This window comes from Melanostigma gelatinosum, assembly GCF_949748355.1.
Source record: "Melanostigma gelatinosum genome assembly, chromosome: 10".
NCBI lineage: Eukaryota > Metazoa > Chordata > Actinopteri > Perciformes > Zoarcidae > Melanostigma > Melanostigma gelatinosum.
The window spans coordinates 4,538,935-4,680,959 of NC_136643.1; the positions used below are offsets into that span (position 1 = coordinate 4,538,935).

Consider the following 142,025-nt stretch of genomic DNA (forward strand, 5'->3'; position numbering starts at 1 on the left):
GCTCTAGTTTTAGCCTTTCCTTCTTGAAAAATGTAAAAATGTTTAATTAGTAAATACTCCGAAATCTGATTATACTGAATACAAATCACTACATTTGGGAAAGAGTTAAATGGTCAAGTCATACCTATGATACTGTGACAAAGCAGTACCACTTGTGTATTGACTCTGATTCTATATTTGTTCCTGTTTACAAAAGTCTCTCACTTGAATCTCCTACAATGCATCAGAAAAGCAGCTTGGCTCTATCAGCCGGCAAGGAAACCAGAGACCTGTCTCCTTCTAAAGCCCGACTGAAGTCCTCACTAATGCACCGTTGTGTTTTACCAGCAGCCAAAGATGTAGTCACAACTTAAATCTCTGCTAAGATGCTTATTATCCGGTGAAGTGGGAGCAGGTAATCTTCTTTGAGACCGCTGCAAAGAATAAACACCTCTGTGGAGACGGCAGTAGGTTTAGAGGGCAGCGTGTGATGTGGCAGCATCTCCTTCTTCATTTCTACTGGATCAAATTCAAGTGGTGGATTAGATGAGATGGTGGGATGTGAAACATTTAAGAGCACTGGAAGTATATTTGGATTTCACTCTTTCTTTGTGGGGCTGCTGTGCGGCGAGCCGTGCAAAATTCTGTTATTTATTAATGTGCTTGTTGACTCTTCTTTGGTACATATTTTTTTCGCTCAGTGCACGAATCATCTTGAGTCCAGCTTTAATGGCATGAGCATTAGATGACCCGTGGAGACGTTGCCTAGCTGTTAATAAGTGTCTCTCACAGATCACACTGTGGCTGATGACGACAGTGCGACAGGTGGTCTGAAGAGTCGCACGCAGTGCATTCCTGTTTTACTGCGAAGCACAGATCACACTGAGACAGGTGACATTTAAACGGACACTGCAGTTGTTCAGGGACATTCTTCAGGAAAGGTAAAGGTCACGCGATGCCAGGGTGGCAGATTATACCAATATGCAGCTGCGTGTTTATTCGGGGGGATGGATAGTGATAACCTGACCTGGTGTTTTTATTTTTTTATTTTTTAGGTTGATTTTGAGTTTAAGTTACTGTAGTTTCACTGTGAAACTGCCTGCTAATCAAACTGTACTGTATTTCAATCAGGAGAGACAAGTCAGACAAAGAAAAGATAATGGTTTATTAATAACAGATGATATGCAATGATAAAGTCTTGACAGAGTCTTTAGTGCTTGGACTACAGGGAGATTTGTGATGGAGGGGCGTCTGCCTGCCCTGAGCAGCAGCAAGATAAATCCCCTGGTGGAGTCCAGACACTGGTGGTGGTGGCTGATGAGGCTGATAGAATGAGAGTTGATGAAGCTGATGAAGCTGATGGATCTGATGGATCTGATGAAACCTGGGCGGAGATGGGGAGGTGGAGGGGTGCGTAACAGCAGCATGAACTGAAGGTAGCGACACAGTCATATCTAAACAGCTGATGTCATGATTGACAGCCCAAAACAATAACAGGAAGGAAATAATGAGTGAGCATGCCTGAGGAGTGAATGGCAGATGTATGAAAAATAAACTACGGGCTTAGCATGCAAGAGTGTCGTCTGCCTCACTGAACTTACGCTCGAGCTTCATATGTCTCGACCGGTGATTGGAACAGACAGGAAGAAAGAAAAGGTGGATAGGTCCAACAACCAGAAGGCCGGTGTTCGACACCTTGTTGTACTTTTATTGTCGTGGTTTTGTTGCCTAAACCAAACTGTTCATGACAGTTTTCCTAAACCTAATTATGTGGTGTTGTTTCCTAAACCAGCTATTTGTGTTTTTGTTGCCTAATGTATGTATTTTAAACCCAACCAGGATTTTGCTTGTCTTACAGTAAGTGGTTTTGTTGCCTTAACCAACCTTTGTTTACGTAATGTTGTCCCAGGAAAAAAAAGTTCTTCCGATCAACCCGCAAAAAAAGGACAATTCATGTCCCTGTACAAGAAAGCAATAGATTGCACTGCCCTGAGGCTGTGTTGCTGAGTCAGCTAGTGTTAGCGTTAGCCTGTTATTTATGTTATTCACTGATTGGAGGTAAATGTAAAAGCGTAAAGCCTTATGAATGAATGCATTTTATTTTTCACAGACAATAGTATCACAAAGTGCTTAACAGAGCAGACATTTAAAAGCATAAAAACACAATGTGACCCTAGGGTCAATAAATTATCGACACAGAGAAAAGTAATATAAAAAAATAAAATAAAATAAAAAATAATAAAAAATAAAATAAAAAAGTAAAACATATTTTAAGAGCAGGTCTAGGACATGGGTTTACTTTTACACAAACGCCAGCCTAAACAGGTGGGTTTTGAGCTGGTTTTTAAAAGTATTCACAGTATCTGCGAGGCGCAGAGTTGCAGGCAGAGTTATGTTTCCTTTTACTCTCCAATTTAATTATTTGACCAGTTGTGACTCATCTGACAACATTCTCTTGCCTTCTGTGAGTTTTGGGCCCTGTGATATGCAACCTGTGAAAGAGGCCTTAGGTAGACATGGAAAAGATTGGGCTCTACTGTCCTAGACCAGCTATGCTCTCCGTGCTGCCTCTTGAACCCCTACTGGGTATCGATTGTGTCTGTCAGCTGCCGCTGTATTCAGGTCCAACTTTGTATATTTCTACCTCGGTCCAAGTCTGTGGTCCTCCCCAAAGACAAAGCTTGTGGCGCCACCATATTCTTTTCTTCATTATCCTACTTATCTGGCCTTGACTCCTGCCTTTGATGTTCTGCTTTCACCCAAGCGGAGCCTTAAAGGGTATGATTTCACCGTCCACTCTGATCAAAAGCAACAATCAGAAAGGTCCACCTTACTGCTGCTCACAGAGAAAAGCATCACCTGGTCCATTCAATCACACATACATTTTATTCTTCATGATAGACAGAAAACGGTGAGGTTAGGGGAGTGTGGGGTGAAGGAGAAAGGTGTATGCCACAGGAACAGCAGGAACAGGGGGTTACCTATGACCAGCTGATCAGCACTCAGCAGCAGCAGCATGGAGGCAATTAGCGCCCGATTTCCACAATTTGCATTAAAATCGTATTCATTACTCAGTCAAATACGAACACACAGACATAGTTTCAGGGTGACTTACACTCTCCAGTGGTGTAATTATCTTATACCCCGTTGTACATAAATGTTCATGCATCCATAAATAAATCATCGACAAAAAAGAAACTTGTAAATCCATAAGTGCCCGAGAATCACCATGTTCTTAAGTTAAGTTTTCATCCGTACTGAAGTGATACTGTAATGGCAGTCTGCGCATCCATAGATACACTGCAAACAGGAAATGTGCATCGCTAATTTGGCATCTTTTTAATGGTGCCAATTTACCAAATGTAACAAATGCTGGCCTCAAGTTAGCATGGCAACATCCTACAGGGCTTTCTGGCGGAATCCGGCATTGCTTTTGAAATATTACCTTGATATTACATTTTTCTAATGTTATTACTAGTAGTATTTTTTCAAAAATTGGGAAAAGGAAATAAAACAGAATCTTTCAAGCCCAAAGCTGATGAAAAACATTTGCCAACTGAGGTTATAAGTGCTAATGCTAAATACAAAAGATTAGAAACCTTTAATGTTAAAATAATGGAAGTGACCTGCTAAATTGATGTGACTTCAGGTTATTCGGTAGCCTGTCCCTTTTTAAAGATTTAAGAAGAAATTGCCCACCAGACCCTCTAAAGATCACCAATTACCTTGTTTAATCTTGTTTTTTTTAATGCACAAAAACCACAGTGTAAAAATGACAGCTATAGTTTCCCCCTGCTTCCAGTGTTTATGCTAAGCTAAGCTAACCGTCTCCTGGCTGTGGCACCACAGTTACTGCGAATGTTAACAGAGCGCCATCAGGTGGCTCACACCAAACTCCAAGAAATCAGATAAGTGTTTTTCACAAAATATAATAACAATAATATCAGAAAGATGTCAGATTTATTTTTCAGCGAAAAGTGAAATTAATGTTTTCATGTGTGACCCTCTACATGTACCCGGTTAGTATTTATCTTGTGATGTGACTTTCAGTAACATGTATTGTTTTACATTTTTTATTTTGGCGCGCGTGTGTGTGTGTGTGTGTGTATATCCAGGAATGGTGTGTGCCAGCCCAATCGGCTTTGATGCTGAGCACTCTCTGGTCAGCGCTCTGTGTCATTGTGTGTCTGCCTGGCACTGGAATGTGTATGCGGCTCCTGGAGGATGATGTTCTGTCTGCGGCCTGTTTAAATGCTGACAGCAGCATAACCAGAGGAGCCAGTCGCTCTTTCAACTTAATTAATATCTACTTCTAACGGACTGACCCATGTTCAAACCTCACTGTACAAATAATTCTTGTCTATAATTGGTAAGGAAGTCAATTGAATTTACGGGGACCTAATTACCGGTCTCTGTTTCCGAGTGTTGCAGGCAATCATGTTTCATTTCCTCTTTTTTTTCCAAATTGGTATATTCAGGTCATATTTCTGCCCTAAAATATTACTGTTACTAGCCATGTTTTGTGAGTATTGTTGCTATAATTCAAAGTTAGTTTAGCAGTCCTGCGCATTCCTTTTTTCTGTAACTCATCTTATAAAACTCAGCAAGTTTCTGATGCAAGAACTCTTGTATTATGGAAGGGAAATCACTTTTCTTCTATTTCAACGCGTCTCAAAGGATATCCTTTGGTCTGTTGCAGGAAATCTTTCAACCGGAAAAGTCTTGATCCTTCAAACATTCAGCCATGAAACATTGATTACAAACGGCAGTGACAAGTCACAGATATGACTTTGAAATGCAGAGGTGCGTCATCGTCCCGCTGCAGCGTCATGATTATCAGCAATGTGCCATGGTGCCATGTGCTCTGCAGTGGAACCTTCTCATTGGATCATGACGGGACATTCACGCAGATTTAAATCACATAAGAGCCGACTGGTACTTGGCAGCTCTGCTCCCTCTCCTGCGATGCTATTAGAGTACAAGAACAATTATATAATAAAGAAATTATGTAATTTTGTAATGTGCCATGCAAAAGCAATTGACATGCTCACAAGAGCTTTAAGTATAGTTCGATTGATTTACATATCCTGTTTTAAACATGATCGATCAAGATATTATTGGACTTCATTAGAAGGAAAAACCCTTTTTTGAAGAAGAAAACATTATGCTGTTGCAGCTGAATGACAGAAATCCCACTCGTGGGTAGAAGAGGATCTATTCAGTCTGCCATTTCATTCTCTCTTTCCCACTCTTACCAGAAAGCAGATGTGTGTGTACACTCAAACCCCAGCTCCAATCTGATCTCCACGGGTAGAAGAAGAGCAGGGCAGCAGGTTTTCCCTAACACCAGCTCCTCACAGGACGGAGGTAAGCAACCAAATTCACCCAGGGATGATCTTCTGCCTCATCCTGCTCACTTAGCTGGCTAATCTCCACCTACCTGGGCAGCCATTGACCCAATGCAAGACATTCTGTGGGCAGGATGAGGCCAGCTGTGGAAGCATATAAGTGCTATTGATTAACTATTGGATTGAAGAGGGTTTGTTGGGAAGACAGCGGGTGGTGTTTCGGAGGAAATGCAGCCTACAGCAGCAGCTTTGGCATGGCCTACTGTTGAAAACATAAAAAAACAAATTAATCTAAATTTGCCGCCATAGTAAAGGTCAACAGCTGCCACTCCTCAGTCAGGAAATCAGGCTGGCTGGGAGAGATTACCAAAGGGCACGTGGATATAGAAGAAAAACGTTCCTATTTCTAAAACAAAACAGCATTCTGAGTGAAAGGCCCTTAAAAGCAGTAGCTTTACAGGGTGATAATGTTCTGGAAGTATTCGTCAGGCCAGGAGCCACCAGACAACCACCGATGAATTCAGGAAGTTACTGTACACAGTCAAGAAATTGTCAGCGAGCCAAAGCCCTCGGAAATGGGTTTAGAGAAACTCAGAGATCCTCAGTCTAACTTCCTCAAGTGGCTTGCATTACAATGAGACGCGGTGTTTATCAAAAAAACTGCCGGCTTAGTGGCGTTGTTAATGGAAAGAAAATGGATTATTCTCCAAAAGAATTTAAAGGGGGGGGGGGGGGGGGGGGGGCTCTGTTAGTATCTTACAGAAGATGGATCATCAAAGAGGCTTCTGAGACTGGAACATTGCATCCGTGGCAACAATTTGGTGGAAATTAGTTTTGTTGCCCCATAGATACGTGTCATGAAAAGCAGAACCTTTATGTCACCAAATCACATTTTCATAACTAGAGACAGGATATGATCACAGCAGCTGCGATCCCAAATCGTGCCAGGGGTGTAAAGTGTACTTACCAGCTACTGGGCACCCTTGCTCGAACCACACCCATCTTCAAACTCTGCCTTCATTTGGATCTCAACTACACACCTGAAAACGTTTGTGACTACATGCTGCACAACTGTGACGCGATTGCGTGGACAAAATCCATCCAGAAAAAATAAATATAATAAAGACTAAAATAAGTATTCAAAACCTCTTCTGTGGCACTTCCTGCTACAGTAGGTGTCTCCAGATCCACATTTAGCCACGATGACTCACACAGACTCACAAGGTGGAAACGATGCCGGTGCTGCTGTCGTGGATAATGAAGAATGTGTCACCTGTGAGGCAAATGTGTAAAGTGTAACCTAATGTGGTTACAATCACCCAGGTGAAGATGGGAATGCAATACATGCATCAATCATCATATGTAAAATATTTGCCATTTGTTTCAAAATGAAAGCAAGTAGAGTCACACGAATGTGTAGTAATTACTCAGTCTGAGCCTTTATGGAGAGATCAGCTCATCAAATCAACAAATAATGGCATGAAACGAGAGCTCACTCAATACAAAATAAACATCAAAGATATAAAATGTCACTGAAACTAGTTTGTATCGATCTCCACTTAAATTCCCATTTGTATAAGTGGGCAAGAGATAGTTCGTACAGCGCGGGATGTGCACAACTCTGCCATCTTTTCTAAATATCGTCTGCTGCCTCACTGCATTCAGTTCAAACTGTTACCGACACACGTGGAAGGAGTGACATCTGTACCACAGCAGCAGAGCTCTCAAGGCTCTATCTTAAAACCCTGACATCTCCATCGGTCTAGATCTATCTTCCTGAAATAGTTTTTTCCTACGCAGACACAGCATACAGGCACATGTGCGTGACACATGATGATCCGCTCTGCTCAAACCGCTTCGCATCTTCTCCTCCTAAGGACATAAAATATCAGCTCAGGAGAGCATGAAATTGAGTTTAAAGACGAATGGGCGGAAGTGATGTTTTCCATGATAACCTAGAGCAAACACCCAGCCCATTAGCAAGTTAACAAGCCAAACACTCTAATAAGCTCAGTTTGCTGTCTTTGCCTTGTGTAGGGCTCCGGAGCTCTCACAGGGTTTAATGATGAACTGAGGTAATGGCTGGATCGCAAACAGACAAGGATACAGCCGGGGGGGGGGGGGGGGGGGGGGTTACTGGTGGTCTGAGTATATCACTCTGTCTCCCAACAGTGGAATTTGTGGTGGAGCCGATCAACAGGGAAGCATACGGAGGGAACCTGGTAGAGAGGTTTCTACATTAATCAATGTCTGCAGCAGTGTTTAATCCAGACCACATAAGCTAAGGGACACACTTTTATCAGAGTGTACTTTGAATATGCAGTGCACGGAAAAAAAATACTTTTGGCAAAAAAAAGAAAGATGGAAGGTCTTTTATTTAGCTTTGTGGTCAGTTTAAAAACAAAATATATTTTAAATTAACAAGAATATCAGAGGAAATTTGAATTTTCATTTCCCAGAGAGATTCCACAACTTGAATATATATGAATGATGAGCATTCATCCAAAACCAACCAAGTTGTTTAACGGTGATTTAGGAGCGAGGGCTCTGGATGGAAACCCTGAGGGCCGCCCCCCCAGCCCCCCCCCCCCCCTCCTGCCCCGCGGACCTGCAGTCATGTATGAAGAAGATAGCAGCTGGCGTATCAACGTCCCGTACGCCTGGGACTTCAGGGCACAAGCCTCAGGAAGTTGAAGTCACCCATTCACAGCCTTAAAATCCAAAATAAATTCCTGAAAGTTTGACTGAAAGAAGTGAAGCAAGAGTTAAGGCTTACGGGTGTACGGCTCTTACTGTCTCCCCTTCACAATGTCAATTCTTCAATATGCCAAAGACTGCCAGGACTATTCCATCCCCAAAGCTCTTATTGATGTCCATTTTCATTCTTTGTATACACGTGGCACAGGGACAAAAGCGTCTGCAGCGTTGCTGTCATGAAAATGGTTAATATCAATATATTGACAATAGCTCAGCTCCTCTGTTGTAGCGCGAACAAAACAAGAAGCTTACAGTGCAGGAAATGATGGGTTCTGGAAAAGCTATTCACCGTATAGTAATTACAGCTCTGCAAGGGAGATAATGATGTTGAATGGACCACAAACAAAAGACTGGACTTACAGCTTCACGTTCTAGTGATGCTTTTCAGATGAAATATTGCCCGCTTGCTGCAGTAGCGACAACAAAGTCCCATTTCGACTGGCCTGCTGCCTTTTTCGGGAATCTATTCACTCCAGAGTCTCATGGAGACACAGCCCAGGGCATTGTCTACACATTTTACCTACACTATGACATTTCTACCGAATTTGATAAATGTCAATACAACTTGTTTTCATCACACGATGGCAATAGAGGTTATGCTCAAACTTCAAACTGTACTTATTACAGCAATTATCTGTGTCAAGATCAGCAATCACTGATTCCCACGCAGTAAAACTGTGTAGGCCAGTCACAACAACGATAAACATGCAGGGAAATCATAATTGCTATTTACAAGAATTAAGAATTTAGCTTTATATGTTTACTGTTTTTGGTGGTTGGATCTTCCCACAAGAGAGACAGCCAACATGAAAATGAAGAATTTGTCAGAGCAAGAAAACTCTTTGCCCCAGGAGGGCATCTGCAGATGTTGCTTCAAAAAGCAGAAAATGACACACTGTGTGACCGGCCATGTTTCAAAAGATGCACTTTGAGAGCATCAATGTGAGTTACACATGTCTGAGTTGAAAGGGCAGGTGCCTGACCTCAGTCGCCCCCCCTGACATACTCTGTGTTGCACGCTAGTGGAGAAAAGCTTTATATTCCCGTCTGAAAAGATACACACACACGGTGACAACAACATCCCGTCTGTGTCAGGAAGCAGAGACTCCATCAGACACATAAAGTGCGGCTTTGTGTAAGTGACGACTGCAGGGCTGAAAAAAATATGCCTCAAACTGATGTGTCATGAGTTTGGTCTTCACACCATCAAAGGGATGTCTCACACAAACCAGAAGCTTGAAAAAAAGTCCCTTCCGATTCCCCCATGGAACAACTTGCTCCTACGGAGAGAACAGTGTTACTCTGGTTTAAGCCAGAGAAAGGAAGAAATGCAATCTGATCTATTTCCAGCTTCAACAGCAAATCCCAACAAATAAAGCCCTCTGTTTTCCTTTACGTCAGCTGTTGTACTGCAGTATCTTCTGCTGAGTATAGCTGCAGGGATAATCCTAAAAGCAGGTCTTACTGAGCTGTCAGACTCATGATTGAGACTTTTCTTTTTTAGGTGGGATGGGCAGCCACCTCCATTCAGCATCTTTTTATTGAGGCAGTTAAAAATCAACAGAGAGGCACATTTAGGAGAGTGTGAGTTTGGGTTGTGTGAATGAATGTGGCAACACGTTGAACCCGTGAGAACTGATTTTCTTTTGGCCCCTTGGAGGCAGTGGAAAGCATTTGTGAACACAACATTGATATATGGCCAACATATATATATCGTCTTTCCGGTAACCCGGCGAACGTAGCTAAACTGTTCGGAAATCAAACTGTTGCCAAGCCAGTAGGGGGAGAAGAGTGAAAACATCTTTCCATCGAGAAAAGTCTTCGTGCCGCTCTTTGCTCTTCTTTCAGAGACAAAGATACTCTCCAGTTCTGAACGAATAGCTGAACTTGAAGTTTTAAAAAAACACTCTCCAGTAACCCTGGAGCTACCGGAGTCACAACAGGTGTGGGGAAGGCTGCTCCAGGCCGGGGCTGAGACGTTTTTCAACTCCCATTCGAACTATGTTATCTGGGGAAAAGGGACATTAGAAAGATGTTATTTAGTAAAAGGGGGTAGCTAGTTGCTAACTGTGTTTGGGGGCTGAGTGTACAAAAATATCCTATTTTAGGCAAAATAATAGGATGGATTAGCAGAGAAAACGCAACAAAGAATGAACTGTTCAGGGAAGATGCACAACAACTTGTGGTCTATACCACAGTCTAAATGAGCAAAACACCAAAGTCGATGTCATGATTCATAGTCATTCAAAACAAAGAGTAAATGGTTTTGCTGTCAGTGTGTGTGCTAATCGGGCTGTTTCGGCCTCAGGTTGGCTTTAGGCTATCCAGAGGATTACTGAGTAGCACATATGGCTTCTCAAAGACAGAGAGAGAGAGAGAGAGAGAGAGAGAGAGAGAGAGAGAGAGAGAGAGAGAGAGAGAGAGAGAGAGAGAGAGAGAGAGAGAGAGCGATGAGGAGCAAAGCTGTCCTGGCATCACTACATCCAGTGGTGAATGAGCAGCACTCATGCACAGTCACAAGCACTCTCCACAGCTCCCTAAGGCTCATCGAGTGTAACACAGTCCTGCCAGGGATTTATTTAATAGCTCAGATTCTCTTTTGTCTGCTCTGCTCGTCTGCATAACTACACACACACACACACACACACACACACACACACACACACACACACACACACACACACACACACACACACACACACACACACACACACACACACACACACACACACACACACAAGCCATTTGATTATCCATGTCAGTGCTGGCTGTGTGTCCCTTTCCGTATTTTTTTTGAAATGTTCTAATTTGTCTCCATATTTACAGAATCTAATTGACCAAAAAGTGTAAAAAATAAATAAATACATTTTTTTACAACATAAACATCCCTGACCTGCTCAGTCTCCAAGCACAGGACATTTAGATTGGTCCGTCCTGTTTTCTTTGTTCACAGTTGCTCTACTCTTCGGCAGCATGGTATAGTCATTGTTAAAGTGTTTCATTTATAACATCTCATGGTCTCTCTGAAGGTCTCTTTCCCATTTATCCACGACACCAATATCCTCTTGCAGCTTTATTGACGTTTTGAAATAACAAAAGCACAGTGTGTGTTTCCGCTGCTCTATTAATTGTGATGAGGCGTGAAACAATACCTCAGGATTGGCTCAGAACCTAAATTATCATTTGATTATCTTTCAAATTTGGACATGATGATATGCAAGCTTCACGAACATGTAGCCTATCCACACAGGTGTTTTCACTGATGCTGCCTGATTAGACCTCTTCTGGACTGTGTGGATGTGTAAACCTGACATGATTGATATCTCACTGACTGTACCTGTTGTCATGGTTATTGCTCAATAGAATTTATGATACGAAGCAAAAAGATATGAAGCTCAGCCGTTGATGATCTGTGTAGAAAACATGGAAATAAAGGAGCAGCATTGTGCTCGTATTAAAGGGCAGGGCTAATTAGCCCTTCTATTATCTCCATGCAGTCGATCCTGAATGGGGCTTTTTCTCACGTAACCTGTGACAGAAACACAACATTATTGTCAGAATTTAAAGTAAATGCCAGTTTTGGCTTTAGAATCAAAACAAGCTGTTTCGTGAAGGGGTTTAGTGAACAGTAAGATTATATATTAGCAGGAGTATAGCAGGACCGCTTTAAATCTGCTATTGTTGTTATTATTAATAATATTTATATTATCATTACTGCTGCTATTACTGCTTTCATTATCATTCTATTGTATACACTGCTGCTGTTATTATTAGTAAGCATTTTTATTTTATTAGTTCGGCTATTGCTGCCACTGCTGCTATCACTGCTCTCATTATGTGCATCGTTTCTCTCTTATGGATTGACTACGTTGTGATTTCATTATAGTGTTCATTCGGTAGACATGACGATCTGTTGCACTTCTGGCCATCGTGGGAGAGGGATCCCTCCTCTGATGCTCTCTTCCTCTTTCCCCCATATTATTAGAAAGTTTTTCCTATTCCAATTTGAGGGTCCAAGGGCAGAGGATGTCGTATGTTTTACAGCCCCCTGAGGCCAATTTGTGATTCATGATATTAGGCTATATGAATTAAATTGATTTAAAAAATGTAATGAATGAAATCCTTAATGGTTCTTTTCATGCAACATAATCTCTTTTGTCACTATTTAAATCTGGAACAGTAATTCTTTCAATCTTTTTATTTTCAGTTTACACAGGAGTACGACATGCCACTCACAAACAGAACAGTACGTAACATACCTGCCAACCACACAAACAACCAATCCCTGACACACAAAAACAAGAACAAAACAAACAAAACAAAACAAAAACAAAAATAAGTGAATAAATATAAGTCATCATCCTTCCACTAGATACCAATAAACATTATGAGTATTATGAATATATCTCCCTGGGCGTCCCCCGGAACCCGAAGTTACAAAAACCTCCCTCCTACACACGTCCACTTTTCAGCCCATACATTGTATGTGCCAAATATTGTCCTCCACATGAGTTACATACAATATGGCGGCCGACCATGCAAACAGTCACAGACAGTGACAAACAAAACATTGTGGACCTTCTTCCTTCAGAGTCACTTGGATCCCACCATACAAACAGTTCCTTCAGTCACTTGGTTCCCACGATTGCAAAACCTCTTGGTAGGATTTCGGCATGTTCCTCTCCAATATAATTCATAACAGGGTCCCAAACAGAGAAGAACCCATCTATGTCTCCATGGAGAACATGTGGGATTAATTGAAGAACATTATAGAGCCAATTTGAAACAGATGGTTTTGCATCATCTAGCCAGTGCTGTAAGATTGATAACCGTGCGCAGTACCATAGAATACTGAGGATTATTTTATATCTGTTTAATACAGGTGAGGCACAGTAATTCTGTTGTACTGTAGGCGGTGTTACAGGTAATGTACAATAGACACAGTAGGGGGTGCATAGTACCGGTAGTGATTACGTCACTTCCGATATTAGTAAGTTGTCAGTGCATCTGGGTGTAAATGCCTAACGACAACTTCATTAAGTAGCAAAAGACAGTTCTGCCCCAGCTGGTTGTGAGTATGACGGTGTGGGCTGGATGCTGCAGTGAGACTACAAACAGGACCTCCATCACACCACCCTGTCTGTCTCTGTAGCGCTGTTCAAACATCAAACTCAATCTCCTGACATCAAGTGAAGGGCAGATTTGAGAGTGTGTGTGTCGCCCTCTCTTTTAAGTTTCCCTCTAATAAAATTCTAATTAACTTCCGAGTAACATGAAGACATGAGGTTGGGGGCAGAGGCGGGGGTTAATGGGGGTAAAGGACGACGTGACTGTGAGTTTGTGACAGACAAGCATTGCACGCACACTTTTTCCTGGTCGACCAGTGGGCCTCCTGCTGCTCCTAGCCTACTGTGCTCAGCGTGACTGAGTTGGACTGGAAGTGACATGCATCCAAGTATACGCCATCCGCTTCTGTCACACATCTGTCTTTCTGCCGGAATAATGATCGAACAGATGCTGCAGACTGTGAGGGAGTGCTTCTTTAATGAATGAATGAAAATGGGAGTTTATGATGTTTAGCACGTGGATAAATTTGACAGCATCCGGCCCCCCCCCCCCTGTTTGAAACACACAACAGCACCAGATGAAGAGTGGAGAATGCTAAGCTGAGAATCAGTATTCCAGCTCATGTCCGGCTATGCAGCTGAAGCAGGGTGAATTAATATGAGCACAGAAAACGTGGTCCCATGTCACCCCGCCCGGGTATAATGCGTTCTCAAGCATATCAGGGTGCCCCAGCTGTGACCGTGCAGTCTTATCATTTCTGAGCCATGTAACACTTTCTGCACTTTGCTCTTCCCCTCCGACTGGAAAAGAAACTCCATCTCGTTTGCGGTGATACTTTTCCTTTACTCAGACACTAAGCAGAGGAACGAAAATAAATCGGAGTTCTCTTTAAGGTCACGGAGAGAAATCACAGATGTTCTCCTTCCTGATTGGAACATGCATGGTTTCCTCGTGCACACATAGGAAGACAGATAAAGAAAAGCTTTTCTTAGTTCCTTGTTTTTCTTCTTTTCCTTGCATGTGGATGAATTATTATCTTGGTTTGGACTGTTTCTCTGCAGAGACACAGTTCTTTTGCAAACACGGGAGCAAAATGTTCTCCTGTGTTAAAACGGTAACATTTGTGTTACAGCAAGGTGGACAGCATTCCTCGTGTTGAGCCTTCAGTCATCGATGGATCTGGTCTTATTTTAAATTTTAAAATAGCACAACTCTAAAGTTGAATCCCTTCAGCTCTGCCCTTTTGTGAGTCAAGGATTAGAGTCAGCATTCATAATGAGCACAAGTAGGGATCTGGGCTCATCATTTCCTCATTGAACAAAAGGTCACAGATCAATATCTTTGTACAAGTTTGAAAAAAAAGGTTTCATGTGTGCGGATGAGAGGATTATCTGTTGATAATCAACAATCAATAGCCACCTGTGCCACCTGTAAAGGTAACCGACAAGCACCCTACTGTTTGTACCTTATTCCACTTCTATTTAGCATGTTCACTGCAGGAAGCACCAACAGAAAGGAAACAGATGACCCTGATAATCAGAGTGCATCCACTGAAATACAAAGTAGTGCATGCACAAACAGGACCTGAGAGATACGGCTGTTTTTAATGGAAACCTTTTAGGTTAAAGATCGACAATATATTCAGAATTAAAATAAACCCCTGAACCGTGATATGGATTACATGCAGCTGAGCAAAAAATCCATACACCTCTTAATAGCACTGTACACTACTGAATATACGATTCAAGATATTGCACATTTACCATAATACAGTTTACTGTATCTTCACTTCATATTCAGCTTCCACACTTTTATTATTATTTCCATTTATTTGTATATATGTGTGAAATTAAATCCAGCTCAGTCATCATTCAGCCTTGAGAGCTGTAATGGCAAAAGTTATCACAGTTGTCATGAATGCATCACAACTACTGTATGTTAATAAATATGCTGTCATGTGAAACCATTCTCTGTTAAATGGTCGTCCCATGGACGGGGAACAGTCTCAGCTCATCTAATTGAATCCCTGTAGCTGCTTGATTTTATGGCATTTCTTTTCGCCGTACGCATGGTGCCTGCAAGCCATGGCAACAGGTCTGGTGAGACAACGTCGGCAATCACATAACTAATTATAGCATTGGTTCAAGCTGCAGGTGAATTAGTGCCTGATGGCTTCTCTTAAGTGTGAAAGTGATTCCCTCCTCATGGTGGCACATGGCAGGAGGTGCTGCTTGTGAGGGATGTTTTTCAAACAAAAACAAACAAACAAACAAATCGACTGGGTCGAAAATGAGTTAAAATATATGGTTTCTGAAAAATTAAGAAAGCACAGATTGTGCCAGTGTGACGGCAGAGCTACAGTCAGTGCTCAGAGACAACATTCTGTGTCACTTATTCATTTACAAACTAAACCACACAATCGTATGACTATATTCCATAAGGCATTATGCCTATTAGATTAGATTAGATTGGAAAACTTTATTAATCCCCAGTGGGGAAACTCTTTTGCCACCCAAAAACTCATACAGACGACACAGTTCACAGTACACAACAACACAGTACACAACAGACAAAAACATATTACAAAGGATAAATAACACCAGAAAATGCCATATAAAACATGATGACATCAGACAGATAAAAACCTCTAAAGGTGTGTATTAAAAAATCCGACTGCTTCTGGAAGGAAAGACCTTCTTAGTGGTTCAGTAGAACACCGAGGCATCCTGAGTCTCTCACTCAATGAGCTTCGGAGTCCATTGAAGACAGTGTAGTAGTGGACGGCCTTCATACAAGACAATTGTTTTTAACTTGGCCCTTGTTCTCTTTTCAACAGTGATTTCTAGTGAGTCTGGGGTAAGACCAATCACTGAGCCAGCCTTTCTGATCATCTTATTGATCCTGTTTTTATCATCCACAGTGATGCCGCCTCCCAGCAGAGCACAGCATAAAAAATAAGTGACTGTGACTAAAGTCAAAGGACACAGAACCTCTCTGTCTTATAAATAGTTGTGCAAACAGCAGCAGGTAACATCCAGCGGCAGCTGAAGGATCCTTTCACTCTTAAAAAGCTTGTCTCACAGTGTCCCCTTCTGGCGAGTCCGGGCTACACCTGAGCTTTAAGCCTCCGGTGTGGAAATGGAGCACGGTTACTGGACTCACTCTTGTGTGTTGATTGTGAGGGAAAGAATCATCCACGAGGGCCTGACTGGAAATCTCCTGCTGAATTTGTGTGAAATCTTGTGTGGAAATTGTGTGAGGGCATTAAAGAAAGAGTTGTTCTCGTTGGATGTTCGTTTTTTGATGAAGGGGAAGAGCAAGCACAACTGAGCTCTTCCATCGGTGTTCCATCTCTTCACAGACCCTATTCTTGGGAGCATACTGCCTCCCTGTAAGCCCCAGCACACACACGCACACACATGCACGCACACACACACACACACACACACACACACATACACACACACACAGACAAGCCACTGGACTCTCCACATCAACGCCTTATAGGCCTGGTTTTGGCTTTGGAGGAAAAAGATGGATAGTTTTATATTTGATGTTTCTCATCCATTAGACGCATGAGGATTAAAATATCTCTCTCCAGCGAGAGAAGCCAAGAAACACCCCCCCCCCCCCCCCCCCCCCCCTAAAAAAGGAATCTAAAAATGTGAGGTGTGCCTCCAGGGCCTGTTTGTGCTGTCCTGAAGAATACAGAGGCAATTTATGCTCAGCCCAACTTATTTCCATACAGCATATCACTTCAAGTGGGCTTATTTACATCTGTTGGGAAATGAGGACAGTTTGGTACCTTACTGCTGCAATGCATTCTGGAAGCTGCAGACTGAACAATCAAGAGCGTCCCCGCTCGTATGAATATTCAACGTGTCTATGCAGATATATCATGACAGAAAACATGAACAAAACAGCGCATCAAAGTGTAATCAAATATATTGCGTGTGCACCGAATGAAATATGCACGACAAATTGGTTCAGAGAGCACAGAGCAGGCAGGTCCTCTGAACCCTTTGCACAAAAAGGCTCATTGAAATTCCTTTCATTATGACTGTGGCACTACAGAGAGATGGAGAATGAGAGGGACGGACGGAGAAAGATGGGTGTAATGGGTTCTGATTAGAAAGGCAGGGAAAAGCCTTGCATCATGTACTGGCATATAATTACAAGGAATTATGTAATTTCACCTCTGGGGGGGGGGGGGAAAGTCAACAAAAAACACACGAGATGAGCATTTAGTCATTTTATTTACAAATGTTACTGTTTGCCTCGATCCATTTAGTGCGATATATTCTTCACATGGAAACCTGCTTGTGTGTACAACTCCTCCATCCATCAGTGAAAACTCCAAACAGCTGCTATCCAAGCAGACGGTTTTATTTAAATATGCTTTGAAAGAATCCTAATAATCTTAATTGCTAATCCCACCAATGAAAAGGCACACAGACGCGACGAGAATACATTGGTCGACAGACCTGTTAATACCACAAGACTCGGCGGAAAAACAGAAGAAGCAAGAGTGAGACGAGATTGAAACCTTGAAATATCTCTCAAGATCTCTAAAAATCTGTCATTGCAAAGATCTGCCTCAATAATCTCATCGACCATTTAACGCTTTGACTAGTTTCGTGGCTAAAACATTAAAGAAATCTTGCGGATGCATGCAGAACCCTTACATTTTGTACAACTGTAATACTTAATAAGATATAGACACGTTAAAGTAGATAACTTCTTTGCAAGCTTACCCTCTCAATCACACACTGAAAATTAAAAATGAAACGGATTATAATTTGAGTCAACCGGAAATTTCTGTCGCCATAAATGGAAGTATGTCCAGACCAGGTGTCCCGGCTGTTTGCAGTGGCTCCGATGCACACGCCAACGCTCAGGGGTTGTTGTCACATGTAGTCTCTTCATCAATCTGCTGGAGTACAGTCACGTCACATGGTGGTTGGCTGGCCAGCTGGGAGACAACAAACAGCAGCATTAGAGAGAAGGAAAGCAACAGCTCGTCACGCTCGTCACGTTGATTTGCGCGCTCACCTTTGTATCGCACGTAGCAGGTGTTACAGAAGAGCTGCTTGTTCCGTATTCTGACCTCGGCGCCGGCTGCCGACCCTCCGAGGTCACGCTTGCAGTCGATGCACTGCGGGGGTTTAAGAAAGGGAAGAGTTAGAGAGCGACTCAACCGCTGGTTAAAAGCTATCGACTACTGTGGCCAAGTCCAAAAGGTGGAGGGATGAGGACAGACAAGACGCCCCCTTGATTATATGGAGAGAGAGAGAAAAATGGAGGGAAAAGGATAAACGAGAGTCGAAGATTGGCAAGATGGATCACTGTTCAGATGCAGGAGACCGAGCTCGAGTGCAGACCAGAGTTCAAGGGAAGGATCAACAATTAAGCGTTCGTTAAAAAAAAAGAAAAAGAGAGAGACAAAGTGAGGGAGAAGTCGATTAGTTTGTCTTGCAGGGTTTTGGCACAGAACATACTACTTTGCTCAAGCTGTGAAAGAGATCAGGACCTCGAGAGTCACCAGGATTTACCAGGTTAGTCGTAAAAGAAAGGAGGAGTTTGGAGGAATCGAGGCCGAGGTGTGTTGACGGTGGGGGGCCGACACGTGGCCCAGCTCTCACCTTAAAGCAGCCCAAATGATAACAGAGCCCGAGGGACTCGATGATCATGGCTGCTCCCTTTCCCAGCGGGGTGTCACAGAACGTACAGATTTTCCTGCCACTCACTGACCTGGATTACAGAACGCACAGCTGTGATTTTTAGAGCCCGAGCACACGTGCACAACGCATGTATGCATACGCACACACACACACGCACACAACACATGTTCACACCATGCAACTGTTAAACTGATAGATGGCTTGTTTGCTAAAGGTCAATATTGGCCTTTTCTGTTTCATAATTATCTTGGATGAGGGCCAATCACGTCCCCTGCCAAAATGGAGCAGGAGCCCCTCCATGACCACAGCTCCACAACATTCTGTCAAATAGTTAACAATGTTTTTGCAGTTTTCATTACTTTAATTGTTTATTCCCCTGTACAAATCACTGAGTAAGCAATTATCATTGATACTTTTGGCACGGAAAGAAATTGGCAAAAGAATATTGGGAAATGATCAGTGCCACGGTGTTGCTTTAGAACACATGAACAAAGATTCACACAAACTCAAAACAACACTGTATATTGACAGTGGATTGAAACAGGGAATCTGTAAAACAAATAAAAAGGAGGGCACAGAATCGTCAGAGTTTCACCTGTCAGCTGTGAATAAAGAGGGTGAACTACACATCACACGATATCATACAACAACGTATCATATCAGGTTCAAAAGCAGAACAAGTGAAATCAGTTGAGCTTCAGTTGCCCTTTGTCACCACTCCCCATCCAAAGTCATGGTTTATCAACGCCACCTGGAATATGACTGTGCAACCCAGTGTACCAGTGAGCGGTTAGTTGTTGGGGGTGTTAAGCGAAAGCAGCACTGTTAATATTCACCTGCTCCGCTGCTGAGGGCCGCCTGCCTCAGACGTGGGCTCCGGGGAGGTTGCGGGTGACGGAGAGGACGGCGAGGGGGACGGCGACTGCCGGGACCAAGGGGACGAGGGGGTTCCCGCCCCGGCTCGCAGGGAGCCCATGGAGTAGGAGGAAGGCAGGGTGGAGGAGCCGGGCCGCTGGGCCCACGTAGACCCGCCGCCGTAAAAGGAGGTGCTGCCGGAGAGCGCCGAGTTAGGCACAGCGTAGCTTTGAGCGTGAGAGTTGCTCCTGGGCGTCCACGACGAGCGCCAGGAGTTGTAGGAGGCGTCCAAGTTGTCGAGAGACTCACCTCTGCAAAGGCCACACCCACGCCAACACCCACATTAGCCCGTTAGAGGCATTTAAAAAGTCTGGCTACCAACTGAACCTGTGGTTTTAGAATATCTGGTCCGATCAAATTTGCCAAGATAAAGTCAGAGTAGCCAGACTAGTAAATGTTGTAATATTTCTGTGCAGGTAACACAGGATATGAGTAAGGGTGAAAAGCCAGCCACCACCATCACACAACAGAGATGAGATCGTTTCCCTCTAACCAGACCGTACCTGCGCATGGGCGGCACGTCGGACTCATCGGTGGCGGCGGTGGTGGTGGAGGAGCCCTGGCGGATCCAACTTTTGTCCATCAGCATCGGAGTCTTCTTCTTCATCTCGTTCAGGATCCGCTGGCGCTCCAGCTCCGCCTGCGATGTCGACTGCTGACCGTTCTTCTCACCCACCCCGCTGCCCGTCACTGCACCCAGAGAGGAGAGGGTGGGAAACCCAACATCATGCCGGCTCAATGACAACGCTTCCGGGAGGACAAACATAGATCACGACTGGCGAAGAGGACGGGTCAGAAACAATGAGGCTGTGATGAAGGTTGGATCGGACCATTGTTGTTAAGCGCAATGACATTTAACGCACAAGAGAAATCGGCCTGCAATCAATGAGTTCATTGTTTTTTTGCTGCATGCAATTTCTCCGCTTGGCTGACTGATTGATGCACCATTTGATTGGTCAGCTGTCAATCAAACAGCTGTAGGTTTTTGATTTTGTCGATCATCACAAAATGGGAGCGGATCGGGGGCCGAGCCCACCTCTCTCTGGCTCTCTGTATCTCATGGCGTTGAGGATGTTCCTCCTCTCCATCTCCAGCTCGGACGCCGCCCGCTGACTCCGGGCCTCTTTGTCGAGCACGCTCCTCGCCTGTTCCTGCAGCAGCTGGTGAACCATGCCCCCCGGCTGCACAAACGCACCTGCAGTAGCGCACGGCCCAAACGCATGTGCAACGGCACAGTGCATACCTTGCTTTTACAGTTATATTTTCTAAAGTTTTAAAACAACCAGTACGAAGAGAAACTAAGAGCTTATATTTGCTGTTGCATTCACAATCCATCACTTTTTTTCATTAAAGGTGAACTACAATGATGGACAATACCTTCATTTAATAGAAAACTGACCTTTTCTCAGAGGTTTTTCCTCTTCATCAAGCTGGGGAGATGATTTAGATTTCGTCCTGTCAAATAAAAGAAAATAACTCTTATTTAAAAAAAAGAAAAGGAGCCACACTTACACCGCTGTCTTTATAGAAGCCACAGGTTTTATAACCTTTTTGTTACCACCATAAAATATCAATCAACTTCAATTTTGAAATGTCAAACCCAACGGTGAAAGAAATGGTTATATAAGAAAAGTGCTGATTGCAGACAGCGCAGGTCACTCCCCGCTCAGCTGGAGACATAACACACTTATTGGAGGCCTTCCAATTTCATGAGCGTCTGTATAAAGAGAGACTGTTTGAATGATTCAGTTCGAATGGAGCCAGAGAAACAAAGCAGCGAGTGCCTGGACACACGCTTTAATACGTGTCAGCATTGTTCATTACTGAGAAATGTATTGAAAATAATACAAAAAAAACATGATGACTGCTCCAGAGATATACGTGATGTCAAATGATGCACCTGGTGTATGCGTTTTAAGGTGAATGACGAATTGTTCTCGTTTGACAGAAAGCGGTGTTGGTGTTGGGCAGGATTATGTGCTCGTGACGTGAGACACTGTTTTGGCAGGTTCGGTGCAATTCAGGCAAGAACAGAATGTGTTGCCAAGATGACTCCTGTGCAGAGAATTACGTAAAGCACTCAGGAAAAGGTGAACCTGCAGCTGAAAACCTGCAGAAGCTAACGTGAAAGCAACACTTATTCATTTACAATTCAAATGCAACCGATTACACCTGAAATCCCCCTATTTAATATTCATAAGCAGTATACAAACATTGAATGAAGGTGATTAAGGTGATGATTAATGAAGGTCAACAACACAATTTAAAATACTGCTGATATTACTTCCTATACACTTTATATTTTTATAAAGAGATTATTCTTATCTCGTTATAATTTACTTTTTCTATTCTAGTTTTACTTATTTTACTGAGTTTATCTTACTTGTATTGCTGTAAATATTTTGCACTGGTGTAAGTACTTATACACTTTATATGTATTACTCTATTGTTTATGTAGCTTTATGATATATTCAAATGTTTTGGAATTTGGAATCAATAAACCTTATCTTATCTTATAATGTAGTTGTAAGCAAATATAAGGACATTTTTAAGTTATTAAACTTCTTCTGTGAAGACATATTGTATATTATTACAACTGCTTTTTAGTATATTATCCTTAATTATCTGTTCGTACAGGGACCTTCATTCATGGGAGCCCACGGGAGGAGTTATAAGGGTTTATTAACCTATTTGCCAACAACTATTTATTCGTTGTTCATACCCTGTACTGCTCTTAAACACTTCATTGGGGGACAGTCAATAAAGTGTTGCCCATTCAACCTATTCAACTCATTATCTTGAAATACTGTAATATAACTTTTAATCATTGTGAGGCACTTCAATCATTATACGTAGTATTAGTACTTATCACATTGGGAATAAGGCGAGCAGGTTTTATTGGGGCCAAAAGCTGATGAGCTGCAAACAGAGAGCAGCATTATCTTGTGACTGCAGACGCAAACACAATCCCTGCTGGACTGACCTGTCTGTAAAGCCGGAGGCCCTTTGGTGTTGGGAGTGTGTGGGGAGAGGTGGGGCGAGGGTTACAGCACAAAGGTGGAGGACAAAGCACATGCAGACACGTTAGTCATGTTAATGTACAGACAACAAAGCAGGTTATGTCGACTGTGTTATTATCCACATGATGGACGTATGAGGGAGACGTGTGAGGGGAGCAGAAGGAGCGCTGGTTCTACTGACCACTGCTGCTGCTGCTGCTGCTGCTGCTGCTCTACCAAGGCTCTCTCCCGCTCCCTGCGCTGCTGCTCCACAGCTTCCTGCCGCCTCCTCCTCTCCTCCTCCCTCTCCTCCTCCCTCCTCCTCTGCCACTGCAGCTCCTCCTCCACCCTCATCTTCCTCTCCTCCTCCTCCTGCCTCTCTTTTGTCTCCCTCTCCTCCTGGAGCTGCCGCAGCTCGCGCTCCTCCTCGTCCCTCTTCCTCCTCTCCTCCGCCTGCCTTTGGCGCTCCTGTTCCTCCTTCCGCTTTCTCTCCTGCTCCTCCCACGGCGGAGCGGGGGGCTGGCCGACTGGAGAGAAGGCCGAGAGTGGGCCGACGCCGCGTCTGCTCACCTCCAGGCTCCCCGGCTGCACGAGAGAAGAGTGGACGGGAAAAGAGGAAGCGTTCAACCCACGATGGCATGAGTCTGAACTTCATCAACCTCCAGGAGGAACTGATCAACGGTGGAGGAACTCGTGTTTTGAAATTCCAATCAATGGGGAGTTTTTGTTGCAAAACCATAAGCCGGAAAGACTTCCATCACTACAGGAAACATAATCACACATGTTGTGTGTGTCCCGTGTGAATATCTACATGACAAGACATAGTTCTGCTCTCACTCTATGGGGAAAGAACCTGCGTTTTAAAAAAGCCAGGAATAACAGCCCCAAGCTGTCACTGCTGAATCATTTATGTGATTTTCATCAACAAACACAGAACATGTATTAGAATACATTTAGAGGTCAGAGCTTATTGTCCCCTTTTAATACAAATGAAATCCTTTTGTCACCTCTTGTTGGTCAACGCTCTTGGCAACCTCCTCCTGATCCTTGAGCCACTCCTCCTGCAACTTCTCCTGGTCGCGTTTATATTTCTCCTGGAAGAGAAAAGCAGGGAGAGATGTCAAAGAAGAAAAAGCGATTCAAATAAAAACTATATTCTAGCTGTATTGTATTCAGGTAATTCTAGGATCACCAACATGTTATCTAACCATCCTGAAAAGTTGATAAACCTAAAGCTTGCCCAGGGCGGGACGTCTCACTGGCACATCATGAAATCAGGCCGTATATCCAACAGGGAACAACACTGGAGGAGGAACAAGCCTTCGCGGCTACAGCGGCTCTGCTCGGACACCTTTGATCTCCATCCAGAAATAGACCCTCAAAAATGTTGAGACAGGGTTCTACTACATTCCACTCGACAGATGCCTTACTTTCAGCTGCCGGATCGCTCTGTTAACTTTTCTGTCTTGAGCCCATTAGGAGCAGTCTGCTTTGATTGGGAGGACTTCCTGGTCTGTTATTTCAATCTCTGAACCCCGTCTCATTGTGAGATGGGGCACACGGACAGATTCCCGGATGGGAAGAGTATTTTAGATCACATGGATTGTGAGGCTGGTATTTTCAGTTGTATTAATGGACTAAGGCCCACCTAGCTGAAAGTAATGCACTCTAATATACCAGTCCTACAGTAAATACCGCTGTGAAGGTTATAATGTTCAGTTTCTGTTTCATGCTCATTCTAGCGGGTGCAGGTTTTTGCGCTGTTCTAATGCGTTTTACTGAGCGATGTGCACCAAATATTAGAATATTGTGGATATTTGGGCCTTAGAATCTGAAAAAAACTCATTGGAAATTGATATTTGTCTCATACAGATACACATAGTAAATAAATAAAAATAGAAATAGCAAATACACACTGCTTTAAAAAAACCTTTCTGTTCTCAGATTTTTATTTGACTCAATTGTCTTCAATCTGTATTGTTTTCCTCCTTGAGTGTCTTTATTTCATTGTGTTGTGATTCATCTGAATTGTTTCTTTCTTAATATCACACAATATAATTTAACAGCGCCACAAACTACAGAATCAAGCCCTCTCCAGTACACTTGCAGTGAAACCTGGACATTGTAATCTTGACTGCAGGGCTGATTAATTACCCTGCGTTAGCTTCAGCTGCATACACCGAGTAAACTGCAACTGAGTGCATGTTTGCATTTCAACACCCATGTATGCCATGTAGTATGTCTCAATACCTAGCATGTCAAATGCAGCACGCCAAAAAACACCAGGATGTGCTACTACTGCATCCCGTCACATTTATCCACCAAGACGGTCAAAGTTCAAGGCCCATTGTTCTACGCATAACGTCAGCGTGCCCTTATGTACCTGGAGGAGGCGATCCTGCTCCTTCTGCCATTTCTCTTGTCTTTTGCGCTCCTCCTCTGGGTCCCAAGACCAGCCGCTGGAGGACGGGGTGATCGCAGGAACAGGTATCTGCAGACGGAGAAGAATCACTTTGTGATATTGTCAAGTCATGTCACTTTTAATTAATACAGACAGTTTGTACAATTGACATTATATTTGTATCCTTAGACCCATGAGTATTTGATGTAACTCATAAAAAGGAAAGCTCCCTGCAATCAAAGTCATTTTCAAATTTGAGATTCTTAATAATGGGTCTATACTTTGTAATAACTGTGCATTTCAAGATGTTTTCCTGCTATAATAGAACAAACAACAACAGAGACAAACAGCCCTCTATACACTGATAAGACTACTCACATCTGGCATTGCAGACTCTGATCCTCCTTGAAAAGAAAAGTAAAGAAAAAGCGTCCAGTCAGTACTTCTGGCATGCACAGGGAGAGCAATAGAAGAGAAGTTAACCCTGAGGCAATATACTGTGGCAATCGCAACATTGACAGGCGTATTACATTTTCAACAGGATTTTTAAGTCAAACGGCAAGTCCTCATTCAAAATGTCAAACAGTAAATGATGTTTTCAACAAGCCCACCGAGCAACAACGGTTCAATTTCACCCGCTAGGACTTATTGATTCTCTCAATCCAAGATCAGCCACTGGTTGACATTTAAATTGGACACCAGGCCCAATAGGGTCTGAATAGGAAAATCAATAAAGTGATTGTGAGGACAACAAGACCAAACAAACTGGAAGGAAAAAACACATGTGTGAGCAGCATGCGTACACAAGGATGCAGACACGTCCAGCGCAGCCCGTCTGAAAGGTTACCGTACGGTTCGATACATGCAGGCCAAGGGAGCAACTGCATGCGCAGCAAAGTGAAGAGTGTAACCATGTGTTAAACCCGGAGCATTCGAAAAAACACCACAAACACTGCAGGGTTCCAAAGGTGTGTGGTTGGTACGCTGGCAAAGCGTCTGACATGCTGTCCAGCCTTTGGAGCTGAATGTGCTACTTTTATACTGTTTTTCATTTATACAGGGTTTCGTCTTCCCTCCAAAAACAATCAGCTGTGCATTTTTATCAGAAAATTATTCCTTAATTTGACTCCAAAATAGCACCAGGCTCCCCCGGTTGGAAAAGCATGTCAGAGTCCCAGTTTGTACCAAGCGAAGGGGGTCACTGCACACTCAACCCTGTTTACCACAGAGGTAGCCCAGCGCACTGACACGGGACCCCGAGACACCTGAAGGAGGGGAAGGGGGCACCGCACAAAAGACAAGCTCTGGCAACCAAAGAGAGCCATGGAGGAATCTACTTCAACCCGGACGGCTCATAATCAATCGATAATGCAACTTATCTATTGAGCATGAGGCTGTGACCGATGAGAAACATGCAAAAATCCCTTTGGGAAGCTGAGAGACAGAAGCACAGAGAACCAAGCCACCAAATCACAAAGAAGTCATCATTATCATTATTGTCATGAAGAACCACCCCGCCCCGATTTGGTCAGTCGTCTTTTCTTTTTTTTACCTTTTTCAAAAAACTCTGACCTCCGTTTTAAGTTTTTCAAAGACATGGGTTCTGACTCTACATGAGAGATGGAAAAGAGGAGATATACCATTTTATATTACCAACACATGAATTACACACACAGCACATGTTGCTTTAAGCTGTATCACAATAATACGTTTCAGATACACAACACAGTAAATGTCCATCAATAACCACAACAGTCCAGTGTTTGCAAAGACGTTCCCCCCCAAAACTAAGTCAACAAAACGTTTCTGCATTCAGCACGGAAATAGTTGCCAAGATCGATCCCATAACCTTTCTGATTGTGTGTTGTGTGCTGTGCTCTTTACCTTTGTTCCTCATGGTCACCGCCTGCTCACGGAAACCTCCATTAACGCTGTTTGAAGCCACGTCCTGCAGGGGGGAGACACGGCGGGGCGCCCGCTCATTAGAAGGGCCCACAACACAGAAATAAACGCCAGAGAGAGTTCACGCCAGGTCACTTACGAGGACTGGGTGGGCGGCGGCCTCTTCGGGGAGCAGCTTCTCCATGGAGGTGAAATCCAGGCTGGAGCTGATGGCGTTGTTGTCGGGGTAACCTAGAAGTATCGGATGATCCATACTGGTCAGATTGATGGTCTTATGGCTTTTAAATGGCATGGGAGGTTGATCTCTGTCCCAGTCTGCATGCAGACAATGCAATGGCAAAAGAAAAAAAATAGGATGTGTGTTTCTGCACATAAAGCCACGTATTTTGTGCCTGTATGTATGTGTGTGTGTGTGTGTGTGTGTGTGTGTGTGTGTGTGTGTGTGTGTGTGTGCAGTAGTAGTCGTTAGGTATTTGTGTACGTGAAACCCAACAGTTGACAGTGAATTGTCTATTTACATAAAGAACGCTGTGAAGCAGGGGACAAGGTTGCTGTTATGGTGTTATTACAGAGAGCAGCAGGGTGTGACAGAGAAACCTTCCCCAGCCATGCAGCCTATTAAAGCTTTCATATACCCACACAGTGTTTCTAACAGGCTCACCAAACGATTTGAACAAGTACTGGCTGTTAGCTCAAGTCAGCTACTCTGGGTGCTTGATTCATATTTCTTTGGAAGGAGACACTGACGCAGTTGTAACAAGTAAGCCTGTTACACTAACACTGTGCAAACAGCACCCAGGGGGCCGTGGACCCTGAGATGGGTTACGTCTCCACAAGGAAAACACCGTACAGACAGGAAGGCTGATAAGACAGAAAAGGCAGAAGAAGAAGAAGAAGAAGAAGAAGAAACAACCAGTAGGAATAAAAAGGAAAAACAGGACAAGTAAAATGCACACAGGAAGAAAAAACAAAAAGTCTTCCCTCGTCAGATGTGAAAACAAACAAACATTACAGGTCCTTCACTGCTTAGCTGTCATGAAATCATTCATGGATGATTTCACAATCGTTTACGGACCAATTTAAAGTGTCAAAACTGTTTAGCAACGCAAGCGGCATAAGCAGCGCTGTCAGTCCAGGAATGTGACCCTTAAAGTGGTTCAATTCAATCTCCCGCAAACAAACAAACACACACACACACACACGCGCGCGCACGTGCTCAGACACACAGCGTTCACATGACTCACTGTTCCTGCCGTGATGGCGTATATCCATGATCAGACTGCCCTCCTGCAGGGCCTCCTCCATGCTGGACTTCCAGTCGGTGTAGCTCATTTCTGCCACCTTGTGGCCGTTCACCGTCAGCACCTCGTCCCCGGCCTGAAGCTGGTACATCTCTGCCGGGCTGCCTGCACCAGACAGAGCATTACTCATCAGAGCTGTCATGCTTGCACAAAGCAGCGGTTGTTTTAGTCATTTCAGTGAAGTTGAATTTACAAGAAATGATCAAGTTTTTGGACAATGCGACTTTTTAATTCTAGTTAAAAAAAAAAATCTGTCTTCAAGTTTTTAATTTGTATTATTTAAATGATAAAATGCAAATGTTGTCAACATTGACGGTGTATTTTGTGTAACAGATACTAAACAGTGCGGGAAGCTACTGAAATAACTGCCTCTTCAACCATTTCCTTTACATCATCTTGACTTTTCACTACCGCCAAGTGGAACGAGACAGAATATATGTTCATATTTCTACCAACTAATCATATTAAGATCAATACTATTGGTTGTGAACATTTGACTGTCTGTCGTCACGTTGCTCTGCATGGCTCATGCCGCATGACGTGGTTAATAACAGCACGGCTCATTTACTGCACGGCTCCATGTGCAGAACCGTGAATGAGGTCATTGTACTTTTGCCTCTTCCTGCTTTATGCATGCAGTTTTTGTCATTTTTTAGCACTTTATGTCACTTAACTGGATTTTGAAACATCTCACCAAAGGACTGCAGCTAAACAATTTGGCAGCTGGTTAACATATGTTGCACATATATATATATATATCACACATGGTGATTCATGTGCATTGTCCTTACAAATACAAATTGAAATTATAGAAAGTATGATGCATCGCGACAAGTACACTGTAGGTTGAAACTGGTGAGACAAAGACTATTGATGCGGGGTGTTACGAGCATTAGTGAAACTTCACTAAATTGAATGAGAAACGAGTGAAGGTGGAGGAAGCTCAGTAGAAAGAGAGGCCCAGACCCAGCAGATCTGACCCAGATAGACGCTGCCCTACATAGGTCTGGCAACGCCACTGCAATGGAAAACCTGCTGACAACCATCCAGCATCCAATATTACTGCTGTACTGTATCTGTAATACATCAGGTGAGATGTGACTGTTTGATCTTTTTTTTCTTCTTCTTTGAACCACTGGGAATGTTGTGAGTTTAAGGCGGCCAGTTTGGCTCATCGGCACGCATTGTACTGGAAGGTGAATAAAGCTCATATCCTGTTTGTTTGGTCTCTGCTGTTACCTCGCTGGATGGACGTGATGCGAGCTCCTGTTGAGTCCCACGCCGCCTGGAAGCCAAAGTCTGTGCTGCTGTTGGGCTTCTGGTTCAGGCTGATCCGCATCTCACAGTAGTTCTCCTTGAAAACCAAACAGAGCAACACAGGTGAGTAGAGGCAAACTCAAAACACAAAAGAACCGGCACCAAATGAAGGAACGTGTTCCTGACTTTCCATCGCTGCGGAGATCGCTGTGTCAGGTTGTGTTGTCTGAGGGTACGCAGGTCTGCTTTGGCAAGAAAGCCTTGCATGAATCATTGATGGCTGTTGATTAACTGCCAACCTGTTGCTGGTCTTTCATTTATGGGTTACATTATTCTATTATTTTGAAGCAATCTTTAAATTGAGAATAGAAAAAGAATGAAAATTTGATTTAATGACGCATTTGGGTTCACTACTTATTTACCAGAAAGCCAGACGCATTCAGTGACTGTTCACATTGTCAGTCATGAATAAAATGTGTTTAACAATCCCCACTCGTCAACATACAAGCTGATGGGCTTTATCCACAGCAGGTAACGTGAGTACCTGGCTGGTTTCTTTGGCTGGAACAGGACTGAGTGGGGCTTCGGTCTTGACCTGAGGAGGGACGGGTGAGACGCTCTTCATCGTGGTCTTGTCCTCCTCCTCCTCCTCGTCCTCGGTGCTGTGGGCCGAGCTGGAATGAGACTGATGCTCGTCCTCAGAGGTCATGAACTGGTGATAGCGGCTCGGCACCGCCGACTTCTTGGGAGCGACGGCGTCGCCGTTGACGCGCTTCTGGGGTTCCACCTGTCCAAGGTGAATCACTTTGAGTCTTTGACAACAAGATAATGAAGAATGAACTCAACAGCACAGGGCCGTTTATACAATGCTGATAATGGAGGGAATGGGGGGGGTCAACTCTCTGACTGAGCATGAAGCTGTTTCATAATCTTTACCTGAAAGTCACTCACTGATCTGATGAAACTGTGACAGTAATGAATGTGATGGAGGCCTAAAATAGCAGCTCTGGCAGCTGAGTTAGCATGATAAAAACACTAGCTTCATCTGTTATTCATACAGTACAGTAATCAGATCGGACTCTTGGGTAACATCGATGCCCTCAAAACACCTGAACAACAAGGCAAAAGATTTCTTACTGCCAAACAAACACCCTCTGGATGTCCTTCAGTCGCCTTGTGCTGCACTAGTTTGTATTTATGATCAAGTACTCACTGTAAAGGGTCGGGGAAGAGAAGTGAGGCGGGACGACTGGGTCCCGAAGGGCCGTGGCGCGACAACCGAGGTCAGGCGTGCGCTATCCGGTCTCTGGTAGCTCCTGGGGAGGGAGGCAGAAACCCGAGACACCCCGGGAGGCTTGGGTTCCATTGAGCTGGGCCGTGGTTGTTGTTTGTACAGAGAACCGGAGGAGGGGGCCCACGCCTCAGTCTGTGCTCCCGACAATGGGCGCCTCGGCTCGGGCAACTTTTGCTGGGAGCTTGAAGAGGAGACGGCGGCCGCTGTCTCCACTGCCTTGACTGTGCCGGTGCGTTCTGAGACTGAACTCAGTGAAGGTGCTGCTGCTGCTGGTACCGGAGATCTGGACCTGTGGAAAAAGCTGCGGCTGGTGGGAGTGATGGTGGTGGTGTCGCTGCCTGCAGGACTTTCCACAGTGTCAACTCCCTGTGAGGTGGGAGGGGAAGCGGCCCTGACAGTAGCCGGGGAGGCGGAGGGGGGTTTGTCCTCTTTCCGAGGAAGCTCCGGGGATTCAGAAGAATAGTAAGGAGTGTCAATGGTGTAGCTCCTGGCGGGGAGGGCTCGGGTACGAGGAGAAATGACGGGTTTGTCAAATATGTCTTCGTCGTCCAGGTAAGACAGAGATCCGATGCGACCACCAACGCTGTTTTTTCCTTTATTTTCTCTGAGGACCGGACACAGGAGCAGAAGGGGGATGGGATGAGGAGGGGAAATAGGAGGGGAAAAGACAGTTATGGGTGAAATTAAAGTCAAGGGTGGAAAGGGGTGCAATTTAGGAAGATGAAGGGTACAAGTGACAGGAAGGGGAGTGAGTGTCAGGGAGGAAAATAAAAGGGTTGAAAAGAGGGGTGGGGCAAAGAAGGGGGAGGCAGGTTATAAGACGTGATTAGATTACACTTTCACATTGACTGAAGGTCTCCTCATTCACTCCTGCACAAACACTCCTCTAGTCTCTGCGTCTAATAGCCCAAAACGTCTCATGCACATCTTTTATTCGATTACTTCAGCAAAGGATCCCCCTCCGAGGGTAAAAAAAAAGGTGTAGAAGAGGAACAAATTAAGCAGGTGTTGCTTTTTTGGGTAAAAAAACCAGGATAAGAAAATAAAAATATCAATCTGATCAAGGTGTTTTCTCTTACCTCTCCTCTTGCATCTCCTTGAAGGTCTTGGCTCTTCTGCTGCTGGACGTGCTCTCCTCGGTTTTCTCCCTCTCCTCTTTCTTCTTCACTATATCAGAGTTGACACTCTTGCGCCGGTTCTTCCATTTGCTCAGGTCCTGTAGAGAAAAAGGAAGCCCATCTAACCTCACGCACCATTTTTGCAACAGTTGAAACTTAGATATGGCTGAAAGCAGAGCGGTTGTGTTGCGTGGCTGACTGTACAGCTGGAAGGGAGGGCAGTTGAGAAGGAGAGAGAAAGACAAAAAGAACCCCACTCAGAATGGACTACATTTGAAGGTGTTCTATTTGTGTGCTTTAGGCTCCTCCCGGCTCACCTCCCCTGTGTATTGGGGACTGTGTGACCTAAATGCTGCTTTAAGACTCGATTATATTGCCAATGACACCAATCAGACTGCTGACTGTCACAGCAAGTCACACAAACATGAACAACCTTTTATCACTCTTAATTTATCTACCTACAAAATGAGCGCTTGTGATGCATCGATGGTGTTTAGAGCAGAGTGTTTGGAGCACCGCTGCCCTTTGAAAATCATTTTCCAGGTTTAACCTGGACCCTCAAATCAGCTTTACATGGATTCATGTATTTGTTTTCATTCCAGGGTCTCTGTCTTACATCATCTGTCCATATTACATCATAAAAACGGCCCCACATGAATCATATCGTCAGTATTTACAGGAAGTGGTGTTTCCTGCCACAAACACTGATTTGGAAATGAGGACAGTCCATAGCCAGAGGGCAGCGCTGCACCAATCAATGTCAGCTTCTATCTGAGCAGCTCTCTTTTTACCCTGCAGGCCACATTCTGCACCACAACACCTGCTCTCCTGATTGCCGCACGGACCCTTCAGATCACATGCTCACCTTTCACTTCTGAGTTGGGAACAAAACTCTTTTCCTGCCAGAGTCAGATTGTCCTGATTTGTAAAACAAGAATGTAGGGATGGCGGACCTCGAGCAGACATATTATTTACTCACATCCTGCCACTGATCTTCAATGTCCTTTCTCTGCTCGCGGCGCTTCTGCAGCTCCTCGTAGCGAGACTGCTGGACAATGTTGGGGTCCACCAGGATATCGCTTGTTGATTTACTCCTGTGGACAGAAAGAGTTAAGAGAGTTTTCAAAAAAGTCCCTGAGCATCAGCAGCTCAAGTGAGAGGTGGATGGGAAGTTTAGTTTGCGTATCCCGGCAGAAGCTTTACAGGGTAAAAAAAAAAAAGTGAGCAAAGATTGCATGCATTGCTATTGTGTCAAATAAACAGTAACAAAACACACCAACTTTCAAGAAAAATAATTTCCAGCTTTTACCTCCCGTCCATATGTTCGGTGCTGATGCTGAAAACAAGTCGGATTAGACCTTTAACCTGTAACCAGGTGTTAGTTTGCAAACACAGCACACGGGTCACGCACACAAAAATACATAAACGTAAGCTGAGTGGGTTATTAACATGTATCACAGCGCTCCCCGTCATGCAAACAGAGCAGAGTCACTCACAGCCTTCAGAAAAATGCACTCTTTGTCCTCTTAGCTGTTGAGACGTACATGCGTCTCACACTCCATCAGTGTGGACCAGCGCTCAGTCAGAACTCTCACTGGGACGCGCTAGAGTTTAGGTGGATGACCCAGCGTACTGCTACTGTGTGCATCTTTTCACTTTGCTGCTTTGTCAATAGAGCTTTGTGGCGCACCAACCCCACCCCCCCCCCCCCCCCCCCATACTCACACCCCTGAACTTGGCGCCAAACAATGCACTGTGTTGTGTGTCAGCATTTAGCAGCCGGTGAGTGAGAGCAGCAGCACAAAAGCAAGGGGGCGGGGGGGGGGGGCAACTGCATGGGGGGCCAGAGTGAATGCAAACGTGCCACATTCCTGGGAGCCCGCATCAACTCACCCGTCAATACTCTCTTGCGCTTGCTGATGTCTGGGGAACCGGAGAGAGCCAAACACAAACAAAGTCACATTTCTGTGGAGGGAGCCTTTGACAGCGAGTGTGTGAGAGTCAAGAGCTGCGATGCGTCGCTCTCTGCCCGGATCATCCCCCACCAGCTGGTGAGGGGCCACAAATGTATGTGAACCCAGCTCAAATATGACGCGGCTGGTTTTCACTTCATACAGTGAAGAGGTTGAAGAGTTTAAAGGGACAGTTCACCCCAAAATCAAAGACACATATTTTACTCTTACTTGCACTACAGCCTAAATGATCTCTGATTCTGGGGTGAACTGTCCCTTTAAAGGTGTGTCTATAGTAGGCTTACAGCACCGTATCAGCTTTCCTTTCCCTGACATTTGTACGGGGAGTTGTGCAGACATGCATGTCTCTCTAAACAATGCTGCCTTTCTGGAGACTCCAACATGATGTCACTGGTGACGCAGCTTTAACATATGGAAGTGAAGTAAATCCAGGTGGCCTTGACTCAGGTTAAGTGGTTGCTTTGTGCGTGCTTGTGTGTGTGTGTCTGTTCATGTGCAACGCTGCAGTACAGATTTGTGGTCAGGTTACCATGGAGTCCACGAGTCGCATCTTCTCTCGGAGCCGTGGGGAATTTCTACAGGCAGACTCGACTGCATTTCTAATCGCCCCAGCTCGGCGCTGTAAGCGTGTTCAGGACGCTATGTTCGGATATTACTCAGGCTCGAACCTTTCCACACGCTCGTGCTGCTGTACTTGGAGCTTCACATGTCAGTGTGAAGCTCCCTCTCCTGAGGAAAACAACACTGAACTCTGGACAGGTTCCGTGTTACTGTAGGTGTTACGTGAGATCAACAAATGGCCACGCAATCCATCACGAGAGTATGAAGTCTCGTATTTCTTTATTAAGCTTGTATTTTTTTTTCCATTCACACGCAAACTCGGTCTGACAGGAACACAAAACCAAAGTCTAAAACTCAGGTCTGTTTTAACAGAGCTCATGATGTACCAAACAATATTGTGTCGCTTTGTTCAATAATCACACTTCAAAAACACAGTAGTGGTTGGTTTCCATGCACAGTCTCCCCGTCCACTCAGCATGTACATACCACATGTTGCTATGGTAAAATGAACTATACCTCCATCATGCAGAAAAACTACAACCAATGTCATCGGGACTTTGACTGCGGTTTCTTATTGACTGGAAAAAGACTTTCAATTTTCAGCTTTTGACAAACATTTAAAACAGGAAAACGTTCAGAGCTCTTGCCGCGCCTTCGTTGCAGTCTGTGTGACTGACCCAGTGAATGCTGAAGGCACCTACTCGTTTTCATACAGAAGAGCTTGAAGACATGGCCTTCAGACCAGTCGCTTACAAGTTGGATCGACATGCAGTCTGGACCGCTTCACTATCTGAAAGAAAATATTCCAATTCTGAAATGGCACTGATGAGTTTTCACACTACAAAGTCAGGAAGAACTAACAGGCAATGATCTGTCTTTACAACTTCAGAGCAGCCAGCCTCTCCACCATGAGCCTCTTCTTGTATCTCAGCCGACTGGCTTCCCTGATCTCCTGCATTCTCTGCAGGTCGCCTTCGCTGCAGGAGGACGGCACTGAGGGCACCATCTGACTGGCCGACGGGTCTCTCTGTGAGCTCCGGCTCTGATCGGAGCAGAGTTTCCGGACGAGCATGTCGTCTGTTTTAGGACGCGCCTCAGCCTGATCCGGTTTATGTGTTGCCGCCTCCCGGGTCAGAGGACACGGGGGGCACAGGAGTCTGGCCTTGAGATCGGGAGGCAGAGCCCACGGCTCCGGGACGGCCATGGGGGCGTAGTTGTCCGGTGCTCCCGAGAGAGGCCGCTGTTGCTGAGCCTGCTGGGTTTTCTCCTTGCGATAGACCACGTCGTCCTGCTCGATATCGGGGTAGTGGTTCTCATCGTCGCTGGCGCTGCCGTGTCGCTGGGTGACGATGTTGAGCTGCGGCTCTGACGAGTAGGGACGGCGGTTGGCCGACAGCTGGGTCTTTATCATGGCCATGTCCGTGTTGGACTGGAAGGCCAGGGTTCGCCTGGTGAACATGTCGTCGTTCTCCAGGTCGGGGGAAATGCTCTCATAATCGAAGGGGTCCGGGGGCTCGCGGGGGTCTTGGCGCCCCAGGAGGGGCCAGCGCTCACATTTGACCAGTCTGGGCCCAGAGGCGGGGTCCACTGGGGCAAACGCCAGAGGAGGGGCCATTAACAAGGGGGGCTGTATCTCGGGGAGGTGTGGGAGAGTGTGTGCTTGAAAGCGAGGACTGCAGGGGTTGGGCAGAAGGAGAGAGAAGGACAGAGAGTGATGAGTGCATGTGAACTGGATCAAAGAGCAAGAAAAGGAGGAAGAGATACACCACGCTGCCATAGTGCTGATATTTGATTCAAACAGATGTTGATCAAATCAGGATCACATGGTGATAAATAAAACTGCCATCACTGGAATAGCCGCATAAAAATAGCATAAAGCTGAGTTACAGCCTATTTTCTACAAAGGTCAGTGCAAGCGAAGTGCTTTATAAAGTGTGTTAGGGCAACCTCGACAGTATATAATATACACTATATATTATCATTAGTATATTAGAAAGCAGGTCGTCAGCCCCAACAGGGGCCAATCATATTCCTTCTTTTGAAATCTGGACGCTCTAACACATCCCGTCATTGTCACAACCATGCAGCTGTATGGACCTTTTCCCCACAACAAGGGTGGCGCGAGCCGAGGCCTCGTGCGTGTGGGGGTGAGAGGGGGAGGGGCCAGAGGGAGAGCGGGCAGAGGAGAGCCAAGGGCTGACGTCACAGTCGGAATCGTCCGACGAAGAGCCCGACTTCTTATAGCTACAGCCAAGGACGGCGGGGTGGAACGAAGAGAAAGGGAGAACAGGAGCAGAGAGAGAGTAAAAGGGAGGGAGGGGGGGGGAGATAGGAGGTGATGGCAGGAGAGGAGAAAGGAAAAGTAAGTGGGAGGAATCTGTACAGGAAATGCAGGGAATGACAGAATCGTAGGATCTAAAAAGGTTAAATTGGCATGCAATCATCGCAAAGTGTCTGGTGGAAAAGAAAAAAAAGATTGTGCAAGAAGAAGGGAATGCATTTTATCCGTATTGCTACTCTGTCAAATATAATAAAGTAGGTATATATATGAGAGAATTCCCTGCTTGATTTCAATGTCCTCACACACCTGAAGCCTTGCATCTTCTTGTACCAGGGTCTCCTCTGAGAGCCCAGTTTGATCTTCTGTATGTGAACATCTTCTTCGGGCGTCCAGAACTTTGGCAAGAACTTGTCATGCTCTTTGGCCACGGGCTGGGGATTGACGCCCATCTTGCGGGAGTAGAGGTCATCCTGGACGGGGTCAGCGTAGCCCACCTCGTCGTCCTCGTCCTCGGAGTCGTCGTAAATGTCCCTGAACAGGCTGTCCGCGGACAAGGGCCGGCGGTGGTCCACCCTCACGGTGCCCTGCCGGGGGGGCCGCGCACCCCCACTGTTGACGCCGCCGCTGCTGCTCGAGGGAGACAGCCAATCACACGTGTCAAAAAGGCTATTTTCGGCAGCAGCACAGCACGCCAGTCACGCAAAGAGTTGCCAAACAACCTCAAACGAGATGACGCAAGGATTAGCAAACCAAACGCAAGCTCAAAAACCAAGCTGTAAAAGAGGCAAAAATTGATTTGAGGAGTTAATGCCGCCAAATCACTCCTCCAAGCTCATCAAATTCAGGAGACGCAAAAAAAAGGACGTGCTGCAGCAAATGAATCTCAAAACAAGTCAAACAGAAACCAACTTTCAGGCGAGGACAGAGCTCTGTTAGAGGCAGCACACTACAACCAAGGGCGTGGCTCATGGTTACAATCAACCATGCAAACTGAGGGTAAGAGAAGCGCTCTAGTTGGCTCTCATCAGGCAGGCACATCAAAGTCACACAGTGGCTTCATGTTCTCTGACCTGAGGCCGGTCACATTCTGTTGAGGGGCAACATTGGGAGTCATAGTGACCTTAGGCCAGGGGCCCCCGCTGGCCCCAGGCGCCCGTCCCGCCACCAGGGGACTGACGGGCACGGCAAAGTTGGTGGGAGGAGCCGGGGAGGGGCTGTGGAAACGTCTGCTGGCCAGGTCATCCAGGACGAGGTCCGGGTCCGGTCGGTCCGCGTCCGAGTCGCTGCCGCTCTGGTACTCGTGGGCCAACTGCAGATGAGCCGCTGGCGAGGCGCTCTGGGACGCCTGGCCGTTGCCGCGGCCGTCGGAGGAAAGCCTTGTTTCACTGAGGTCGCCGCTCCGCAGGAAAATTAAAGACAACACCGGTACACAACCAACATCGACCATTCAACACAACAGCAGCACAATCACCCACATGATGGGGAAGGAGACAGGGTCAACTTTGAAGCACAGCACTTTGTGTGCGAACACTTTGTGTTACTTTGCTTTGAAGAAAGGAAAGAGGAATCCAATGAAACAGCCCCTTCAAACACAATCAAAGCATTCACTGGTGTGTGTCACAGTACCTGGTGAGTGTGGCTTCCTCCGCGTACATGGGGTTGGCCCAGCTGCGCCGGCTGTCCTCATTACGCTCGGCCCGCTTCTTCCTCAGCGGAGCGGGCACGTAGGCCGAGGGTTTGTCTTTAGTGGGCAGGAACTGGTTAAACTGGGAGCTGGCCTTGGGCGTGAGGGTTACTGACCGCCGGTAACTGAGACTGCTCTTGTTCTCGGCCATCCTGACGACGGAGTCGGCCTCGGTGTCGCTGCAACAACCTGGGGCAGAGACGGAGCGGGACGGGGGGGGGGGTAACAAATCAGATTGTGGGAAATAAAGAAATAAAGTGGGAGAATAAATGGAGGAGACGAGGAGAAGTAAAAAAGGAGAAATGAGGGGAGAGTAGAGAAAAGAGCGAGGGGGATCGTGTTGTGTGTTCTGGCGTGACTCTGGAGGAGTAACAGAGGGGTGCAGGGTGGGGAACGGAGGCCTCCTCATTTACAAGCCGCTGTGGAATGTCTCACTTCCCTGTCCTGCAGCGTGTGGTGGGGGGGGGGGGGGGGGGGGGGGGGCACTCTGAGATCACTGACCACTACTTCAACCTCTCAAAGCATGCTACTTTTTTTGTCATGAAACAAGATTGCAAACAAGCTTTTGCCGTTGCTATACATCTCCTTCTTTGGGTGCTTAATTCACTGAAAACATTCACTTTCAGGAGCACACCACTAGATGGCAATAGGTGTTTGTTTTCACTAATGGGAGGCAACTTTCTGGCTCCTTTGCAGCATAGCTTTCCAGTTCACAAATATTTGAAGTTCTGGACAGAACAGAGATGAAATTTGAGAAAGTCTGAACACTTAAATGACAATCTGCAGCTGGGATGTGATGGGGATAAGACAAAAACATGCACTGACCTCTTAAATGCCATGAAGTCAGCTTTAGATTAAAAAAAAGACAGAGGTGAAGAACAGAAGATTCAGATATGTTTGTGTAGAGATGCAAACACACGAGGTCTCTTACCCTCGCTGCTGCCTTTAACCTTAGTGGTGTCAGATGAGATGATCTGGGGTCGGGAGCCCAAAGAGTCCAAGCTGTCCAAGGAGTCGTCTCTCCTGTGTCCTCCTCCTCCTCCTCCCTCTCTCAGTTGGAAGAGCTCCTCTCGCTCTGAGCACCAGCTGTCTCCAAAACCGCTGTCTCTGACGTTGCCGCCTTTCTGACTGGACGATTCCTGCAGAGCCTTTCATATACACACACACACACACACACACGGTCAGATAACAGGCTGCCAATTACAATATTTAGCTCAGCAGTGTGTGTGTGTGGTGCGTTAGAGGTCTGCACTGTCTGGCCTCTCGTTCCTGCACACTGAGTGACTGGAATCGCTCCAGTATTGTCCATAAGAGACGATGCATTCACTGCCATCTCTGTCAAAACAAATGGTGCCATGCACCGTGTGCCGTTGATGACTGTTTACTGCCTGAAGACATTTTTGATGGCTCTTGAACACATAAGCAAGCCCCGGAGCCACTTTAACTAGCGTGGCTACGAACAAGACAAAACTTGAAAAGCTTTCCAGATCTGTAATCCACCGAATCCTACCAGACAACACAAGTCCACAAACTAAACCCGCGCTAACCCCGCGCCTCTGAACTTGGATTATCATAGCTAAACGTACAAGACGGCACGGTAACCGACTGCTATTACTGAAAACCCCTGCAGTCAGATTAAATTATAGGGGACTAGCGCACCATCGCCTTTAAATCTATGTGAGAGCAAAGTGCCAAATTCAACACTGGAATGAGCAGGAGGGCAGGAAACGGGCTCCTTCAAAGAGAAGACGCAGCTATTTCCACCTGCAAATATGAGCCGACTGTGCGACCGTGCTGTAAGCAAGATTCGAAATAGCAGAGGCAATGGATCGGGTCATTTATGACTTAACGTAGTGTTGGGAACTAAAGGAGCGTGTTTGGGTTATCAGCATTTAAGAAACTGAATTCTTGACATCAATAGAATTATTGATGTATGTAACAATTATTAATGATTATTAATATAAACGGGGCACCACCCTGCGAACAGGGACCAATAACCAAACGATAAAACTAAGTCTCATAATTAGTAGTCACTCATAATGTCAATAGTCTGCGTATGACTATACATTCAGTGACAGTGAAGGTTTTAAGTTCGAGCACCGGCTACTACATACAGTCTTATCAAATACATATGCACAAGTAATCACAGACGACTGCTCCTGAAAGTATAACAGAGTTTATTGAATCAAAATAATAAATGATCAAATCAATTAATATTGCAACCAACAAACATTATCATACAATTTTATATGCCTAAACTAAAGAATGAATAAAATGGATGAGGGTGTATGTCTGTGTGTGTATGTGTATGTGTGTGTGTGTGGGTCTGTGGGTGAACAGGAAGGAGTCTTACAGCTACGCTAAAGACTACAAAGATGGCGGCGTCGAGTGACGCTGGCCAAAGGGGAGGGGCCTTAAGAACTACAGCTAGAAACTACAAAGATGGCGGAGTCGAGGGACCCGGACAAAATGGCAGAATGGGGCTGCTGTGCGTAATTCACGTTTGCCTGGGCAGCACGTGATGTGAGGCGCTCGTTTGAACGAGGTTCCCCAGGGGTAGAATTCGGAGCTGTGTGTGTGTGTGTTTCGTGAAAGGAGGAAAGAGAAAAAAGGTGGGGGCTCATGAATCAGACTTCTGCGCGCGGTGCGCGTTGTAGTGAGCCTGAGTTGGCTGGCTCTATCACGCATAAATATACCGCTGTCGTCTTGAGAACTGCCGGTAACTTATGCCGTGATAAACCACGCACCTCAGCTCACTCACCGAGTCGAGTTAATGAAAAGAGAACTTCCACACGGAGTGGAAGACAATGAATGAAATTAATCCCAAAGAAACAGTCATAGTTGATACACAAATACAGCGGCGCTTCTCTGCGCCGTAATGATTGCGTAATACCTCAATATCACGCGACAGTCTTAAACACACAAAAACACGGGAATATCAACATATAAATGAATGGCCTGAATTAAACTTAAGTTAATTTAAGCTAAGCTATGCCCAAATGCCAAGAATCTTACTTGTAGATGCTTCGTTGCAACGTGGAAGTGTTTGTGGCAAAGCTGTCCGTTTTCCTCGTCGGGAAGGGGGACAGGGGGGAGCTTGCGGGTCGGCGCGGCTTTGCAGCGGGCGCTGTGTGTCGCGCGGCGGTGAGCTGGCGCGGCTTCGGTCCGTTAGCGTGGCTCTGGAGCAAACGCAGGTCCGGTCTGTACTCGCTGCAGGGAGAACAGTTAACTTCGGATGAGACGACGTGTCTGCGCGTCTTGCCGGGAATCCTCGGTCACGAGAGGAGCGAGGCTTCGTCGGGCTCCTCTGTGCCGGTTTGTGCACAAAATAAAAAGAAACAAAAAGCAGAGAACGGATCGCTGATGCGGGTTCGTCTCGCGGGCTGAGTGGAGCTGTACTCAACGTGGAACACTGTCGTTTCGTCCAGCGAAACGGCTCGTGACCTGACAGGGTTTGATGAGGGTTTGAGGGGCTTCCTCGTGGCTTTCACGTGGCCGGCGTCGCGCTGGCGGGGAAAGCTGGATTCTCTGTGGCCTGGACGGGGGGGGGGGGTCCGGGCGAAGAGAGCGGTTGTGTGCCTCCTAACTCAACCGAGGTCGAAGGGGGAAAAGCTGGATTCTCTGTGGCCTGGACGGGGGGGGGGGGGTCCGGGCGAAGAGAGCGGTTGTGTGCCTCCTAACTCAACCGAGGTCGAAGGGGGAAAGCTGGATTCTCTGTGGCCTGGACAGGGGGGGGGTTCGGGCGAGGAGAGCGGTGTGTGCCTCCTGTTACCCCCGGAGGGAGAGTTGGAAAAAGCAAGGAGGTGTGATCTGCAGGCACTTTTGTAGAACATCGGCTGAACCACAGGGGTCCTCGGGTCTCTTGGCTCTCGGCCAATGAGATTGCCGCGGTTACCATGGTTTTTTGGGGGGGAGGGGGAATTCACACCTGAGTGTGAAATTTCACCCAGAGGAGGCTTGTTCTCATCAAACTACAAGTCAGGATGAGACCTGTGCTTGAAAAAGTGAAGGCCTGATTCCCTTTGTCCACAGCACATGTTTAAGCAATATGGTCAGAGTCAGACCCCAACATCCCCCCTTTGTTCTGAAGAGCGAGGTGTTGGCTTCGGTCTTTAGAGCAAACCAAGGGCTGGCATGTGCATCCATGTGGTGGGGAAACCTGAAGAGGTGAGACAGTCCAAGTGTTCCTGAGACCAAAAGCAGTGGTTAAAACAGGCAGTGTTCATTGTTCATAGAGTTCAAGGTTCATAGTGGTCAAGTTCATGGTGTTCAAGTTCAGAGTTCATTGGCATCTGGGCAGATGACTAAGGTGGCATCTGGGCAGATGACTTTAACTACTTCTACCTACATCTACTATCATACACAATTCAAATCATAGGTGAGCAAAACATTATTCCCAAATAATTCAATCGCTATTATGATGTTGTGATAATCTAGCATTGCGGCACAGTGTCAAAGAAAGTAACAACCCAAATAAAACAAAACAAGACACAAAAGAGAGAGAAGGAAAGAATAGAAAGACAAGAAGCAGGTGAGGGGCAAACAGTGGTTACTGGTTCAACTCCTAGACAGGACTGGAGTCCGTCGGCGGAGCAGTCGTAGGTTGGCTACGTGGTGTTATGAATAGGAGGGAATCCAGTTAGTCTGTCGCTTCTGGATCTATTGGTACATAATATGTGCGTCTATCTCTCTCTAATCGGTAGATTTAGAGCGAGTCCTGTGTCTAAGTTTTAGAATCTATCGATATTGGAGTTGCGTTGCCAAGACTATAGGCCAGAGGTACCTGTGAGGGTTGCATAACAGTAGTGGTAGCAGATTTACAGATTTCGTTAGCACGGCTAGTGTGACTAGCTAGGCTGGTCTTTCGCTGCTCCAGCTGTTGACAGCTGAGCCTTCTCGGATGAGGTCCTGGATTAAATCTGACTGCTACGGCAGAGGTTATGTCCTCTTTGGTTACTTCTGGTAGAGTCTATAAAGCATGCAAAGGGTTCTCTATGAGAGTGGAGCATCAGTTTACAGTCACAATGGTTTGTCAGGTCATGCAACTGTTCTGGTTGAAGTTGGATGTGTTAGCGGTTAGTGCATGTCTACAGGGTGAGTTGAAGCATGCAGTTAAACGTTAGTAGTCAATAGTAAGCTGCCATTCTGCCGGTTGGTTTCGGCACTGGCGAGATTAGAGTGTACTTCCTGTGAAGTGCATCTCTCTAAGTTTCTGTTGTCAGAGATCCCACCCCCCTCGCGCTGTTCAAGTGGCGAGGGCGGATATCCCACGTTACCGTCAGCACTCAGGGAAATGTCGCGAACAGTTTCACTCTGGAGTGTGTCATGGCGGGCTGGTGATATCTCCCTCCCCCCACCCTCCTAATTAGAGATGGAGACAGGTCCGGCGCACAGGTCAAGTTCAGTTACCTACGGCACTGGCGACTTGACAGGCCCGGCCGATGACTCGGCTGAAAGAAGGCGGTGGCTTCGTTGAACAAGCTGGAGGTGGCTCATGCTGACAGAGCAGGAGAAGAAGGCTTAGTTGACGAAAGATCTTACGAGCTAGGGTGCTCGAAAGGCCTCTAAGGTTGTGGCACCCTAGAGGTGTATGCGAAAAGGTGGGGGAACACATGAGGCTCGTTTCTGACCCGGAGTCGGGTAGAGCAAGAGTGTTATGACCCCCCAGTAGGACTGAAGAATATGTATAGATTTATACATAACGGGCATTGCCTTTGCGAACAAGGTCGCCCAAGAAGGTTGAAGAACGAGGTGCGAACATGGGAGTGGTCGTTTCCGGAAGTGTGCTGAGTTCTCTTCCCCCCCCTACCATGTCGACTTGGCAGCAGGGGGAAAGGTCACTCGGCTTAGTCAGGTGGGCTGCGAGTCAGCGTTACCTGATGGGTTGCCCTTGAGGGCGTCTTTCACCCCCCTGGTTCCGTTGGTCTTTCGACCGCCAGGGTTGTTTGTTCCTCGGGGGTGACCAGGGCTCGCTAGGCCAAGTCCTCTCGTCGTCTTCCGACGCTAGGTCGGAGTCGCTCGACTGTTGGATGCCTAAGACTATGGCGGTGTCTTCGTACCGATTTGTCGGCCGTCCGCGTGTCTTCCATGCAAGTTGCGCATATTTCCTAATCTCTGGCATGGTGAGGTTACTCGTTCTGCAGTGCATCGTAACAGCGTACCTCACGTTGTCGTGGAGATTGTGCAAGAATAGCGACTTGAAGGCATGGTCTTCTAGACCTGGGGCGTTACGTCCTTGGAAGTACGCAGATCTCAAGCGCCTGAAGTAGTCTCTCGGAGACTGTAGTCTTTCCTGGGAAATGGCAAAGGCGCCGAGGGTGGCAGAGGCTGGGTCGGTGTACAGGGAGTACTCCTCCCTAAGGGCGTGACACAGGGATGAATAGCAGTCGCGGATGCTCGGCTGGAGCGTTTCCACGAAAGCGTGGACGCTTCGCGCAGTGGTTTTCCACACTAGCTTTAGCTTTCCGCGCGATGAGGGGCGCGATAGGTCGAGGAGGCAGTGATCGATCTCCCTAAGGTAGTCATCGATGCTCGAGTCGTGATTATCGGGATTAAAGCACTCTACGTCTTTTGCCAGAGACTCAATCTGTCGAGTGCGCAGGCCTCCAAGGTTGATGGGGCCTGGGCCGTCCGAGTCGTCTGAGTCTCCATACTCGCGATGGTGGTAACGACTATCATCCTCCCTCCCTGAGGGGGATGGGGTCAGTTCTTGTCGCGCGCGTGAACTGCGTGGAGGATTGCGTTCGCCTGAGGTGGTTTTGAAGCCACCTGGGCCGTCTAGGACCTGGTGTTGGTCCTCTCTCCTCCTGGTTGGGGATGTCGCGTTCAAGAAATGCAAGGTGGTTCGGGTCTCGGGGAATGAGGGAGCCGAGACCAAGAAATGACTGGGCTGAAAGGCTCGGTAGGGGGTAGCAGTACCTACCGGGGTTGCTGGAACACCTTGAAGCGCTTTCAGTTTGTCATCACTCTCTGATGCTTTAGAGAGTTCTAGGTTGACCTCTCTGAGGTCACTGCGCAGGCTACTATTTTCTGACTGTAGGGCTCTACAGTCACGTGACAACTCCTGAACCTCTGTTCGGAGTGTCCAGATCTCGCGTTGCTGCTCGTCGCTCTGTGCCCGGGTTCGGGCAGCTTGCAGCTGCATTTTCTGATGGTAGATGAGCAGTATTTCGCCGATTACGTTCTGAATCAGGCGCTCTCTGTTACCTGCTGGGTTATTTACATAAGCCACCAGCTGCTCTAATTGCTCGTCACATAGGACAGCAGTGTATTTTGCAAAGTACTCTCTTTCCTTTGCTGTGAGTCCGAGGACATCAGCCACCGCATCTCGTAATGCGGTGTCTTCTGGAGCTACAGCTCCAGGAATGGGGAATTTCTCGTCGCTCATTCTCTCTAATGAGTGTGACTCCCAGTGGTTGTTAATTCCCTAGTGTTAGAACGGAAACTGTTAGTGTTTACGGTTCTCAGTGAAATGTCTAGTTCTGTAACTTAGGATTTCTACTGTTAGATGTTAATTACTGTTAGTGTTACGGTTCATGCAGGCGCACAGTGAAATGTCTAGCTCTGTGACTTACGTTTCTACTGTTGCTGCTCTGAGGTATCACTACTGCTTTGCAGCCAGAGGTGCGAAAATGCTAATGTGGTTTAGCACTTTGGGCCTGTGACAGCTGTGTGTAACTTCTTTGAGGGATTTAAGAAACAAGCAAGGTATTACAAATAAACGATCAAATCTACTCCACAGCTGGCTGTTAGTTTTACGAAATGAAACGAATAATTAAACCTGGAAACGAAATAAAATTTCGAGAAGGGAATTAAAGATTAAGATTAAAAATCAAAATTTAAAATCAAAAATTTAATTACAATAAGACAAGATTTTGAAGATCAAAGCCTACCTATTTTGGGAAATAAGTTTCAGGAATTTGGATCATTCAAAAGAGGGAAAAAAAATAATTTTTCGAAAAAAAAATATTTTTTGGAACATTAATTATTCAAAAATAATTATGGATTAATGTGCATATATACTGTAACAAAACTGGAATAACGTAGCCCCTCACACGGGGCACCATTATGTTGGGAACTAAAGGAGCGTGTTTGGGTTATCAGCATTTAAGAAACTGAATTCTTGACATCAATAGAATTATTGATGTATGTAACAATTATTAATGATTATTAATATAAACGGGGCACCACCCTGCGAACAGGGACCAATAACCAAACGATAAAACTAAGTCTCATAATTAGTAGTCACTCATAATGTCAATAGTCTGCGTATGACTATACATTCAGTGACAGTGAAGGTTTTAAGTTCGAGCACCGGCTACTACATACAGTCTTATCAAATACATATGCACAAGTAATCACAGACGACTGCTCCTGAAAGTATAACAGAGTTTATTGAATCAAAATAATAAATGATCAAATCAATTAATATTGCAACCAACAAACATTATCATACAATTTTATATGCCTAAACTAAAGAATGAATAAAATGGATGAGGGTGTATGTCTGTGTGTGTATGTGTATGTGTGTGTGTGTGGGTCTGTGGGTGAACAGGAAGGAGTCTTACAGCTACGCTAAAGACTACAAAGATGGCGGCGTCGAGTGACGCTGGCCAAAGGGGAGGGGCCTTAAGAACTACAGCTAGAAACTACAAAGATGGCGGAGTCGAGGGACCCGGACAAAATGGCAGAATGGGGCTGCTGTGCGTAATTCACGTTTGCCTGGGCAGCACGTGATGTGAGGCGCTCGTTTGAACGAGGTTCCCCAGGGGTAGAATTCGGAGCTGTGTGTGTGTGTGTTTCGTGAAAGGAGGAAAGAGAAAAAAGGTGGGGGCTCATGAATCAGACTTCTGCGCGCGGTGCGCGTTGTAGTGAGCCTGAGTTGGCTGGCTCTATCACGCATAAATATACCGCTGTCGTCTTGAGAACTGCCGGTAACTTATGCCGTGATAAACCACGCACCTCAGCTCACTCACCGAGTCGAGTTAATGAAAAGAGAACTTCCACACGGAGTGGAAGACAATGAATGAAATTAATCCCAAAGAAACAGTCATAGTTGATACACAAATACAGCGGCGCTTCTCTGCGCCGTAATGATTGCGTAATACCTCAATATCACGCGACAGTCTTAAACACACAAAAACACGGGAATATCAACATATAAATGAATGGCCTGAATTAAACTTAAGTTAATTTAAGCTAAGCTATGCCCAAATGCCAAGAATCTTACTTGTAGATGCTTCGTTGCAACGTGGAAGTGTTTGTGGCAAAGCTGTCCGTTTTCCTCGTCGGGAAGGGGGACAGGGGGGAGCTTGCGGGTCGGCGCGGCTTTGCAGCGGGCGCTGTGTGTCGCGCGGCGGTGAGCTGGCGCGGCTTCGGTCCGTTAGCGTGGCTCTGGAGCAAACGCAGGTCCGGTCTGTACTCGCTGCAGGGAGAACAGTTAACTTCGGATGAGACGACGTGTCTGCGCGTCTTGCCGGGAATCCTCGGTCACGAGAGGAGCGAGGCTTCGTCGGGCTCCTCTGTGCCGGTTTGTGCACAAAATAAAAAGAAACAAAAAGCAGAGAACGGATCGCTGATGCGGGTTCGTCTCGCGGGCTGAGTGGAGCTGTACTCAACGTGGAACACTGTCGTTTCGTCCAGCGAAACGGCTCGTGACCTGACAGGGTTTGATGAGGGTTTGAGGGGCTTCCTCGTGGCTTTCACGTGGCCGGCGTCGCGCTGGCGGGGAAAGCTGGATTCTCTGTGGCCTGGACGGGGGGGGGGGTCCGGGCGAAGAGAGCGGTTGTGTGCCTCCTAACTCAACCGAGGTCGAAGGGGGAAAAGCTGGATTCTCTGTGGCCTGGACGGGGGGGGGGGGGTCCGGGCGAAGAGAGCGGTTGTGTGCCTCCTAACTCAACCGAGGTCGAAGGGGGAAAGCTGGATTCTCTGTGGCCTGGACAGGGGGGGGGTTCGGGCGAGGAGAGCGGTGTGTGCCTCCTGTTACCCCCGGAGGGAGAGTTGGAAAAAGCAAGGAGGTGTGATCTGCAGGCACTTTTGTAGAACATCGGCTGAACCACAGGGGTCCTCGGGTCTCTTGGCTCTCGGCCAATGAGATTGCCGCGGTTACCATGGTTTTTTGGGGGGGAGGGGGAATTCACACCTGAGTGTGAAATTTCACCCAGAGGAGGCTTGTTCTCATCAAACTACAAGTCAGGATGAGACCTGTGCTTGAAAAAGTGAAGGCCTGATTCCCTTTGTCCACAGCACATGTTTAAGCAATATGGTCAGAGTCAGACCCCAACAGTAGCTTTGGTTTTAGAGGCCAGCAATCCGACGCCCCTCGACCTTTTCACAGCCATTCCTCCACACATAGTGTACATACCGGGGAGGACACAGAAACGTACTGAGCAGTGGCTGTAGAAGAGGATTGTCTTCACGATTTATGTGGTTTCCACGAGAAAATGAAGCTTTTGTTTGATGACGACACAGATAAGACAGCTGAGAGTGAGCAATGGGATGACGAGCCACTGTTTTACCTTGTATAGTGCTGTGCCCAGTAAGCCCTCGAACGCCTTCAAATTCAGGTAGGGTCCATCATAGAAACGGTCACACTGAGCTCTTCTACCAAGCCAGTAAATGGTGATCAGCACCTGGAGAAGAAGAAAAGAAACAGCTTCTTACACAAAGCATACACGTGGGATATATCCACGACCATTACCAGACATAGTACATCAGATGAGAGCTCTACGTCGACCCCAGCCCATGGATGCTCTGTGCCAGGTGACTGTTGTGTTAGTTAGCCGCACTGACAACAGGTGATATCACTGCTCTTGTTTCCAGGCTCATCCAGAACACTCTGTTGCTGTTTGTGTGTCGGGCCGGGCAGGTAAATGTGCTGCACTGAAGCAAACAGGCATCACTATATCGCAACGTTCTGCTGGTCCCCTTTTTACACGATAAGCTTCCAACTGACGCGTCAGCTCTTTGGTTTGTCACGCGGCCACACGCGGGAAAATAATGTGGGTTTGATAAAACACGATGAAGCTGTGATGTGAAATACTATGCTTTCACTTTTCAAAAAATGTATGACTCATAAAACATTTATGGGATAAAAATTCCCTCAAAAAGGTCAAATTAAACACTATATCTTGTAATTTAATACCTTTCAGGATACTTTTTCAAAGACCTTGCAATATACCGAATGAAAAGCTGTCAATCACAATGCCTTGGTCATCATGAATACATTTCGCGATGTCGAATAAAAGCATTTCAATTTGATGCAAACCCGACAGTGTGCCTCTGATTTTTATTAAGGTTTAAATTTGAAAAATAACTCCATAGATATATAATTTATATCTATCTACCTATAGCATTGTCAGACTCACGATGGACTGTTCAAAAAAAAAAGTATCATAATCGATGCAGCAGATGCAGAGATATCGCATTTCTTATTCCACACATTCTTATTCCTTCTCAAAACCTGGCTCCTACATTACCCACAATGCATATAGCCAATGTTCCCTCTAAGCTGCGCGCTTGAGCAATCGCGCACTGCTCGCACAGTCTCAGCGCACAAGAAAATCTATGCAGCGCATAAAATAAAATTCAACATAAACATATTAATTAATATCTAATATTAGTCCTAATCTTATCTAATCAATTAAACCAATAATAATAATAATAATAATAATAATTTTGTTTTCTGTACTATTTTGCAATGTAACTCAGTGAGTGACAGGTGTCCAGCCAATGATACGATTCGGTTCACTTACGCTACGCAGCCAATCATAGCATTGACACTATTGCCCTGCCCATTCGCGCCGTGCAGGTTAGCTAGCTATCAACAGTGCGGCGGAGTTACGAGATGCAAATGCTAACCCCTTATCATGGCGAAACGAACGGGCAGCGACATAAAGTCAAAGCAAGAAGCAGATGAAGCCATCAACCTGGACAAAGTGTACAACCATTGGAGAAGTGAGAAGGACAGACGTGAAAAATAAGGTAAAATTTAAGTTAGATTTGTTCATATTCTAGTGACATTTATTAAGATTTTTTACTTATGGATATTAATCATTAAATTATGTTACTACTAGATAATTTATGGGTAGTAGAAATGATAACAAAAAACTGAGTAATTACATATTTTACAGACAGAGTTACAGGAATTTACACTGTATCACAAGCTACAGCACACGTCATTGTGCAAAATGTGAATGTTTTAATGTGAACAAAATGTTATGTCTGAAAGGTGTATATGTATCATTTCTTCCACAACAGGACCTCACACAGGCCAAAGCAAGACTCTTCCCATGGCCAAGCAGGACTCTCACATAAAACATACTACACATCTCATGAACAACAAGATTTTTGTCTTTTTCCTTTAAAGTTTGTCAAATCACTTATATTAAAAGTAAACTAGTGAAAATTGCTGCTGTAATTTGATTATTTTAATAAGCCATGTAACTTGCTATGATCCAAGGTTTTGAACAGGTGTGATACTGGTGTGTGGCCACAGCGTGCACATCTGATGTTGCTCACAGTGGTCCTCAGTGTGCTCAGGGAGCTTGTGTGTATGCCCAGACACATGAAAAATTAGAGGGAACATTGCATATAGCCTTCAGCTGCTAGCCCCAAGTACAGATGAGGAGCTACACAGGTCAGGTAAACTCACTTATTTCTAACTCCACAACTCCAGAATATATATATATATATTTTTTTTTAACTTATAGTCTTCCGCCCGCAACCGACTCAAGTGACATCACTCGAGTCGGTTGCGGCTCAGGTTTTAGATTGTGCACAGCTCTCACTGGAGCCAAAGAAGGCTGAATACATACACATGTATAGTACTCGCTAACACCTGTAAAAAGGCTTTGAAATGAACCCTGAACAGGACTGAAGCTAAATTATCTTTTATGTTTTATTATTTCTGAATCAATAAATAATCAATAATAATTGATAATAAATCAAGCTCTTCAAAAAGGTTAAATTTCTCCACTCACATTTTTCAGCCTTCTGTTGGTCTCTTGAAGCCTGCGAGAGAAAGGGCAGAAAACAGAGGTGTGTGTTTGTGTGTGTGTGAGAGAGAAAGTGACAATCAAAGAACAGAGGGCATGCTTGTTGGGTCTCTGTGTTGGGCGGTGAAAGGGCTGGAAAGTGAGAGCACAATCCAGACCGACTGCCAGCCCTTCACTCACTCGCACACAACAACAAAAACACAGAGGCCGAGAGAGAAACCAAACACGCATTCCTCAAAAAGAATACCTGTGAGCCATTAAGTGTTTTAGGTGTGCGTTTATTTTGACACTAATCACACAATCAAGCGGATGTGAAAACACATAGTTGAAGCTTAGGTGCACAAAGGGGTTTTTGTTTCTGATTTCAAACGATACAGCTAATAACTGACGATTATTAGCTGAATACCGCTGCTGTTGGAGCAGCAGAGCCTCTCGCGTGCTACCCAGCTCACACAGGATTTCAGTCGTATTTCTGGGGTTTGACAGTTGACCTGACAAGTCAGCAAATCACTCTCAGCTCAATCTTGCTCCTGTGAAACCAAACAACACTCACAGTGTCAACCTGCATGCCTGATATATTCCCTTTTTTTCTCTCATGCACATTGTGTACCTGTGGCCTAAACTGACCGTAGTGTCTACTTAGAGAGGTCAATCAACAGCTACAGTGCACACAGTGGCCATAACGGTGACAGGGGGAGATATACGGCCCCTCTGCAGCTCTGCACGCTACACATTCCTGCTATCACACGGTAAGTCACGCATGCCTCGCTTCCCCCTGAGCACATGGATGTCCTCACAACCCCTTTCCCAGCATGCGGTGCGACCGGCGCAACTGCTCAGAGTGCGATGCACGTGTGGCGTCGACGCCTGAGATGACTGCTGTGTCAATATAACGTCAGGTTCATATCGTTCAGGAGGAGGAAACACAGCGAGGACGTATAATCCAGCACATCGTTTCAATCAGTCAAACGGGGACAACTGAACTGATTGTCTGGTATAGTACTCAGTAAAGTACTTCAGAACAATTTTAAAGACATTTGTACATTACTGAAGCATTTCCATTTCCTCTTACTTTATATTTATACTTTAAAGAGCAGTATTTTTTTACTCCACCAAATGTATCTGACAACTATAGCTCCGTGTCAGATGTCACATTAAAACCATTGGATTCTATCATAAAATACAACAGACTGGTAAAGATAAAACCACTGGGAATGGGAGCAGATCAACTTTCTCACCAGTATGCGTCATCGTCAGGGGTGCGAATCCTAATTTGCCAATGGCGGACACTGAAATGGACGGTTACCAATTTGGCATACAGTAGATTTATAGGCCCAATAAAAGAGGTGGGAGGGTAACAAAAAATACCCTCTCTTGTGTGGCTTGGAACACAGTCACAAAGCCTAAGATTATAGCAGCGCTGGCCAGATCCAGAAAATAAAAAGAGCTGTATCCCAAATCTACCACCGCACTGCTTCTCGTAATGCTTATTTATGGCTGGCGGTGATAGCTGAACTGAAGGGAAAATACATACAAAGGGATATTTTCAGGCCTCCAGAGGAGCCTCGGGACTGTTGAAATCAGCTGAGCGCTCATATGATTGAGCGCAGTCATCGACAGAACGTCATCCGAGTATGAAACACAGTTCTGCACAGAGAGTGCAGGCAAGGAACAGCCTCGGTGAAGTACTTTTACTATCAATTCAAACAGCCACTTTGGGTTTTTGGTCTTTAATGTGCCCAAAGGAGAAGAAAGACATTTGCGTTTGTGTATCCTGCACACATGAAAGGAAGCCTGAATTTATGAGAAATGTAACATATATCATGTCAAACCGATTCAGAACACGAATCTTGTGAAGATGTAATTTTGTCTGTTTTGTTCCCGGACACTTCAGGGTGAAAAATCATGCTTTTATCAAATGTCAAAGTCAGGATTCTTGAAAAAATTTGGCAAAAAGCTTTCTTTTTGTTTATTAAATTTCTCCAATCTGATTTATTTTTACACTGCATCTATCTTTGATATTCAACCTATTATGAATTCCCAAATACTCGATTGTGCTCGTTGCAATATCTAAGATACACACAATTCTCGTTGTACTATATTTATTGTTTGGACACGTGGGACTACTGTTTTTTCCTAAAATATAACATACAACATTTCAGTTGCGGGCACAAATGGGCTACAGCTGATGCCTATCAGCCAATATCTGCTGTACAGTGACAAATCAACCAGCCAGCTATCAGCCCTGAGCCTCACCCTCTGCATGCTGACACAGACTTTCACGTCAGCGCTCTCTCGCCGAGGTCAAAGGGTGACAGACATCCTTCTTCTTCTAAGCTCCAGAGGAGATGCAACGGCACAAGACACCATTAGTTGTGCGGGTTAGCCACTCGCTGTGTGCTAAACAACCACACGACGCAGCATGGGTGGACAACCGCTACACTATCAATCAACATTAGATGCACACGTTCAATTATTAAGAGACGAATGATAACCACATTTATATAATAACTTGAAAAACAGGTGTCTAATTTATATTATTTAAACTTATACGATATATTCTACCTCTTTCTTGTCGTATGGCGACTGAATTGCGTGAATCTGTTGTGCCAAAACACACAATTTCATTTGACTTGAAGCAGTTGAGGAGTGTGTTCTGCCAGTACAAACCAACCAGACAAAAAGAAACACATGCAACCGATGAATCGTAAGCCGCTATTCAAATGCTGGACAAATAACTTCATGACAGGAGCCAAAGGAAATGATCTTTCCCATTAAGTCGATCACGTCCCGCGTGAAGTGACGTCTCTGTGCGTGGACCGAACGGAGACCACAGGACGTGTCTCCGTCCGTGCACGGCCACCAACGAGATCGAGATCGAGGCTCTGAGACAATAACAACATCCCAAAGACAAACAAACCTGGCACCAAAGCCCTAAATGAGTGGGTGTGCATGTGTGGTGAGAAGCATACCTCTGCAATGATGAAGAGCACTTGCTCTGCAGCATTCACCAACGTCCTTTCATTCGAACAAAATAGTTTGGATTTAAAGACACACCCAGCCGCCCTCACCGGGTAGTCCTGACAAAACCTACAGGGAGAGTTCGAACAGAGGACTCAGCCGTGGGTGAAGACGGTGTCGATGGTGTCGGCCATCATTGTGGCGCGGACTTATCAGAGACACTGCAGCCTCTGTGAGGCTCTGCAGCACAAATATAACCCTTGTGTTGGCCTTTTTTTTTTACAGCCAGGGCCGTGTCCGTGGTGCAGAGACTTTATTGGCCTTTCACTATCATCGCTCGTTTGCTTTCACCATCTGCCACAAGAAGTGACGGCAGTGCCACATACTAAACCACCAAACCACAACGTGTGGTGCCAGCTCAGTGAACCACACCCCAAATACTCACACACGGGACACTTCTTTCTCCTTTTGCGCTATGCACTCAAAAACATTCAGACTTTGTCACAGTGAGCGTTAAACGACATCAACAGCAGTACACACACATGGCGTGAGGTACAGTCTTCAGTAAACTCTGATAACAGGCAGTCCACATTTGACTGGGAAACAGCACATTCCTTCAGGTAGGTCAAACATTTGGTTTGATCCAGAGCCAGGGATGCCATTGCGTAATCACAATCATAGAATCACACCTCGCAGCCACTCCTCTTTACCTGTTGTTTGAAAAGGGTCATTGACATTCCTCAAATGACTATTTGGATGTACCTGCCCATCCAGTGCAGTTTCCTTTTCTTTCAGTTTGGAGAACAGGCCAACCCTTGTCAATAATTTGCTTAAAAATCAAACGGCGGCAACGAGTGAGACTTTGGACTCCTCTTGTTTTGTCAGTTGCCAGAGGTCACGGTGCAAAAGCTGGACTCATAGCCATGAGTTCTTCACCTCAATACAAGTAGTAATACTTCAGGGTAAAAGTAGCCAATTTCAGGTAAAAGCACTACCTTTAAGTACAATCAGCAGAATATATTTTAAACCTGCATGAAGTGATTTTTTTACCACAGCAGAAACGCTGACATGTCGTCACTTGATCACAAATCACTGCATATTTTTACGTCATACTTTTGGAGCAACATTATCATTCATTTGAAGTCGTGTTTCTGGTCACCTGATGAATTCAAGTCTAATATCTGTCTCTTTAGCTGCGAAATGCTGCACTGTGTTCAGCAGCTAGTCCACAGCTGTGTCTGTCTGCTGTTTGGAGCTGAGCTGGTAGAGTACGGCGGGTTTTTAGAGCTTCTTCAGCTGAAAACAGTTGCCCGCTGCGGGCGAAATCGATGCTATGAGAGCGGAGTGAGAGTGAACCAAAACAGTAAAGCTGTGAGCCGAACAGTTAAAGAATGAGCTGAAAACTCACATATACACATATACATCTCCGTAAAGCCGATGGGAGCTGCAGACTCAGGTGATGATAGTGTCTTAACGTTTCCATTTGATACATTGTTATCATAAAGCATATTCTAAGTATCAAAAGTAGCTCTACATACTTCCCTCTTAGATGCAGTGAGGTATAAAGCATAAAGTAGAGATACAAAAGTTAAGTGCAAATACCTCAGACTTGTACACAAGTACAGTAACTGAGTGAATGTACTTAGTTACTTTCCAACACTACTGATAGCTTGTCCTCCGAGGAGTTTTACAACATCTACATAGCATGTGATCAGATATGCTGCAATTCATCTTTGACTCCTTTGATAAAAAGGGAGGCATTAGGAGGGTTGAGCCAAAGTTAATGCAGCTTACACACTGAAATGAGCTGAATAAGCACGAGAGTCCCTCCACAACAAGTACAGCAGCACAGTGTGTAAAGTTCCAGTGTAATGACAAACAAACACTGCATATCCTGCAGTATCTCATTGACAAAACGCCACTTGTTCAGACATCAGCTGACCTTTTGTGTTTTAACCTTTTTCCTTTATATCAACTAAGAGTCGAGGTCCCGGTCCAACCTCGACTCCACGCTGTTGAAATTTCCAAATGGCAGCTAAGTGTCTAAAAAGGAAGTGGCCGAGGATGAATGGAGCACTTTCAGATGCCGTGATTCATCTGAAGCACTCCGATGCTCTCCAGACCCATTTCCTGGGCAGCTGTTACGAGCGGACAGAGTTGGTCTAAAGCAGCCGGTGAATCATGCGGGATGAATCCCATTGTGGGCCGGTCAGAATGACACCGCTGGGTGTTTTCAGCACTTGGTTGTAGTTCAGTGACACGTGGAAGATGTGAGGAAATCTTCCAGAACGCGTCACCCAGCAGTCTGTTCCTCTATTACAACAGTTTATACATATATATAAATGTGTATATATGACATATTTTGATGTTCAGTGTGTTTGTAGCTGATAAACGTTTTTATCAGACAGCAGGTTACATAACTAGAGCAACATGCGCTCCAGATGGCGGTGAGGCCAACACTACAACAACCGCAAGGCTCAAAGGTCAACAAGGACATCCGATAATCCTTTATGGCTGTCATGACAACGTGGCCCAGTATGAATTAAACTGTGCTCTCAGCACACCTTGCTTTCATATTTATTCAATATCTGACTCAAGCTTCACGCTGAAAGAAAGATACCTGCCAACGCTAATAACTGCATTTCAAGCACAAACTACCAATGAGTGAGATTCATCTGAGTCAATGGGAGGTTTCTTCTTCACTGGACGAGTGTTGAAAATGTACTTCTGTTAGGGCTGGAATTACTTATTACTTCCTCAATAAATCCATTAATTGTTTGGTCTTTAAATGCCACAAAATGTGTAAAAAATAAAAGAAATGAAATCCAGGGTGACATCATCAAATGTCTTGTTCAGCCCAAGCAACAGTAAAAATAGAACAAAACACATTTGAGGAGTCAGAATATGTGTGGTAATATTCCTAGATAACTGACTATAGAAATCATAATATAATATAATAATATTTACACTGTACCTGCAACTATAACTTTATCTATAAAACCTGCAAATTCAACAAAAAACATGCAAGAGAAATGAAATAAATTGAAAAGTTCATAACCACAGAAACGAGAGGGTAAAAATAGCCGATTGCTTCACGTATCAGTGAAAAGGAAACTTACAGCACCAACAGGAGAACAACCGTCGTGCAGAGAACAGGGAAGCTGAGCAAAGCACCTGTCAGACGGGGTTTAAGGGAGTGGAGGTTGGACACACACCAGGGCAAAGACAGCTGATAGAGACAACTCTCTCTCTCTCTCTCTCTCTCTCTCTCTCTCTCTCTCTCTCTCTCTCTGTGCCTCATTTGCCTACAAGCCACAGTGAAATAAAACCATTGGTCGTGCTCGTCTGCAGCCATGTTTGGGATCAGCTCCTCATGTTACTCTGCTTGTGCCATCTCTAAATACTGCAGTCGTGGGCACCACAACATTGAGGCTACAAATATTTCTACATGTTAGCCCGATGAAACGACGCCGCACACAAAAGTGACTGAAAAATCAACTTGAAGAACGGACTTACAGTCGGAGCAGCTGAGGGTTCATCGAAAGACAGAGAACCTGAAACTCTTTGACGTGAGCAACAGCGGCAATCAGACACAAACAAAAGATACATGTTTCTCCCAAAAAACACGATCTCAACTGTATAACCTAATGAATGTATTGGGGGGGGGGGGGGGGGGGGGGGGGGACAACACACTATTAAAAGCGCTTGTCAAAGTGACCCCCAGGACCTAAAAATAGAAAGTGATCCCCTCCCTTCCCCAAAACCCCCGCACGCAGGCAGACATGGTGGCATGAGAGCTGAGTACACCCAGTTCCAACAGAGCAGTGGGACTGGTTCAGTCCAAGGATTACACGCAAAAAACATAATGTGAAATTTGTTTCTAGTAGCATCTCAGCTTTCACTGCATAAATCTAGGTGCCATTTCTCTTCCACATTGTGAGTCCTTTAGCGCCTGTTTCATGGGGAAAACGATAATGCGAGAGGGGAAATGTCCGATAACGCAACAGGCCCATAAAAGACTTGTCTCTGTGTTTATGACACTGCTGTGCCTTAGGGCAGCGTGTGGGGACAGACAGGGTGTGTCTTGAAGAGAAAGGGCAGGCAGATTTGTTTATTCAGAGTTCATATTCCAGTGTACAATACATCTGCCGCTGTGTTTTTTCTTTTTATGACCGCCGTGGTTTCGACACCATTGTCAGTGTTACTGAAGAATGACTGACTGGCGACATCTCAGAGGAACAGTTTAATTGCAGGACATGAACTAGCCTCATTTTGCCACCTGAAGTGATGTCTTTGCTACTACATTGCTCATCTACTTGAAGTTTTTTCTTTGTACAGAGAGAGAGAGAGAGAGAGAGAGAGAGAGAGAGAGAGAGAGAGAGAGAGAGAGAGAGAGAGAGAGAGAGAGAGAGAGAGAGAGAGAGAGCGAGAGAGAGAGTGTCACTGTGGATGGACTGTGCTCTAAGCTCTGGGTTACCTCGCTCCCTCCTGAGGGCGCACCTGTGTAAGAAAGAAAAAACTGAACAGGTTGTTCGACATACCGCACGCATATCAGACCGGCACGCAAACGAGCGCAGAGCAACTGTCTGAAACTTAAAAAGTATAAAGAGTGTTTTTCTGTCCTGCTCCAGCTGAGCTTCGTTCTGTTCACACTGTCAAGAATAAAACATTTCTTGATGTTCCTTCACTTCCATGACTTGATTATTTTGTCATGATTTGTGATTTTCTAGACCTGCGCCAAAAAGGAAATCAACTTGATCAGATCGGAACACCAGACGCACTTCATTCTTCAAACCCGCGTAGTTTCAATGTATTTGAAAGAAAACAGATAGATGTGTCATCATTATTACTCTACTGTATCTGCTGCTGCCGTTATTATTAGTAGTCGTAGTTTTTCCATCATTGTTCTGCTCACTCCTCTCATTATATGAATCGTTTCTGTCATATGCATTGAACGTGTTGTAACTCTGTTATGTTGTTCGTTCCGTACACATGACATCTATCTCACTTCTGTCCATCCTGATATGAGATCCCTTCCCTTCTTTTCTCCCCGTTAAAGGAGTACTTCCTGTTCCGATGTGAGGGTCCCGGGACAGAGGATGTCGGATGTGTACAGATTGTAAAGCCCTCTAAGGCTGATTTGTGATTTGTGATTTTGGGCTATAAAAAATGAATTGAATTGAATACAGCTGTGCTTAAACGGGTGCTCACCAACACAAGAATACCTCCAGACTGAAAATAGCGCTGTTTTTTTTAAAAAGCCGCAGCTTCAATCATGTCTCACACGAGGACACACGTGATCCGCAATGCCGTATGTGTGAAAGTTACATGTTTATACTTTCTGCGCATATTAATGAGAACATTAAAAGAAGCTGGTTCAATCAAGGAAGAGTCAAAACCACAACTCTGTGAATGGCAAGAACAGGTATCCAGTGGTGCCTGTATGTTAACAAAGCTCATCAGATCGGAACTTACTTGACTGTGACTCTCGTGGATAAGTCCTGGAGATCTCCTGAGTGAAAGAGCTGCGCCTCCTTTAGTTCGAGCTTCCTGCAGGCTTTGAGGAAGACGTTGAGGTTGTCCTGGACAGAGAACAAAGCGGGGATGAGGGTTGTCCACCTCCAGGAGGCGAAGAATAATCACACAAGAATTCTCTGGCAGGGGACGCAGGCTAAACTCACTGCTTCCAAAGTTCACGTAGCCAGAGAGCAGAGACAGCACGGGGAGGAGCATGTGTGTGGCAAGTAAGAAGTGGCCCAGTGCAGAACACACACACACACACACAAACACACACACACATGCGGGAGGGGAAGGGAAGGGAGGGGAGAGGCTGTGTGACAGGAGCTGACTGGCAGCAGCAAAGCTACCTGTGGGCTGGGTTAGGGTGGGGACACAGCCTCAAACCAGGAAGGATGACATCAGAGCTTTGCACAAGTTCCACCCAACCGGCCGTGCCAGTGTAAAAAAACTGGCACACACGTACACGCACACACACACACACACACACACACACACACACACACACACACACACACACACACACACACACAATGCCGGCTACGCTCTCCTTCTCCTCACACCCTGAAACCGTCCCCTCCCCGTCAAGCCCGTCACTCGAGAACACCTGCGGAATCTGCGGTGCGGTGGAGTATTTTGGAGACATTTGGTTGCTATGATACAGGAGGTCGGTTGATAGAAACCGACGGGAGGACATGGGCGTGTCCTACACTGTGTCAATCATTTTATACTGCGTACGGTTTTATATGTGTGCACATCATTTGCACAGATGTGGGAGAGTGATGCACAATGGCAGAAAGACATGTTCTATAAATATACATGCGTTTAAAAAGTAATCTGCGACCACAAGAAAAACAGCATTCCTTTCAGGGGTTATGACTTCTCCAGCTCTAATCCCGAGTGTCTTGTTCGTAAGTCAGCACTTCACTGGGACAGAACTCCTTAGGAGGGTTTCATGTAATGACACATGGCCCCACCATGGGCTGGAATAATTAAGGGGTAGCTAGTTCTATATTTAAATGGCAAACATGCTTATTAGCAAATGCTAGGGACAGTGTTGACCTCTCAACAGGAATCCCTCACTAACAGCTTTGCTTGTCCCTTAACGGCACTTTGTCAGGCCCTAGGGGTCACCGTGGATCAACGCCCCCCGCCCCCCTTCTCTGTCAACAGGCACTGGGGTCACCCTTTATTCATTATAACACAGAAGATATGTTCTCCTGGTAATAGACGTGGTAATGGCATATTTCCAGATAGGTGCAGAGTAGAGTAACTGCGAACGACTTGTCGAGGTTTATCGCATACAGTGAGCGGGACCTTCATCTCTCCCCATGTGTCCCTGTGACATCGTTCACAAAAGAAATCATGCGATTAATCGCGATAAAAAATTTGAATCGTTGCCCAGCACGAATATATATATATATATAATATATATAACATAATCTACACACGTACCATAGACAAAGAATGGTGACCTCAATATTTACTGATTTTTAAAGTACAAGAAATGTGTCAGTGCTCTCTGGTGGACAATGTATGCAACTGTGACACACAGACATAATCGCTGGTCATTTCCTGTTACTTATCGGCCGACACATACGGAGAGACAAGAATAAAAAGCTAATAGCGACCGATGTATTGGCCCAGATCATTTATTGGTCTGCCTCTAGATACCACTTTTACCTTTTGAAAGAATGCAGCTCATAACAGACCACTGAGCTCTTTTTGCGACCGGGCCCCTAGTCTAGCCCCTGTGAAGCCAAGACTCACCATAATCCAATGTAACCAAGGCCTACGTAAAAGGATCATTAATATCACTTAGGTCTGAATGTCATTTGAACTCAAAGAGCACTATGAACACACTTAAAAGCCCCCCCCCCTCCCAACGACCAGCCCCAGAACATGCAGAGATAATGATGTTGAAGGAATGTTATGCTGACTTGTGCCTGCACATAATCCTGCTAAATATGCTGCACCCATCCAGCAGCCTCCTAATCCTCATGCAGACTCGAGGAACCCCCTGATTTTAAGCACTTTCGCACCGAGAGACGGAAAGACTTGGCTTGTAAGGTGTCCGAGTCGGATCCCGACCGGTCCCTCTGTTTCTTCCACTGCATTCTTTGTCTAAGATGTGCATACTCTACATTTACCCTCCAGTGACCCCTTTGTCAGCGCAAAAATCGCCAAGCAAAAGCTATGGTTAAAATATCAGGCTACGCCTTTCCAAGTCCTGTGACAATAAACCCAGAAGAGATGGAACACTGGAAATGTTGCTTCTCCTGAAACGGACCCAATGAAAGACCCCCCGCCCTCTTTCCCCCCAGCTGTCGGATCCAGACATAACACGCACCCATACAACACAAACAGTGACAAAACACGGTGGGATGCCTGTCATTGCTCGGATGATTACACAGACATTTAGAGGAGTAAAGACACCCTCGAGGGTCTGTTTATCTCCTCCCACTGCCACCTCAACTCACCAAGGAGTTGGTGTATGCGGGAACATCCAGCAACATGCCAATTACAGCGCCTTTACGGTGGGCAGAGGCCGATGGAGTCTTCTTTGACTCCGTCCCTCTCTGGAGTCAGCCCAGTGAGCCTCAGATCCGGAGCCCCCGCTCACGTAGCTGGTCTGCTTCCTGCTTCAGCACCGGTCAGAGCGGGACAGGGGGCCACGGGCACCAGGGTGCCATGGCCCAAACCCACAGCTCGCTGACTGCTCAGCAGCAGGCAGGAGAAGTGTGTTGACATGGGAAACATTCCCTTGGACACAAGCGAAGCCAAGGAATAGGCCCGGGTCTGGAGCCAATGTTGCTAAATATTCCACAAAACCAGAGATTTCCGTTTACTTTTCCCCCCTCTCTTCCCTCCCTGAGCTGCTTACTCTGCTACAGCTGAAGCCTCGTGCCGATTTGAGCACTGAATCTTTCAGATAGCAAAACTAAATCCACAGTTATGACCATAATGCTAGGAAACGTTCACGTTTGAGCGCTAATGAGGCATGTTTGCAAAGAGCCTTGCATTGGGCGGCGATTCAAGTTATATCGTATCCACAGTACAGACGGATTACTCTTCCTCTGAGTTTCTTCCACGTGCCATTTAGACTGTTGAGCATGCCACAAATTCCCAGTTTCCTCGTCTCTGACAACATTTAGTGGAGATGGTTAGCATACATGAAGACAAATCCGACACAATAATCCTCACCATGTGGAGACAATTGGCTAAAAATATACAATCACATGCTTAAATGATTTCACAATTTCAGAGATCACAGCTACATTTTTTATTTTTAAACACTTCATTTCAACACTCAAGGTGAGACACTATGGGCAACAACATGTTTGGAAAGAAAACATCCAAAATACACATTAGGGTGTTTGTTTTGCTGCTTTGTCTATTTGCCTCATTTGCATATTTAAACATACATTCATTATTATTCATCGAGATGAGAGACAACCTCAGCAACACTACCTGAATACTTTGGGAGGAAAAGCTTTTCTCACACAGAGTGAGAGCGAGTGAGTAACCCTTTTGGAGCGCTCTCCCCTTTTCTCCATGTGGTTGGCAGTAACTGATCGCCGCGGCCAACCGGGAGCCTTCACATTCGCTGGAGAATTTATGATCAGGTGGTTTTGGGTTTTTGTCCAAGTGCTCGGAAATACCAGACCGACGCTGCCGACGGAGGACACACTGTACCTCATTACCTCAGCAGGTGTCCAGCCAGTTGTACTACCAACGGTCCAAAGCAAACTGGCAGTAAATTTGATTTATGTGATATCACAGATATGACGGCACAGTGTTTGTCAACGCAAGTACTGTGTTTACTGTTGACGTCGAGCATGAATGCCAGTCTGTTCCTTCTACTTGTCATTGTCCTGCCAAACATGTTGAGTGTTACTGAGCCCACCGCCGTACACTCAGACTGGCTGGGTTAAGGTTGGGGTTCTCTGTAATTCCTCCAGACAGCTGGACCCAATTACTCCCACAAGAGAGAGCTTTGTGAAGGATGGGTTTAAGGTAGGGTTTTCAACCCTCTACTTCCCGAGCACTTGTGTGCAGACACTCCCAAAACATTTACTCCACTGTGGGCCAAAAGGCCTCTGCCACGAGCTGCCTCAATTTGAAGACATTGCCGCTTCTAAAAAGGTGAAAAGGTTTGAAAGCATTGATTCAATAGCAGGTTGTTACGTGAGCCGAGCTCTGCCCTCGTCTGACGTCCCGTCACTCAATCAAAAACTTAATTATCCTCACCGGCACAAAGACGTTTCTGTCTGAAATGACTTTGATTGAACGCAGCCTCCAGCATGGCAGACATCATATTTAGGGTGCGCTCAAATGTGGCCAGTGGCCTTTCAAGCAGCTCCGCGTTCGCCGAACTTGTGCGGACGGATATGAGGAGCGACAAGTCACTGAGGCAAACACCTCTCTCTCATTGGCAGCCGTCCCCTCAGACCTGTCGCCAGTCAGCTCAACTGCTGCTTGAGCATTTGTACATCAGTAGTAACAGGAGACAAAACCGTGTACGAAGGCAACTAGGATGAGCTGTTGAGGATATGTACCCTTTGACGCATTCATGCACTGATCAGTTTTGAGATTTTGGGCCATTTTCCTTGTTTTCTTTCAGAACATTCAAAATATTTTACCCTATTCTCCTATATGTAACTGTTCTAAATATATAGAACAATCTTCAAAGTAGAAGTGCCTTCCTTTAAATTTCAAGTAAATGTATGGAATTTGGCAGGCATATGTATCATGTCCAGACTTTAAAAAAAGGCTCTTGGAACGATACCGCAAAGCCAACAGGAAGTCAGCCATTTTGAATTTTCTATGCAGCATTTGGGTTTCCTCTAGTCTAAATGATCACATTTTTCTCAGACTCTGAGCCAGACATCTCCACTTGAGTAGCACGATACACCAAACTTTCCAGTTTCAACATCCATATTCTGGAGGTTTTTATTCCTAAAAACACGGCCAGAATGGCTTTTTTATGGCTGTTGACAGTATTATTTCTTCTTATTACTTCTTATTTAAGAAGTGATACAAAGTGATATCCAAAATTCCCTCTGTAAAAACCTTTGACTCTAAAATGTCAACAACATTTGAATCTGACTTTATTCAATGGTCAGATTTCTGTTCTGGAGATTAGCTCATATTTGATAAGATAATGCCTCATTTGCATACTTAAACAGACAGTTTCGGAAAACTGAATTCCCTTAATGTTAGTAATCAGCTGGGGCAGTTTAATGGAGATATCTGTTGGTTAAATATTGTACCCTATTCACGAGCACCTCCACCCAATGTACATGCAATGCCCTCTGCCTCACATTTAAGATTAATAAAAAGAGACTTACCAGTCCAGCAATAGGTGTGGGCAGCCTGTTAACCCTCCTGATGACACCAGGCTTGATCTTGTTGATCAGACTGCGAGCAAAAGAAAGAGAGGGACAACGTCAGGGAAAGGAAGAGGGTAAGTGAAAGCACTCGGTCATTGGCTAGTCTGGTCTCACTAACAAGGAACGAACAAAGCGTGTTGCAAAGTCTCTGCGTTGTGTGTTTATGACTTTGTTTAATGGCGGCCACCTGGCTTCGGTTTAGTAAATGGCTAGTGGTGCACCGTGATGTAAACACGCTGGGTCCCCGGCTCCTGAAACATACCCTCTTCTGCTGGAACAACCCCAAACAAACAGGAGTCACCACAGACCAGCTCAAAAACTGCTATGATTTTTCATAGATGATGGTGCTTTTCAAAGGGTTCCTTTGGTCCAAGAGGTAAAAAAAAACAAAAAACTACTTTTACTACTAGTAAAAGAAGTAATGCCACAGTGTACATCTTTTTACAGGTGAAGTCTTACATTCACAAGTAAAATAGCAGAGGAATGAGCAACAAAACATACTCAGATTATGGCTACAATTTACAAATGATCTCCAAATTATTTCTGTGTTAATGTTTTGCTCTATGAGATATAAAACGCCATGAAAGTGAAAAATGCCTGTCACAATAAGAGCTCCTGGCAATTTCCTCAAATGTCTTGTTTTGTCCAACCAACAGTCAAAACCCGAAAATTAGTCAATTAACCACAATGCAAGAAACGAAACAGCTGCAAATTCTCCCATTTGAGAAGTTGGAACAGTTAAAAGTTTGCAATTTTGTTTTGCTTGAAAAGCAGCTCAAACAATCAATCGATTATCAAAATAGTTGCCGATTGATTGAGCAATCGTTGCAGCTTGAACTCACAGCATCAAAGGTAATAGTGCTCCTTTCAGTGTTATATTGCATCATTTATTGGATTGTCATTACAGATGCATGGATAGGATTGTTCAACTAATATTAACAGCTTCATATGCTGTTGGGTTTTTAATCTCTGCAACATTTTTCATATTTGGTCCTTTGTTTTTTTATGTTACGTCTTAATCTGCAAATAAAAAGTGCAAACATCTTTCTGTTGTTTTAAGAAAAGGAACACATGTTAAAGTGTTAAAGTGAGTCTTCTGCTCTCAGTACAGCAGACAGACTGGGTGTGGGGGGGGGGGGTATTTTGTATGGGTTGACAATAGATGCAGAGAAAGAATGCAACGGGGATGTGATTTTAAGTTAGCCATTTAGCGGTGAAACAATAGAAAGCAGTGATGTGTCACCAGATAACACACACTGTAAGCCAAGTAGGATGTAATCATGTGTGCGACCCGTACTAAACAGTCCTCCCCGAGCAGCTGTGATAACCACAACACAATGGGGACGGAGGTCCAGTATCTAGGTGAAAGCGGTTTTAATCTCGGCCCACCTCTTCCTCGCGCTGAGAGAACGTGGACAGCCCCCCCCCCCCCCCCCCCGACAGCGCCTCCACGCAATCAGTGGAGTCAGGCCCGGATCAGCAGAATGAGGGGCTTTCTCCTTTAAACGATGCTGATTGAGGTTTAGAAAGATTCTGCATAGGCCGCTGGCAATTACAGCTTCCCGCTGATGCGTGCAAATCACATCGCTGTGTCCATCCACCACACAGACACCAATGTATAAAAAGGGACATGATGCTAACCCTATCACACACACACACACACACAAACACATCACTGATCTGAGAGAAGCCACAACTCTCAGCAGAGCAGTCTGTGAATCGATGCAAAAGCCAATTCTGCGTAGGTCAGGCAGCAACTTTCGCTTGTGAAAAGTGAAGCCAATGCTGAAGTGTCTTTAACTTGCATTCTTTCTAATGGCCAGCAGGAGGCGATTGTATAGAAGTCTATGAGAAAATGACTCCACTTCTCTCTTGATTTATTACCTCAGTAAACATTGTAAACATGAGTTTATGTCTCAATCTCTAGTTTCAAGTCTTCTTCAATACAACATGATGTTCATTTAGTAAACTATGGTCCATTTCGAGTCAAACTGACCATAAAGCAGAGGATGCTTTAGGGCGGGCTTACTGTGATTGACAGAGATGTCTCTGAAATCCAAGATGGTGACGGCCAAAACGCAGAATTCAAGGCTTCAAAACGTCCACAAGCCAATGTGTGACTATGTATACTTCTTATATACAGTCTATGGCATTGATACATTTGCATCTCTAACTCATCAGAACTCTCTCCACTCACTACACGGCTTCTCGTTAAAGTAAAGGCACTCAACACATCTGTAACATCTGTCAAACACAAACTCCTCTTGAAATAGATCACGCTTCGCATCCTCAAACAGTTCCTCAGAGGGCAGATACGACACCGGAGGCATCAAATGACCACACAATGCAAGCCCCATTGTGCTGTCTGGAAACAGTGTCTGGCTGACAAACAAACAGCGGCCCGGCGGGGAGTCCGCCTGGGAAATATCAGCAACACTTACGCTGGGGTGCAGAACCTGGAGGAGAGCAGGAGGGCTTCCACAGGAATGAATGGCTCGAGAGAGGCGCTTGGGGAAAGTACTTACTCACACAGCAGAACTCCATTCTCCAGCGCTGATCGGAAGTCGTCGCTCCCGAATCTTTTCTTGGTTACTGCCTGGAAAAAGAGAAAGAGAAAAAAAAGGGATACAAAAAGAGTGAGCAAAATAGCGAGAGGGGCTGGGTGAGGAGAGGAGGCGGGGGTTAGTGTGTGTGTGTGCGTGTGTGTGTGTGTGTGTGTGTGTGTGAACAGGGTGGGGAGGTTGGAGAAGAAAGGTAGGATGTTGAGAACAGTAGCAGAGGAAGTGAGAGGTATTTCCTTTGAGTTCCTACAGTGTCTCCGGGACAGAGTTGAGTCTCGCGGTCCTTCAGGTATTCCTCGGGAGACTCGCTCTTCTCCTCACTTCGGCGCTAAAAGTCGCTGGTAAACTGGAGAGCTGCGCTGAAACCGTGCTGGAGCCAGGCTGCCCAAAGACCGCAAGGCTACGGGAGCATCTGGAGCGCTGTGTTGCAGCCTCATGCCTTTCCCATGATCTCAAACCACCACTGCGTGGAACACCAAGAGTCATTATGCAGGCTGCGCGCACGTGTGGCGTCCAGCCGCACACACATGCACGTACACAGTAGACACACTGAGACAAACATCCTGGGTTTTAAACACAACACATACAATTGTAGCCTTTCATTCATGCAATCCGTATTTCCTTTAAAAGGCAATAGTGATATTGTTTTTTAAAATGTTTTCATACTTTGTTATGGGATATCAAAGTCACGCTGGTGGCCACTCCCTCACACAAACTCCCTGAATGTTTCCACCAGCAACGTCTTGACAAATCAGCACCTGAGCTGCTAAATCCAAAACAGATCACAACACAATTAGAGTGTATACTTCTACCAGTTCTGCACAATCGTCTATATTTTATTAGTTTTAGAAAATATTCATAGTTTTAATGAATCTGGATGTGCGTTGATAAAAAAAGAGAAGACATGTATGCACGGATGCGTGATATTTTGATATTGTAGATAATACAGAAAGAGAAGGAGAACTAGCAAAGTAAATGCTCAGAAATGCTTTGCAATGTGTGGAAAACATTTTGAGACATCCTCGATCTGGATCCGTCCCGAACACTAATCGATTGGCCCACGTCCTGACTTCCACCACACGTTACACTGAAACCAGTTTCTGAGATGTTATGCTGAATGATCCCAGTCAAACAAACAACCCGAGACGAGACTGATGAGTTATGAAACACCTTCATTGACCTTATACGCACCGCCATGTGTTTGACTTTAAGTCTTTAATTTACGTTACCAACAGGGTAGATGAGCACACACATAGGCCATTACACTGAAAGTACAGTAATATAAGACAGCTGCCATTAACCAAAGCACGCACACACACACACGCACACGCTCACAAGGCAAAACAAGTCAAACGGGTCTGGCAAACCAAATTCGTCAGATGTGCCTTTTCCCTTTTGAAGGGAAAGGGACAAAAGCTGGGACAATTACTGGCACAGCTAAGTACAGGCTGTCACTTTTCCCAAGGAGAAACCGGAGCAATACAGACTGACTGTGTTACACTGTTATTATTGTATTGTTTCACACAAAGTCCTGCTACACTTCTGACCACACCCTGGGTAACCTGAGCTGGCCTCAAATACCCATCATTCCAAGGGAATTAGACACATTCTGTCATGCACAATGCCATCAAGCCATCGTCTGGACATTCTTGTTACCTGCTCCTCCTTCATTGACAAAAATACAAACACAACCAGACGCTGAATACAGGGAACACAGACAGACGGGCGAAACACACACACACACACACACACACACACACACACACACACACACACACACACACACACACACACACACACACACACACACACACACACACACACACACACACACACACACACATACTGCATTCACACAGAAAACAAAGTTCACAGTGCAGTTAGCATATGAAATCCTGACCCCTGCTGTTCTTTGGGTGAGGCTGGGATTCGTGTACGCAAACAAACAATACAGGTGGGAACGGTGTCAAACATGTTCCCTCTGTCACTGGAGCTCACTGGAGGTGTTTGATAGGACAAGAAACAGAGTGAATGTGATAATGGGAAGGTGGGAGCCACCCACAGAAGCTCGCGCTGAGCCCACCGTAACAGAGCAGGTTTCTCCTCGATATCGTCATCATTAGAGGTATTAACTGCCCTCAGATCCAGCCCCCCCCCCCCCCCCCTCCTGTTGGACCCCTAATCTGAACCAACATACTGCTGCTCTGATTTAACGGTGGAGATTTAAAAAAAAAAAAAACAGCTTGCCGCAAACTCCACCGTCGCTCCCCTCAAGAATGTGATCCTCAGAATTCCTTTTGGGCTCTTAAGGTGCATGCGTGAAATGAATTATTATCAGCATTATTGCAATGAACCCAAGAATAATGTCTCGGTAGAACACACACAATCAGAGGAACTGAATGTTTTTTCTCTGCGTCCGTGACCACAACTATTGTTGATTCATGCGGGGCGCTGAGTCAAATTGGTACTCGAGGTTTGTGCGGATGCACCCCCCTCCACTAATTGTTCCTAAAAATTCTTCTGCCGTGGGTCGTCAGAGGGCAACTAGGACACTGTCCACATATTTTGGGGATCCGACGCAAGAGGCGTCCACCAGTGCAGGAGCCGTCGGTGACGACGCCATCGACGTCGTCAGGACAACAGCATTCATTTAGCAACCTTTTTTTATGAAACCATAAAAAGAACAGATGACGTCTAATAAAACAGTTATTAGATAAGTACTTCAGCTGGTGTTCATAACAGACTGCGTTTGTGGTTACATGCATGATCTTCTGACCTGTAAGTTGCACAAACACTGCCACTTGTTCCTGCTCGTCAACACTTACACGACCTCTCCTATTCAATTAACAAGGACCTCTATTATTCCGCCCTGCGGTTGTAGAACGCAGCGGCCGGCGCTGGCTCTGTTCACAGCCATGGCAGCAGCTAATGCAGGAATGTGTCCATGTGACAGGCTCCAGACCATTTCGTCTAGTTTTTTTTTTTAACAATACCACCAACCTCGCCGTGCACACATGCCTCTGTTTAAAGCGCTATGACGCCCGAGCAGTTTGTTAATCATTCAGCGGCAGAATCCAACAGAGGGTCAAGTGTGCCAGAATCTCTGCGTACTTGTTTCCATTACGCCAAAACCCCTCTCATGCCTGCTCTGTTAATACACTCGGCCTGCACCATTTACCTGCCCCCCCCCCCCCCCCTAATCCTCCTGCCCCCTGCCTGAGATCATGCCCCCACCACGGTGCACGAGGTAACCCGCGACAATGGGCCACTGTGTGAGCGCGAGAGACACTGATGTCACATCGGAAGAATTCAGATTCACCCCCCTCGTGAAATTAGAACAATATTTGTTTAGTTGCAGCCCCTCCAGCGGCTCCTCGCCACCCTGCTGGGAAGAGAATTTGCGAGATGAGGAAACATAATTCCACCCGCTTGTAAAAAAAAAGAAAGAAAGAAAGAATGAGAGTCTGGCTGGCGGTTGAGTGGAAACTTTAAATGAGTTGACATTTTGGAAATAAAATGGGACTTGTTTTTAAAGGGCTGGTGGGTAGTTTTGTTTTGTTTCAGTTGGCAGCTCTTTTACAATTTGAAAAGAGGAAACTTTATGATTATTAAAGGTTTTTTTGACAGAACAGTAATCACTTGTTGAAACCTCTACTCTAAATGCATGGCGTGCTTTACAGAAATGGTCATAAATAGCACACGAGCCATAAAGTGTGACTGCTCTTTTTCATTTCTGATTCATTACTGACACATGGAGTAACAATTTAAGTGTTCTGCATATGGCGTAGAGAGCATTCCTTATTATAGCCAGTGTCGTAAACAAGGTGGGAACCCTAAACCCAGTCGGTTCATGACTCCGGGTCGGTCTGTTCTTACAGCAGGCGTATGGTAAAATATGATTCACAGATCACTCATAGAAGTTTTTTCATAATTGCTCTGCTGAATTTCTCACGCCGTGCTTGAAACCGTAGCCTGAAAGAGAAACCCTGATGAACATTCGAGAAACTGATGAGCAGGTTCTCGTCAAGATCTGACAAAAAAGCAAGCAGTGTGAAAACAATGATCATGATGAATGGGGTCAAATCCACCTGTACTCTGAGAACAGGTGCGATAGAGGATGTGGCTAAAGCTTGGAGTGGTTTAAAGCAACACGGTTTCAAGTGGCTGAAATGATACACTTCCACTCTGTTATACCTGAGAGGAGAGGTCAAAGGTAACACATGCCTCCATGAATCTGTTGTTCCAGGTTACTATTATCTGGGAACTTTTGTGGTTCAGCAGCTGAGCTAAACCCCAAGCGGGCTTTAAATCAGGGAAGTTTAGGAAAGTAAACCTCAGCTTTAAATCTCACAGCAGCCACAACTTCTTTCAAACGTATAGCAACAGAAAACAAATCCACACAAAAACACCTGTTTTCCTGAATTGCCGTGGCGATCACAAGCACTTCGTCTATTCGATTACACCTCTGATTTCCAAAGCTGTCAGTATCTGTGAAGAAAAGTGTTTCGACAGTTTAAATAAAAGAAAACGTTTTTACTCACCTCAATCCATCTCTGCGCCTCCACGTAGGCTTCGTCGCAGCTGACCGCGGACTGCTCGCGCCACTCCATCACAGCGACCTATTGTGTGCACCGGCGGGCCGAATGGCTTCCTACAGTTCCCCGCATACAAAGTCCGGTGACATCAAATGTGGGCCAGTCCAAACAAGCAGACACAACGCACGCACTTAACAAACAAAAACTCGTTCAGCAATCTAGAGCGTCACCGGAAAACGTGGAATCTCACTCCTCGTTCATGACAAATGTCTGCTATTGTTCGGTTCCACCCAGCCCGTCGCTGCGCCTGAATGCAAGGTGGAACGCCGAGCTCCCTTTGCATCACCTCAGGCTTACCTGTCCTTTCATCCGGCACGCCTGTGGCGCGTTTCTCTTCTGGGTATAGTTTCGATACACCGCTCTCGGTTCACAGCGATCAAACGAGATCTCCACAGTCCGACTGTCACTTCGTCCCTGACAGGAGGAGAGAGATTCACTTCTGGTTTAAGTTTAAGCATGCACGAGGCCGTGACAGAGCGGGGGGGATGTCCAAAGTGGAGTCCGAGGACCACCCACGGGTCCCTTTGAGCGGCTTCCAGGTGAACGCACGCTTGAGTTGGCCCGTTATTTTCCCTCTCTGAGAGATTATTTTGATCCCTGCTGACCGGACAGTCTGCAGCACAGCGATGTGACTCATCACCAGCAAACAGTCTCACATTAGAGTTCCTCGAGTCAACATCGTATCAGTTTGAAGTCTGTGAGTATAAAAAGTTGAGTCCTTGGGTAAACTACTTGGAGGAGTTCGGCTCGTTCTCCTAAAACAAATCGCTCTCCTGCAGCGCCACCCAGCGGCGGCTCGGTGCACTGCAAGACCTAGAAACAGAAGTGACTTGCTGCAAGATTAAACTCCATCAATTGGTAATATAATGTAATAAGGTACCCTACTTGTTCTTGACTGAACTGAATATTTATTATCCACTACATTTCAGAATAAATTAATGTTGCCCTGCTAGATTGCCTTGCTAGGTTGCCTTGCAGATTCAAATTATACATCGAGCATCGATTACGTGACAAAATATAATGCATTGTATAGATTAAAATACCCATAAGTAAACAGAGAGGTTTAAATTAGCTCCACATTGACCAGCAATGTTAAATTATGGTTCCACGTCAACCGACTGATGTAATATAACGGATATTCCGTCAAATTAAGATGAATTTACAGCTTTTAGAGCAGGTGGTTGCATTGCAATCAATCAAGGGCGAGGCCTCTCTTTTTCTTTTTTTAATAGTATTTAATTTTGACATTTCAGTGATTTAGTGACCACAGAACAAACAGAAGTCATGCCAGTGATATAAATAGCATATAGCTCAAGATGTCCCCGTCTTTACTCAATGGTTCCAATGGTCTCGGGTCTTAATTGCAAACTATTGTCCCATTTCTCAATAAATTCAAATTGTTGAATCCTCAATAAACACCGGAGTCTTTCAATTTAAAATATCTCAACAGTATCCAACCAGTGACTCATAGTAAGAGGGTCCTCTTTGCACTATTGCCTTCTTGGTCACCACTAACAGAACTTTAACCATCGGTCATCTCACTGAACGCTTTGCTTCGACAGATCGCCGAGATAGAACACCGTAACATTTCCTTTGTAATTCATGACCAAATATCGCTTTCATTATCATTTTCATACAGTCTCAGAAAACACGGGTGTGAGCTGCATTTTTCTCTCCACTCAGTCTCCAGCACAACTGTCATGCAGATGAAAATGTACTTTTCGTCTTTAGGAGTAATGAGGAATCAAACTACGTTTTCCCAACAAATATGCCGGCCCACATCAAGGAGCTGGTGGTTGATTGCTGTATTTTAGAGATGTTGCACCAGTCTTCTTTGCATGACTGTGTTTTGCTTTGGTTTTCCCCATTTCTCTCCAACAGACTGGAGAATTCTCAGCTCACGACTCGTCCACTCTACCTGTATTGTTTTGTATGCATTACAGTGTCATGGTTACACGGCTGGGTTCGTGAGAGAAATTTGGACAAAAATACATTTATTTTTAATTCTCTTCAGCAGGCCTGATTCAAGCGGTCGACATCTGGCAATAAACTCATCAAAGTCTAATGCATATAAAAGGTTAACAGATGGATACATAACTACGATGTTTGGGTTACAGAGAAGATCAACAAAAGAGGTTTAATAAATTTGCCTTTTATTTGACAGAATTTGTAATTCTTATTAGGAAAATGTCGGCACCTTCCACATGGATGGACAGTTTGCATTTTTTAAATCAGCTTTTCATAACATTATTACTGCATACAACAGTTAGGCTTCTCTGTTTCTTCAAAGGTATAACTGATAAATGAAAGCCTTGCTAAACTTCTTTCTTCAGCTGCTTTTGAACATGTGGTTGGACACATGATCGAAAACAAATCCATACATGCAGCATGTGTCATTGAACACGGAGCACATAAAAAAGAAGAAGAATTGAGCTGAAGAATCTTTTTTCACTTTCGTTCTTCATTGAAAGCCAAACATGCCATGTAAACAAACTTAAGTGCAGTGTCAAGATAGTACAGCTGATATCTGTTTTACAGTTAGAGGCTTCAGCAGTGAAGAAACGGAAGATTTTGATCTTAACATGAAATACTGTCAGCAGCACTCTGATTCCCTTAGAATTTCAAGTGATTTATATCCAAACAATTTAACATTACTACAGAATGATACCCCGGATATTTTAGAACTTCCACCACAAGTATGTTTTTTTTTGGGGGGGGGGGGGGGGGGGGGTCCAATGAAGTCAGCACTTGAGAATGTTTGGCAGTAATGTTTCTCTTTGTTTTCTGGGGGACACAAGGGAGCGTCCTCCGCATTAGTCTTTGGAGAGGGCGATGATGGTGAAACGCAGCTCCTGGGGGTCGCGAGCCATGAAGACCTTACAAACCTCTGCAGCGTCCTGCGGGGCAATCAAACACATGATGACTTGCAACTCAACCAGAGATAAAATATTGGTGACAATTTGCCCGTTGTATTATGTGCAGTCTTACCTCCATGAAACGGTCTTCTGAGGTTTTTCCGTGGACAATAGGGAAAGGCTTCCGGCCATCTAGATGTATGATAATAAAGTGGATGTAAGTAATTATCATCAACGAGACAAATGCAGCTCAATATATTTGTGATGGAACAGTGGTTAACTCACCCAGTTCATATAACTGTCCTCCAACATTCACAAAAGCTATAAAATGCAGGTTCACTTTCTCATCTAAACTTGGGGCCTAAACAGACAAGGAATGAACACAAAGGGATTTTGAGTTAAACACATTCCTAATAAACACAAATCCAGAGGTGTTCCGACTGTCTGAAGCGTGCTCCTTTTACTAAAACTCAAAACAAACCTCAGTCTGCCCCTCCTGTGCACTGGATTCATGTGTAACGCGTATACTCTGAAACAGAAAGTAGGGAAAAGAGCCAATGAGAGTACGCGGTGGTTCCTGGTAGCTTTTCTGTGGTATTGTGCTTAAAAAGATAATTTTACCAATCTCCTACAAAAGTACATAACACAAGGCCAGTATTATCATTAACTGACAAATGACAGAGCTGTTATACAAAATTGTAAATGCTAAAAAGTTACCTGGACATAGATGATTTAGTGACCACTTCATCACCCCATCCTTGAGCAACGATGTTATGTGCAGAGTTTCCTTACCTCGTCTTTTTCCAGGAAGGCGGCTCTTTCCTCTGAGGTCATTTTAGACGTTTGTTCGATGAACTTCTTCAGTGGAGAATCAGACTCTGAGGACAAAGGACAACATGTAGTAAGATCTAAGGAGTGCAACAATTCGTCGGTGTAATTGATGACGTAGACGCTCAATCAAATATCAAATCGGCATCAATATTATAAGTGAATAAGTATTATAAGGAAAACAAACAGCAGATTTCCATGCCGCAGCGCATCTTATAGTTTTTGCTTCATTATACAATAACGGACAAAAATGCTGGACAGACTTGGAATCGCAATTTTCATCAGAGGTAATTCTTTCAGAAAGCAATTCCACAACTTTCAACTCTACAAAAATGTCCACAATGTTCCTGCTCAGTACTATCGTTTAAAAAGCCACAATCAGTCGACCTATATATTATAGATATTGTAATCGGAGGTTATGTATTGTAGGCTAGATAAATAAAATCGGTTTCTTGTCCTAAAACTAAGCGATACATAACTGTTCTCGGCTGAGAGAAAACAAAACAGTGCCTTTAATTGTTTTGCTGCTAGTTTTGTTCTAAAAATGTATTCAAATCCAAATTGAATAGATATCGTGTTATATTGTCCTCTCAGTCATTTTAACACACACACACACACACACACACACACACACACACACACACACACACACACACACACACACACACACACACACACACACACACACACACACACACACACACACACACACACACACAGTGAATATGACATGAAGTACATAGTTACTCACCGAATTCCAGGTGAGCCCGGTTGTTCGCCACTGCGTGAATTAATCCTATTGTTCCACAGGCGTTTCCAATAGTTTGCTTGATGAAGTAGACGTCCGGAGAGACGTCCTGTCGCTGACCCTTGAGTTTCTCTTCTTCTTCTTGCTTGAAAGCCTCATACTGGACAGAAGGAGGAGAGAAGAGAAATCTCTGTTGAACATTGTTTTAGCGCATCGACATGATCCTGTACAACAGGGATTCCCAAAGTGGGGTGCGCGAGCTGCCTCTAGGGGGTGCGCGAGAGGAAAAGTGTAATGGCGGTCTGATGGTGTAATAATATTAAATATAAAAAAAAAATGTAATTTTAATTTAAAAACTGTCAGGTGGGACATCTGAAGCTATGAGTCGTAAAAGAGGAGAGGGACAGAGAGAGAGAGAGAGAGAGAGAGAGAGGGACAGAGAGAGAGAGAGAGGAATCGGAGGCGAGGGGAACGGAGAGGTGCGTGGGGAGAGACCGGGAGAAGAAATCGAGTCAGAGGAAGATGAGACGGAGGAAGGAGGAAGGGATAGCACAGACAAATCGGGAGCACATCGGCGCATCGCGGAGTCAAGGTGAAAAAGAGGAAACGAGAGTGAGCATCAGACTGGGAAAAAAAGAGGAAATATGATGAAAAGTATGTGTGTCTGGGCTTCACTTGTATTGGCAACGCAGATTCCCCAAAGCCACAGTGCGTGGTGTGCAGTGAGGTTCTGGCTAACAGTCTGAAGCTCTTATTTACGTCGCCACCTGAACACCAAGCATGCCAGTGCAAGTCAAAAGCCCCTTACATTGTTTATATCCAAATTGGAGGAGTTACAAAACAACCAAAACAACTGCAGTCTCATTCATGTGTTGGTCTATAAATGACGCACTACGGGCTTCATATCTGGTTACAGAAGAGCGAGAAAGGGGCTACCGCACACAATCGCCGAAGACGTGAGCTCACCAGCTGCCAGAGAGATGGTGGAATGTATGATTGGGGAGAAAGAAGCAAAAAAGTTGTGCATGATCCCGGTGTCCAACAACACTGTGTCGCGCCGCATCGATGCTTTGTCCGAAGACATCCTGGCTGCATTAAGGCATCCAAGGCTTTCGGCCCCTAGTTTACTTGTTCTGTTTTTCTGACTGTTTGTCTAAACTGTTTTTGTCTAACTGTTACTCTTGTAAAGCGGCCTTGGGTCCCCTGAAAGGCGCTATATAAATCAAAGTTATTATTATTATTATTATTATTAGTCGGTCATTAATTGTAAATTAAATGTGATAATCTGCCTCTGAGCCTGTGCGTGTGTCCTCACATCCGTATTGCTCTTTAAAAGTGACGCCTTGTGTCACTGAAAGTTATTGAAACTTTGTTGCAGTGTTTCAGGGCGTTTTCACACCTTCAGTTCGTTTGCTTTGTTCCGATTCAGGAATTAATATGATACAATGTTGCACTTGCTCCTTTGTTCGGTTTGTGTTCACACTGCAACATTTAACAGCGGACTAAATCTTGTAAACAAATGCCACGCGCGAGCAAACTGTTCTCTCATTGGTCCGATTCTTATGCGGCTATGAAGGCTTAAAAGGCTCTGTTGCGTCTTTTTTTGTTTTTTTTTTATTAATGGGGGGGGGGGGGTGCGCGAACCCGGTCGGGATGTAGAAGGGGGTGCGCGGCCTAAAAAGTTTGGGAACCGCTGCTGTACAACATGTACAGTAATTGTTGAGTCACAACATGCATCCATGTGGAGACCTCCACTATGGCCTATATCCACATGCAGTTAATACATTTCACACTGAAGATGCAAAAACAAGTACCTTATCTGTCATTGGGAAGAGAAGCAGCACTGCACACACTGGTCTTGGTACCATGCCGAGAAGCTCTGGATCCAATCCGTAGACATCTCCAAATTGCCAGGTTGGTCTCATTCCCAAGCAGTTGACGAACTACACAAAAGCTGAGAGTTCATTTGTACGCATACTAAGACGTAAAGCTAACCTAACGAGCAGCAAGGTAGAAAAGTTGACCTCAAAGTTAAGTTGTATGTCACAGCTGGCTCCGGATAGAACTTATTCCTGTCCTGTCCGTAACATAATACAATAAAATATATATATTTTTGAAACAAGTCAATGTCATTACACTCAAAGGAATATTCACTGCATAGCAGCATATTACATTTCTGTTAGAAAATCTCACAGGGAGTTTCCTGTAAATATTGAATTTTGGTACCAAGTAAAAGGAAATTAAGAATTTCCCAGAAAGACAAGTTTTTTATCAAAACCCAAGCAAGTATTAATTAATTACCAACCGTTTATTGGAAACTTAATTGTCACATGTACGATTGAAACTGTGGATAAATATCCAATTGTTCATGTACTGCTGAGTGTTGACTGGTTACACTTGCAATGAATTTAAATGAATAGAAATAGGAATAGAATAGGAAATGTACCAATTTCAAACGGTCTCTGTTCCCCCTCATCATCAGTGGCAAACTGTTAGCCTGTGCAGTAGAGCTTTACCAAGTGATCCTGATGAACTGGCACAGACTGAGGCATCCGACCTCTTCCCATTGTTAAATGTGGACAGCACTGTGTGTGATTAATCCGGGGTTACATTGATCACTTTGCTCAGAGGCTTTGGCTACTTCAAAAAGGAAATCTCTACTGCAGGACAGAGGCTACATTTTTAGTTTAGTTTAGTTTTAGATGTTATTGAAAATCCCATGGACAGCTGCATGAAATTGGACCAAATTAACTTTACTCTTTAATGATAGCGTTACGTTGGAGGTAGCATATTTGCTGGGTAGGCCTTGTCCCTCTGCATGTCTCTTTGTCACTGTTTATTAAGACCCATCTGGTGTTAAATTAAATCAGAAGAAAATGCTCACCTTAGTCATGACCTGAAATGAAAGCACACAAATAGAAGTATTGGTCAATTTGCTTTTGGATTTGGCAAAGCAGCCACACCGGTATTCAGCTTTTGTCCTAACTGCTAGCTCAAAGCTAGCCCTCACATGCTTGTAAATGAATGGTTTCGATAAAAACGATAAAGTTTGAAGAAGTATCAACAATACATACTTCCGGATTTGACTCCAGGGGCAACCAGCGTGGACTATCCATTCTGAAGTAACGTCAACAGTTACTTTCCTGTCTACCGAGAGCTAAAACGCTGAAACAGATTCACCAAAATCTGTTTGACAGCTCAAATTCGCTTCCGCGTCAGGAGAGTGCACCCTATTTAAATAATATGCAGGGGTGCTTGCCTCTTCATAAACCATAAATACACCACACCCAATACTTTACACCATACAAATACAAGTTACATACATAATAATCACAGTTATGTTATTTTATTTGATCGTAGATAATTGTGTCATGGTTCTTTGTCTGTAATAAAAAGCAGTTTTGAATGTGCTTCCCACACCGCCCAACAGTGGATCATTCCAGAGTCGCAGGCGTGTTTTGGACTTCAGAAGGACTTCTCCTGTGGTTGTGGCTGCCCAGTCCCGTTCTGTTCTACACAGTGCGACATTTCGTCCGCTTTATTTTTTATTAATGGCCGTGTTCCTAATCGTCTTCACTGATAATTTTGCTAGAATAATGATTTTTTTTTTTTTTTTTTAATCTCGCAAATTAGCGAACTGGTTCGATTCATGAGAGATAGCGAGTGTGATTATTGACAGTGGCAAGCGCGTGGCACCGTAGTGGCAAGTCTGTGGCAAGCGTCAGTCAGGTGTCAGGACAGCGTCAACCGAGTTGAGTCACCTGAGCCACTTGTTCTCTGTATACATCCTTAAAAGTAGTGATGGCGAGATGAAGCCTCATGAGGCATCGAACCACTTCAGCCAATTGGTTCGAGAAAGGGTTCATTTCTCGAAGCTTCATGTGCACACGATACCACCTACTGGCCAAGTGTATAATCACAGGCAGCTGTATCTGAACCACATAATGTGATGCATTGCATTTTTGTGTCTGTTATGGCTGTTGGGAATGACTATGAATTACAAAAATGTATGACCAAATAATTTCTGTACATAAATTATCACATATGTGCATAATAAAATATTTTTTGAATGTATTCTGTGTGTGTACATTTTCCCAAAATGGTAGTATCATATGATATGGCAGGTTGTGTAATAATGTTATTATGTCACTTTAGGAAAATGGCATGGGCTTAAGCAGGCAGAGGACAGTGAAAGTGCTTGTGGAACTAGGAAGAGGGGACTGAATATGCTTGTGGAACTTGGACAGTGATGTACAGGACAGGTGCAGGGCCGAGATCCTTCTTGTGGCACTGGCACCTCTGCGTCACTCAGCGTCAGTCTGTGTCACGCAGCGTCAGTCTGTGGCACGCAGCGTCACTCAGCGTCACTCTCTGTCACTCAGCGTCACTCTCTGTCAGTTCAGCGGAAAGATTCAGCTGTGGCAGGCGAGCATAGTTCGGCAATCGTCAAGAAGCTGCGGAGCTGAGGGGGCGGAGACACATTTCCTGAGACATTTCCTGAGAACACCCGTTGTTGTTACGACAGATCAGCTTCCATAAATCAGTTTTATGATTTTAGTTGAGTCACCGGAGCCCCCTGTTCTCTGTATGCATCCTTAGAGTAAGTACGTTGTACTTTTTTGTTTCTCATTCATTTTATTTCAGTATGATTTTGCTGCTTTTGCAACAAAATGGAACATAATACACTTTCCAAATTATTACTTTTATAGTCACTTACAACAATCGGCTAAAATAATGAAAATAAATCATCCGTTTTATAATCATTTAAAAGTATATATTAAAATTAAAAGACATAAAATGTCCAATCCAAAAATACATGTTTGTCAGTAGTAGGGTTGGGTATCATTTGGGTTTTTTTCCGATAACGGTGCTAAAACGATACTTTTAAAACGAAAGCGGTGCCTGAACCGATACTTTTTTCTTCAAATTGAACAATATATTAACTGTTAAAGTATACTATAAATATAAATAAATACAAAACACTTGGCTTCAAACTACAGCTTCAAACTTTTTAACTATGAACAATATGTTAACTGTTAACAGTTTACAGCATACTTAAATAAATATAAATAAATACAAAACACACACACACTTTGTACACACACTGCAGCAATTCTTTTGCAGGAATATGAGCATATTTTCCCCCTCTGGCAAAATACGACACGTCTCATGCCTTATTTTATTTTACCAGTTGGTGGCGGTAATGCGCCAATTCGTTTGCCAACCGCCAGTACACCAAAAAGGAGAAGAAGAAGCTTTCGCGTGCTTGTGTTGTTGTGCTCATGAGCGACAGCGCTACGTACCCCGTTGTAATAATACTATGAGTGAGGAGCGGAGGACCGAGTCCTGCTGCCAGGACGGAGTCATCAGAGTAGTGTAAAAAAAGTATTTCAATCGGCGCAGGGTGACAGAGCGTGACGCAGAGTGACACAAGCTGCCAGAGCGTGACGCAGGGTGACGGAGAGTGACGCAGAGTGACACAAGTAAACAAAAAGCAACAAATTACATTATTTCCATATAATTACTTGTATAGTCATTTACAACAATCGCGCAAAAATAATGAAAATAATCCGTTTCATTATAATTTAAAAGTATGTATTGTTAAAAACGTTTTAAAATTAAAATCTGTAAAATGTCCAATCCAAAATACATTATCTTCACTCTTACTCTGCTTTTATGTAGGTGTCAGTAGGTGCCACGAGCTGCCAGTGTCAATGGTGTCACAGGAGTGCCACCACTTGTCACGGGACTGCCACTAGTTGTCAGACGATTGCCACTAGTCAGAGAAATGAATGAATGAATTTTATTTATATAGCGCTTTTCACAGACAATAATATCACAAAGTGCTTCACAAAAATGCCACTAGTCAGAGGATTGCCACTCGTCAGAGAAATGCCACTAGTCAGAGGATTGCCCCTAGTGAGAGGATTGTGACTAGTTGTCAGAGGATTGCCACTAGTCAGAGGATTGCCCTAGTGAGAGGATTGTGACTAGTTGTCAGAGGATTGCCACTAGTCAGAGGATTGCCCTAGTCAGAGAAATGCCACTAGTCAGAGGATTGCCCCTAGTGAGAGGATTGTGACTAGTTGTCAGAGGATTGCCACTAGTCAGAGGATTGCCCTAGTCAGAGAAATGCCACTAGTCAGAGGAATGCCACTGGTCAGACGAGTGCCACTAGTCAGAATATTGCCACTAGTCAGATGATGCCATGAGTCAGAGGATTGCCATTGTCAGAGGATTGCCACTAGTCAGAGGTTGCCACTAGTCAGAGGCAATCGTCTGACACCTAGTGGCAGTCCTGTGCCAACTATCAGAGCGTGGCACCTACTGACACATTTAAGAAGAGGACGAGTGGAGATATTTTCCGACTTCAAACATTTAGGCATAACCACTTGTCAGTGTCAGTTGGCACTCTGCAGATGTTTAGATGCCACGAAAAAGTAAAAAAAACAAACACAAAAAAAGTGAAAAACTTTGTTATTCAATATTGCAGCTAGTTATTTATGACTATTAAAGTAGGCTTAATAATTAGTGAAGACTATTTTTGTTCATTTTTGTTTCAAAATGTCAAAACGTTGTTAGTGGAAGTATTTCAATAAAGTAAATTTCAAAATAAAGTTGCTGGTTGCTCAACACATACAGCTTTAAGCCAGCAACATGGATTGACTTATTCGGACCGTTGCTGAGTTACATTTCCCATCCAATTTCAATGGGTCCTGTTAATATTCAAAGTGTTTTCTCCAGTTGATTAGAATATAGATAGTTGTGCGGTTATAATTGCTGTGTTGTGCTTAGACTAACAGTGCAGTCTTCTAGAAGTAAAGTAACATAGTGGTGGTATGAAGTCTTAAAATAAAAAAAATTACTAAATTAAATTAAAAAGGTTGGTACATTATAAATATTATGGTATATAAGTGGTATATATTATGAAGTGAAATGTAGTAGTAGCAAAACAATATTCAGTATAGTACTATTGCATATTGTAATTATTAAGTCTACAAATAGGCCTACGTCTGTCTGTCAGTCTGTACACTTAGGTATTGACAAAAGAAAAAAATGCAGCTACTCTGTGACTCAACTAAAATCCACACTATGATCATAAAACTGACATGTCGTAACAACAATGGATGTTCTCAGCCCGCTCAGCTCGGCAGCTTTTTGACAGGTGGCGAACGAGTGTCGCTCGCTCGCCGCTGTCCTGACACCTGACTGACGCTTGCCACAGACTTGCCACTGTGGTGCCAGTGCCACAAGGAGGATCTCGGCCTTGCTGTCTGAATCTGTTGTCTTTCGCTGACAAGCCAAATGTGACACTAGATGGCAGAAACTCCATTCTCCATTTACAGTCAGTAGACACGAACAATAACACAGTAACAGCTGTTTAGATTGGCGATCTACAGTCAAGTGCTTGCGTTACAAGCAACTATAAACAATCCACATATGTATTTCATTCAGCTTCTTTTCTTTGTCTTTGCTTCCTTGTCTTTCTGAACACTTTAACTACACTAATAACTTTAAAGCAGATCCTGTACTCTGTCCTGGGCTAAAATGAAGGCTGGTTCTGCTGTCATTTGTAGAATGTATGAAATACTCAATTTTATTGATCAAGCACCTCAGTAATAATACTGTAACAGATATATGTGCAATGCATCTTTCATTTAGCATAATTTCATGTTTGACTGAATAAATATCTCAAGGCTCCAGGATTCAACAGTGATGTCGTATAGTCTGTGCCTTAATATAGTGTGATGTCATAGTACAGTGTGATTTCAAAATATAGTGTGATGTCATAGTACAGTGTGATTTCAAAATATAGTGTGATGTCATAGTACAGTGTGATGGCATGACATATTGTGATGTATCATAACAACGTGTGAACAAAGTGTGATATCATAATATTGTGTGATTTGGCATAACATAGTGTAAGATATTGGTGTGATTCATTCATAAGCTTTTTACAGCAGGAGATACTGTACATCCAGAAAGTAACTTCTATACCTTCTTAACTTTTCTTTTTTTAAATTCGGCCAAGGTGAAATGAGCATGCTCCTTTTTTACAAACAGAAAAACAAAGCTGCTGTAAGCATAAAAACCAAAACCTTAAAGTAGCCGATGACACTCCAATACAGTAGGTGGCGGTAAAAACCCTTTAGGATAGTTGCGAAACGCCGAGAAAGAAAAAGAAGGATTCTCTTGAATGAGAGGACTTTTCTCTGCACAGAAAGTAGCTCTGTTTGTTACTCAAGGGGTTTAAAGGATAATAATCCCGTAGCCTTCTTTTTTTTGTAGATAATTCGCTAAAGGGGTCTTCAAAGGCCAAGCAAGAAAGTCGCTAAGTTGGTAACACTGCACGGCGGTCAAACGTGAAGCTTGTCAGAGAGGATGCCAGCAGCAGAGGAATCGTATGGTGAGTTTCCATTTCCATCATGCTGCTTAGACGTACAGTGCTTTCAGTAGATTGCAGTTTGACTCAAGAGACGAAGAGGCTTCTCCCAGCCATTGATTTCGTAGCGTCAGTTTAACACGGTCGCTAGTTTCTCTTTCCTCTCGCTACCTGTAACATTAGCGTAAACTGAAACAAACGATATCCCTAAACCCGTCCTCCGCGACGCTTAACCCTACCCCAACTTTACCCTAACCGGTGTAACGTTACCAGTGCCACGCACAACCATGCCACTCACCGCTATTCTCACTATATTGAATCCCTCACAGAAACGACATCATGTGAGCTGTGCTATGTAAAAAAAAAAGAAAAAGGGTTTTAACCCGTTTCCCAAGTTGCGGGTCAATTGCCCATCCAGGTATTCGGCTGGCGGCCATCTTTGTTTTGATTTGGCAAACAGGTCAACATCTTTTTGTTCTGTCAGCGGACGCAATATTTTTTGTTTTAATGCAGATGGTTAGTTTGAAGACTATGTGGTGATTCTGGAGATACTTTCAGAAAAACGGATGCTGTCTGGTGATCAGGGTACTCTCCAGCAGACCCGCTATAGGGCAGACTGATTCTGAGCAATAACACAAGCATCCGAACATTACTTCAGGGTGTGTCCATATTTTAAATGGAGAATATTACTGCAATACCTTGAATTTGTTTAACAACCTTCGCTGGGAAAATACCTGGAGCTGACCGCATGCGTATATTACAACTGATAAAGTTGAAGGCATCTCCTTCAAGCTTTTACATAAATGTCAAACCACTAACCTTTATTTAAAGAGATTTAATAGCGACATGAATGCGTTTCCGCTTATTTTAGAACTGTGTTTTTGGTCTGATATTAGTGCTTTCATTCATGATCATGTCCTTCCTGAATTCGTTTTGTGTTTAGAACATGTGCTTTTATAATTTCATATCTATGAGATCATTTTGCCCAAACACTGCTATATTATCAACTTGATTATTATTTTGGCTAAATTTCGTTTTCATAGGACCAAAATGACTAAAGTTAAACCCTGTTTACTTTTCTTTTTTTTATGAAACTCAACAATACATGCAAACAATTATTTCATGCGGCAACGTTCTTGAAATTGGATTAATTATTTTATTTCTGATTTATAAACTATTCGTCTAGATTCCTTCGCAGTTGAATTTGCTTGCGTGCCCTTTTAAAAAGGACCATGATTAACATAGACGGACTCTGACACCGTGACTCACTTCACTTCTGTTCTCCAGGTGTCAACAAAGTTGTGGACAACGTCTGTCAGCTTTCTCCAGATCTGTTGACTGAAGCAGTGAGTATATTTGATCTCTCTTTGTACATGTTCCCATGCAGGAAACAGGTTGATGAAAAAGCAAATACCGGTACTAAGAACGAGGCATACAGCATAGTCCTTGAGTACCATCGAAGTGAGTGATGTAGACGTGCTGAGAAGAGGAACCCCGCACAGGTCACGCATCGTGCCACAGAGTAAATATCTTAATTGACAAAAATGTAAAGCAGCATCTCTCTTCACACTTCATGTCATAATGTTTGCCACAGTAGAGCAAACCTCTCAGTGGGATTAACAATGGGATGTTAAATACAGCATGAAGGTGTTCATTGTAGGGCGATTAGCAGCCACGCTCTGCACAAGTCGCACAGGATGTGGCGTCGTCGCCATAGAGGTTGTGCTGCAATTCCGATAACAAATCTTCTAATCTCCACAGTGTCAGCACATTCTGACTTTTCTTCAAGGGCAAACCAGAGGAGTGGATTCAGCCGAAATTTCTGACGTGAGTCAATATTTCCCCAGAATATTTTTTTTAACTTCCAGTAACCCAGCTTCCCAAGTTCCTCTTTTCATTACTTGTTTTGTTCTTTTTATTTTCTGGACAGAGATTTCAGAGAGCTGGAGTCAGACTTGACCATGAAGCTCTGCAGAACATGATCAGATTTCTCATGTTATCATTCAGGTATCTATTTTTGTCTTCTTTTTTTTGCCTATGAACGTGGTGTGTTAGAATGTGTCAGCCCACGTTTATTCCTTATGGTATTGATCGAGGCCCAACATGTTATGTTTGATACATTTGCATGTTTTTTTTTTTGCATGTCCAACTCTCCTTCATTAGAACATGCCTGTAGCGTGGGTGCCAATTGTGTAACGGAGCTTTAACAGCCTTTATCCGGGGTTATGCACCTGGTAAAATGCTAAATCTTTACACAAAGATGCACTTCATTGCAGTGTCGGGTGACATTTGTATCATCAGGTCCGCTGGGAAGAGCGGCCTCTCTGGGGATGACCTCGTGTCGAGGCTGGTAGAAGGCAGCAACAAGTGGCCGAAGGCTTCCCTTCAGGTGTTGCACAGGCTGTGGAGTGAACATGGTGCATCGGTCCATGCTCAGCAGGAGGTCCAGGCCATGCTCAGCATCGGCCAGGTATGCCCAAATGTCATTTTCAAATATTTCTTGATGAGTTTGTCTCTATTCGAGGCTGATGAGACTTTCTTTGTTTGCTGCATCTTGCTAGTTGGTGGACCTGCAGTGGAAGCTCGGCATGGCGGTGAGCTCCGACACCTGCCGATCGCTCAACTCCCCATATGTGTCTCTGCTGCTGAAGATCGTCGAGCCCTCTGGACAGATTTGTCACCGGTCTTTTGAAATGACCATTCCACAGTTCCAGGTGTGTGTTTGTTGATGTGAATGTAATGTTCTTTGGTGCAATTTATCACGGGATTGATTTTTGTGATTGATTTATTTTTTTTTTTGTCCCTGGCAGAACTTTCACAAGCAGTTCAAGGAGATGGCAGCTGTTATGGAGACTGTGTGATTGCCGATGTGCTTGTGGAAATTCCACCCCAGTTTACATGTAACAAACAGCAGTGTGTTGGCCTTCTGGCTGTCTCACAATGTGGAAACAAATTACTGTCAATTGTCTGCTTTTGCACTTTCATTTACTTTTTAGGACCAACAGCTGTTCCAATAGTTGAAAAACCTCGTCTTCACTTTGAATGCCAGGATTAAGTGTACTTCTTTCCATTAACTTATCGAGTAGCATTATACCTAATGCAGTCTAACAAGTAATAAATCCCACTTTAAAGTTACTACAAGGAACTTTCAATTTGTGTTGAATTTGGCGGCCCCTGTGGACAAAAGAGGTAGTGTTCCAGAGATCTCCTTTAACCCTGGCATTTTACTTCATTGGGGGTCTGACAGTCTGCTACGTGCAGTCGTGATGCGTTAGTGAGAACAAAAAGCAGAGAGTCGGAGAAACAAAATGTTATTTTCTGAATGTTTCACGGCCCATACGTTCTAAAGCACAAATAAAACACTTCCACACCTCAAACAAACTGGCGGGAAGGTGCTGATTTGGCAACGAATGCAGCCAGGGGCAGGTGTGCGCTTGGGAACACAGACACTCAGTCACTCTGCACACAGCCGAGGAGAGAGAGCGAGAGAGACGCACAGGGGGAAACACAGCCACGTAACAACCCGTTCTCATCCCAATTCGAGAACAACGGCCGCTTTGTTATCCGACAGAGCTAGAGGGGGACTTGGGCCTCGGTAGCAGATAGCGAGCGGCGGTATTTGACAACCTGAACTTGCTGCACACCCTGCATGCTGTTATTGGCCATGTGAGCCCCCTGAACATGGCAAAATAATTAGGAAAGAGAAAATCTAGGCAGGTCATAAGTGACTGAGAGGAATTATTTTTGTCTCGTTTATTTTAGGAAATGTTTGCATATTTTTAACAAAGAAATAGCCTGCTCTAGAGAGGTGCTGTTGAACTGCATTATGCAGAGAGGTGTTTTTGTTTGTTGCTCTACCCTCAGTGGTGGGGTGGACAAAATAATTGAAACACCTGTCTGTATTAACACAATACAAGCACCACAAGCCACATGCTCCGAAATGTCCATTTAGGTGAGTCAACACCTCTAAAACAGTTTAAACTGAACTTTTTATAAACTTCATGAAGGACTGTTTTATCAGACTGCATTCGTTTTGTCTAACAGTGTTATGGTTCAGGTCTGAGGAGGCCAAGTGTCGCCCTTTTTTCCACTTTGCGCCGTCCTCACTTTGATGCCGCACACCAATGATGCAATAAACTGATTAAATGTAAACCTTGCAGTGCGTGGTTATTTCATCCCAACTTCACAGCTCAGAGCAAAATAAAACAATGATACACTAAAACAATTGCTGTAAATTACTGCCACTGTTTACCATCTTACTACTCTGTATATGTAGAGTCAGACTCTACTTTTGAGTGCTTCCTAATGGGAAGTCTGAGGATCTGAAGGCATGCTTTAGTTATCTACTGTGCAGATTGTGTACGATTGCATGTTTCGATTCAATATCAGCACTCCAAGAACAAAAATACAACTATTATTTCATCAAATAAGGGTCTGGGGGCAGCTGTGTTATAAGTATACAGGTAGGATATGTGAAGGTGTCGCTCACCAGCAGAGCGGGTTTAGTAGGCTGCACAGCTCTTGTGGCTTCTGCCTCAGTGATGAGGTTAAATATGGCTCAGATACTATTTTGGGGGATATGAGTGCTCGGAATTCGATGGGAAGTCAGTCCAGTGCATCAGATGTGATTACAGCTTTCCAAGACTGAATCAGCGCGGCCTGCTTGTAAACACTTAGTTGTGAACTCTTGCGTGTTGTGCTGCCAACATACAGCCAAGTGTAGGCCGAGTCTGGTCTCGTTACACCGGCTGATGTCAGTCGGTAGGTAGGATTTAAAACTGAGTGTCTGACCCGGAGGACCACCGCCATGAGGGGGCCCCTAACACAAATCCACACTGCCGTGGAAGAGGTTTTGCAGTTATTATGCTGCTAGTGTATAAAAAGGTGGAGCCTCCCGCTTGTCACGTTTCACGCAGCAGCTCTGCCCCTGCCCACTTCCCCAGCACATGGGACGGTTGGGGCGGGTCGTCAACGCGCACACAGCCGCTCCGCCTTACGAGGCGTTGTGGAAAAAAGGATCACAGACCGGGAGACTGCATTAAGAGGCGATAAACAAGCATGCGATGCATGTATGTTTTTTAGAAAGGGAAAACGAAACCTTGCGACCACGCCGGCTAAGCTTCAGTGTAATAGGATTCCGGGGTTGGGTCTGTAATGCGCCGTCCCGTTGTGCGCTCAGGAGCAGCGTCCAAGAAATCCGATTTCTCTAGGCGACTTGTGTTTACACAGGAGCCATCCACAGCCACGTTTTAAAGCACGCAAGCGAGCTCGTGCTGGGACAGTACGGAACTGTTCTGGCGTTTCGAGTCGCTGCAAACAGTGGAGGACCGGAGCAGAGGGAGACACGCTGCAAAACACGCCACCATATAAATATATGAGTTGACGTGACATTGGATGTGTGCTTTTTGGATGACATGCAGCTGATCGACGGGCCGAGCACATGTGCGTGTAGCAAATCGCTTGGTTGCGTGCAACTTTTTGCCGTGGATGCGGACGGGGAAACTGTTGCAAACTAACCACAACTACGCCCCGGCCTCGGCTGCAGGACATGGTACATCTGGATCGTTTATTTATTTTGTTAAAGTAGTCTTGTAGTACCCCGCGTCGCTGTCAACGAGCCTCGACCGAGAGTCCCGCCGGGGGTCGACATGGAGAGTCCGGATGAGAGGGAGAGCAGTCCTCCAAAGTCGGACAGGAGGTTCGCCCTGACGTACGTCGGCTGGTCCTCGCTCGACAGGCGGACCACCTTGCCCATGCTGCCGTGGCTGGTGGCGGAGATCCGCAGGAGAAGCGAGAGGGGCGACTGCGGCCCCGCGGTGCAGCCGAGGGAAGTTCAGCTGGTCCTCAACCCCCCGTTCGTCCGGTGCGTCCCCTCCAACAGCAACTGCTCGTCGGTGTTCATATTCGAGCACAAGGCGCAGCTCGTCTCGCGCTTCATACACAACAGCAACGACCTCACCTACTTCGCCTATCTCACGCGGGGCCAGCCCGACAACCCCGAGTCCGAGATGTCCTGTCACGTCTTCCGGGCCAACGACCCCAACCAGGTAGGGCCCCCCACCGAGAGTACAGAAATAAATACAGTTCACACGTGACACAACAGCAACTGTACCAGGAAGAGAGAGTGGCACGATATTCTCAGTCTAGTGTTCTTCACAATGATGATGTTGATGGGAGTAGTAGAATAATCTGTTATGAATGTTATTTCTGGATTATTGCACTTGAGAAGTGAGTTTTTAGTGACATCACACTTGTTAAAACTGCAGTTCAAACAATACCAAGCTGTCATTTTAATGTTTTCATCATATTCCAAAAAGTCCTGAGGGTCCCTAACTGTAAATGTGATGTCAGGATTTACAATATGGTCCACCCGTTTACTTTTTCTGATGGACTGAATCTAGCTCCACGTGTAAACAGAAGACAAAAGCTATGTCTTGTGCAGGGCCTGGATATTAATTGTATGTAATTTAATCCCAAACACAGAGAAGATTAGTCAACGGTGCAAACATGTTTGCTTTGGTATTAAGTATTTAGGCCACCGGTCAGTCGCTGGGAATGATAAACGGAGCAACCCTGGATTTCTTTTTAATCCATCTCCCCTTTTCCCCTTTTTCAGGGGGGGGGGGGGTGGTCAGACATCTCTGGTGGCTGTAGTGTGACGACAACAACAGTATAGGCACAATATCGAGTCAGCACATTTACATGCTGATCAGCATGCCACTCTTGAGTAATGAACTGAAATGTCGTAAGGAGTCAAAAAACAAAAAATCAGGAACGTGGGAGTCAGTCAGTGGTTTAAAGAGACTGAGCGTGCAGTCATGTTTTGTTTTTTTCATCTTTGCTGAAATGCACTTTTTGTGTCAGTGTTTCAGGCCCTGTGCTCAGGAGTTAACCACAGTGGTGTGTGTGAGTTTGCAGTAGTGAATTAGAATGTTTTGTTGTTGTTGTGTTTTTATATATGAATCATGGGTTCTGGGGTTGTGCCAACAAGATTATTCACCTGCTTTAACTTAAGACCAGCTGGAGTCTTTCACCCTGTCAATGTTATTCCTGTCTCCCCAAACAAAGAAACCGTCTCAAATAATGTCCGCAAACTGACATCCAGTGATGCTGGCGTTCTGCATCGATCTCAAAGCCGCCTGCGTTGTGTCATGTTTCCTGTGGTGTGTGCAGGCTGTTGGTTTTGCTGGTGAAAGCTGAGAGCAGAAGAGAGCTCCAAGGCAGACGCACTCCCGAGGTGTCGGGGCCCCTCTGCTGCCATCCAAATGTTTGCAGCAGTCAAGGGGAGAGGCATCTTGAACATACCTCAGTCGGCATAAATGCGCAACAAAAAAAACTGGTTTGGCAGCCGACGAGCGAGCAAATGTGCAAGGTGAACGATATGGAATGCATGGCTTATTCTACCAGTGCACTGCCACGTGTAACAGTCTGTTGCAGACATTGTTAATGATTTGATTATTTCATCTTTATAATACAGGGCTACAGGAGTTCTCATTGTGCTTCGGTGCTTCAGAGCAACAAGACATTCTTACTCTTTGCCTTGTTTTGGAGTGACGGGCACGTTTTCTTTTGAAATCTATTCTTAGCCCGAGGCCTGAGGAAAGACCCCTGGCATCTACCGATACGATGTGAAAGGTTAAAAATGAAACGACGAGTGGTGTCCTGAAGAGGGGCAAAGCTTAGCTGGCTCTGTCGATTTTGTACAAGTGGGGGGAAGAAATGGAGTTTTAACAAGAAGAATTTCCTACAAAGCACCGTCTATGAATACACATGGAATGTCCTATTGTGTGTGTGTTCCTGTGTTTGAAACCTCCTCGACTTGAAATGCAACTTCGGTCCCCGTGGATTATAAAGGATTTTGATGCCGTCGTTGGCGGTTAAGCATAAGGTGCGGCCAGTCTGGCATTACTCGGTCATCTCTGCACTCTTGATTGGTGTATCCATGACAACAGGCTCCACATAATAGTTCGATTGTAGCATTTTACTTGGCTCAGAGTTTGGGACACTCCTTTACGTCCCCAGTGAGAGACTCATCACAGCGTGCTCAAATTTAACCCTCAACTCATCTCCATTGTGCTGTTATCAAGGCAACAGTAGACAGCCAGAGCCTGCTCAGTGTGCCACGGGCCTGTGTGCTTTCCACCTCCGCTGTTGTCTTGTGGGTGCTGGTGATCTTTCTGCGACACGTTGCGATAGTGGGACACAAGAGTGACTTACTTAACTGCCCTATACTGCAGAAGTCTAAATCAGCATTCTGTGTTTCCAACTGTAATTTGAAATAATTCAAAAAAAGTCATGACTTTCTTTTCCCATTCGTTGCTATTGAGAGGTGTTGATAAACTTGTTGAGTCGCACCTGTGCCGGTTAGCCGGTCAGGCCAGGTGATCATGGTCACATTTCTTGCACAATGAGAAATAATGACGATAAAGTGTTTAATCTGCAGTGCATTGGGAACAAATTTGACTTTATTCATATGTTGACAAGTGTTACATCTAAGTGAGGATGCGTTATTCTGTGAAGAAGTAGCTTTGCATGCTTGGAAATGTTTCCGGTCTTTACCTCCATATGCTTCAAGAGTCAGCTGACCCCATTTTTTTCAGTTGATTCTTTTTTCTTTTTTTTTGCTGTAAAATACATTGGTTTGTCTGTGCAAATCACATGATGTAACTGTTTGATTTTATGCACAATGTGAGAGGAAACATAACTGAGAGCTCACTGCCCCAGATCATTTTATAACCAAAATATAATTGGTCTTGTTCTGACGTCGTACTGTTATGACACGCTGAAGACACGGGAGGATGTAGAGTAGAGTTCATTTCGCTGCTCTCTTGGAACATTGTGATATTCCCTCATGACATGAGCTTCTTGGCCCATGGCATGGTTAAGAGCCTTCGTGTTACTTTGTGTTGAGTTGGGACATGAACTTTGTTACACTACAGTGCCCGGTTTGTGTTCAGGCAGATGGAAAAGCACTGGGAGGACGTGACTGCTGTGGTGAAAACAGTGAGCTGCCTTTTGGAACCAATCCTGGGAGAGCTCCCGCCACACAAAGACGGCAATGTTTAAAGCAACAGTATTTATCCAGGTTATATACAAGCAGCAGCAGATTCATGAGCTGGTTTCTGTTTCAGTGTTTCTTTTTCTCTGTTTGGGTTGAACGGTTGACATTTGAAGTTTGGACAAATTGCTGTTATTGGATTAATTTATTTTGAGTAACTTTGCAAGAACTTACAATTATTACTTTCAACGTAAAAAAAGCATGTCATCTTGGAATTGCTTCTGTTTTTATTACCCCCCAGGTCTCTGTCTACCTTCGTCCGTATCTTACATAGACACAATGATAACCTGTGTGTCTCTAAATAACTCTTCAGTCGGCTTAATTGCAGATGGTGTGTGCAAGTGTGTTGGGTCACCAGTTTGGTTTAACGGTGCCGATAAGGGCAACAGAACTATGTGGCCTGCTACTGTTTGAGCTGCTATTATTGAGGGTGACTGTTGGTTTGACATGACATGAGCCATGCAGTGCGAGCGCGCTAGGACTCCAGCAGCTCAGAGGGAAACGATCCTCGTGTTAGTTTTCTCCTGAGCTCTAAAGCTGCTGCTGTTTGTTTAAATGGGCTTTGCATCACATGTGTTGTTTGATAAAGCCAGGCAATGATGGGCGAAGGTTGGATTTAAAAAGCAGTTTGAAGGAGTGTAAGAGTGGGAGGCTGTTTGAATAGGTTTCCGTGGGGGGGGGGGGGGGGGGGGCTTTCCTCTTTGCCTGTCTGTGCCTGTCTCCACCCGAGGATTGAGCACCTTCACTGGATCTGTATTAGGTTGACTACAAATATTTAATCGGATCAAATGGTGCTGTGGCGTCATGTTACTCATGTATAATCCAGCAGTGCCCTTACATGTTAAGATGGCGCTGTTGGGTTTTTATTCCTCCACAGGCCTTACAGATCAGACGGTGCAGCTGTGATTCGCAGCCACCAAGGCCTCTGAATGACCGTGGCCTTTTAGTGTCAGCACTGCTTTGGCCAATGCTTCTTTACCCCGACAAAGGTATTTTTATGTGCTTGCTTTGACATTTTACAAAGATTCCAGAAGTTCTTTTAGTTTTATGATTGTATTTTTTTGTGTAACAAGATGGGGCTGCTAACTGCATTTCGTTGCACAGCCCTGTTGTAAGAATAACAAGTGAACCTTGGAGATGCACTTAGCTGTGTGGGGGGCCAATTAAGAAGAGTGAGAGAGGAGTCCGCTGGCAGGGAATGGCAATTATGAAATAGGCAATAAAAGGTGTTTTTTTTTAAGAAAGCTTGAGTTGCTTCAACCACCAGACGTCCTTGAGCTTACAGCCGTAACTGTCTCCCCGAAATATTTAGTTGTTTGCGGTGTAGCACAATGCGAGAATAGCTGTGGACAGATGTAGAGGTGCACACATACGTGCGACCGATCGCATGATCCTCCTGGCGGATATGATGACAATTACACAGGTCGGTGTTGTTCGAGTGAACAGATGGCTGAGCACGTATGAACAACTACCCACCACCTGCCCTTCCTCATCTCAATCAGCCCTCTGTCACCAGCCGGGCACGGCTCTACCGCCTCGGGAAGGCAGGCACTTGGAAAACGGGACTTCAAAATAGCTCATGTGGCCACAGCAGCAGTACGGCATTTTTGATCCCTCCAGTGTCTCACACATTAACTGGCCTCCATGAAAAGCAGGACGTTTGTACTTTGTTTACAATCGGCTCGTTCCTGTTCTGCCTGCCCTCCCGCTTCTCTCCTGTGGTTCTGGTCACACCTCTGGTGTAAGACTCATTTTGTTACATAATAAATGTATTTGCTCAACAGTCAGTTGGCGACTCTTATCAGATAGCCGCTGTTTGTTCAAGCGCTCATTGTTGTCTTAACCAGAGTATTTGACTGACCTTCACTGTGGGGGGGGGGGGGGGCTGTCAGTCCCATTGTCTCTGCCAAAAAGAATGAGAACTTGATTGTAAAAGTGCCTCATGACAGAATGATGAACTGCCTTTTGAATTGCGTAGTGTTGCATAAGAGTGCGCTTTGAAAGACGTACATTTTCTGTCGTGACTTGTTTGGTTGTTTTTCCTGGATGCAAGTTACCGAAAATGGGACAACCAGGTGCCACACACACACACACACACACACACACACACACACACACACACTCTCCTTTCCAGCTTTTTGTTGTCTCCTCATTCCCATAGTGCGGGCGTTTCCTGTCTCCTAACCTACTTCTGTTACTGTTCTGGTGTTTGTTCTGTCTGTTGTTGACTAGCCTTAGTTAGTTCAAATATTATGCCTTTTTTTTTTAAAGTCCGAGTTATTTAAAGTCTCATGAAGTCGGGTCATGGTATTTGTTAATCCGAACATGTTCTTGTGTGAACTGCAAGTGTCAGCCAAACAGTCGTACTTGTTCTGTTTTGACTGCTCGTTGTGTATTTAGTCTACATGTGTTCCCAAACCCTGCATTGATTATGATGTGATTTTAAACATTAAAGAAACTAGAAACAACTCTCACACGGTGTCTATTGAGTTAAAAGAGTTTTTTCAAATGATGTTGTTGTGTCCATCTCGGTAGTGTTGAGTTATGTTATTCTCCTGTGTGCAGTCGTGAAGGAAGAGCTGCAGAGGAAAACCTCTTACGATCGGCTCCAGTTCGCTTCCCTTTCCTCCTTTTGTTTTCCTCGTTAATGTCTTCCTATTTGTCATATACCTTCGGTCCACTCTCCTGTCTTACAGGTCCCTGAGGTGATCAGCAGCATTCGCCAAGTGTCCAAATCAGCCTTAAAGGAAGACGCCAAGCCCAAACAGGAAGCCGACGAGGCCTTCTACAACTCCCAGAAGTTTGAAGTGCTTTACTGTGGCAAGGTAGAGATGAATGAGCTCCTGTGTTTTTCCATTTTATCTCTGCAAATTGTATTAATGCAGCTGAATTTATAAAAAATATCCAGGTGACGGTTCTGCTCAAAAAGACTCCTGCCACCCTCATCGATGACTGCATCGACAAGTTTCGTCTGCATGAGGTCGAGCGCAAGCGCCTGCGACTGGTCAGCGGCCGGCGAGGGTCCACAGAGGGTGTGGAGTTCCTCATTGGGGGAGAAGGAGACCCCCTCTCCTCTGCTCTGGATGAGAGTATAGAATACACGGAAGGCCCCGGAGTGGAGGACATGACTGGAGGTGGAGGTGAGAGCCTCATGCAGATTCGGGATTAGCATGAATCAATATATCTAAATAATGCGCGTGCACACAGCACAACAACCGCTCAAAGCTCAATCTGCAAGTAGCTTCACTCCGATTCTTACCGCACACAATTAACCGTTCGCTAAGCCCTGCACCCCTTAGTTACTGTTGCTACGCCTGTCAAGTCTAATGTCTAATTGCCAGCAGGGGGCGAATCCTCAGGTTGCATAAACAAGTCTGATTGTACAGGAGAAAATGACCCTACTCCTCACTCGATGTATTGCCTCGGTCAACACCTTGTTGTTCTCTCGTGGAGCTAGTTAGTATGTATTCCAATTGTATTGTTCTCATTATTGCATGCAAGTACGGAAAATGATAGATGATTATTTGGTTAAACTGGATGACAAACTGCTGCGTTCTGATTGGTCATGTGGTGACTGTAAATAAACAGCCACGTGTGGCTCTCCTCCGTGTGTCTCAGGTAAAAGCCTGTCTAACAGTGCCAGTCAGAGCAGCCTGCGGGGAGCGTTCCCCGAGTGCATCCTGGAGGACTCCGGGTTCGAGGAGCCCCAAGAGTTCCGTACGCGCTGCAGCAGCCTGGCCGGGAGCCTGCAGAGGAAGCCGGGGGAAGGCGTCATCTTGGGCCCTGTGCGGCGCAGACACTCGAGCGCTCCCAACCACGTTCAGCCGTCTGACTCGGACAAGAACCGCACCATGCTCTTCCAGGTAGAGGACATGTGACAGTGCAGTCGACCTCCACGAGAAGTAATGATGTGCTGCTCTTATGCTGATGTCTTGGTTTCAGAAATAGTGCATCGGCTCGGGGGTTCCTTATCTCAGAGTCCAGATAACTGGAGCTGGTAGAACTCAGCACCGAGGAGCTTTATTGTAACTGCAATGTACTCACATTAAAAGATGCTTTGTTGTTGAGTGCTTAGTTTGTACCTGAGGGCCCGGCCAGGACCCAGGGGTCTATTATATTTTAATTACAGTATAAATGGACATTTGTACTGAGCTATTTTAACATTGTTTACTATTTGCAGTGGACGTTATGTTTATTGGACTCTGAATATAAATCCTTTGTCAATGAGATGGATGGATGCTTTTTTATGGATGAGATATTAATGTTTTCAGCTTGTCCGTCCGTCCCACTCTCCTGAACGGGACATCTTGTGAACGCCTTGAGTGAATTTCTTCAAATTTGGCACAAACGTCTACTTGGACTCAAATTTGAGGTCAAAGGTCACTGTGATTTCACAAAATACAATTTTGAATTAATATGCTACATATGACAATTGCATACAAAGGTCTAATAGCCTAAGATGATGTCATTTTGGACAGACGTGGATCTAAACCCCAACGTGGCCGGTTTATTTCTCATTTGTGTAATTCTAGTTTTCCCTTAACTCCATCTGTGACACCAGAAACCCAAATGGCCCGCTTGCTTCAAGTCATTTTTGGATTTTGAAACCCTCTTTATTTAATTCTGAGCTTCTTGCTACTGCAAGTCATCTTTCTGTGCACATGGCTGGCCGTAATATTGCAGCGACTGGCATCGGCCCTCTGTCGCAGCCCCGGTTAAAGAGGCCGTAACTCCTGCGTAAACCGCCGCTTTGCCTACGGAGCGAGCCGGCTGCCATTCCTCACACACCATGTCCATTCGCTCACCAAGCTAATTTTAAAAACGAGAGCACAACGCTCAATATGATATTCCACATAGCAGTCAATTGTGGGAAAGATCGTTGGTGCAGGCTTGTTGACCTCGATTTTGAGAGTGTGCTTTTATGTGTGCCACTGAACGGGTCACTGAGATTGTCTTTGACTCAGGGAGAAACGGTGTGGTGATGTTGTTTTGTGTTCGTACTCTTTCATGTATCTGTATGTGGTCTCGCATGAATCTGTCTGAATATACTTTTGTGTTTCCGCAGGTCGGGCGTTTTGAAGTGAATCTCATAAGTCCGGACAGTAAAACGGTGGTGCTGGAGAAAAAGTTCAAAGATATCTCATCGTGCTGTCGGGTTGGTTTATTTTTACTCACTGCATTTACACTGAAAGCCTCTTTTCTGTCTCTGCTGCGGCCCCAGCAATAAGATGAGCTCAGACTAATTTGATGCATTTCTTCTGTGGACATCAATGCATTACTGCCCTCCTTTACAGCCCAGCAGGCCTTTTATTCTCATTTAATTCTGCCGTCTTTATCAGTGATGTAGAAATATGTTCTTTTTTTTATTTTTTATTTTTTTTATTTTTTTAACAGCGCATTGCAATCCCATTTTTTGTAAACAGACATCCAGGATAAAGATAATGCACTGTCTAGTGTGAGCAAATTGGCCATTTCACTAACCGAATGGAAAACGGAAATGGTGGCTGTAAAGAGCCATTATGCTATGTGAGACATGCTGTTTTATTAAGTTGCAGCTCGATGATTTGTATCGCCGAACTGAATGCAAAGATCTAAAAGTGTGGTCTTCCCTTGCCATTTCCCCGTTTGTCTCCAAATGTGACGCAGGGTGTCAAGCAGTCCGACCATTTTGGATTCATCGGTCGCGACCAGTCCGAGGCCGGTCCCAGTCAGTATGTGTGCTACGTTTTCCAGTGTGCCAGCGAGTCTCTAGTGAGTCATGCAAAACGCCACTTCAGCTTCCGCTCTCAACCCGATACTTGTATTTCAATCCGTGCTTGTCTCGTCCCCGCTTTATACCGCGTACGTCAGGTGGATGAGGTGATGCTGACCCTGAATCAGGCCTTCACGACAGCAGCGGCATTGCAGAGCAACAAGACCCCGATCCAGCTATGCGAAGCCTGCCCCATGCATGGCCTGCACAAGCTCTGCGAGCGGATCGAAGGTGAGCCGCGTGGACTCAGTCGCTCCCTCCGGCTTGAGTCATAAATGTGTCGATGCGTGGTCAGTTTCTCTGAGTTCACGCGACACGAAAGGGCTCTAATCCTCAGTTGCTCTTCTGTTCCCAGGTCTCTACCCACCCAGAGCAAAGCTAGCTATCCAAAAATATCTCTCCCAGCTGACTGACAATGAGCAGGCAGATATTTTTGAGCGAGTTCAGGTAAGGTTAGCTCTGCACGCCTGATCTGAAATTTGTGACATATTTTTAGTTTTTTTTTTTGTGATTTATTTTTAAAGACCGCTTCAAAGCAGTGCTTTTTTTTCCTTCTTGTGTTTTGAGTGTTTGTGTATCCATGTCTGCAGAGACTGAAGCCCGGGTCGGACCAAGAGGAGAACGAGCTGGTGGTTCTCCATCTGAGGCAGCTCTGTGGAACCAAACAGAAGTCCCACCTCCACTCCGGAGAGGCCCCGCAGGTAGATACTTAAACCCTGTTTAAGTATACGTAGACCCTGAAAAGAAATCACAGTTACAGATTTGATTTCTTTAGCTTCACTAGAGAGCCGAAAACACATTTTCACTCAAATCTAAATCAAATGTAGTAGTGCGAATGCCTAAAACATTTCCAAGGGCCTTTAACAGCCTTGAAATTTGAGAAAAGTCACTTTAGCGCTGAAAGGTTTAAAAAATAATTTGGGTTCATTTGCAGAAAAGCAAAGACTTTCACATTGTCTCAGCCCTCTGGACTTCTCTGTCTACAAGTAGTTATTATCCAACAGTTCTCTTTTGGATTGTTGTGTGAATATAGTAGCAGTTTTAAATAGACAAGGCCACAGAAAAGATAAAAAAAATAGACACAATTCTACAAAACAAGATAGTTCGAGTCCTTGGATTCCAGTCAAACAGGGTTTATTTCTGTTGGTAAAGCAACTCTTCTGTGAGTGACTGTACGGTTGCATAGACCGTGTTGGGAAACCTCCGATGGCTGCTTTTGATGCCAAATCTTTTCAGCTCTTTACTTCCATCTTAAATGTTAAGGTCATCACAGTATAATGTTCCTACAAAGAACTAAGCTGGTTATCAATTGACTGGCTGTTACATTCAAGAAGTTTCTGTGGGGGAAGCGTGCCATGGAAGTATGAAAGGGGAGTGGATACTTACTTTAGCGTGAAGTAGCCTGAGCGCCTGTATGTTAAATAGGAAATTGAAATGGCAGAACACTGTGTATGCTCACAGTCTGTTTTGAAGGCTCACACTGACAGTCGCACATCTTTTATTTCTGTGATTGTTTCCCGTTCCTCTGCCCATCGTCATCTTCTGACAGAATGCATCAAACAGCTCATCGGCAGGAGACGGCACGGCCGCCAGCAGTCGCTTCAAACTCGACATCCTCAAGAATAAAGCTCGCTCCTCGCTCACCAGCTCCCTGGAGAACATCTTCGCAAGGGTGGGTCACAAGAAAGAGTCTCTTTTTATGACACATTTTATTTTCTGCCTCTACCGTAATTCAATGTTCTGCTGTTATTTCATCAAAGGTTTTGTTATGCCTCCTCACCGGTAATAGCCTTTGCTTGAGGCGTTATGTTTTTGGGTTATCTGTCCCTCCGTCCGTCCCGTTCAGGCGGCAACCTCGGGGTCTGATGGGTGAAGCCAATGCGAATGAGTTTTAAACTTGCATTCTCTCTAATGGCCAGCAGGTTGCAAAAAGAAGTCGAAGTCGATGAGAAAATGTCACTACTTTTGTCTTTATTTATTCCCTCAGTAAACATGAGTTTATGGTCTTAATCTTTAGTTTCAAGTCTTCTTCAATACAGCATCATGTTCATTTAGTAAATTATGATTCATTTGGAGACAAATAGACCATAAAGCAGAGAGTGTTTTAGGGCGGGCCAACCTACCACATTTTGTGTATACATGTTTTCATTTATGCATTTGTTCTTTCAGAACTTGTTTTATATTGTGTCATCACCTCTGTCCCCAGGGTGCCAGCCGGATGCGGGGCCGTTTGGGAAGCATGGGAAGTGTCAGCAGTTTTGAAAGGGTAAGTGTTCCTCGAGGGGTTAACAGAGAATTCCCAGAACTTCACTCCAGGGGCTCTGGGAATTCTCACTTTTCACCCAGTGGCTTTTAAAAGCATGTTCTATTCCATCTCTGTCCTCATGATAGGCTTTCACTTTTGTAAGTGTCACTAGCTGGAGGCGGCCAACAGTTCTTTTCTGACGTGGAGAACATTATTGCCACATCGTATCATCACGCAGCTGCACTGGCCAAAAGACAGAACAGCGCAGCAGGGAGTGGACCGTTTGGGGTTGTCGTCTCCACGGTGTCACCGCTGTGCAGAATGTGGAGCGAGTGTGCGATGTCGTCCCCCTGACTCCCCATTAGTCATGATGGAGTTACTCCACCGATGTTTGCATCGCACCCCTGGGACATTGTCTGAGTTACAGTGGACGGATTAAAGGACAAAGGATCCACCCGTCCCATTCTCCTGAAGGCGATGTGTCAGGATTAGGGAATTTCTTCAAATGTGGCACCTGTACTCAAGGATGAACTGATTAGAATTTGGATGTCAACGGTCAAGGTCACCGTGACCTCACAAAACACATTTTTTGCGCCGTAACTCATGAATTTACATGGTATTTCTGAAAATATCACACATGTCTAACATGATAAGATATTGAAGTGATGACTTTTTGGACGGACATGGATGTACATTGGAACTTGACTGGTTGGCGGAAGCGTAACACTGCGAGGTGGTTATACCAGGCGGCAACCTCCGGTTCTAAGGAGTGAAGCCAATGCTGAAGTGTCTTAAATGTGCATTCTCTCAAATGGCCAGCAGGGGGCGACTCCTCTGGTTGTATAGCAGTCTATGAGAAAATTACCCTACAAAACGCTGACTGCTTCAAAATGGCAGCTCACACACCAATGGGTGATGTCACGATGACTACGGCCACTTTTTATATACAGTTTATGGGTAACTCTAGTTTTCACTGAACTCCATCTGTGACATGAGAAAACCAAATGCCTGCTTGCTTCATGACATTTTTGCATTGAAACCCTCTCTAAATTTAGTTCCCGTCTTCTTAAATTATTATATTTGCATGTGGCTGGCAGTTAGAACTTTGTCTGTGTCAAAACCTGCGTCTACACCACCCACAATGCAACACCACTGCCTATAGTTCAGGCGAAGATTTGAGTCTTTTATACTAATAACGGCTAATGTAGAGATGATGAGCAGGCTGCAGAGGTCTGGTGAGCGCACTTCTTTCTAATTCAAGAACTCAAAAATTTAATTTTCATTCTCAAACTTGTAGTCTATAGACCCAACCGACGCTGACTCGAGTGGCGTCACTTGAGGCAATTCATCAGATGACACGTAGCTCCTTACTGGAGCCACAAAAGGCTTTACACCACTTTTTTTCACATGTCAAGTAATCCTCAACGAGACCTGTAAAGTGATTTTGATGTGTCAAAGCAGTGGAGTTCTTTAAGCGCATTGTGCTCATCCTATTTAGCGCACGGAGATATTAAATATAGACCCTCCGCATTTGCCTTACTTTACCTGTTGCATCAATAATGTCATCCCGTCAGTTACTGTAAGTATGGAACGTCAAATGAGGGAAATTATTCACATTAAATCAGCCGTCAAGAGGTCATGTCAGCAAATCCACCAATACCGTTATATCAATCAATAAGTTATAATCACAATGACACAGACAGCCCTACTTATGAGGACAAAATCATAAGTTGTATGGAGTTCAATGTAAAATCATGTGCATATTCTGTATGTGCAAGCAGAATCTGGCGTCTTAAGGAGTCTTATTTTAAGGCTCAGCTGCGCCCCTCTTTGTGACATTAGTGACGGTCTGAAGAGTGTTGTTTGCCCTGCGATTTGGGGATTTTGTCAGGATGCTGATGTCGAGCAGGAAATTCAAGTCCGGATGTCCAGTTGTGATTCTGCTGAGGCATGCCCGTCCTGGCTCCCCCGCCTTCCTTTCCCCTGTCATAGGACAGCACGACGCGACACCCTGATCCGCTGAGTCATCATATCTACCAATCAAAATTCAGCCAGTCAGCTGACATCTGCCATGATTTACACAGGGTTAACAGGCCGAAAGACCTTTCCAAACCTGCAATGTGATGAGCGGTGGAGAGAGTGACAGTAGGTCTGTCAGACTTTGCACTTTATTTTTTTCTGTGTATTGAAAGAAGCGGCACAAATATTGCTAAATATCTCCTGCCATGTCAGATCTTAGAGAGGGAGGTCTGCCAGAGCAGGGAGGGAGATTGGAGGGTTTTCATGTAGAGCTGAGCCACTCGGGTCCTCTCCACCAATCGGTGTGTGAGGCCGTGAGTCACGGGACGCTGGCCATTAGAATACAATAGATATGGGTGTTGTGCTACCAGGCGTGAGGCAACTCGGAGTCCATGAGTGTTGAGTGGAGAGTTAAACGTGGAACGTTGGTTGTTTGGCTTTACGCTGGCTAGGTAAGTGCCTGTAACTTGAGTATGTTGGGTGGTGTTCTTTATTTATGGAACAGAGTTACTAGCTGTGTGTGGTTTGCCTGCCAAAGGTATTTAATGTGATTATTACCCGTTGCTGCTGAAACCTAGGTTATTGATCTGCGTAGCTATGCAGAATATCTTAGAGGACTTTGTTATCATGCACCACTGTGTCATCCAGCTGGACAGTCAGACACTTCAGAAAATCCAACCGTGCTTTAACATCTAATTAGAAAGTCTCATAAATGTACATAACTGTTTTTTCCCCCTATGTACTGACTTATTTCTGCTGCTCGCATTCGGCCCCCCTCAGCAGGATGAGGAATCGCCCGGTCACTCCCCTCCGGGCTCCCCTCCCGCTTTCCCCGACGACGGCGGCGGCGACCCGGAAGCCGGCCTGCAGTTCCGCCGGCGTGCCCACACCTTCAGCCATCCACCTGTGAAGAAACGCATCTCCTTCGAGAGCCAGCCGGCCGCCCTGAGCAGACAGCCTCCGCTGCGCAGACAGCAGTCTGTTAACCCCGAGCTGCTGCAGAGCAGGTAACTTATGCTAGTCAGTCCCGGCCTCACGAGTTCGAACCCGTGGGAGAAAGGACAGTATGCGTCACTTAGTAATGTTGCAGGAGTGGATGTTTTGCACAGGGTGGATGTTTAGCTAAGAAGCTAAAAAGCTTCTCCAGGAGTGAGCTTTTTTTTGTGTTTTGTTTGACTATATATATTTAATGCTAACTTTTGCTCAGAAAATCTGTTTCTTTTCTTTGAATCGGTTTTAACGCGAACTAAATATTGAGTTAACGTTGGATGTTCACTCAAACAATGTAATCTATTTGCAGTGCTCTCTCCACCTCCCTGAACAATAGCGTTGCAAGTTTCCTGTCACTGTTTTGATCCCCTCATGTTCCTCAAACCAAAAAGCTCATTCTTTTTGTGTGCTGTTTTTGTTTTTTTTGTATTTGTGGGCATCATGTTTGGCTCGCTCAGTCCCGTGGCCGTCTCGAGAACGCGCAGCGTCTCGGAGAGCGAGTCCACCTTCGGCCTCCCCTCCTCCTTCTCTGCCCCCACTTTCCTGAAAAGCATTTACCAGGGCTCGCTGGGCTCCCTGAGCTCCCTGGCCGACAGCGGGAGCCTCAAGAGGTGAGAGGGGGGGGGGGGGGGTGCGCTCAGACAAAATCTCCCCCCCCCCTACTTATACCCAGACCACCAAGGGGCGGGAGGGGCAAACGGGTCTTTGCTGGGATGGCAGTAGCCGTATGTACGTGTTGGCTGTCCAAACCTTTTAACACCCAGCTTTTTCTGTCCCTGTATTTTCATACTTTTTTTTTATCCACAGCAACCTTTTTAATCGTAAAAAAGACTTTACAGCCGTTCCCTTTTATTCCCGCCATCGTCTCTGCAGCTGGACCCCCCCCCCCCCCTCCCCCTCTCTTCCTATTTCTCTCAGAAGTAGAAGGGGATGCTGGTATCCTCTCTTGTTGTATTTGCATGTGGATTTCAGACTTTTTTTGCACGGCACAACTGTATTTCCACTGGATTTACAGCCTTTATTAACCACACATCACCTTTTCCTGACCAGTGCCACCCACGATGCCTCAGGAACTCTAAAGCATCACGCCGACTCAGTTCAGCGACCTACTTACTTTGAAAGGTTGCTGTTAATGTTCAGCTGCACTCATCTGTATGTTCGAGGAAAGCAAGACACACGCGGCTGGCACGGTCTAGCAGGTGTCTGCATGGCAGAAAGTAAAGGTCAACATTTGCATTACGAATGAGGTTCAGTGGAGCAGGCATTGTAAACTGGCATTTCCACAGGATGTTTCTCCTCCTCCTCCAACCCTCTGAGTGCTTTTGTTGATAATGCAGCAAAATGCAATTGATTATTTAAATGAAGAGCAGGTTCAAAAGACACCTTTTTGAAAAACACCTGGACCTGCAGAGTATTTAGATGTGAATATGCCCACATATTCACAGATCTCTTTATCTGTTGCACGGTTGGATAACTTAACCCCAGTGCTGTCTTTTACTTTGTGGCTTTTACGAGCAGGAAAACATAATGCGAGGTAATGTGTCGAGTGAGCAATTTTAATCTGATGTGTGCAGAACAGCTGAGAGAGTAAACAACCTGCTCTCGTTGACCTTTGTTTCAACAAAGGTCACTTCCTGTTTTTCCACTCTGCACACGAGGAGGCGGGCATCCGCCGCGCTGACCAAGCGTGTTAACTGCTGTAGCTGTCGAGTGATCCTTGACAAGTGGCACGAAGAGCTTGGTTCTTTAACGGAGCAGAAATGTAATTTGTCCTCGTCGCTTCAGTTCTTGACATTCCGTTTTCACATTGAACAGCTTCGGTGTGTAAATGTGAACTTACACTCGCAAAAAACACTTGAAAACTAAAAAAGTAAAAGTTGGTGCCAGGATTTCAAATGTATCAGTACAAATCCAATAGGTCATATAATGAATGCGTAACTTTTAATTGCACTGGTGCTCAGAATCTGCGCTGCAATATTTCAGAGAGCCACATTATCACGTTCATTTCACATGTATGTAGAGTAGTTGAAAGCAGCCTTACTAGTTATTGAAGTAAAACGACCCAACCTGCAAAAGAATATCGACTTATTTCTGCTGCTATTGGACGTCGGTAATGGCATCATGCATCATCATGCTGCCCTGCAGCTCACCCACCTCTTTATGCACATTCCATGCTCAAATGTGAACTTTCGACATGAGAGTACGTGCTTTATTTTAGTTGTTACGCAATAATGCTGTTAAGACAGGATCTTTTTAGAACCTGCCAAGTTCCCTACAGACACGGTTCCCTTTCCCTGTGTTGTCTGGTTGTTGACAGGCGTGAATTTATGGCTCCGATAAATGTGAAACATGAATAACTTGAAACGGCGAACATGAAGCTGTCCAGCAGCTCAGTAACCAGCTTTTCTTCTCCACCAACAAAAAGTATTTTTCCAGAAAAGCAACGAGCACGCATGCGCCTCAGCTGTGGCCGTCTCTGTTGCTGATCTTACCTAACAACACGACCTTTTGCCCTAACAGTAACATGGACTGTGGGAACCAGTCAATGCCCGGTGCATGTTTTCCACATCAGTCATTTTAAGCTTCACCTGGACCATTTCCCATCAGCTCAGTGAGTTTGCTGATGGGAACCGTGTGTGTGTGTGTGTGTGCGTGCGTTTGTAAAAAGTTGATGAAAGAGTGTCTTCGCAAAGCGACACCTGAGTCGTTTGCCGGGCGTCCGTGACGCTGCTCTCCTCTCTCGTAGCAATGGGGAAGGCAGGAAGAGGACCCTGTCCACCTGCAGCGGAGACTCTGTGAGCGGGGGCCTCCCTCCGACCCCACGCAGGGTCTCCTGGAGACAGAAGATCTTCCTGAGGGTCGCCTCGCCCATGAACAGGCAGCCCGCCTCGATGCAGCACCCAGGTCCGGTAACACAATCCCTCAGTCCGCTTCTGAATAATCCACACGCGCATAGAAAATGAGGACATTTGATTCGTGTGGAAAATTCGGACACTTCTGACTTTGACATTGCATGTGTCTATGGGGAACGCAGTAAGGGCTGAGAGGAAAGGGGAACATTCCCACTCCCTCCTTGTCAGATTAACGGTGATAACGGAGCTTGTGAAAGTGATCCTCCTACCTGTTCTCATGGCCTGTCTTCTTGCCTTTTATAGTCCTACTTATCATACTCGAGGGAGCTTAAACACGTAGATTGCACACACCGTCATTTGGTTCATATAAAATATTGAGACATTAAAAAGATGCGTTTTCTTTTTTGTTTCAGACTACTGTGACGGCAGGGAGCTGTTGCCCCTCTCTCCTCGCAGCGCGGGCTCAGGTCTGGACCCTCTGGGGCGTCTGCTGCCCCCGGCGGGCGACCCCCTGTCCGGGGAGAGGCCTAAGAGGACGGGGGCCGACTACCGGGCCCTCTGGAAGACGGCCATCCACCAGCAGATCCTGCTGCTGCGCATGGAAAATGAGAACCAGAGACTGGAGGGTGAGTTGCGTTTACTGCTGTGCACAAGTATGATAATCGCCCCGAGGACGAATGCTTCCTTTGGTCACATGAAGGACAAATATGAGGAATCTTTAGTGCACACTGGGTCGTATTGTTAAGATATTTATTACGGGGGGGAACTTCCAGTCCCGTCCCATTTCCCCCCCCCCAAATCATGAAGGTTTTACACTCGGCCCTCACCTCACGCTCTCACACTTACAGTCTTGTTGTTCGCTGCTGAAGCTTTGCGAGCGTGGACGGAGGATGGAAGGCTCCTCCTCGCGCTGGCGTCTCCGTTTATTTTGAGAGGTCGAATGTTGCCGTCTCGGTCGGAGATTCTGGAGCAGCGGCTATATTTAGAGCAGAATGTTTCGGTGTTGCATATGCACGCAGCTATGAACACATGCAGATATGCAAACACACTCAAGCGCTCACTGGGTTTAGGTGCACGTATGAGGAAAGACCAACAGTAATATTTTAAATAGCATTTGTAAATATTGCCCTCTAATGGCCCAAGTTATTAAGGGTGTATCCCAAACTTTATTTTAGACATCCATTTTTTACCTCTCCTCCCCTCACAAGCACTCGTCTCTAAACAGGAAGTTAGCGGGCAAGAGGAGGAATGGAGAGGAAGTAGAGGCCATTTGGGACACTGCATTATCATAAACAGGCATCTTTATAGTGAGGTGAAGTAAACCCCACATTGTAAATGTGGGAAAAAGTCTAAGACCATAATGTGTGTCAGATTCATGCATGTCTGCCTCAAACAATGGACAAAGAATGGCCTTGCTCTCAAAGGAGGACATTTATATTCTGTTACTATAATATAGTATATTAGATTATGCAACAATATGATATACTATATTATATTATGCTATATTATAATTTATGCTATATTATATTATGTTATATTATACTATAGTATATTAGATTATAGTATATTATATTGTGCTATATTATATTATACTATACTATACTATATTATGTTATACTATAGTATATTATATTATGATAGATTATACTAGATTAGATTATACTAGATTATATTAGGTTATATTCGATTATACTGTATTAGATTATACTATACTTTATTTGATTAAACTATATAATATGAAATTAGATTATACTAGGTTATATAATATTATATTATTTTGTATACCAACACATCTTTTTCCTTGTTTGTTAACATGACATCAATGCTGGTCTGAGGACCTAACTGAATATCCCTTTTCAATAGAAGGTAAGCGATGTGAAAGCAGCCCACGGGATCAAGGCAGATAGATCGCTTGCATGATTTCGGGTGTTGGTTTATTATATTCCTTCAATTTCAGCTTCTTTTGTTTGCATGTTCAGGGCTGATCATACATGGTTCATGGTGTTTTTGTTGTACCTCGATGTAGCTGCTCCATGCTCCAGCATAATGGAGATGGATCGTTGGTGCTAATGTGGGTATTGTGGCTTTTGTGTTTACACGGCAGACTTTCCATAGCAACTGGTGACAAAACGCGCGAGGCACTGTTTCCACACTTGTTTTCAAATCTGCCGTCTTTTAACTAGCCTGTTTTACACAAGTTTAATAAGCACACACCTCCTTTTGTGTACCTTTTGGTCTTGATTTTCTGGTGCGATCAAGAGACTCTTAATTGGCAAAATAATGTTGAATATGTTCCTTTGTCTTTTTTTCTTTTTTTTTCTTGTCCCGTTTATTGTGTTGCAGCAAGCAGGGATGAGCTGCACATCCGCAAGATGAAGCTAAACTACCAGGAGGTGGGCCAGTGCTCCAAAGAAGCACAGGCATTGTGGGAGAGAAAGCTGACAGCCCCAGGCAGAACCACGGTCCCACAGGACAAGGAGGAGATGTGCCACGCTCTCCACCAAGGTGAGTGTTTTTAAGGGTGGTTGTGAAGACACGACGGTGCATGTGTGACGTATTGAATGAGCACGAGTGTTTTGTGCAGGTGTTCCTAAGAGCAGGCGTGGGGAGGTCTGGCTCCTCCTTTCCCAGCAGCACCGGCTGCATCACAGGCTGCCCCAGCGCCAGCAAGCCCCGGACACCCCCTACCAAGACCTGCTGAAGCAGCTCACCGCGCAGCAGCATTCTATTCTGGTGGATCTAGGTGGGCACACGGTTGTAAAAAACAAAAAGGGGGTCCTCCTTCCTCTTGAAACGCTCACAGAAGCTGTTTTTGTAAATGTTCAGATGTAAATCTTATCTTTGTCCTCTCAGGCCGGACCTTCCCCACCCACCAGTACTTCTCAGCCCAGCTGGGCGCAGGGCAGCTGTCCCTCTACAACCTCCTGAAAGCCTATTCTCTGCTGGATACGGAGGTACATACTGTAACACTGTTTCTTTGCCCTGCCATAGTGTGGTGAATATTATGACATTGGTAGTACATATTTTGTGTTCTGTGTGTGTGTGTGTGTGTGTGGGGCGCGTGTGTGTGTGTGTGTGTGTGCGCGCGCGGCACACAGGTCGGCTACTGCCAGGGCATCAGCTTCGTGGCCGGAGTGCTGCTGCTGCACATGAGTGAAGAACAGGCCTTTGACTTGCTGACGTTCCTCATGTACGACCTCGGCATCAGGCAGCAGTTCAGACCCGACATGGTGTCTCTGCAGGTCAGTACACCAATGGCTGGCTGGTCCACTAAACTGTTAGGATATGAGGAACAGTTTCAGCTATGGAGTCGTTTAAATGTGTTTGATAACTTGTTTGAGGATTCAAGGATCAGTTATTGTCATTATTGCACAACCAAATTCAGTTCTAGCTCATTTGTGACACAACACATGACAAACAAGACAAAAACAGTAGTGCATCTCCTCTCGTCCCACCGGAGTCCTGCTCTCTGTCTTGCTGTCCGCTCATCAAGTGCTGCTTGACCCGGGATGAACGATGGAGTCAGGTCTCTGTGAAGATGTGGGCTCAACAGTCACCAACATCTCTCTGCTTTCATCCGTCTTATTGTTTTGCGACCGGGCATCAGACAGCCAGCAGTAGGCTGGGTAATGGAGTAGCCGCAGGTCCTAGCTTGGTTAGCTTCCTATCTCTTCTCTGCTCCCGGGGACAGTATGGTGGCCTTTGGTCCGGCAGGTCAGTCTGGTTTTGTTGGTCTGTTAACTAACCTGACCCTCCAGATGGTTTGGTACACAGAACCATCTGAGAAGGAGTTATTGAAAACTGTTTGGAGAAGTGCAGGCACTTCCAAAAAGTACATGCCAGGGGATTGGAGGAACCATCTGTCCATCAAACTCTTTCTGAAGCGAGTCGGGAGAAGAGCGAAAACCTCATTTTCATCAAGAAAAACCTTCAGTGTCGTTCTTTGCTCTTCTTTCAAAGAAGAAATACTCAACAGTTCTGATAGAAGCGATGCTACTGCAGCATCTACGCTAACCTCTTTAGGAGACGCCATTGTTGTTTTGAAGCAACAGTCGTCTCTCTGTGTCCACGCCACTAGCTGCCAGTAGCTCGTCAAAGGACTCTGATTGGCGCAGGCACAAATGCATCACTTGAAGCCTGACGAGATGGATTTTAATGTGATCCCGTGATTCTTGCTTGATCTTATTACATCATGAAAATCGAGCCCGTCTGCAAGGTAAATAAATCACAGCTTTAACCGCACCGTTAAGTAATAAAGTGGTGTTCATACAGAAGATGAAATCCTCTGAACATTAAAGCCACTATGAATAGAAGGGACGCAAATGGCAAAGACTGCTTCAGTTTTCTCTCAATAATAGATTGGGCTCCGAATAATAAGAGCATTTCATTTTGGTAGTAATAAAAGAGCTATGATCACAACAATACTTCACACTGCGGCTTTAAGTTCTACCATACGTACAGCATGGGAGTGACAATCCCACTGGACTTTAACATTCAAGTTGTAGCTGTCGTCTGCCGGCTGTAAAGGGCCTTGTGTAAGTTATTGGTTGGCAACAGCAAACAGCAGCCAGTGTCTCCACCTCCTATTCAAGCCACACCTGCGTGCCTGCTCTGTTAGCTTCTGTTAAAGATCAGCTGACCTCGCCGGGGCGACAGCACCGACAGGCGTGGTGATGTTTAATCCGTAACGGGTAAACATTTAGCCGAGCAGTTGCTCTCCACACTGCAGCGCTGCTCTTTGAGGACTTTGTTTATCTCCGTGCAGCGGCTCAGCACGAGGAGGTAAAAGTATGACTCGTCTTCTTTGTAACCGTCAGGAAATTGTAAGACTGACCCGAGCTAAAATTAGACGGTTAACTTCTGCTTCTCTGTTCTGTCGTCTGCGCATTTCACTGTGCCGCACAGTATCACTGCAGTGTTTAGCACAGCCCCTCTAATGCTCGGCCTGGACGCGTGTCTGAGCAGGACTCTAAAGCAACACTGGTACTGCTTAAGAAGTCTCAGACTGCTCTGTTCCCTGCAGATCCAGATATTCCAGTTTATTCTGTGTTTCTCATCTGTCTGAACGTGTGTGTGTTTATGCCCGTGCACACTTGCCTCTGTGTGTCCTCCCAGGTTCAGATGTACCAGCTCTCCAGACTGTTGCACGACTACCACCGCGACCTGTACAACCACTTGGAGGAGCACGAGATCGGCCCGAGCCTCTACGCGGCGCCGTGGTTCCTCACCCTCTTCGCCTCACAGTTCCCGCTCAACTTCGTGTCCCGCGTCTTTGGTATGTTCTTCGGATAATGGCTCGCTGTGTTCCGCTCACACGCAAATGCTCATCTGGCCCTGTGAGAATGTCAGCTTCGGAAAAAGTGTCTTCAACCTTTTTATTGTGTTTCTTTTCAGATTTCATCTTTGTCCAAGGGACCGGGGTGGTCTTCAAAGTGGCTCTCTGTCTGCTGAGCAGCCATGAGGGGGAGATAGTGGAGTGTGACAGCTTCGAGAGCATCGTGGACTATCTGAAAACTACACTTCCCGCCCTCACTCAGACCCAGATGGAGCAGACCATTGCCAAGGTACAGAGTGGGAAGTTTAAATAGTACGATGATTGGCACAATGACGCATGTAAATGTAAATGTTCTGCACGAGTGGCAACTTCATTATTGTGGTAAGCCGACAGGTTCCTGATACTTGTGATGTCTTTAGAGGGGCCACGTTGTTAAAGACCCACAATACAATACAAGGCACGGTCCCACGAGACTGCATATTTCGATAAAGTATTGGCTAACTGATCAAAAATACAAGTTAAAAAAAGTATTTTTATTTTCAGATTTGCTGCAAAGAAAACTTTAACAAAGCATTTTGATTGTGACGGGAAAATGTGGCTAACAACATGAAGCTTCTGTTTAACAATCAAAGAATACATGTATGAGTTAGATCACTCAGATAAGTATGAACATTATCAGTGTTAGATATTTTTTGAAGTTATGACCGATTCGCTAAAATCAGCTGTGGGAGTAGCGTCTGGTTGTGTCTCGCTGTCTATTGATCTCAGCTCTGTGTCAGTACTATGGACCGAACCGCACTACACACACACACACACACACACACACACACTCCACACAGGCTGCCCATTACGCTCAAATAATAGCTCATCAACAGTAACAACTAACTCTGCCAATACCGTTGCTGTTTCTACTGGTTTTCTATAGATACATATAACTTAAAGAGACAGTACACCCCAAAATCCTTTTATCTGCAGTGCTGTTTATCATTCTAGATTGTTTTGGTCGAAGTCGCTTAGTGTCGGAGATATCAGCCGTAAAGATGTCTGCCTTCCTTCCAATATACAGGGAATATATGGCTTGTGGTCCTCAAAGCGCCAAAAAAAAAACATTTAAAAACTCAACAGCAATATCTCTTTCCAGAAATCATGAGCCACAGACTTATTTTCTGTCAACTGTAGTTCCTGCCTGAAACTGCTCACAACAAGGTCTGTGGATTAGAGTCACCGGGTCCGGATTTCTGGACAGAGACATTGCTGTTGAGTTATTCAAATGAGAGAGAAACGAGAGACGGGTGACATCTCTGCGGCCGATATCTCCCCAAAACAATCTAGAGCGATCAATAGCACTAGGTAAGAGGAGAAGGAGGTGTTTTTGATTTTGGGGTGAACTGTCTCTTTAAATAGAAGGGAATCATTGAGCAATCAGGTATGACTATGTAGAATTATAGTCGTGATACACTTTCTCTGTGCCTGTACTCCTGACAAAGTACTGCTCTGTGTTTAGCCAAAGCCATTTTCTATCCAATTTTAACTCCTTTGGTAAAATCGCAATAGTTTACTTTGTCAAATCCAGAAAAGTCTGCGTTTTTAAATGCCATTATTATCCAGCAGATTAATAGCAGAGCATAAGGTTGGCAGTATTGTATATTTGTATTTTTTCAACAATGCCCATGACGATACCAAAACCAACATTATGTTAGTCCATCTCCCAGTACTTTCTGACTTCTCCAGACGGTATGTGGCTCTCAACCCCAAGCCCATTTGTTCCTACTGAAGATGTAAAGCTTTCAAATCACTGACTCACCCTTTGGACTTTACGTTTACCTTTTCTAACAGTACCGATATACTGATGACTTTTGTGACCCGTTGTTTGCCAGGTAATGGAGATGGACATCTCCAAGCAGCTGCACGCGTACGAGGTGGAGTACCACGTCCTGCAGGATGAGATGTTAGAAGCCGGGCCGCTGCCCGATGACTCTGACCGGCTCGACAAACTAGAGAAGACCAATGTGCAGCTGAAGAAACAGAACATGGACCTGCTGGAGAAACTTCAGGTAGGGAAGAGAGAAATCACACTGCACAATTGTTACCTTTCACATCCGTGGTAATGGGGTTTTGGGAAACGGCAGCAAATGCTGGGTGTATAATTAGTAAGGATATTGGTTGTTTTTATGATTACTCATTGAGGGAATTGATGTGTAACTGTGGGAGGTATTTAAGTTGTTGGTCAGTTTATGCCTCCTTCTTTTGATGGACTGGTGAACGGCTGTCGTATTTGTTTGGAGAGCCGCACTGATGATGCCTCAGACCGCCCATAGATGGCACTGAAACACAAGTTTAACAACTCAATGAGTGACAGCGAGACAAAGAGGTTGAACACTAACTGTTCTCCCAATGCTTTTTCACAAACAAAAGTTGTTTGTGAATCTGCGCAGCGGGGCCGCTGAAGTCACATGACTGCACATTTCTGAGCTCCTCACATTAATGAGGGGCAAAGAGGTATTGAGCTGCTCTCGTATCTGCTGTGACAATATAAGAACAGTGGACACTTAGTGCAACATTTTACAAGTGAATTACGCAAAGCCTGGATTCTGCATGCACCACAATCATATCAATCATGTCAGATTTTGTGCTGTGGTTCTGGTAAAAAGTCGCACGAGTGCCGACTTCCAGCGGAGTTCTCAGAATCCGTAGCTCCTGTGCTAGATGTTCAGGCCCCCTCTGTCTTTGTATCGCACCCCTGTACTCACTGAGACATCTCTGTCCTCCAGGCAGCGCGGCAGAAGATCCAGACGCTGGAGACGAGCGTGGAGAACTTCCTGTCTCGGGAGAGCAAAATGAAGCACATGATTCGCTCTCTGGAGCAGGAGAGGGCAGCTCACCAGAAGACCATCGAACGCATGCGCTCGTGCCTTCCCCCTGACGCCCTGACAGATGTGGAGATGACCCAGATCAAAACGGGACCCAACGGGAAAGTCAAAACTGCAGCCAAGAAGCCATGATGGCGAGCAGGGTGAGGGGGGCAGAGACTGAAGTGAACAAACACAGACTGCTTCAGCGGGGAAGCTGCTGAGCTCCAAGGCTATTGTTGTACAGCTGCACAAACGTGGCAGGCTTTTGTAAGTGTGTGACGTGTGGACTTTGTATGGGAAATATCTACGTGGTGTTCGTCAGCATGCGGTAGAGCAGTGGGAGGATGGTTTCAGTCGTACATTGGCGAAACAGACTGCTTCCAATCGGTGCGTCAAAAGCTGCCTCTCCGTTTCACTGCCAGTCTGACAGGTGAGATCAAGATGTGCAACATCCTCCTTTTTTCAGAGTCTTTTTTTATGAGTAATCACGTGGGGGGGGGGGGGGTTCTAGTTTGACACAAGTGAGAGACTTGTCTGCCCCTTAAAGCCGCATTGATACATTTGCTACCGGTCTCTGTAGCACCACAAAAGCAGTTAAAAGAAGTTTCCTGTTGGCAAACAAGCCTTTGGACCTCAGGTTCAGCTGTGTGTGTGTGTGTGTGTGTGTGTGTGTGTGTGTGTGCGCGCGTGTGCTAGCTATTGTTTTTTGACTTGTCTGTGATGGAAACACTGCCTCGAGTGCTTTGTCATTTCCTTGTGAATGTAATTTCCCTCCAAAGATCTGTATTTCTGTTTGTTTGTTTTCCACAACAGAGACACCTGATGATGTTTTTGCAATATTGGGCTTTTTAAACTTCCAGCAGACATGTACGTTATCTGGGCGCTCGGCACCACACCACTGCCTTCACGTGAGAGAGATCTTTTAATACGTGCCCTTGCGAGGAGCAAAGCGCTTCGTCCAAATCTCTCGGGCAGGATGTGAGGTCGTCCGCCTTCTCTGTTTCCTGTGTGAGTGACCGCGGGGTTGCCTCGTTTTAGCGCTGCTGTTCAGACGCCGAGGCCGGAGGTTCACGCTCCCCTAGGAGGTAACGAAAAAAAACAGAGTGAGGTAGAGGAGTGATCTGAATAAACACCACACAAGCTTCTGCATGACACTTTTTCTTTTTTTTGTTGGCCCCAGTGTTTGACAAAACTGGCAACGCCCTCTCTTCCTGTAGCTCTTGAAGATGGGACTGCTAGCATCTCGATAGTGTTGATCGGCCCAAGATGGCAGTTGCCTTTGCTTTTTGGTCACGCAGCCGATTCGATGTTTGCAGCTAAAGTGTTTAGGTGAGTAAACAGAGGCCGCAAAGGAAACGAGGAACTTAAATTCAGTTCCCTTTTTTGAGTATGGTCGAGTCCCTCCCGATGCTGCGTACTGTATACAGTGCATGCACACACACTTGCATGTAAACGAGCTGTGCGGTGAACTGTTTGACTGCATGGGCAGACGGTTCAGATGAGTTCAACGTCCGGCCCTGGCTCCCTCCTCAGTTTAGTTTTACTCCCACCTCCGTGTCTGACTCACCAATTCTGATTGAAAGCAAAACATGCCTGCTTTCTCCGCTTTCATAAAAACACCTTTCCATTAAACGCCAAGGTGATGTCTTATCACGGGAAAAGGCACTTACCAACGGTGTCTGTCAGTCTTCCTGCCCTGGGTGACACGTGGTGGTGACACATGTTGGTGTCCGTGTAAAGTTTTTATTCTCAAACTTTAGCCCAAGCAGAGGTCGCCTTTGGCAAACAATGCGATACGTCTGTGTTTAGCAATCCGGTGCGTTTGCATGCACCCGGAGGCACTTGCCTATACTTTACATGCCGAGTTACAGGAACTACAGTTACTGACATGAAAAGTTTGATATGGTGATGTATTCTCCCTGTCACGGTGAAATGTTCTTGTGGTGATCGAGGTGACGATGGTGATGCACCAATGAATATTAGCGAAATAGTCACCTCTGAACGGTCAAACAACTCATTTTGAAATCTGTGGACGGATACGCAGCCCTAACCAGCCTTTTGCCGGTGTTTTCCTCATCTACAGTATTTGCAGAATATAAATTTACCTTTGAACCAAAGATGTGATTGCTTTAAAAAAATGAATGAATGAAAATTGAATGATTTCATCCAAAATGCTGTGGTGCATTATGTATATTTTAAATATAACATCGTCTTCTTTTGTCACTACACCTTTCCTCTGGTTTATATTAAGACAAAAGCTTGAAAAGATACCAAATATTGGCAGTAAAAACTTGAAGAATAAAGACAGTGGCCGACTTGTGTACTCACTGTATTCCTTTGTGCCAAAGAATAAATGATGGCCATTTAATCTCCATTAATCGGAGATATGAGACCATTTTGACAATATCCAGTGTGGTCAGCAAAGATTGTTTATTTTACATCAGGTGCTCTGAGTCCTGGCTACTAAATAGCGCTTGTATCGCCGTGTTGTAAGGAAAGACACTTAATAATTGATGGGTTTTTGGTTTTTTTCTGTCGACACGAGGGCTACGCAAAAAGACAGTCATGAATTCTTCAATAAACTTCACCTTGCCTTGTTTTCTGTCTACTCATGTCTGAATGTCTTCCCTGCTCAGAAAAGCTCTCATAAAGAAGTCATGTTCCTTTCCTGCTCTACAAGGTAGCACTTCAAGTGTAGCACGTAGCCTCAAGCTGAAATGGTTTGTGTGTGCAGACTATTGCGTAAGAAAAAGGCCACGGTAGGCGCCGACAGTTTTAGAGAGTCTATATAAAGACCTTTCAAGAGTTGTACTTTTGTTAACGCCTTGGGCAAAGAGAACTACAGGTCTCCACTGGGGGAAAAATAAAAATACTCTGTGAAATTGTACCCTTTACAGAGAGCCTGAAATATTCAACCAACTGTACATTTCTGAATTTGTCATATTGTAGTGAATGAAATAAATGCTCTGCTTGTCAGTTCACTGAATTAAATGAAGATGCAGTCTGTGAATTGTGATTGAGTGTCCTGAAAATGAGCTAGCGAGGGAGTTAGCTCGTGATAGTTAACAGTATATGGGTAAATCGTAGCATTTGTTCGGTTAAATAGTTTGATAAGCTGTTGAAATAAGTAAGCAATAGTAATAGGGGAATTCTTCAAAATGTATAAAAGTAATGGATGAACAGTTATACTGATAGCTAACTTTAAAAGTATAGCCTACTAGAGTTAGAAATGTGAAAAAGCTAAAAGTAGGGGGGAGAACAGGGGTAATTGTAACAAACTCAACTCCTCCAATCAGAAACGAGCTAGAGTGGCGACACTAACTGTACTGTGCGCATGCTCAAGTCGGATTCTCTCTTTGCTATCTAAAGTTTTGATGACTGTGACATTAAACTGAATCAATTGTATCTCGAGTTTATTGGTTACAAATCAACATGAACCCCTGATGCTAATGTAGGTGTCGCTAGCTGGCGTACTAGATTTGATCAATGCTGCAAGATCAGTTGCCCTCGAGCCACATGGCCCAATGAAGCGCCTCCATGCCGTTAACCAGGTAAGTCTATGGTGTTGAACATATTCAACTAAATTTAAATGTTTGCGCAGCTCATCAATAATATATATATTCAAAAGTGTGTATATATGTATAAAGGAGAATTAAAGACATAATTATACATATAAATATATATATTAGGATATCATTTTGATGTGCTTTTACTTTTTTGAATTGAATATACATAGGTTGCCCCACAAATTGTAACACTCATTCTGACTTCTTGCATTATGTTTAATATTCTAGTCTTGTCCTTATTAGTGAAAATATATATCAAGTGCATTTTACTTCATGGATGCATACTGTGTATGTGTCTCACATCCAAAGATGACTAGTGTATTTAATCTGAGTTATGAAGGATAACTAATGGATAAATGGATATAATGGATAAGCAGTTGAAACTACTCGATAAATGGTAAAAAAAAAAAAAAAAAGCGAGTAGTAATGAATAAAAGTTGGCTCATGGAAAAGCAATGAAAGTTATGCAGAAATGCTTCAAATGGCTGTTTTTATCTGACGGGGCTTTAGGGGAATATCAGACACAAACAAATGTTGGGAAGCACTGATAGCTTCTTAGCCCTTTGTCTAATCTGTAGTCTATGAATATGAACCACAGTGAGAGCCCGGCAAGAGCTCCGCCGGCCAAGGAGGGGCTTTGAAAGATAGCAGCCATAAGACCAGTCATTGTTTTCCTCGAGGGCCTTGCCCAGAAGGTCTGTTGAGTGTTGCTCCGACCAGCCTCTGCCAGGCCTGGAGCTCGTCACACATACAGTAAAGACAGGCACAAACGACCGCCAACCAGGAGCCTATCGCGCACGAAACAAAAGGGGCCACATTCCTCGCGTATTCCCACACGAGGACACATCCTGCAGCAAACGGGGGAAGAGTGGGATACTGGGAGTCTGGCTGAGAACCCACTTCCTCCGCCGAAGGTCTTATCAGCTCTGTTTGTGTTTCTCTGTCTCTCTCTCTCTCTCTCTCTCTCTCTCTCTCTCTCTCTCTCTCTCTCTCTCTCTCTCTCTCTGTCTCTCTCTCTCTCTCTCTCTCTCTCTCTCGCTCTCTGTCTCCCCGTCTCCGTCTTTCAAGCCATCTCAACCCCCCACTCTGCTCCCTGCTATCCTCATCCCTCCCGTTGGAATTGTTAGGCTTGATCTGAGGCTTAGCTGTGATATTTACTGTATTGTGTAGCCATACAGAAGAAAATGTAGCAACGCAAGAAGACAGGTATGATAGACTGAGAACACAAAACGACACATATCAGTACTGAAACTGATAGAACCGCCAGTGTTTGACACAGGACTGTTCAGGCAGCCCTCTATTAGATATTGTGTGTGTGTGTGTGTGTGTGTGTGTGTGTCTTAAGGGCATCAGAGCACGGTGTTAGCAGAAAGGGAAGAGTGCGTGTGAGCCGGTTGCTGGAGTGGAGGAGGAGGAGGAGGGAGAAGGTTAGAAACGGTCCTCCTGCCTTATATGGGAATTCATACTGCTGTGGCGCAGTCTAAAAGCTGGAGTTGTTTCAGTGGAAAACACGAGACTACAGCCGTCAGTACATCACAGGTCACAGGTCACGGAAGATCTGCACGCTGCCGTTCAACTTTTACTTTGCAGCGCGGTTATCAGATTCAAATCGATAATGTGGTTCGGAGGCAAGAGAAAACGCAAACGTTACACAACTCATCTGAGCGGCACCAGGGCTCGCGGGTTTGCAGATGGAGATTGGGAGTTACTGAATTTGGAGGATGGAGATAAGGGGGTGGGGGGGGGGGGGGGTTGGAGAGGGAGACAGCTGGAGGGGTGGAGAGACTCAGGTGGGCTCAGGCTAGTCCAGAGAGAGGAGCTGGCTCCCCAGAGGCCAGGAACACACACACACACACACACACACACACCCACACACACACACACACACACACACACACACACACACACACACACAGAGACACATTTCACTGCGTCTCATAGTTCAACCTTGATTTATCTCCCCATCTCTCTCCCTATAACCCCCCCCCCCCCCCTTAGTTTGCGGATACACAGACTGCCCCAGTTCTTTCAAAAGCTCCTTTCTTGAGTCTCTTCCTTCTCTGAAGCTATGAAATCAACCCTTCACTCTGGCTGCAGCCTTGGATTCCAATCAGCTATCCACACTGCACAGGCACACACACACACACACACACACACAGAGACACAGAGACACACTCACACACAGACACACTGCTACACTGACATGTTTTAGTTATCACGGTGACAGATTTGCTTCCTACAGAGTGCTTTTCTCTCTCTGTACCTGTCATGGATGGAGCTGCCAGAGGGGCTCATGGTGAATGGCCAGAGCACAGGAAAGGCTGAAGGAATAGGGAATTTCGCAGTAATGAATCTGCGGGAAGAAACACAGAGCTACACACACTCTCAAGAAACACACACTCTCTTCCTCTTCTCGTCCAGTCCATTCCTTTGGTTTCTCCTCCATCGAGAGCCGGTAGATCCACGAACGCTGCCTGGAGAACCTTTTGATTAATGACACGCTTGTCATATCTGAACCCTCTTCATCTTTTTTCCTGACGAGAGTCACACTTCCTCTCCTCACCTCACACACACCCATACACCGCCGCAATCTGGCAAACCATTCAAACCGTTCAAAAAAATAAATAAATCCCCCGGGGGCCATGCTGCTGCAGCACATGTTGGGCAGCATCGCCCGGCTTACCTGATCCGACGTTTCATTCATCTGTGTCGCCTCTGGAGGCCTTGAAAATACCTTAGACGCGCACATGTGGGGATTACAAATGTATATGTGTTTAACACACACACAGACACATGCACTTTAAACCGCCATAGCCCAAACCCTCTATTCCCCCCTGGCCTCTAATGCTCCGTGAGCGTGCTCGCAGACATCTCGTGGCGGGGCTGGTGCACACATGCTGACGCTTTCACAAAGCAAGGCCAAAAAGAGGTGAGGCCCAAACAACCATAAGTAACAAGAAGATCGTATAGAGGCCATTTTTTCCCAGAACCTGGAGATCCCCGGCAAAATGTGACGGAAGTCCACCGGGTGATTTGGACGATCTGAGTGAAGACTTTGCGCCCGGGGACCCCTTATAATCACATTATCGCTGGCCTCTGCCTGGCCCACATCACCTCAGCACTGATTGAAAGACAAACACAGGCGAGAAGAGAAGGAGGAGAAAGAGACGGCGAGAGACACAAGGAGTGCTGGCAGGCTGGAAGGAGGGGGTGGTCAGACAGACAAGGAGTGAGTCAGACGGGCAGATATCCTCCTACATGTAAGCCCGTCCAATACAAGTGCAAACGATATGTCTTTGAGCTGACTTTATCTGTTTGTGTGTTTGGGGTTAAGCCCCGTAAGACCTGGGTGTATGATATCAGCGATAAGGGATTCTGGGTGTGAGGGGAGGTTGGAGAAGTACTTTTGACATCATGCAGCGTGCATGTTTGTGTGTGTGTGTGTGTGTGTATGCAAATCCTTTTTCCACAAGGCCACCAAGGGGCACACAAGCACAAAGACGAGGTGGTGGGCAGAGCCTGCATGTTGTTGTGTGTGTGGTGTGACTCTGACGTAGTCTGACGTCAGCCTCTGGAAAACTCAATGAAGCAAAAGGGATTTGTCCGAGGCGAGGCTCGCGCCAGAGGTTCAAGGGTCCGCCACCTCTCTGGCTCCTTTCTGAACCGAGAGTCTCCCCAGAGCATCACTGGGTTGTGTTGGAGAAACTCTACGAGCTCAAGGCAGAGATGATGATTTGGCGATGTGCTATGTGCTCCTACTTTGTTTTTTCTTCCCACCAAGCCACCCAGCTGTTCCTGTGAGCACGGACCAACACACTGTGTTTTAGGGGGGGGGGGGGGGGGGGGACGGACAGCTGTACCCGTCATTCGTGCCAGCCTCACTCCACTCTTCCTCAATCCCCTCACTCGTTCCAGATCTTTCTCTCCCTCTCCCTCCTTCCCACATTGTTTCCCAAACTGCACCGCACCCTTTTACGATATTCGCTGACCCAGTTCTTCCCACCTGTCCCTCCATCTCAACCAAACACTGCACCTCTGGCACATCTTCACCGCCCCGCTAAATGCCACCAAGGTAACGCACACAAAAAACATAAAAACAAAAGCAACACTCATTGAGGCTGAGTGCTGTGCACTCGCCCTCTCAAGATTTTTCTTGAATAGATAATTTCCAAATTGATTCAAGCCGGGCTTGCGTCTGATGGTCTGTGTGGGCTCTGATGTGAACAGGAGATGATAGAACACCCATTTTCTATTTCCATGACTCCAGGTCTTTCTTTCTGCTCGTACCTCCTCACTGCCTTTTCTTTGTTTTTGTTTGTCCTCTCAGGATCTCATCATCTGCTCCTTTTTTCAGAAGACACCACCCCCCCCACCCCCCCCCCCCCCCTCCCACACCTCTCCATCCCATTTCTTGTGATTTCCCACTGTGTGCCATTAACCTTTTTTTTCTCTCTCTCTCTCTCTCCTCTTGGTTAAACTCAGGCAGCTCACATTTGGCTGTTGAAGACGCAGGAGACTCGGGGAGCATGCTGCGTTCCCTCAAGTGGGATGTGGGGTTTAACATTTAACACCAGCAATCATAGCTACAACCATATTAGCCACCGAATTGATACTGTAAAGGCACTTCTCTCTCTTTTCGTAGACCAATATATCCTTCTTCCTCGCTCTTTGTCACATAATTCCTCTCAAACCTTTTTTTTGTTTTACGTCAAGAGACACTGTAGAGGTGTCAAAGACACTACCTGATACCAACCACACATGCCTTGTCTCTGCCATGTGACATAACACCCGTGCAAAACATGAACGCACATGCGTCACCGTGGACGCAGTCGTGACCCAAGTGCAGAGCCTCGTATCGCCGGCGACTGAGGGGAAAATGAAAGGTAATATTTGTGCATGGAATAAAGAGTCTCTGAAAGTGTGTCTAATCACAATGAGTGAGGTGTAATTAATGCTTCGTTGGTTGCGTCGTGTGTATGTGCAGTCCAGGACCGTGGGTGAGAGGATGTAGTGTGTGCGGTCTCTCTAACAAGCTCCCACTCACCCCGGTGGAGGCAGGCGAAGGGAAGGCTGCAGTGACTGCGAGGCTGTTAGAGGCAAGTGGGTTTGCGTTGGACGTGTCTGTGTGGTGAGTGTGTGTGTTTGTCCAGTGAGTGTGTGTTGGGGTGTGTGTGAGAAAAAAAGAAAAAATAAAGCGTGCGCGTGTGTCCTTTTGTGTGTGCTGTACTGGGATGTGGAAATTGAATGGAGCCTTTCAGTTCTACTGCTCGTCTCCCCGGGGGTGAGAGACTGGTTGCCATGGTTATCCTGGAATCCTGCCGCTAATGGGTGGGAGTTTGTGTAGCTCTGGCAACCTGGCCTGTCTAGGGCGGAATACGTGTGTGCGTGTGTGTGTGTGTGTGTGTGTGTGTGTGTGTGGGTGGGTGAGTGCACCAGGGGGGTGTGGTTGGGTGGAGGCAACATTCTAGGACACAGGAGGTCATATGTGTGAGAACACAATCTTCCATTCCTGTACGCTCCCGCGCATATATGCAAAAACACGGACTCTTGTCGCGTGCACGTGCACTTCACAATGAATACTGAAAATATCAGATGAAACCTCCATGTCCACCTACAAACCTCTGCAAGGCTCTAAATCAATAGCGCAGTGCTGCTTGATGTCATAGTTGCAGGCTGAATTCACTGTATCTCCCACTCCACTGTTGCAAAAAAAACAAAAAAAACTCACCCTGCAAAGTCAAAATTACAAGCATGGTGGAAATCACAATTACGCGGTGATGAAATAATCTTGTACTTTTGCTGCATTATTGCAAGTGTCGAAACATAATGCCGTGAAATGGTTAAGCCCCCCCCCCCCCCCCCCCCCCACCCCGTCATCCCCATTACCATCCTTTCACCCTCGGGCTAGTGGGACTCTTAACCGGGCACAGAGAACCCCACTGAACAGGAACACAGTGGATAGTTGATAATGAAAGAAAACCAACCCTCCACACACAGTAGATTTGTGGGGGGAAAGATACACCCTCAGAGTGGTTTTATCTCGGCTACACAATTTCCAGATATGATTATAAATGCTTGTCCACCTCGCAAATATGTGTGCACATTTAACAGTACATAACTGGGATGTGTTAATCAAAATACATTTGACACAGAGCACTTAATGGGGTAGCGGAGCGAGGAGGGGCATGTGCTATTGTGCAGAGAATATATGCCCGTGATATGCAATGTTGGTTCGTGTTCTGGTAGAGGGGATAAGTCCCTGCTCGTCACACAGATGTCTTGGCTCCTGCTCCTCTCCCAAGACTGATCCATATGTATACGTCGCATGAAACCCCTTGTGGATTTAAAGGAACTCGGCTTGGGAATTTACTCTCCTCCATTCCAGTCAGTAACGTACGGCCAAGTCACTGTGGCCTGGAAACATTAGGGGAAATGTTTCTCTTGTACGGCGGCCAGCACGCATAAAAATAGAAAATAAAAGCAGTGTTGTGATTACAATCATGCATGATGCATGCAGTGTGCGCTCTGGATGAGGGACCGGGGGCCCAGGGAGTACTGCTGACGAGTTGTATGTGGTTTGATTCAGTTTTGTTTGTTTGTTGTTGTTGTTGTACTGAGCCCCTTCCAGAGCATGGCCCCGTGAAAAGCGCACAGAACCCCTTCAAAACGCAGCGAGCGGAGGCTGAAGAATGTGGGCGGACTTGTGGTCAAACCCAGCTAGTCATCATGGGGGGCAGAGAGGGACCTTGTAGATCCGCCCCTTGCTCCTTAGCCCAGATTTATGCCAAGCAGTTATATAATTCAATAAACACTTCCAACCCTGCGGCTGAAGTCCAGCCACAAGCCATCTAACCCTCAGACGACATGATCAGCATTTTCAGTTGTTTTTACGAACTAATTATTGAACAATTGGTTTAAGAAAAACAGCAATTATTACATGTTGGAAGATGGATGACATGTTTTTGTATGGCAGCTGCTAACACAGAACTGAAGGTCTATATTTTATTTGTAAAACATTGACAAATACATTTCAGCCTCTCCTGTTTCCGTTTAGCACTGAACGTGCTAACTCTATGTCCTGTTGTGCCAATATCTTACCATCTTATGTCATGCAGTCCTTCCCCAGCGTGCTGCTGTACAAGCAGGCGAAGGAGCAGTGACAGTACATTTAGTAGATTTGCAGAATACACCCACATTCATTTCCTCGCTCTCCCTCCTCACCAAAAAACCCAGAAAACCTTTGAACCAGGTCACTGTGAGAGTTTCCTCTAATCCTTTATTTTGCATGTTTCCCTCTCTCCTCCCCAAACCCGTGGCCTTTTTTTTCATTTCCACTCAGACAGCCTTAGCCTTGACTCTGGGCCACCCCATGCTCTCACTCTCCAAGTATTTAACTAACCGCAGTGAAGCAGCTTTAATTTCAGCTTACTGCTCGAGCCTGGCCGAATGCGGTGTCACTTGGGGGTCTTTCTGGAGAGCCGCGGTATGGGGCCCGACAGGCAGGTAGGCAGGTGAGGGGGAGAGCAACGTCTCCCGCGCAGTTCTCAGAGACCCCAGAGGCACATACGTCAGTCAGAGCGGCCTCCCTCAGAGCGGCCTCCCTCAGAAGCCGCACGGTTAGTTATGGCTCTTTTAAATGCTGCCCTGCACCTCTGCTCGATTCACAGAGGTGAGAGTTATTATAGTCGACATCTGGATGAAAAAAGTATTGAAGACTCAACATCTTTGGAGTCTATTGAGTGTATTACCTGCCGTATATATTGTTTTTGTTATATGAGATTTTTTGGTGGCCCTGTTCTGCTGTATTGCAGCTAAAAATGACTTATCGGTAATGGACTTAGAGCAGGGATTCCCAAAGTGGGGTGCGCGAGCTGCCTCTAGGGGGTGCGCGAGAGGAAAAGTGTAATGGCGGTCTGATGGTGTAATAATATTAAATATAAAAAACAAATGTAATTTTAATTTAAAAACTGTCAGGTGGGACATCTGAAGCTATCAGTCGTAAAAGAGGAGAGGGACAGAGAGAGAGAGAGGAATCGGAGGCGAGGGGAACGGAGAGGTGCATTGGGGAGAGACCGGGAGAAGAAATCGAGCCAGAGTCAGAGGAAGATGAGACGGAGGAGACCGAAAAGGAGGAAGGGATAGCACAGACAAATCGGGAGCACATCGGCCCATCGCGGAGTCAAGGTGAAAAAAGAGGAAACGAGAGTGAGCATCAGACTGGGAAAAAAAAGAGGAAATATGATGAAAAGTATCTGTGTCTGGGCTTCACTTGGATTGGCAACGCAGATTGCCCAAAGCCACAGTGCGTGGTGTGCAGTGAGGTTCTGGCTAACAGACTGAAGCTCTTATTTACGTCGCCACCTGAACACCAAGCATGCCAGTGCAAGTCAAAAGCCCCTTACATTGTTTATATCGAAATTGGAGGAGTTACAAAACAGCCAAAAACAACTGGAGTCTCATTCATGTGTTGGGTCTATAAATGACGCACTACGGGCTTCATATCTGGTTACAGAATAGCGAGAAAGGGGCTACCGCACACAATCGCCGAAGACGTGAGCTTGCCAGCTGCCAACGAGATGGTGGAATGTATGATTGGGGAGAAAGAAGCAAAAAAGTTGGACATGATCCCGGTGTCCAACAACACTGTGTCGCCGCATCGATGCTTTGTCCGAAGACATCCTGGCTACATTAGTCGCTCATTAATTGTAAATTAAATGTGATAATCTGCCTCTGAGCCTGTGCGTGTGTGCTCGCATCCGTATTGCTCTTTAAAAGTGACGCCTTGTGTCACTGAAAGATATTGAAACTTTGTTGCAGTGTTTCAGGGCGTTTTCACACCTTCAGTTCGTTTGCTTTGTTGCAGTTGCCGGTCGGGATGTAGAAGGGGGTGCGCGGCCTAAAAAGTTTGGGAACCGCTGACTTAGAGGAACACTCTCCTCCTCTACCTGTTTTAACAATGGCCATCATTTCAATCATCTACTGTACAACATTTTACTCGCCACAATCTATTGCATGGACATGGGGATGTGGTCAGACCCCTAGCCTGGCATTAAACCTGGCAGTGAAATCTCCCATTTAACTAAGTCCAAGAAATGAAAGTGCATGCACAGACGACATCTCATTGTAAGTAAGTTCTAGTTGCACTTCTTGAAAATACGCTAAAGGTCAAAGATAAATCAGGAAGTAGCTTTGTAAGTTTAAAGGTACTGTGATGAACTTTTCACTGGTTATGAAATAGTCTCAGTTTAAAACGGATGCCTCAATATGACGTACATAAGCAAACGAGACCATCAGAGAGAAGATTTGCTATTTCTACATGGTTATTCTAAAGGCTTGTCGGTGCCACCGGGTCGGATTGGAAATCAAACTCCTCCAGCGACCGGCGGACGGACCCAGATCTGGCTTCCCTGCCTCCTTCAACCTGCAGTCGGAAGCTCCGGCGGGAGGTGGAGAGCGCCACGCTCAACAGCAGCATCTCCTCCTCCAGCCAGGAGTAGAACTTTTCCTTGGTGCTCTGCAGGTCCCCACTGGGAGCCGACACCACGCTGTTGGAGGCCCATTCCGTATTGCTGGGCCAGCTGGAGGGAAGGGAGGCACGGGAGAACCAGAACCAGGACGGCAAGTAGCTGACTGTCAGACGTCTGCTGCAGTAAAACGAGAGGTTTTCTAAAGGGATTCTCCTTTGTCCTAAAATCGACACAAAATGAAAGTAAAAATTCAGTAAAAAGCGACATTCGGTGTTGTTCACTTTCAGCATTAAAGGGTAACTTAAAGGATTTGTTCAACATTTTGGGAACTATTCTTATTGGTTTCCACACAGAAAGCACTCTCATGTCCTTCAAATGAATTTGCAACCGGAGCCAGCAACTGTTTACGGTAGCTTAGCTGAGCATGAAGAATGGAAACAGTGGGAAACAGCTAGCCTGGCTCTGTTCTGGGTCTGTTGAAAGGGGAAAAAATAAAATCTGCCATGTTTTTTAGCCGAGTTGTCCTTTTTACACTAATCAAGAGAGATATAATGTATTTGTGAGGCTAATAGATGCTCCCTAGTTAACCTGGTCTCATTCCCAACTCTTAAGGTTGGTCAGTTCCCCACGTTCTTTTTTTTCTAAACCGTATTAAGTGGTTTGGTTGCCTGAACCTAACCTAAGCTGAAGTTTATTTTGAAAAGACACAATGCAAGTAACGAGTGAAAACTGACACGCTGTCCATGCCACATCCAAAACTGAGGCCAGAAGGGTACCTAGAGCGTCTTACTGTATTTTAAAGCTTAGGATCATTGGCCAGGCGTCGGTATTTGACAAGTTAGAATACGTTGGCCAAGTACCGGTAAGTGGCTAGCCAGGCTAGCTGTTTCCCCCTGTTTACAGTCTTTATGCCAAGCTAAGCTAACTGGCTCCAGCTGCATCATCATCATACACACAGATAGTGGTTTCAATCTTTTCAGACTGAAAAAGCAGTTCGGAAATCTTGAAAACATTTGAAAAAGCATGTTTGGGGGCTCTGGAGCTTCAGAAGTATAGTCAACAGCAAATATTTAAAGCTTTGGACATGCAGTAGTTCCCACACATAGACTTTACTTTGGCGGAAAGAGCTAGGCTAGCTGTTTCGCCCTGTTTCCATTTTTTATGCTAAGCTACTGTAAACAGCTCCTGCCTCCGGTTGCATATTTATTATAAAGACATGAGAGTGGTATCAATCTTCTCATCTAACTCTGCATGGAACCATATTTCCCAAAGTGTTGAATTATTCCTTTAAGTTACTCTTTAATACTGTAAGTGAAAACAATACTGACTGAATGTCACTTTTTACTTAATTTGTACTTTAATTTTGTGTTGATTGTGACTGAAAAGCAGTGTTTCAAGTTTGAAATCTTGAAAACATTTGAAGTTGCATTTTTGGGGGCTCCGGATCTTCGGTCGTCAACAGTAATAATTCATAGCTTTGGAGATGCAGTGTTTCCCACACATAGACTTTATTTTGGCGGGCCACCAAGGTTAACAAATGGCCAAGTATATTTGGCGACCAGTTTCTGCATTTTTTAAATAATTGTTTTTGATCCGTCCAATGCCTCTGTGATCGATGAGTGGACTATAGGGGCTTCAGAACCCGGGCGGGACTACGGTGGCAGACTGCTACTACACTCACCCCTTGTTAGACTGACACGCTTCTAGTGACACATTATTCACACACAAGGTTCTAAAACACATTGACAACGGACCGGTCTATGAAAAAAAAGGAATACCCATACGAAGAACGAATATCCGAATAGTTGAATATTCAGGTCCAGCCCCGAGAGGTGAGAAGTTGAGTCTGTGGCACCTTAAACCAAAGGCCGCCTAACTTTGATGTCACAGTGTACTGAGATAACCTGGGGTACATCTCCACATCACTGCACTAAGGTGAGAAGATAAACAACTAGAAGTCACCAAAGATTAAGGTTTGTGATAAGTGTTATGAATGATATGGTGTGTCTGATTACTTACTGTATTTGGTCGCCCTGCAAAAGTTTGGCAGAGTAAAATAGTTCCAGAGTAAAATGTTACTGTATTGGATTGGTAGCCAAATTAAAAAAAATAAAAACCAGGCTGTTTTTTATCCTATATTTCAAGTTATGACCGAAGTATAAGGTAAAAACAAAAAGGGAGAAGTCTATGTTCCAACAAAGGTGGATATGTGTGTGTGTGTGTGTGTGTGTGTGTGTGTGTGTGTGTGTGTGTGTGTGTGTGTGTGTGTGTGTATTTTTTGCTGACACAGTAGGCTGTGGATTTGTCTGGATGAAGAGGAATACATTTATGGTTTTTGAGGAGTGAGGGCCCACACCAGCCACCCTAGGGTCTTGTTATCCTTCTCCTATGCCTGTGCTCTTGGGGCGACTTTAATGAACACTCCTGTTCCAGCCCTCTTCCGGCTCCAGTCAGGCTATCTACAGGGCTGCCCTCATCCTCCCTGTCTGCGCCCTGCCTGTACGGCAGAGCAGGTCCCTCTACAGCGAGAAGGAAGACTAAGACGGAGACAAGCGAGGAGGCTGGGTGATCGAACTGAATAATTGATGTGCAGGGTTCGCTCGGGAACACCTCAAGAGTTTGTCTGAACACACTGACCACCATGTGCACGACAGATTTTAAGGAGAAAATGCTACGATGAGTTATGAGTTAAAATGTTTGAGTATCGGGCATTTAAAGCCAGATTTACTGTACCTTATATAAACAAACATTGGTCATTTTAAAATCTCACTGATTACTAAATATCAAATTGCTACGGGCATCAGATTCGAGTATTCAGTAAATTAATGTAAACAGCAAATTAAGGAGTGAAATCATTACGCCGCCTAGACTGATAAGCGTCTGTAATGTGCTCTGCTAATAGGGCCACAACAAGTTGCTGGGGGCACCTCGTGGGTAATGGGAGTTGACAGTGTCAGACTGCCAAGAAACATGAAGCGAAGGCAGGTTTCAACAAAGTGTCTCCCCTTTGTGATGAAAAAAAGAAGTCAAAAGCCGTCTCACGAATGTTCTCAATAAAAGTTCTGAACTGAGTGGAGGAAACATGCTTCATTCACGAAGTCAAGTGAGAGGTGAAGCAACAGCTGTTGGCAAACGTCATGTTTAAGAACACGTGAATAGTTCGTGGGCTATAAAAGATCACGAACACTTTGATAGTAGATCCCTATTTGACAAAATGATACATTTGACCGAAAGCAAGAAACACACTATTTCTGATTGACACTATGCAGCCGAAAGGTGCATGATTCCCGTTGTATGGTCTGTTACAGTCTTAAAAACACAAGTGAGTTTGTTTTTTCTTGTATTTTAGGGAAAGGGTAACAGCACAATGTGTCTGAATGTACAGTATATGTGTAAGTGTGTGTCTCTGAATGTGCAAAAAGGCTCAGAGAACTAACACTTCTGGAATGCCCCCTGCAGAGCGAGGACTTCGTGGGTTGGATGTGTGTTTATGGGAGCGTTCTTGGCAAGAAGAGGCAAGGACCCAGTCCAGAATAACGGCACAAGAGTGGAATGTGGTACAGCGGGGAATATCCTGAGTCAAACACAAGGCAGTCCTGGGGTCTGAGGAGGAGCAGATTTTTATGTGGCAAGACTTTCATAAACAGCCCTTCTTTTTTATTTTTAAGATAGATGACACCCCGACGCACCATCCCATTGTGCGGCTTGACAGCGCCACATGGATGCCCAATCGGATGCAATCGGGTTTTCGTTCGACTCTTTTCATTTCACACCAGAACTGAATTAGAAGACCATGTCCCGTGGAATATCTTTCAAACCTGTGACTCATTCACTGAAAAAAAAAAATCCCTATCCAAATGTGAGAGCCTCAACTGTGGCAGTGTCGAAGTCACAGTGAATGTGAAGTGTTAGTATTTCTCTCCAGGCTGTGCATTAGGCCGGATGCCACGCACCTTCGCCCACATGCCTCCCACGACCCAGCGCCCGTATACACAGGGCAGAAATCGGAGCCCAAGCTGCAAGCAGGCAGATAAAGACAATCTCATTGATGTAGGAGCAGCTCACTGGTTAAAAAAGAGACATCTCTGACATAACCCTGCTTGCGTTACCCTTGCTACAGAATCAGATTAACCACCGCAAAAAGAATATTGTGCTGAGGCTCGAAGGCGTAGAGTCAGCTTCTTACATACATATAAAGCAGTTATGGTGGATCTGTGCATGCGTATCTATATATATGTGTGTGTGTGTGCACGGCCATAAACCTGGTGTTTGTAGGGAAAGACGTCTAAGTGAAACATTGACAAGCGGCTCAATCCATCAATTCCTTCAGGAACCATGTCTGCGCTTGTAATGCCATAAATACACGCCGCGGAGCCAGTGAATGACATGTTCCACCCACAATGCAGTCTACCAGCTATGCATTTTTATACTTTATGGTGTGTCTTTTCTTATGGGACAAACATGAGAATTCACAGAGGAAGCTAAAATATAAACCTGAACATGTCTTTTGGGTATTCGAGGGACATTTTATTCTTCCTGGTTTAGCTGAGCCCTGTTTTTCTTTTCTTTGCTGTCTGTGTAATCCACACAGTGAGCCTATCAACTCCACAGTACCACCCACAGTACACCAAAGGACATTTGACAAACACCACCAGCATTTCTCTCTTGTATTTCTCGCGCTTTACAAAGTATCCCTCCTGCTTTGTCTGTTTTTTTAATCATTATGTACACGATTTATGCCTGATGTGCAACAGTTTAGTATGAGCTAAGACTGGGCTGGCTCAGTCAACTCATATGCTCTACTCTCCTTCTCCCCCTCTCACTCCCCGTCTGTTTTGTCTCACTCTCTTTGTCTTTGCCGTTTTTCTCTTGCTCCGTCTCTGCCAGACCTCTACTTTACACTCCCCCTCCTCCCTCGCCTCCTCCTTGAAACCAATTCCTTGGCAACCAGTTGCAGCGTCTCCCAGAAAGGTAGACAGCCTCTCTGCGGTACCACAGCAACCCAATGCAACATCAGACAGCGAGGCATGCTACATTATTAACCAAGAGGGGCTGTCGAGGACAGCGCTGTGTGGACATGAGGGAGGGAGTGAGAGAGGTGGAGATTCATGGAGGTTACTGGTCCCCAACTGGTTCTTGCATTATAAACTCCAAAGGAGGAAACATGACCATGCATATACGCACAGAGTAAAGCATATGCAAACAGCATGAGCAGTGTGAGCATGAGAGAGAGAGAGAGAGAGAGAGAGAGAGAGAGAGAGAGAGAGAGAGAGAGAGAGAGAGAGAGAGAGAGAGCGGTTACATTCAGCCAAATCCACAGGGGGATCAATAAGGAACATCTGGGTCTGGGGTGGACAGGGTGTCTCTTTTTTTTGTTTTGTTGCAGTCAGTAGGCTACATTTGTCTGACACTTCACCCAGATTCTCTCTGGGTTTATACATGAGGGGAGGGGAAGAGGAGAAATTGCTGGGGGAGTGCGACCGTTGGGGAAAGGTGTTTGCTTTTCTGCTGGCAGGATTTGCCTGCTCCAAGGCCAAGGATATATTACCGGGAGTGCTCGCTCGCATCGTAGTATTTGTAAGAAAATTGACAATTTTTCGAAAGAAACCAACATTTTCTTTTGCTACTCTCTGTTTTCACAAGAGTTTACAGCCACGCTAGCAGCTCTGTGAGGCTGTGTTCAGGCACAGCGGTGCTTTGAGCTACATGCTAACGCCAGGGCAATATGAGGCTCGTAGTGACGATGCTAACACGCTGATGTTTAGCTGGAATCGTGTTCACAATCTCAGTTTAGAGTGTTAGCATTTGTTAATTAGCACTAAACATAAAGTGCAAAGTCTATAGCCTACCCAGTTTCATGTCATTCAATACCAAACTGTCGAGCCATTTCCCTTGAAACCACAAACGTGAGCCTCGTGATAGTGCTAGGCAAAAAAGTCAGAACATCACCAAAGTCATCAGGAAAAGGCTGCAACTTCCGAAGTGTGACAAAAGTGAAGCTAAACTTGCGTTCTCTCTAATGGCCATCAGGGGGCAAAAAGAAGTCTGATTGTATAGAAGTCTATGAGAAAATGACTCTGCTTCTTACTTGATGTATTACCTCAATAAACATTGTAAACATGAGTTTATGCTCTCAATCTCTAGTTTGAAGTCTTCTTCAACACATGATGTTCATTTTGTAAATTATGGTCCATTTAGAGTCAAACAGACCATAAAGCGAAGTATGCTTTGGGGCGGAGCTGCCTTGTGATTGACAGGTCGCTACCACGGCGTTGTCTGGTCTGGGAGTTGTCCTTGTATTCGTCTCACAACTTTAACCTTTTCACATGTGTTTTTAGTTTGATGAAAGGACATCAGTGCCTCAAAATCCATAATTTTTCAACAGAAAAGGCAAATAGACAAAACACAAAGTGATCAAGAACATATCAATATTTATTGCAAGATGCAAACAATATACTGTTAAATACAAACCTCTCAGCCGTTCATTCATGTAAGAAACAAACAAACAAAGACATTCTCCTTCAGGAGAACATGCATTTGTAAATATACGACTGGAGCTAACCAGGAGCTTTGCATATTAGTTTACATTTACTTATTTAATTATTCATTTCATACCAAGCATATCGATCTCATTCACTCCACTCATATGAACAGATAAATGATCATCGAACATTGTCGTCATCGTACAGTTAGCCATCTGTCACCTGGATTGCTCTATTTACAACGGAGGTGACGCGTTAGCGTGCGCCTGTCTCAGGATCTCTAGTGCTAGCTGGGAGGCTAGCTGGATACTCATCCTCCATAATGTGTAACGTTACGTGCCAGCAAACTAAGAAACACACTGACGGCCATTGGAGGCCCGTCAGCAGTCATTCTTTCTGGCCCGGGTCCGCGCGCCCTTTCAACTTAGGTCGGAGTTTTCCATCGCGTACGTGCACTTCCGTACCAGTTCCTGAGCGAAACGTTTGTCCCACGTTGATGACGTATGAAGCGGTCTTTTTCTTTGTCCGTCCCACGTTGATGACGTTTAGAAATCGTGATTTTGCTCGATTTCACTTATTTTGCTTGTTGCAAACATTGAGCAGATTCGGCCGGCTGCCATCGGGACATGCAACTGAAGAAAAGTGCGAACAGTGGAGATCGATATGCTTGATTAAAATGAATAATTAAAAAAAGTAAACGTAAACTAATATGCAAAGCTCCTAGTTAGCTCCAGTCGTATATTTACAAATGTTTTATATCCAGCCATATTTATATAAAGCATATATTAACGTAGTCCCTAACCATAAATCATTACATATATATAAATGGATGAATAATGTATATTATAATACTTCATTTACAAATGGGGAATCCATCATTCATAAAGTATGAAAACACAATCATGAAACACATAATAGACGAGCTTATTAATGAAGAAAAAAACATGTTATAACTGTTGTTATGAATAGCATACTAATGAATGTTAATGTCGGAACAATGCTTTATAAATTATGAATAAAGTGCTTGCTCATACTTAACTAATGCTTCATAGTGTGTAGTTATTATAAAGTGCTACCAAACTGTCTTATTCAGCATTCGGATGAACTTAGCTCCACCCTCTTGTGTCACTTGTGATTCCAATGAAACGAGATGGCGACGGCCAAAGACCCAGATGGCCAAAATGCCAAACTCAAGGCCTACATATGTCCGCTTCTTCTATGGTCAGGATTCATCATCTTGGGTCCGTGCCTGTACAAAATATTTGAGATATGTGGTGGATAGATCCAACCCTACTGCTTGTGTGGCAAAAAAAACTAAATGATGCAATTTTGACAACATACAATGAAATATCTAAAATATTACTAAGTCGTTTGGTTGAGGCAAACTTTCGAAGCTAAAAAAAGCATATAGGAAGAGTGAGGTTAGGTAGCCGGAGTGAACAACGATAGCCCTTATGGTGGAATAGACCGGGGGGGGGATTAACCTGCAAGGGGGCTCCAGGGCAAAAGCGAGCTGCGGCCCCCTATTGGCTCCCGAGTTCACACTCTGTAGGCAAAAGCAAAACAACATTCTGCTCACAATCCCACAATTCAATGCATTTTATAAATGCAGAAAATAAAACACTGTTGTATGATTGGACACCTGGCAAGGATGACAGAAAATGATGACCATGCGGAGTGGAAAAAATCTGCAATAACGTCAGTTGACAGTGTTTTAGTCGTGTTTATCAAACCCCCCCCCCCCCGCTTAAAAACCATGAGGATAATGAGGCTGTCAAAACAAACTACAGATCTATCAACTTCATGAATCCATTTACATGCTTCGTTGTTGACCGCATATCACAATTGTATGATGAAGTGCAACCTCCTGTAAAGGCCTGAACATGATTTAAAGGAAACGCTGAAAGGAGTTCTCTACCGTATTAGCCGAAAATTGCACTCCGAATATGCCAAACTACAGAACCCCACAGACGTCAGCATCACGGCGACAAAAGAAAAACAACATCTATTCTTCATCAGGTAGTTGAGTCTCTGGCAGCCCACTTCATGTGCCTGGAGATGAATGCGACTCTGCTCAGTCTGCTCCGCACTTTAAATACGACAGGAAAAAAAAAACACACACAAATGTTGAACCGGAGAGACAGGCACAGAGAGCACAAATAACTGAAATGGGAAAAAAGTGGAGGAGATGAGAGAGGCTGAAGTGGCGAGAGAGAGAACGGGAAAAAAACAAAAAAACAGGGAGGAAAGAAGAGTTGGAGGGTGGTTTACTGGGCGAGAGAGAGAGAGGGGGGGGCGAGAGGAGGAGAGAGGAGAGGTAATGAGGCCAGTGACTGGCTTTACACCTCGTCTCTGTGGAAACTAATTGGGAGAGAGCTGGAGGGCACTAATTTGAGCACTCTGCTGGGTAAATGTAGTGCAACGAACTATGAAGGGTAAATCAATGTACTACTTCTCCCTACACCTCGTCTTCTCTCTCTTTCTCTCCACCTCGCACCCCCCCTCCCCTCCCCCTCCTCCCATTATTGTTTCAGAATAAAAATTCCATTGACTTCAACTATGCTTGTGGGCCTAAAGGTATCGAGCTGGGTAGATATCATGCGTGCTGATGAGGTGCAGCTCGCGGGAGAGGAGTTCAGCTAGTTAGCCGTGCAAACAAAAATGTGGCTTGGTTCCTATGCTGAGCTCAGCTCAACTGTACGTACTGTAAGGTTGTAGTGCTGTACGATGGGCAGATTCATTTCCCATCAGTCCCCATCAGATGCAGTGTAACAGAAGGGCCGCAATGACCGAAACGCAGCGACGCTCCCTCGGAAAGTATCATGTGCAGCATGTGTGTGTTCTCTCCCAGGGCGGTGTGCCGTCTGATGGGAGAAAAAGGAAAACAGAATGTATAGTTACCCCCCGTAGTGAGCAATGGGTGGTGGAACAAGGAGCCAGAATGTGTGTGTGTGTGGGGTGGGGGGGGGGGTGGGGGGGTGGTCTTAAGGGGACTTATCTTTGCCCTCAGGCCCAGGGATGTAGCAGGCTTTTCAGCCTCGCATCAGAGAGGAGCTCTCGTCGACACACTGACACAGAGAGAGAGCGAGAGACTTGACAATGCTGGAAAAAGAGGGGAACAAAAACTGAGCGATGTGTTTTAATAGAAGGAGAAGTTTGGTTATTCATCAGATACGTCAGTTCTGACTTCAAGTGCCTGTATTTATGTCCGTGTATTTTTCAAATAGTTGGGAATATGTTGTAAAATGGACAACAAAAAGTTGTTTATGGGTGTTTGTCTAACTCCACCTTCCATTGTGGTGCTCTGAAGGATGCTGATCTGTTCCGTTTTCCGCCATCTGCCTCCCCCCTCCCTCCCCCCCCCTTCCTCCCTCTCTCTCTCTCTGCGACTGTGCCTTGCAGCTTGGCCTCCTGGGAAATAGCTGTGGATAAGTTATTCAATTAGAGGGGCATTATTGGCCCCGCTCTCTCAGAGGACAGAGCTGATGATGCTGTGATTATACCGCTCTGCATTCCTTTATGGCTCGACACCCTCTGCCTACGTGCACGATTGTGTATGTGTGTGTGTGTGTGCGCGCGTGTGTGTGTGTGCGCAAGTAGTGTTTGTGGGGTGAATGGATGCGGTGCGGGCTGGAGATAGGGGTCTATCAGAGATGCTTGGGTGCTTGGGATGCTTGGGTGCTGTTCCCGTCCTAAGTTTGAATTGATATACGCTCCCGCTTCACATATGGGCTGACCACGCATCGTCTACAAGTCCTGAGTGACCAATCGGTGTGAGATGGAGAGTCTCGACAACTCCCACTGGCTTTCAATGATCAGCTCATTTTAGAGATATTCCTTTATTGCAGAAGTTGCAGTGGATGTGTCATCACATCTCTTGATAATGAAAGGCAATCGTTGACCGGATTCACGCCGGGGTCAGGTGATTTCTTTTGTCTGCAGAACACCGGTCAGGACAGTAAACAACGAGGCTCGAGACAAAGAAATGTAAGGAGGGAAATCTAAGCGGGGCCAACACAGAGGCCCCCGCACGTCCAAATCCAGGCACGTTCTCTCTCCCACTCTCCGCGGACCAGTGAGGTGATCTTTAAAGCGGTGCCATGATGGGTCGGCCCTATCTGCCCGGCGCAGACCCACAGATGCCCTCCCGAGGGGGACGGGCTTGAGGGGAGCAAGGGCAGCAGGCCTGGAGCCTCATCTGCTCTGCCCAGAATACAAATAGGTCAGTGTGTTGGGAGAGGAGAAGCACGGGGAAGGACACACACACACACACGGACACACTGACCATGAACAAGAAGGGGTCCTGCCAGCTGAATTCCTCCATTGGCCGTGATGGGAAGGGCCATCTGGTATCAATGTGGGGAAGTCAAGCAAGCTTGTGAGAGTACACACACACACACACACACAGCCGACATGATTTAGTGTCTCAAAGAGATGCGGGGCAGCACCTGAACATTGTGTCATGGACCTCACACATTCGAAGACTCCCAATAGTGAGACACTGTGTCCCCATTTACAACATTCAACTGAGCTGAGCACACAATGTAAGAGGGAGCGTTCACTGAAAGGTTGCACTTTTACATATGACAAAGGGAAATAGATCAAATTTCAAGCTAGTTTATTACCAATGCAATACTATATATATATATATATATATATATATATATATATATATATTTATAAGTCTGATTATTAAGAGAGCCCCTGGAACTTGTTATTTCTACACAGACTCCTAACCCCCGTAGAGTTCCAAACACCCCTGGACCACGTTTAATCTTGACCCTGCTTTTATGACTGCAGTTTAATTTCACTTTTTTCCAGCCCTGGGCTCAATCGTTCAGATTTCTCCTGTTTTGGAAATTCCTGGAAGTAAGAAAAACTTCAGCCGGGGTTAAAAATAGACATTGTTTGTCCGTGATGTAATTCCCGTGGCTGTATTTTAAAGTTTTCTTTCTGCTGCCGGTGCAGGCTCAACATACTGCTGAAAAGGAAAACTGATTTACTTTGGCTTGCTATCAAAACCCCGGCCTGATGAGGGAAGGCTTGCACGGGCTAAATCAAGTAGAAAATAAGCGAGGTTGAATTATTTTCAAAAGCCAGCATGCTTATTAAGCCAGAGCAGGGCCCGTGGCAGCAGCTCACGAAAAGAAAACAGTTCTGGGTTTTCCATCTCACCATTTCTTGTTCTCAATATTAGCACCTCTGCATAGATACATAAACTATCAGGAGGACACCAGGAGCTTTACATCAGCTTGCTGCAGAAGTCTAAGAAACATGTGCGCCCTAAGAAGTGTTCTGTACAGTATATCTGCTGGCAGGAAAGTATGAGCAACCAAGAGTTGTAAAGGTCTGGGTAAGCGCTCCTGTTCGTGTACTTTGTACGATGTTTCAGACACTCAGCTACACGCTACAGAGATGGATCTGAACCTTCAGCTCGGAAACAAGGAATTGATTTGTCTCCCAGACTTTCACCTCCTCTCGCCGAGAGACTTGGCAATTGAAACGATTACGACCCGAGCCTTCCCTCCGTGCTCTTGCGTCAGCGAGATAAGTTCTGTATGTATATATCTCAAGCATCCTTGTCTCCACCCACCACAGTCTCATGTCTGGAGGAAGAAATCATTTGTTGTGCAGCAATATGAGTCTTTTTTGATTAACACCCCCATTCTGCTTCCTTGGCGTGCCCCCGCCTCACCTCTCTTTCTTCCTCTCCCTCCGCGCACATCCATCTCTGTGATTATTTAAACGGGTGCCAGAAAAACACTGTGACCCGTCTAATTTGGACTGTGTGAGAGCGCAGAGAGGAGAGAGGAGCCCTGCGATTTTCCACACTCCCTTCTTTTTTCTTTTTTTTTTACCGAGCGGGGAAGTGGCGGGTGAGAGAGAAGCTGTTGCCATGGCTACCTGCTGGCAGCTTCTGTCCTTGTGTTTGGAGAGCACTGGCTGTTCTCTCTCCACCCAACGCCTGGGAGGGAGCGGAGGGAGGTGGAGTGGAGGAAGGAGGTGAGGGGAGAGGCTGGGAGGGGTCGAGTTGCCAAAGGGGGGGGGGGCAACAAGAGGTCTCGTCGCGAGGAAACCAAAGGGCTGCCGGCTTGGAAAAGAGCAACAAAAGA

At 45.2% G+C, this 142,025-nt stretch overlaps 5 protein-coding genes across 14 annotated transcripts; 2 read left to right on the top strand and 3 right to left on the bottom strand.

The window, feature by feature from the left end:
- Nucleotides 1-17,388: 17,388 nt before the first annotated feature.
- On the bottom strand, nt 17,389-72,874 carry LOC306783653 (LIM domain only protein 7-like). Of its 9 annotated transcripts, none has more exons than XM_079277379.1 (29): nt 72,487-72,836; nt 67,910-67,980; nt 65,343-65,412; nt 59,950-60,056; nt 51,499-51,529; nt 49,036-49,149; nt 39,450-39,666; nt 38,461-38,707; nt 33,913-33,942; nt 32,999-33,113; nt 31,981-32,117; nt 30,821-31,505; nt 30,203-30,394; nt 29,590-29,704; nt 28,294-28,455; nt 27,189-27,364; nt 27,032-27,095; nt 26,700-26,756; nt 25,526-25,551; nt 25,130-25,237; nt 23,754-23,840; nt 22,949-23,331; nt 22,731-22,751; nt 21,147-21,202; nt 20,251-20,437; nt 19,669-19,998; nt 18,794-18,902; nt 18,204-18,306; nt 17,389-18,123 (listed from the first exon to the last, which is right to left on the bottom strand). In XM_079277379.1, the coding sequence occupies exons 1-29, from the start codon at nt 72,553-72,555 to the stop codon at nt 18,101-18,103; spliced, it is 4,092 nt and encodes a 1,363-aa protein (XP_079133505.1). In that variant the 5' UTR covers nt 72,556-72,836; the 3' UTR covers nt 17,389-18,100. The 9 variants fall into 9 exon arrangements, with proteins under 9 accessions (XP_079133505.1, XP_079133501.1, XP_079133508.1 ...); XM_079277375.1 differs by having other exon boundaries at nt 30,152-30,394; nt 72,487-72,834; XM_079277382.1 differs by having other exon boundaries at nt 27,189-27,280; nt 30,152-30,394; nt 72,487-72,833.
- LOC306783654 (LIM domain only protein 7-like) lies at nt 34,816-38,429 on the bottom strand. Its single transcript, XM_079277384.1, has 4 exons — nt 37,905-38,429; nt 37,141-37,461; nt 36,651-36,797; nt 34,816-36,226 (listed from the first exon to the last, which is right to left on the bottom strand). The coding sequence occupies exons 1-4, from the start codon at nt 38,279-38,281 to the stop codon at nt 35,431-35,433; spliced, it is 1,641 nt and encodes a 546-aa protein (XP_079133510.1). The 5' UTR covers nt 38,282-38,429; the 3' UTR covers nt 34,816-35,430.
- A 1,798-nt stretch (nt 72,875-74,672) lies between the features above and the next one.
- On the bottom strand, nt 74,673-80,184 carry uchl3 (ubiquitin carboxyl-terminal esterase L3 (ubiquitin thiolesterase)). Its single transcript, XM_079276429.1, has 9 exons — nt 80,046-80,184; nt 79,856-79,867; nt 78,786-78,914; nt 76,975-77,131; nt 76,188-76,273; nt 75,877-75,924; nt 75,681-75,756; nt 75,529-75,587; nt 74,673-75,437 (listed from the first exon to the last, which is right to left on the bottom strand). Exons 1-9 carry the CDS (start codon nt 80,085-80,087, stop codon nt 75,354-75,356), a joined length of 693 nt encoding a protein of 230 aa, XP_079132555.1. The 5' UTR covers nt 80,088-80,184; the 3' UTR covers nt 74,673-75,353.
- Nucleotides 80,185-85,165: 4,981 nt separating this feature from the next.
- Nucleotides 85,166-89,479, top strand: commd6 (COMM domain containing 6). The gene is made up of 7 exons (XM_079277571.1): nt 85,166-85,378; nt 86,642-86,700; nt 87,116-87,181; nt 87,285-87,361; nt 87,656-87,824; nt 87,916-88,068; nt 88,165-89,479. Exons 1-7 carry the CDS (start codon nt 85,354-85,356, stop codon nt 88,213-88,215), a joined length of 600 nt encoding a protein of 199 aa, XP_079133697.1. The 5' UTR covers nt 85,166-85,353; the 3' UTR covers nt 88,216-89,479.
- Nucleotides 89,480-90,348: 869 nt separating this feature from the next.
- tbc1d4 (TBC1 domain family, member 4) lies at nt 90,349-119,403 on the top strand. Of its 2 annotated transcripts, XM_079277088.1 has the most exons (23): nt 90,349-91,401; nt 97,109-97,237; nt 97,321-97,552; nt 98,031-98,275; nt 99,478-99,567; nt 100,059-100,163; nt 100,263-100,395; nt 100,520-100,611; nt 100,755-100,865; nt 101,714-101,836; nt 102,371-102,430; nt 105,209-105,435; nt 105,877-106,029; nt 108,165-108,322; nt 108,684-108,896; nt 110,614-110,775; nt 110,855-111,013; nt 111,124-111,224; nt 111,369-111,512; nt 113,386-113,545; nt 113,665-113,834; nt 115,423-115,599; nt 116,317-119,403. In XM_079277088.1, the coding sequence occupies exons 1-23, from the start codon at nt 91,003-91,005 to the stop codon at nt 116,545-116,547; spliced, it is 3,774 nt and encodes a 1,257-aa protein (XP_079133214.1). In that variant the 5' UTR covers nt 90,349-91,002; the 3' UTR covers nt 116,548-119,403. The 2 variants fall into 2 exon arrangements, with proteins under 2 accessions (XP_079133214.1, XP_079133215.1); XM_079277089.1 differs by lacking the exon at nt 105,877-106,029.
- Nucleotides 119,404-142,025: the final 22,622 nt, after the last annotated feature.

What these genes read in the sequence shown, in the direction of transcription:
- uchl3 (XM_079276429.1), bottom strand. Translation starts at nt 80,087, where the DNA reads ATGGATAGTCCACGCTGGTTGCCCCTGGAGTCAAATCCGGAA. An exon ending in CACAGGAGGGGCAGACTGAG is followed by an intron (nt 75,757 to 75,876) that starts GTTTGTTTTGAG and finishes TTGTCTGTTTAG; the next exon opens with GCCCCAAGTTTAGATGAGAA. An exon ending in AGGACAGTTATATGAACTGG is followed by an intron (nt 75,588 to 75,680) that starts GTGAGTTAACCA and finishes TCATACATCTAG; the next exon opens with ATGGCCGGAAGCCTTTCCCT.
- tbc1d4 (XM_079277088.1), top strand. Translation starts at nt 91,003, where the DNA reads ATGGAGAGTCCGGATGAGAGGGAGAGCAGTCCTCCAAAGTCGGACAGG. An exon ending in GGGCCAACGACCCCAACCAG is followed by an intron (nt 91,402 to 97,108) that starts GTAGGGCCCCCC and finishes CCTGTCTTACAG; the next exon opens with GTCCCTGAGGTGATCAGCAG. An exon ending in CTTCGTGTCCCGCGTCTTTG is followed by an intron (nt 113,546 to 113,664) that starts GTATGTTCTTCG and finishes GTTTCTTTTCAG; the next exon opens with ATTTCATCTTTGTCCAAGGG.
- commd6 (XM_079277571.1), top strand. Translation starts at nt 85,354, where the DNA reads ATGCCAGCAGCAGAGGAATCGTATG. An exon ending in AGCAGCAGAGGAATCGTATG is followed by an intron (nt 85,379 to 86,641) that starts GTGAGTTTCCAT and finishes TCTGTTCTCCAG; the next exon opens with GTGTCAACAAAGTTGTGGAC. An exon ending in TTTCTCATGTTATCATTCAG is followed by an intron (nt 87,362 to 87,655) that starts GTATCTATTTTT and finishes TTGTATCATCAG; the next exon opens with GTCCGCTGGGAAGAGCGGCC.
- LOC306783654 (XM_079277384.1), bottom strand. Translation starts at nt 38,281, where the DNA reads ATGGTCGATGTTGGTTGTGTACCGGTGTTGTCTTTAATTTTCCTGCGG. An exon ending in CAGAATGTGACCGGCCTCAG is followed by an intron (nt 37,462 to 37,904) that starts GTCAGAGAACAT and finishes TCCCTCGAGCAG; the next exon opens with CAGCGGCGGCGTCAACAGTG. An exon ending in ACCCTTGTTGTGGGGAAAAG is followed by an intron (nt 36,227 to 36,650) that starts GTCCATACAGCT and finishes CAACCCCTGCAG; the next exon opens with TCCTCGCTTTCAAGCACACA.
- LOC306783653 (XM_079277375.1), bottom strand. Translation starts at nt 72,555, where the DNA reads ATGGAGTGGCGCGAGCAGTCCGCGGTCAGCTGCGACGAAGCCTACGTG. An exon ending in AGGCGCAGAGATGGATTGAG is followed by an intron (nt 67,981 to 72,486) that starts GTGAGTAAAAAC and finishes CTCTTTTTCCAG; the next exon opens with GCAGTAACCAAGAAAAGATT. An exon ending in CATCACGTCCATCCAGCGAG is followed by an intron (nt 28,456 to 29,589) that starts GTAACAGCAGAG and finishes TGTCTGGTGCAG; the next exon opens with GCAGCCCGGCAGAGATGTAC.